Source organism: Pungitius pungitius, chromosome 7 (assembly GCF_949316345.1).
Source record: "Pungitius pungitius chromosome 7, fPunPun2.1, whole genome shotgun sequence".
NCBI lineage: Eukaryota > Metazoa > Chordata > Actinopteri > Perciformes > Gasterosteidae > Pungitius > Pungitius pungitius.
This window is the reverse complement of record NC_084906.1, coordinates 997,583-1,119,478: the sequence shown is the minus strand read 5'-3', so window position 1 is coordinate 1,119,478 and position 121,896 is coordinate 997,583. Positions and strand designations below refer to the sequence as shown.

The window sequence follows — 121,896 nt, the reverse complement described above, 5'->3', positions numbered from 1 at the left end:
AAAAAACTTGGCTTAGTGCGCCCGTCCCAGAGGAAAAGGGTGCCACTGAAAGCTCGGACAACAGTGACCACGAGACAATAATTACGCAACGGGGCACAGGGGAGACGAGCTGGCAGCAAATCAGCTGATCTACAGCTTAATGCTGGCGCCTGTTGTACAAACACAACGAGAAATGGCTGTGGTTAAAAACCAGTCAGTCCTGTTGAGACAAACCCAGATACTAGTGTAAAATATCAGGTTTAATCACATTTGTTTCTTCTCACTCAACATTTAGAAAAGTAGGCTGCAGGCAAAACTTTGATTTGAATGATTTATTAATTAGGAAATGTTACAAATGTGATAATTTCTTGTTCCAACATTCCTTCCAGATTAGACACACAAAAAGGATCTTCAGTAAACTGCATCTCTACATACATCAATTAGTTAATCACATTAACAAAAGTCTGGTGAGCAGAAGCATGGTTGTGCGCATGTGTGGTGTGTGCACAAAAACTATACGAAATCTGGCACTGGTTAGATTCATTGCCTTTAAGCTGTCTGCTACTACTTTGATTTCATCAGTAAATCAGCAGTGTATAAAAAAATATAAAAAAGGCCATCATTTAAGATTCAAAAAGCAATCCAGCTTGTTTAAAATGACAAAATGCCACGAGGTGTTTATCATCTTGCACTTTGAGTAAGGCTTCAAACCACTGACCTTTAAATATGTGAGCAGAATTACATTTCCATGACAGAAATATACTTAAATAAAACTTTTAACTTTAAAGTTAATAGTCACCACTTCATACAGCCACAATCCAAGTGACCAATAACTAGCCAGCTCATCTGAAAACTCTGACCTACTGTTCAGCTCGGAGAGAAAAGAAAAGCACGAAATGTGTATTTCATTTTAGTATATGACAAAAAAGGAGGAAGAACAAAATATATACACAACGGAAAAAATTGTATGCAATTTGCAAAGGCGTCATGTTGCTTTGGACAACAACCCCCCCCACCCTCCCCCCCCCAATATAAGCCAGTCTTCACTGAAGACCCCCCCACATATTCACACAGTCACACGCACAGTCTCACACACACTCACACACACAGAGAGATAACATCACGAAACACGATTACGTCACTAAGCCTGTTAGTTTGGAAAAAGGTGAAGCCCCCCCCCCCCACACGGCCCCTTCAGTCGGACAGTGGAGACGCCGCCTTGGTGCAGTCGTTCCACTCGTCCGCCTCGGGGCTGTACACCTCCATGGTGTTGAGGAACTCGTTCCCGTCGAAGCCGCCCACAGCGTAGATGGTTTCTCCCAGCATGGCCACGCCGGCATTGCTGCGGGACGATGTCATGCTACCCAGCATCCTCCACTCGTTGCGGCAGGGGTCGTACACCTCCACGCAGCGCAGCGCGTGGGAGCCATCGAAGCCGCCAACAACAAGCAGTTTGCCTTGACAGATTGAGAGAAATATTACACCATGTAAAAAACAAGCCAAATCTAAAATCAAACACTTTGTGCCCGATTTGACATGAAGCTGTCAGCTGATTGCATTATGCCCGCCCCCAAATCGCTGCTGTGGGCATACCTGCATGGACGGCGACGGCGGCCCCCCTGCGAGCCACATTCATGGGGGCTATCAGGGTCCAGGTGTTGTTCTCGGGGTTGTAGCGTTCCACGGTGTTCAGACAGTTCCAGGACTCCGCCCCTCCGATCACGTACATGAGGCCATCCAATTCACACACTGCTGCCTGGTGCCTCCCTGAAAAAACCATATGTGAATGTGCCGTTATGTCAATGACAGACATCTGTAGGGATGCTGAAAAAAAGCAACAGGAAAAAAGGTTCAGGTGACTGGTATCAGATGGAAGGTTTTGACACGTACTGATGTTAAGGGAGGCACAGTTGGACCAGGTTTTCATCACAGGGTCAAAAGCGTCACAGTTCTTCAAGCCCTTCTGCCCACAAGGGTCCGACCCGCCAACAACGTAGAGTTTGTTGTTCAATGAGCAGACGCCTTCGAACAGAGAGGACAGGAATGAGCCACGCAGCCCGATGTCAGCAACAGGGAGGCTGCTGCAGGTGTTCTCCTCTAATCCAAACATCGCTTTATGGATCCTGGCAGGTCAGACGTACCTGCATTGCAGCGGTTTGTCCTCAGCTCTGGCACCTGAGCCCATTCATCAGCATGTGGATTGTACGTCTCCCCGGAGCTCAGCTCGTCAGAATGTCCATTTGACCCGCCGATCACCCACAGCTGACCCTGGGAGGAGCGATGGTACTTGTCATTAGGTGAAAATATATAAACAACGCAATAAAACATTCACATTAAATTGCTGGGTGTGTGTGTGTTGCCTGGAAAGTACAACAACATTGAGTCAACAGAATTTGAAAGCCAGCCATTGGGACAGGATGTGGGGAAGCGTGCAAGTATTTGCACAAGACAATTGAAACTTGTATAAACATTGGATGAGTGGGATGATATTCTAAATGTCACTTCCTGGTAGAGTCAATAAATCTTAGATAACAATGAAGAGTAGTCCGTACCATGAGCACGGCCATCTGAAATCGAGCCCGTGGAGTCCGCATGGGAGCGATGAAGGTCCAGCGGTCCTCTTTGGGGTCGTAACACTCCACAGTCCTCAGACACTCCTCTCTGTTGTAGCCCCCTGCAGAGACATCGACGTGCACAGAGGTCAGCTGCTAGCTCTGTCGTCGGGCTTTTTCCTCCCCACACTATTTGATTGTGAAGTAACCCCCACTTTACACTAAAAGAGAACCATGTATTCCAAGCAGCAATTTTATACAGTACCACTCAATTTTGGACACACTTTCTCATTGAATTTCATTAGAAAATGTGTTAAAAGGCCCGCTACGTGCTAACCTGCTGCGATGAGTCTTCCGTTCAGGGCCACGGTGCCCAGGCCTGAGCGAGCGTAATGCATGGGAGAGAGCGGCTGCTCCTCCAGCTCCTCGGGCTGGGCCTCGAAGCTGAGGCTCTTCATCAGGCAGGGGGTGGCAGAGGGAGAGGTCTGGGGGCTGCTCCGACCGTGTAAGAAGATCACACACAACACACCGTCCAGCACAGCCAGACACAGGTAGGTGTTGTCTAGAAGTGAGACCGGAGATAGTTTGAGTCTTCAGATGACACTCGGATGTGCAACATCCTTCCGTGTTGAGTGTCGGTTTGAAGCCATCAGACTTTATTGGAGCAGCTTCAGTGGGACTTGTGCCGACTGTAACAAATCACATGTATGCATTCACTTACTTGTGGTCTTCTCAGAGGCTATGTACTTCCACTCTCTCCTGCCAGGATGTTTCGGGGCATTTGCTGCTTGGTTGGAGGGCGACAGGCTTCCTGAGGAGCTGCAGCTCATCGGTCTCTGGGTGCTCTCCCGTACGGGTTTCTTCTGCAAGAGCACAGTGCAGCTACAGAAGCCAAGCTTGCACCACAGGCCCACTAGTGGCCACAACACCAGGTAACCATACCCCCAAACTACGCTTTGACCCGCCGGCTCTAATGCAGACTTTTGTATTGTGTGGCCATCGAAATCGCACGCCTTCTGAAGCCAACAACTCCGCACTGCAAACAACACTCAGACCGGCTACCATCAGAGCTAACGCCACACAATTGAGGCACAAATCAAAATGGAGGGCAGAAAAGCTGAGAGCCATTACTGTCCTCCCCTATCATGACTATTAGCTAAAAAAAATATATGCCCAACAGCAAAGCCAGGCAGGTGTCATAGCTCATTATTTGCTCATGTGACAAAAGTTTTTACATTGTTGCTGAGCTGTCGTATCAAATGAGCCACATCTAGTCGCCAAGCACAGGCTGTTTAGTATTTGTATGCAAATAGATATGCCAGACACAAGCTGAGCATTAAAAGCTACACACTGCCAAGCAATATGTAGACTTCCTTACATTGAAGCTAGGCACAAGCTGTTGAGTACCTGCACAAACTGAAGGTGGTCATCCTCGCCACCTAACATCTCACTGTGCCCATCAATCACCAGCCCTCCATCCACCAGCTTATGGTCAGGTGAGTAGTACAGCGTTTGCACCTGAAAGACAAACAGGAAACAACACACCCATGTGGCTGTCTCCATGGCAACACACTGAGAACCCCAGCATAATGGGGAGAGGAGGGAGGGAGGGAGGGAAGGAAGGAGGGAGGATGAGGAAGGGGGAGAGCGAGCTGTGAAGAGGAAGAGGGGAATGAGACGACGCTGTGGCTCTCCAGTAGCTTGGATGGAAATCTTCCATTAAAAAGACACCCGCTGCTGCCACTGCACAGAGTGGGTTAAGTGGTGGAGCTCAAGAAGTTATCCGACAGTGGCTTTCCTTAAGTAGCATCTAAAAAAAGAGGGAGCTGGTGAAGAATGAAAGGCTGCATCTGGAAAGATCTTCAGTAAAGAATGAAGAAAAAAGGAGGGAAGCCTCTCCTCTGCTGCTCACAAAAGGGTCTTCTTAGTCGAACAAGTTGGTCATTGGACAGCAGCCAAATCCAGAAAACGATCGCCATTGAAGCATCTATTGTAGCTAATCCGAAACGTCCCCCATTAATAGATGAAATGCACAGAATTAAGAAATAATGAGCAAACCATGTGTTCCGTTGGCGCTATCCAGTGAAGGTATTTATTAAAGTCCACCCATCTATAGGGGACATGCAAAAGGCCTAATTCGAGTTGTTTTCTTGAATATGTCGCTGGGCAAGTAGGCCCGTGTGCATTAAACTAATGTTTTCCGTTTGTGATCCTGGTATACACAGAGAAGGGGATGTACATTTGTGGCGTGGACAGATGGGAGCACAGGGTTGCTTGGCTGCAAAGAGAGGCTGCGGAGAGGCAGTAGTGCTCCTCTCCTCCCTCGCCTTTCTCTGACTCATTACCCTGGTGGCTCTGTCCTGGCTCTTCAGTCTGGTCTCCTGCTGCTGCTAATAAACCTACAGGAGAGATAAATCAACGGGGAGGAGCGTCTGTTAGTGCTGGAGCAACAATCACCAACCTGTTCAGATAGTAAAGTGGCAGTGAGACAAGAATCGAGTGTCACACCTTTGAGAACCTGTGTTTTTTGTGTGTTTCAGAGGAGAATAGCCTGTAATACTCAGACGGGGTTGAATGTAAACCAACCAACCACATACCCAAAAGGAGAACAGTGGAAACAAAAAACCAGAGCAGACAGCGGCTCTTTTCGGGCTCACCTCTAACTTGTAGTATGGTTCAGGGGGTACAGAGATTCTTACTGCAAAAACCTCAACAAATCAGAGGAAAAAAAGAACAATCCTGACATAGCAAGCATGACAGTGGCATGCCCTTACTAGTTCAGCCCCCATAGTGACTTCTTAAGGTCAAAAACAGGAGTCAGAGGGAGGGGAAGAGGCAGGGTAGGAAAGACGAAATGTCTACTTAGACCACACGGCCTGGTACTGACCTCCTCCATCAGTCGTTCCAGATGGTCTCCGTGCTCCAAAAGGCTACGCTGCACCCAGTTGAGCACCTTGGAGTAGAGCTTTCCATTGCTGGGCAGGGACAGGTGGTCTTCTAGCATTACTTCTAACTGGAAACACAGACAAAACAGGAGATATAGACACACACACACACACACTGTAGGAGTAGTAAGGTGCCTTGTTTACTGAAAATCATAAATTGAGCTTAGGCACATGTGACGTACATTCCCTGTACAAACCCTTCTTGCTTGTGTGGTTCACCTTAATGTCATGTGAACTTGCTGGAGAACCACAGAATACTAATCCAGCCGGTAAACTCTAGTACAAAAATAACATTAAAAAATATTTTAAATAACGTAATGTAATGTACCCAAAGACTTGGCTGGCTTTTCTAGTTTCATAGAAGTGAGTCAAGTAGGACAGCAGCAATTAGATAATGGGCCAAATCACTACCAGTCATACTTTCTCTCAGAATGATCAATAAATGTCAAGGTCGTGGTTCACATTATGAGAAAAGGAAAATGAGGCTGCATTTACGTCACATCCAACTTAGCTCCAATCCTCTGCTGGATGTGTCACTTTTACATGTGCCCAGTTACGCTAAGTGGAGGCACCTCGATTATCCTCGTTGGTTCCCTCGTGACTGGGTCATACAGATCTGGATCTCCAGTTACAGGATTCACTACAGCGTGACGTCGTGGTCAAGTTGATTCCTTCAAACGCACTACCCAAATTAGAATGAATGACCGAGGCAGCACCTTATTTGGAGTAAGTAAGGCCTCACTTATAAGATCTCTAACAACTCTGGCTGCAAAACACAACATAATTCATTACAAAAACTTGTGGATGTAAAAGTTTTAAAATGTAATAGGTTTAAGTGTCAATAATAAAATCCTAAAACCCAAAGGGATATCTTCAAAGAGCTTATTTTGTTAGAGTATTAGCCTTTAGAATGACTGAAAGAAGCAAAAAGCAAATGCTCACATTTCAGAAGTTGTAATCAGCCACGGTTTTGGATTTAATAGATTTATCATGGGGGACCAGGACAGACTACGATCCACCTGTGAGGCTGCGTGGCTTCATGATCATATCTACAATTTACTAGGAGCCCTTAAACAGACTTAAAAGGTAAATGTTGTTTACTGGTTGTAAAAGAATATACTTTTAGAACATGTAACATTGAAGTACCTTGAGACGGGGAAGTTTGAGGAAGTTCTCCTGTTCAGACACTTCCAGTAGATGGTCCTGGATGAAGGCGTCCACCTTGGCCAAAACTCGGGCATCTCCCATAGAGCTGGCAAAGTTACGAAAAGAGATGGCGCTCTGGGAATCCATTTTAGACAGCAGGTAGTCGCCACAAATCTGGGGGGGGGGAGACGACGATTGAGTTATCTTAAACTTGTAATAGTGACGTGCAACCAAAAATCATGACATTGGAGGAGTAGCATACCTGTTTGACTCGCTCCATCTTGAACCTTTTGGCTGCAGAGTAAACTTCCTTGACCAGTTCTTTGTCAGCCTTTAGCCTGCGTTGCACACGGGAGTCAAAGAATAGTCAATCATTGCCATTTCTCTTTGTTTTGCTGTAATAACAGAGGTAAAAGGTGATAAGCCAAAATGCTACTAACTGGGCAGTATAGGCGTAGTTGAGCAAGACCTCCACAGCCTCTGGGTTCAAGTCCTCTAAGGTGACATGTGAGACTCCATGGGGCTCAACGTCACTGTTAAAGATCTCAAACAGGTAGGGGCTGCAGCAAGCCAGCACGGCACGGTGAGCCATCAGCTCATGACCACACACCTGGACAAACAGGGAGGAAAAACAAGTCCATTATTGTAGGAGTTTGTTAAAAAACTACTACCAAACACATACCTGCAAACTCATAAGGGGTGAAAGGGGGACAAGGAAATCTCTCTCCCGGGATTTTTCCCCCCAAAATGTGAGTCAATGTAGAATAATCGATCATATAAATTAGGCTACGTGCACTTTGTTTCAGGCGACAAACCACGTTTGTTACATGCTTTAGTGATTTCTGACTGTGCACCATAGCCTCTCGTGTAGGTTTGGCAAAAGGAGAAAAACGGTGTTTGGATTCAACATACCTGCAGTCTAACATCGCAGAACTGACCACTCTTTCTAAGCGCGTTCATTTTAGCCACAGTGGAATCCAGGAAACTCTCATCCTCAAAGATCAAATACCCGTTTGGAATCATCTTGGGAAATTTTTATGGTGTGCCTGCAGAGAAAAGGTAAAAATATACACATATATATATTTGCAATGTGCCAACACAATATCCAACATGCTTGCCTTGTGCACTCTGTCCAACATTGTAATTGATGGCTTTACTAATTGATGGCCAATGGGGAGATTAGGATTAGACACCTTTTAAAAGTTGCATGGTGTCTCAGTCAGTTTTATGCATTAGTCATTGTCTTACCGAATACAGAATAATGCAAATCCAGGGAGGCCGCACTGCTGCACGTAGAAGCGAATGTAGGCAACAGGCAGACCGAGATCACAGTGGAGCTCAAGATGTCTTCACCGAGGAGAGGCACGGGAGGTTAGAAGAAATGCCAGTGGACTGGACGGGCGTGAGCAGAAGGGAGAGGGGGGGGCAGCCGCACGGACAAACTATCAGGCTTGAAGCGACTGTAATCAAGTCCTTGGGATCCCGTTGGCTATAGAGTTGTACTTATTCTGTGTTTTTCATACATTATAACCTAGAAGAAAGAGAAGAAAAAGATGAGTATTTTTTGTTTTAAGTTGAAAGAGATTCTGCTTAGTTAGTTGCACGTGGTAAATCTTGGCCACCGTGCACACCGGATGCCAACGAACTCGTCTCCAGTTCCATTAAGAACTTCAAATCGCACACCCGATCCGTCTCATGCTCCATCTCCACTCTTTCCAGACCCTAGCCCCCCCCTTTCTGTCTCAGTGTTTCCCCTTGGTTTACAACTTCACTAGGGTGATGGGGGTCATGCATTTGTCGGGCCAACAGGGTAGCGGTGGGGCAAATGGTTCAAGCCACTTTGACTGGCTCTTCCCCACATTAAACCTTTAAATCAAGCAGATTTATAAAAGGAAACGCAGAAGGGACCCACCTGAGTCACGTTTCTAACGTCAGTTCATTGACAGTGATCTGTAGCCTTCAATGGCTGGCCATCATTTATCTCTTTATACCTTGAACCCCGACTCCACAGGCCCCACTGACCCATCTTCCGCATCCAATAGAGCCCATTTGTCCCATACATCACCATCAAGATATATAATGCTAATATTTAAGAGTTTGAACGCTTCTGCCGTAAAGCCACTGGTAGCCCAAACTGAAACACAAGAAGAAATCAACACAACTCATAATTAAATGCTGAACCAGTTCCCCAGAATGCCATCTGCAGTGCAAAGCTCAATGACAAAATAGCACTGCGGTCACAGTTTTATCACTATACCAAATGGGGAGAGAGGTCTGAATAGCTCACAGCAGCTGCCCAAAGGCTGAAATAGTATCCAGATTCCATGTGACAAGGCATTTCAGAGTAGCCCAGCTTTTAGAGTGTTGCATTTACACTCAAACTCATTTTAAAAAGCTGTGATTTACTGATGCGCATAGAATGTCCTTGTGACTTTAGATGCTGTCAGTGGACACATTCAGCAGCCTCATGAGTCATTCTGCAATGACATTTTTTTTCCAGTGAAATCGTACTTTCAACATAGTACTATGATGGCAAAGCCCTGTAACAGAGAGCGCTTAGCTCTACTTCTCAAATAAGCACGCACTGCAAAAAAAAAAAACTAAAAAGAGTTTCGAGTAGTCTCATTGTAGAAAAAAAAAAAAACATAGGTAGATGGGTGCTAGCATGAAGCAGACTGACATTGGTGCACACACACACACACACACACACACACACACACACACACACACACACACACACACACACACACACACACACACACACACACACACACACACACACACACACACACACACACACACACACACACACACACACACACACACACACACACACACACACACACACACACACACACACACACACACACACACACACACACACACACACACACACACGTAAACGATGGCTAAAAAAAAGAAGGTAAAAAGTATTCTTCCAGACCCAAGGCCACGTCTAAAAAGCATGTAGAAATGTGTTTTGGGCTGAAAATGATGAATATATAGAGTGCAAAACCTACTGCACTGAGCAATGCTCTTACAGCAAATAGTTTAAACACAAGGTGACAAGGAACTGGTTGAACGAGATCAGCCCCCCCCCCCCCTTCTACCATTCCCCTGAAAAGTCTGCCATAAAAAAAGCGCACTGCAGTTCCGCACCAACGGGAACCACCAGCCTGTCGGCCAAACCAGTCCGTGTTTTTCTAATTCCTTTCTTTGGAATCAGTCTTCCTTTTAGACTCGACGGCACTGTGAATGAATCACGTTCAAACACAGACAGATATATAAATATCCTCTGTGGTAGTTCCGACTACATTTCTAATGGCCACTTCATTGCATTTGTCTGCTACTTCTAAAATCGATGTAGACCGGTGAAAACACTGTTGAAACACAGCGCAATATTTCTCAGTCCCTGTCAGACAAGTTTTATTTGAGCGAACTACATCCTGTGTGCTTACTACTGGTTAAACGATGACAACAGGCAGAATATTGTGAAAGCTGTAACAGCGTAGAAAGCTATATCTCACCAGTGTGGATGGAGGAAACACTGACCCAATTTTGAGTAGTTATGCAATGTTTGGCAGAAGGCTCAAGAGCTCAACTCATCCACACGTTTGGGTCCCCCATGCCCACCTGTGGCCCCTTACCTTCTCCACCTCAAACGAGCTTCTGGGTTAATTATTTAATGCATAGATGCCACACTAATCACAGATTTCGATTGAATAAAAATCTTCTGTGGCCCAAGAGAAGAATTTTATGCCGTGGCCCGCGTTGTTCTGTTTAACTAGTAAATTCCATTTTAGGAACTGGTTACATTAAAACGGCTATGTAAATAATTTATTGTCTATGTAATAAATTGTTGATCTTTTCGGTCACATCTGTTGACACCAGATTGTGTCCACAAACTAGACAGAAATCAGAAAAATAACAGTGCCGAGACCAGGTCAGCATCCACGTTTATGGGAATGTAAATATAGACCCAAAAAAAGCAGATTTGGCTGGCGGTAAATGTGAGCATTTGGGGGCCTAAACTGGAAAACCAGGTGACAACGGCAAAGAGAACAAAAAGGCTCCAAAGAAATCAGTTGGTATATGGTTCTCTTTCATTTTACCATCCGATTAGTCAATTACATAAGTGCAGGCCTGACACCCAGCGATCAATGCTTGTTAGACACCCATCCAGTGGTGAAGAGAGGCATCGCTGCATAGTTTACCCAGTGTAACTGGAAATTCACAGCCTTAATTTAACACATCTTGACAAGGGAATCTATTGACAATAAACGCCAAGGATGCAGGATACTGAGAATCTATTATTTAAACGCAACATGAGTCTAAAAAACGACATTTAGAAAGATGTCAAAATGTTGTTTTAGGAATCAAAAACCATCACATTCAAATACATGAGCAACTTATATTCGATACCACTAAAAATACCATGTATGTGCGTTTTCTAACCCTTGTTATAAAACCTCTACTCATCAGTATTTATTGTAAAATAAATCACGTGGTTGCCATTTCCAGAACCAGATTAAAAGCACAGTGGGTCAAATACCACTCTGACATAAGACATCCTACTTCCGGGAGACAATAAAGGCTAAAGCACTTTAGGGAATCTAAAACGTTGGGCAATTTCCTTTAACAGGACAATTGATGGAGTGGCGCATAAATATCATGCCGAGACTGGCCCCAGCCCACACCATCTGTCACAATACGGCCCTAAAGGGAGTGCGTAACGGACAGAATGTACCCACCCAGACACCCCCAGATGTGAAAACCATACTAGCTGCCACCCAGGACCTCGTGTTTGTCCGTTGGCCGCTGAAGGCCATTTAACTCGCCCTCTCCGTCTCCTCTGGCGGCGTAGTGAACACGTCTGTTCATCCCGCCACCAGTAACTGGGTCAAAAAAAGACCCCCCCCCTCCCTCCACACCTAGTCTGGTTACCTCGATTTTTTAACACAGATTAATAAAGAAGACATGCTTCAAGCTTTCAAGCCGGGGGGGGGGGGGGGGGGGGGGGGAAACGCCGACACCGGTCGCCCGGTTGAAGGCGAAGCGGCCAGCGAGCCCCGAGACGGGCGATGGGGAGCCTTGGACAGGCTAGCGCGTGTTAGCCTCCCGCGTTAGCTAGCGTCACGCGACCCCGCTGCTAGGATGCGAAGCCACGAGACGAGCACGCTGCATCTGCTCGACCGGTCGGAGGCGGATTGATTCGGCCGTTTGTTCTCGGAAACGCAGTAAAAGCAGCAGCGCAATTAACTCGGTGGACGACATCAGTCAAATAAATTGAGATAGAGCTTCGCGCGTAGGAGACGTTGTCCGCGCCAGTGACGCTCGCCGCAAGAGGAATTTCCAGTAGTTTCCACCCAGTTCAGGGCAGCGCAAAAATAAATACCGACATTTATCGTGGGTTTTGTTTAGAATTCACATCAACTGTAACAAACGGCATTTTGAACGGGTTATTTACGTTATAAAAGCCACGTTGGCATTACTTTGTCAAAGGCGTCCATCGACTGCCTTTCCTCTTTGACTGAAGAGCAAAATCATCTTACCTGAGGCGTTTGACAGCAAACGATATTAGACATATTTAATGCGAATTCAGAGTTGGCTGGTTCGGTTCAAAGCAAAGACGCGACGACAGGCACGGCTCTTCGGGCTAGTGGTAGATTGCTGATCCCTCTCTGTAGAAGACGCAGGTCCACGTTCAGTTTAGCCTCGACTCGCTGTGACGGGATGGCGGGTCGCTGATGGCAAGGCGCGCTCTCGAGGACAGCGTAGGACCGCCCAGTCACGTGTGACGTAACAAAGGTCGGCGGTCCTACACGTCCACGCCCCCTGAAATGATGCAATCCCGGTAGCGGTGACGGAGCATCCTACAGAGCTCACTTGGGTTAGTTTCACATATAATTCTTTCTACGAATAAAAGGTTGTCAAAATACTTATATATATTTGGATGAAGGATGTCGCAAGTAAATGTTATTCTACTTCTGCTACAGTTTATTAGTTTTATATATTTTTTGCAATGCACCATATTTTATTTATTTTTTACAATAATTTGTAACCAATGCTGATGGATGAATAAACATTTAAGGTCAGACCGCAGTGAGCTATAAAACAGCCAGCCCTTAGTAAGCACTTGACCAAAGTGTGTCCTCGGGCTAATTCAGGGCAATCATCGGGTCTTATCCGGACTTCCAGGCTCAACTTAGAACTGCACCTAACGTCACCTCGAGGAAGAAGGACCCATTGACCTGGCCTGACTAAAGGGAGCTCAGTGCATCAGTAATTTGATTAGAGGATAAGAATCGCTCCAGTGCCAATGTCTCCACCAGCTTTCTGCGTGGGGAATGTGTGGGCACACGCCTCTAATTGTCTGCATGTGAAGTTGTTTGGGGAAAGCTTGGCAGCAAATGTAACTAGCGGACTGCAGCAATAGAACATCTAGCCGTTCCATTAAAAGCATGCTGATCATTGTGTGGAAAAACAAAGTGTTAACTAAAGCTAGGGCTCCAGTCAACGATTAGATTCATCAACACAAAGTCATTTCCCCATAAAAGCTGTTGTGCTGAAAATGATAACCACAACATGTTGTGCCACGCACGTGGGGGTGACATTTTGTGTCAATTAAGTTATTGCTTGCTCATGGAAAGGTGGATTGACACCTGCAGCCTACTTCACCCCTTTTTTTTTAAAGCTGTGTACATGTGTGTCTGGATTGCAGAGGTAAAACTATCATGCAGACGGGCCAAGAAACCAATCTGCCTGAAGGTCATATCACCATGAATGTTTGTATCAAATAAGACGGTGCGTGCCACCATGACGCATCACCATGACGCATCACCATGCAACTTCAACGTAAACGTAAAATTAAAAAACTGAAACTAGAATAACATTGACTTGAAGTTGTAGTGCAAACCTTCAAATCAGCACTGTTTCCCAAGTTATCTTTTATTCAGAAATCATTGGAAGTTTTGTCCTTGCAAAAACTCTTTAATCTTACTTCAGCATTCTGCAAAGGTGAATGAAGACCTCTGGCAAGCAGTCAGTCCATCTCCCCAGCACAGCGCCTGCAAGCTTACACAGGAAAGTGGTGATTACAGCCGATGGAGTGCAGCCAACTGACAACAGACTGACTGTTTTATAAGTGGGTGTTTTTTAGGAATTGGATTGAGACCCAAAAGTGGGCAAAAAGCTTACTTTCCCAATATGAAATATTATTCTGTACATCTAACTTCCAGCTTCATCTTTCATCTTCCTCCTCTGCCAGTAACCCAATCGCATCAATAACTGTATTGGGATCACTGTAAATCATAGTGAAACGGCTCACGGTCTACATTTCTACTCTTAAACATCCACTATGGCTCTGTTTTATGAGACGTGTGTGGCAGAAAAATCAAGATAAATCACATGGAAGCCGTTCATCTTCTTGAAACATTTCAGCATTTGCCGAGGGGTTTTACCTCTGAAATACGATCAAGTATTGACTAACAACAACAAAAACTAGGCGCGATGGCTTCGTCTGATTCTAACACAAAGGACCCATCCCTCATTTAGCTGAGTGGTGTTGTAAGCTCTGCCCCCCCTTCCCACGGCTCATCCTTTTTTTTATTCTACAGAGACTTGTTCGTTGAAGCTGCACAAATTTGTTCTGACAAGGACACTCAATATTTTAGGTATCTGTGCCCAGCTGTAACGCATGATTGCCCCACCGTGTGTGCAGAGTTGATGTAGGCCCGAGGTTTAAGACTTGTGAAGAATTCTGAGTGACAATGCAGTGTTAAAAAAACGGATATAATGCATTTCATTCTCATCAGCGTGGATTATTGTTGGTGTCATCGTTATTACCGTAACGTGTGTGGCTTGGTTTTGCATTCACATTTGATATTTGACGATGGCATAGATGGCGTTGGGTGGCTTTGGTGTGTCAGCGGCTTGCACAACATCGTAGTTTTGTCAATGTCTCCTCCTCCCGACCCCTCACTTTGGGTCACTAAAAGCTGGAACCGCGCCAGGTGAGTGTTAAGTTACATAGTCCTCTGATAAGGTACTGATAAACTGTGAAACTCATTAAGTTAACCTTCTCATGGCGGACCAGTGACATTGACTGAACAGAAGCAGTTGTTTTTTCCAGTGGGGCCAGCTCATGGGTGACGACACATTCGTGTCTTTTTAGTTTTGTGGCCTACTTTAAGGTCTGCGAGGTGTGATGCAACACACTCCTTAAGAGAACTCGCATAATACAGGCTGTAATGCTTTGTGAACACAAATGTGACCTGATCCCCTGCTTTGTCCTGTCTCTGTAAGGACAATGACACCCAATATATCTGTCAAATATGTGTATGAATGCCGTGTGAAGGTTCAGGAATTGGTATATTCAAGTATTGACTTTTATTCAAATTAATTGAATCCCAGAGAAAGTCAACGCATAGTCATCACACGCTGCCCAAACAAATGAGCAGTCAGTTACACATGTCATTTTAGTCATCGCTAACACCATCTTCCATAACTGCTGTTACAAAGTTGAGACAAACACGCCCCAACCAAAGAATGTAAGTAAGTCAAAAGTAGAAGTAACATTTACAAGATCTATTCTTAACTCAACAAACACCCTCTGTGGTGTTTTCCCACAGATCTGTGAGCGGCTCTCCTCTTTTCCCGACCAGAGGAACAGTCACAAGTACAAACCTCCCGGACCCGCCAGCTTCCTGTGTTCTCTAACACTGTGCAGGAAGTAGGTCAGCTCAGTGACAAAACACTGCATATATGTGTCTGTGTCTCACGTACACACAAAGCCAGATGTTTTGATGGATTTTGCTTGGTAAGTGGCACAGGGGGCTACTATCTTGACTTAAGGTTCTCCCTGAACCACATTGTAAACATGCTAGAGTCACGAATTAACTCAGAAACCACAATCTATGTGATTTGATCCTAATAAAATACTGACTGCGCCTTAAGGCATAACCTTCTTAGGTCAGTGTCAGATTCAGTTTCAAATGATCAGTCAGTGTGAAGTCAAGTGATGAAGCCATGTAACAGGTAGAAGAAATCTCCCTTTAAGGCACAACGGTGTCCACAACTCCAACAACTCATTTCCCTTTCAATGACTAATGTCTTCAAAGATGATCCACATTGATGTTATTGCTGTTTATATCTATGTACAAGTTGTTTTTCCTAAAACGCTAAGACAACACATGATCATGCGCACAGCTCATGCTGCTGGCAAAAAAAAACATGCAAATCTGTGGACTCGCATGCGGCAGTGTGTTTTGTCTCAGATAATTCCAGTCCCTATCTGCTCCTCAGTGAACCTCCCTGTGATATGTAGAGTTGAACTCCATCACCTGCAGCCCTCCCTTTCAGGGGGGGAGGGGGGGGGGGGTTACTACTTAAAGTCACAGCCAGCTCATCACACACACACACTTGACTTTCCACAATGAGCTATTTCAGAGCATATCCCCAGTGAGAATATGGGACACAACACATATTTGTGTTGTGATCGCCACACACCTGTCAGTCTCTACTCCTGTTTCAATTTCCCGAAAAACCTATGAATGTAAACCAACAATAAACTGAGACACGTGTATGGCCCAACTAATAATTGGGGGGGGGGGGGATACATTTAACAGGCTGTCAGATCACATTGATCATTATTCCGTTCAAGAAGGTCACATGACTCGAGTGTCAGATTCTGGGGCATCGAGCAGTATTGCTGCAGTGGTATTTTTAATTTCTTGTCTTGCTGAGAGCAGTTGACTCTAAAACAGATGGGCAGATGAAATGTGACCGGGATAACGACAAGGTTCAAACTTCAATGAGTGGAAAATGGGACACATGACTCCGACTCGAGTTGTGTACACATCTGAACACACACACACACACACACACACACACACGTCGGCTGTTGGCTATCAGCAAATTATCCGTTAAAGCTGTTTAACTTTTAACCACTGTGCCTCCAGCGACGAAACCTTGGATCGCTTCGACCCTGGTCACATTTATCCAGTTTTGGCGAGACCGCTAGCGTCGCAGTAGCAGTACTCGGCTCCAGGAAGGCGACGACTTTATGCAGAAAAACCACCCGCCGGCAACAACAAGCGATTTGTTGTAGTTTAGTAAAAACACAATTTCACTATCTCATCACACTGGCAGGAGTCCATTCAAACTCCTGTAGTGAAACATGACAATATCAGGGTTGTTCATGTTAGGGAGGGGGGGGGGTTTAAAAATGTTAATGCTTGTAAAAATATTTGAACATGTTTCATGCTTACTCTTGCTCTGAATGCCTTACGGATAGAATGCCTGATAGACAGGTTTGTCGTTTCTGTTGCAGTTTGTTCAAGTTTAGGATTTACTAAAGCATGTGATGGGGAAGTCACCAGAGCATTCTGTTTGTGATCTGAGGTCAACACTTATCTCAATGATTCCTGTTTGAATTCGGCCGCCCAAACATAGACAGAGCCAGCATTATTGGTCACGTGACTGCTCTCTCTCTCTCTGCGCATTCAAGTACAAGCAAAGGAGAACATGCGCTGGTCTTGTGGAAAATGTTCGGATCAGCTTGCATGCTGGTGTTCTGTTTTATTACAGTCTGTGTTGTGTTTTGTTATAGCAGCGAGTGTCAGCAGGCATATTCCACATTTGCAGAGCATAATATTTACTTAAGAAATTGGGTGTTCTGCTCTATATCATATCACTAATGAATCACTTGATGTCTAAAAGCTGCACTTTTCAAACTACCTAAAGTAGACTTTAGTTATACTTGTACCGTCTAAACAGTTCCTGGATATATCTGAGCTGGTGTTTTCTGGTTATGTGCTTTCTGGATCGTGTCTGGACCAAGTGAACATAAAAAGAGCTGAAGATTGCATTGAAGTTTTATTTTTACAAAGCAATCAGAAAGATGACGGCAGACAGACAGCAACGTAAGGTGCCAGTGAAGATGTATTTTTCAGCTTTTTTGCAGATCCAACAAATATTCAACTGCCTTACATAGAGACGCTTCTTTAAAAATAGTCACGCATTGTGTCTTGTTTGCACGTGTATCTTGCATTCATCTCAATATCACATTCCAGCATTGGGGAACAGTGTTGATATTTTTTTACTTAATCTTGTGTTTTGGTCACATAGTCACATAGTCACAATACTTTCTTTGGCCTTTCTGAAGGTCTCACCCAGCTGTTTTCATGTTAGAATTAGGACACACAGTCAGCTGGAACTACCATGTGTTACCAAGTCAGCCATCGTTTCCTTGTTGATGCAAGGAATGAATAGAATTATTCCCCTTCCATAAAACGTAGCCTTCACACTTCGGAAGAGAAAAATCATAATATCAACTTTTTGCATCGGCTGAGCTAAGAATGAACCTTCAAGCAGAGAAATTGTTCGCCGGATAAAGATACAGCCCTACACAACAGCAGATGCAGAATTGGAGATCAACAACTAAAGATCAACAACTCTTGGGAAAGGCTGAAGGACAATATGTGGTGAGGCTCACGTGCTAACGAGAGACAGATAGTACACATTGCAGAACCCTTCCTGACCCGGCTTAACACAAGCCAAGTCAAAATAAAATGAATATTAATATGAAATTATTTTTTCATTGGATCCATTTTACCTGACAGGCTGATAAGTGTCGGTTCAACCGTAAAAATCCTTTCCTTTTGAACATAGAGCAGCAGTTTAGTCCATTGTTATGCAATGTTAAACATTCACTCGTCAGCTTCCTCAAGGCCACGGGAAGTGGAACTCACAGAAACCTGTCTATTTTTTGACTGATCTGAGGCATTACATTTCCTTACATACAAACCCTTAAATGAGTGTGAATACACAGTATGCCTGATGCACACACAGAGTCTGAGAAGGTCCTTGGATCAGGGAGGTTAGGGAGATGTTTTATAGATGAATCTGTGTTCTCATAACATTCTACTGCCCATGTTTATGTCTACGTCTTGTTTTTTATCATGTGTTTTGTGTGAGAGGGGGCTGCCTACGTGCAGGGGGGTGGGTTTATGCAAAGGGTGAAAAGATTCAAAGCAACCACACTGAGAAAGACAGACACTGTGTATTTATTGCAAAAAAACAGACCTTTATAGCTTTTGTTTCTCTGAGCTATTACTTTATTTCTTCACTCAATCCATTTTCCATGCATCCCACCATGCTTTTCCAAATGTATAATTCATGCCACAGCCCATTTATGCTTTTATTATTACACGTTTTGCCTCGTTTGCCACTGTTCTTTTGTCCTTTGATTGACTCTCTTGCTACACACAAATGCATGTCCATCATGTGGGACACACAGGCCCACAATGGTCACTTTCCACAGTGTCATGTCCTCCCAACAGATGTGGTGTAACTGTGAATCCATTTCTGCTTTCTGTCAAACGTGGTGTATTCTTTTAATAAAAAAACAAACTCTATCCCCACAGAGCAACTGTACGTGACCATAGCAAATGCCTTGGTTCTGTAAACTACTTTTACTTCTGTATTTATCCACTGCGTTTTGTAAAACCATGTACTGGCAAATCCAAAATGAATATTGTATGTATTGTATGTACTTCTGCTTGAAAGATATGTATAGAAATAATTGCAGATTTATTAAAAAGATTTGTTAAATCAAGTAAAAGGCAGTTTCAATACCATTGATAAGTGTGTGTGTGTGTGTGTGACAGTATTTGCTAAGTCACAGTTTATACCGCTCTTTCACTCTCACCCTTATTCTCTTTCTTTTATGATACGCCCATTAACATTCACATGAGGCCACACGTACGCACACCTTTCTTTCAGAGTCAGTTTTTATGGTCTGTGACCAAATCCTGAATGAACGTTTAATTACACGATCAGCGTTAACAGGAGCTTTCCATGGAGGAATGTGCAGACCAAATGGCACCAAAACAAAGGGAGTGACAAAGAGAGTTGCAGTCCAGTTCGATCTGGTTGCAAAAGAGGAAAGAATCTTCCTTCCCTGTGTGTCATTTTCATTATCACCCGACTACATGAACATCAGATGTTGTAAATGATCTGCAGTGGTTTAAGCCTTATATTTAGGCTTCAGAATCCGTTAAATGTCACTTTTCATACCTTTCCCTTGATCTATACTGTATATCTTCTGTTCTCTTCCTCTTCTCTTCTTTCATTATCTTTTCATTGTTTACAACAAACTGCTAAAAATAGGAGGGAACAAAAAAAAATATTGCGTTTGTGTAACTGACGTCCAAGTGGGTGACAGAGAGGATGAGAGAGTCAGAGAACAGGAACAATTGTTTGTGCACACAAAGTGTTTATGTGGTTACGTGTGTCCATACTTTTCAGCGTGTGTTTAGCGAGAGTCCCATAGTAAAAAGAAAGAATGGAGAGGGGATTACAAAAGATATGTTGTGCTGAACTAGTTGCCCTCACTGGCCAGATGAGGTGCGCTGCCTACAAAAGAGTGACTTTAGTGAGACGACAGGCAGTAAACACAGGGATTAGGTCTGTTGGGAAACAGAGCCCCAGGCCCCAGGGGGGGGGTCTTTGGATGGTTCACTGGGGGCCGGGAGCCTGTGTGTCATTTGTTTTCTACTGTATTATCTCAAAACTGCAGGTGGAATAAGGCAAATGACTCAAAGTCTCATATGAGTTGCAAGTTTTGCAAATAATAATTGAATCTTTTTGATTTATTGGTTTTGGTAAATCTTTGGAGAAAAATATTTTTGCTTTTTTTCAGTGAAAAGGGAAATAATCACGGTGTTTTCCACCAGTTCCTGCATTAACTGCCACCGGAAGACCGGCTATATTTATATTTTATATAAATGCATAATCCAAAATGATGTACTGTGAATGTGAAGATGGTGCAATAATATTGATTCATGCTTTGGGCAACTAGGTAAGCCAGTGACTCATTGTCTTTGGATAGGGCTGTGGAAGGGTTGGCGGTTGCTTTGGCACAATGTGGGGGCCTGTCAACAGGAATCCTCTTCGTACTACTTGTTCAAGGTCTTCAGTAGTAACTACGAATACACAGCGATTTTTCAAATGATCAAATATTGTTGTTATCCAGGGGGAACATATAGCTTACTAGAATTAATGATTGATCTTCTCTCACCTTAATGGCCAACAAAGATGGTCCATTGAGATGTGGGCCTACTGAACTGGGTTAGTGGAAACAAGTGTGCAACCTTCCCCTGAGCGCCAACGTTTACCTTGAACTGATCATTGTTATTTTTTATTTTGGTTCTTGTATGAACTTGTTAGGAACATGACAAACCTAAGATGGGATATGTTGAGAAATGTGTTGTGTAATCACTGCCAGCGTGCTGGGTTTGTCATGGTCCATTTCCATTTCCAGACCTATTTGTTTGCCATGCAAAATTCTCTTTTAGTGGAATGGGCCTTGGTTTCTGAGATTTGGATTCTTATTTGAATGTTTCCGTGTAACTTTCCGTTGAGAACCTCCAGTAAAGCCCCGGGGAAATCAATATACGACCTTCAGTAAAGACCCGTTGAAATGACCTGGTGAAAATGCACTTACAAACACCAATCCCATTACTGAGCCACGTATTTTGAAAAAGACTGACGTTTTTACTACTCTTTTTTTCAATTTTCCCCCCCATATGTAGCTTATTAATTTTTACACAGATATCCAGCCCTGCATTATTAGTTCGACAAAATATAAGTGGTGTAATAGCTCTCCCTAGTGTTCAAATCTGCTAATTGTTGGCAGATTACATTTATTCTTGGAGAAGAGTAAAGAGCAAAGACTTTAGCAAAGACATTATTCTTATTGCACAATGGGAGACATTACTATATTTTTTTGTATCTATATACGTGTCTTGAGTTAAAGTAACAATGCAACCAAAAACACCCACTTACAAGTAAAAGTCCTTTTTTCAAAATGCTTCTGAAGGAAAATTAAATAATTATTATCAGCTAGTTGTACTTCTACTGGCAGTACGATAAAATGGTGACTGATGTTACTAGAATATTATTGAAATAAACCGACAACAGCAGAATTGTACTGTTGAAGCTGGTCAAGTTGAATGTAATTTTATGTACAGTCATAATCACAAGATCAACATATGTGAAATATTACATTTCTTTGAGTTCAGATGTCTGGGTTGAACTGTTGCAAGGAGCCCCAATATGAGAGGTCACAGGCCAAATAGGATTGTAAATAAGCTTTATTTATAAATCACATATTCCTTAATGTAAATTATACATTTTAAAAGTTCAGGGTGTCAGGTGAATTGATTGGAGTAAAACACCTACAATGTTAGTCATCAGTCCTTAAATGGGTTGCAGGGGGCTGGAGTCAATCCCAGCTGGCATCGGATTCTGTTATAAAGGTGCTGGGCGGGTATTTATCCAGGACCCATGTACTAACCAACACACCACCACACCACCCCATATACAACGTTCCTTTATAAATGCAGTGGAGTCGAAGATCAAAGTACTCAACTGGTGTACAATACCTCAATACAGACTCAGAATACTCACTTTCCAATACTACTTGTGAACATTTTCACTTTGCTGTTAATGATTTGCCACCTTTTTATAAACTTGTAAACAAAATGTCTCAAATCAAGTATTTTTGAGTAAAGGTATACTGTTATTGAACTATATAAATGACTATACTATATAAGTTTCTAGCCGTATTCACTTACTTGTGAGGTCAAAAAACAACCACTAGGTGGCAATACAGAGCTCCCCATCACCCAAGAGCTGCAGGTTTCCAGCTAGCAGGCTTCTAGCTTCACTCATGCAAGTCCAGCATTTCAAACTATTTCGTCCTTTTAGTCTAAATTGTATCATTCACAATATTCCGACATGACTCTCCCTTCCAATGACTTATTTCTAATTGCATTGGAAGAAAACCTCCACAAGACCTGCAAACCAGAGGGTTACTACTGTTATGCTCATCTAACAACCTTTTCCAATTAACACTGCCGCCCATTTAATTCATTGTGGGACACATAACAGTCAAGAAGACAAGAGGTATTTTCAAAGTCATCCAAAGATCTCGCCCTATTAGATCACAGCTGTTAGTCTGTGTGTTGGATACCTTCTGCCCAGCTGAGGAAGGGGTGGAGGGGGGGAGGGGGGTGTCTTAGTAGGACAGAGCTGAACGATGGCTCCTCTCCACAGACACCGGGCGACAGGCTGCTGCAGCTGCTGAGACCGCAGAGAGAAGTGAGAGGTCGCGAGTTCTGCGCACGGACCCCGCACAGGAAGACGCACGCGCAAAATCGGATTCCCTTCCCCCCCCCCCCATTTGTTTTGTTGGCTGTTTTTGCACCTTTTGTAAAAGTGTTCTGCATTAGTTTCAGATTTTTTTTTTTGGAGAACCCGATGTCTTCATTTCTTGACTCACCCTGAGGTTCCACCTGAAGCGAGAGGAACACACAGGACGTTGCTTGGGAAGCGTCTTGGATCTGAAATGGGCAGCAGACTGCTGTGGCTGTCCCTTTTACTCTCGGTGTCCTTTTCCGCCGGGCAAGACCCGGGCACCGGGGCCACGGAGGAGGACATCCCGGAGGGGGCTTCCACCCTGGCCTTCGTCTTCGATGTGACGGGCTCCATGTACGACGACCTGGTCCAGGTCATCGAGGGCGCGTCAAAGATTTTGGAGACTTCTCTCAGTCGACCAAAGAAAACTTTGTATAACTTTGCCCTGGTACCCTTCCACGACCCAGGTAACACAACGAAAGCATGTGGAGTGAATGACACGTTTTTTATTTTGTTTGGGGATTGTTTTGAGTTTATCCCTCACACAGAAAAGTGAGACATGAGGCACTCGGGGCGAGATCTCGTCCGCGCGCACAGATGTTCAAGCCTGGCGGTCACTATCATTAGCATTCCGCCACGGTTAGTGTGTGGCTTTATGTTTGCAATGCAGCTCAATGGTTATGATCACCCCTGGGTGCTCTCTCATTCGGAACAGGTAATATGGCCTGCACGGTACATCACTGCGGTCAACTTGAATTCTTGTGCACATGTATGACAACATTTACGGTATTAGACATGTAACCGGAATAAAAGCGATTTGATCAAAACGTATTATTATTATTATCTAGTTTCTTATATTTACTGTACACATGTAGAGATTTCTCCAAAGTAAAAGCCCGCATATTCAAGACAATGACTAACATTAGGCACCTCTACTCTTGCAACAAATAAAATATCTTTATAGTATACAAATTAAGATTTTTCCAAAGCAAAAGTGCAATATGTGTAGGATTGAAAAGCTAACCCTTTTATGCGATGCATTTATTGGAGCCCATACTGAATCATTGCTGGAGTTTTTAATTAAATAGATTTGATCCCGGTTTTTAATGTTTAATACCGCAAATGCCAGCATGCGGGTGCACTAAAATTCAAGTGCCTGCTGAGTTGACCACGGAAATCGGATTTCCAGCTGAGTTGACTGCAGGAGAGCAGTTGGGCTACAGTAATCCTGGTGGGATGTTTAGAGGCGCACTGTCAAGTAAAATGAGAAGTTACTAATGATTTTAAAATGGTTTTTAAATAATCAGCAATAGTAGCGTTAAAGAATGGTATTTGAGTAAAATGAAAACAAAGCTATTGAAGACCACACATTGGATGTAGTGATTAGCTTCCTCTCTTTTTAAGTCAAATTCACCTTTTCTATCAGTCCCCGAGTTACTGAAGTTTGGGGAATGGAGAGACTTTGTGTCCCCGTAATGACTATTTTCTGAGAGGGAGCAGAGGTAAATTACTTGCTTACAAAAGCACCATCAAAGGCCTCCGTGATGTCACGCGGCTCTGAGTGCTGATGTGGAGGTGTGACGTGTTCAACACCCACCTCCAAAGTATGCTTTATCGACAGCAACAACCCAGGGTACATGCTTGATTTGTTCTCCGTAGATAGATCTTCTAAAGGTTAACAAACACAGCTGGCGACATAAACCCAAGTATGTGCTCCCTCAATAGTGCCATTTTAAGCATTTGAGTACAACTAACAACTGCAGAGAGAAAGTAGGAGATGAATTGACGGAGGTGATCTGTGCCTTGAAAAAATCGACTCGTTTTCCAGATGTTTGCTCTCATCTGCTACATTTCAGCACGTCACAGATTCTCATGAAGCTAAATTTCTTGTAGATTCTGTGCCTAGAATAATAATCATATTCAAGAAATATGCTCAGTATACACAAGTATAACAAATGATGAATCCATCCTTGTTTGCTTGGGAGAGAGGGCGCCAGTTTGAATCATTAGCAGATGAAAAGAGAGCTGCACTGTACGTCAAAGCAACAGTTCTCAAAGAATCTCGGGTTTGCAACCATTTATGCAAAAGCCCACTTTTCAGAGCGAATGTTACAGCTACGGTGACTGAGAAGCCATCATACAGTAATGTCCCGGACCCACCGAAAGAATCAGTTTTTGTTTTCATAAGAACTCGTATTTTGTTTAATTCTGACAAGGATCCATTCTCTCTGCTTTCCATCCGGCCCAGCGCGATAACGCGCTCCCTCCTGTTTGATTTGGCTCCGTTTGAATCAGAGGCCGGAGCTTCTTTATTTACACTGCAATCTGACACGGTAAACACGGGAGAGTGTGTTTGTGTGTCTGAGTCTCCCTCTCTCTCGGGGGGGGGGGCCTGTGTGAGTGTGTGTGTGTGTGCTCGTCCGTGTGTGTGAAGCGAGAGTGTCAAGAGGATGCCTGGATTTTGGGGTCAGGCTTGTGTGGGAAGATCATTCAGGAAGCCCCCCCCCCCCCCCCTTTCTTCCATCCTGCAGGGGGAGAAATGAAGAGAGCAAGAAGCTACTTCACAAGTCACTTTACAACGGCACAGCGGTTGTGTGTTTCGCGCCACAGTTTTAAAACGCTCCAATGAAACAGTGGTACATTTATAAAATAACATTCACTTTACTAGAAAATCCACTGTAAAATGTTGTTGCTGTTGAAATAACAGCAGTGAAAATGAACACGTATCTTCTGTAGCTACAGTCCAGGGAGCCATGAATACTGTTTTACTGCGGAATCAGGCGAGCAGACTGTCTAGACTTATTTATTTATTAAGATTCATTTGAAAGTTCACACCCAAATCAACTTCATTTCACAGAATTGGTGAACTCGTGGCATTTGTCATAGAACCAATGTTCACTTGTTTTCCAATGACCCTTACGAAAAGACACTCGACCAGCACCAGAATGATGTGTGGATGTGTCCACAGATTTGGTCCCTGAGTCCTCTGAGGTCCTAAGTTCTTCACGTCCACACACACACACACACACATGCTCGTCCTTGTAAACACTACCTCGCTGTGAGAGGGAACGCTTGTGTCCCGTACCAGCTTCTGGGAGTGTTTAATTAGCTGAGTTTTAGGTGGGTCAGGGCCTAGGGCCTCGGCTCAGTGATACTTTTTTTTCTTCGTGTGTAGCTGTGCACTCCAGCGTTAATGATTTAAATTGGATGAATGACAGTTTTGACGTGGTGCTTTAATTGGAGGGTGTTTGCATCCAGATCAGAAGCAGCACAGTTGATCCACTCCTCCGATTTTAAGCGTCAGAGACAAGTTGACACAAACTTAAATTTAGTCAATGTATATATTATTTTTGGCTGCAAAACCATTGCAACTTTGCAGTAAAGTTTAAAAGTAATAAGTAAAGCTTATCCAGGACGCAATCTTCCGCCAAGACATTGTGAGATGAAGCCCCCCCCCCAATAAAGTCATTGGAAAGGCTTAAGGGGGAGAGGATTTGAAAGCGTTCTCACTGCGCTGGATGTGACTAATGAACAGCGCAGGTCAAACAGAGAAAGGTCATGGAGTCATAGCTGGTTTGGCAGAGTTTATGGTCGGCCCGGGCCAGTTCGAAGGAGACGGCCCAAAGCCATCTGGGTGTGGGCTGATGAGAGGAGATGACGGGATGGCTTTGACCTCCTCCGCGTGATCAAAGGCACCCATCTGAGACCTTCCTTTTGTCGCTGATCACGGTCCTCTTCCGCCAGCTCCTTTTCCCTTTGTTTCCCTCTTCCCTGAGCAGTATTTTGTTTGCGTGGACCGCCCCCCCCCCCCGTGTGAGATTACAAGGAGCTCGCGGTCAGTTGGACGGAGTCAATGACGATGCTATCAGGCAGGAATGCCAAAAGAAAGAGGTCGTTTGTGAAGATTAAGAGGAGGAGCGAGGAGTGTGGCACATACTACAATGTGTGTTTCATGTCACGACTCCATGGGACTGTAATCGGTGCTTGTAGGTGATTTCTCTTCAGAAATGTACGTATATGACCATTTGCTTTTTTTTCATTTTGCTACGTGCCTACGTATACGACTGTTAGCAACCTGACCATCACAAGGTAGCTAAGCCCCAAAATACGCACTGCTGTAGCATCTGTTTTACTCTTAATAAACATCATGATGTTTTAAAAAAAAAAACTCGGAATACCCTGATGATGTCATATTGCGTTGCGGCCAATCAATCAATCAAACTTTATTTCAGACTACGCCAATTTTTTAAAGAAAAAGAAAACACACATACAGAAAAAAACAAAAAACAGCACAATACAAAGGCCTAGCAACGCCTTCCCCAGGAACATCTGTACCAATGTCTCCACAGCTGGGACTGGTAGTTAATCCAATGCGAGAGTCTTCAAGTAACCAACATTCAACTCCTCTGGTCCAAGAAGTCTGAAGTTTAGATCCCGATTACTTATGAATATGAATTCTGAATTTCTTCTGTGCACCTTGTGACCAAACAAATAGTGATGGTTAAATCCAGACCACTCTCATACTGTCGGGTTACAAAACTTTGTACTGTGTTTTGATGTCTGATTGAATTTCTGAAAAAAATAAAACAGAACTATGTTTTATGATCATTTAAATGCAAAGAATTCAACAATGGATTAAATCCTTTAATAATACACCCAAGGCAAGTAAGGTGTTTTTGATAATAGCTGCCACCGCTTGCCTTTTGTCGGGGAGCACCTTTGGAATGCTGCTCCACACTTTGCTTTGTCCACCGTCCTGTAGAGGCTCAAGAAGGCTTGAGTCCCATATAACACGTTAAATACATTTAACAACATACTGACCTGGTTTCAGGTCCCAAACTGTTCAAACTCACTGCCCCGACACCAAGTGGATAGCTTCCAGCTGCTGTTTGCCAGCTGTACTGGCCGCACAGCTGGCAAACATGTTATGTATTAGTATTTGCCATTAAGCATTTTTTGTAGATAATTTAGGCTCCACAGATGTCTAGATATTACAGTTAAGGTTGCATTTCTAAAGAACTTTTGAATCCATGGCCATTTGATTTTTTCCATATTCTATGTCATAGTTTCAAGGTCTGGAGGATTTATTTAGAACACTTTAGATTTATGTCCATATAATTCTGATGCCATAATATAACATTCCCATGGTTTGTATTGGCATGACCTCATTTACTCTCTAGGCTGTTTTGTACATTTTAGTTGAACCATGTGTAAGGTTTCAGCAGCTTGGTATTTACACTCAAACCTTTAATGCTAGAATGACATGGTTCTTTCCATAGAAACAGACACATTATATCAGTTATTCTGTCTGCCGCATGCAGGCATCTACTTGAGTTAGACGATCACTCAACACATGTCATGTACATTGTGAATCTTCAGGAAATCAGGATAGCAGGGTTTTTTTTATATGCTAATGAAAAAAATAAAATCTAACGTATTTTAATTTACCAATTATTACGTTACATTATTTGAGCAGCTTTGGCATACTGAAAAAGCCATGAACACCTTTGTTAAGGTTTAACAATCCTATTAATTCCAGTTTTACAGCCATATATGAGTGAGACATTTTCAGTGAAAACCTCAACTTAATCAGTGTTTCCCTTACCATTATATCAGGACCCCCCCCCCCCCCCCGTCCACCCCTGGAAAAGTTAATATATGTTTTTCATCTGGTTGTGTGTCTGTGTGTGGCCGGCGGGGCACTTGTGGTCAGCCCTCAATGAGTAAAACAACAGAGGCACACTAAACACTTAGTTGGTCAAGAGCTTTAAAGTTTAAATTTGGTAACACTTAATTTCTGAGGCAAATTAATCAAATTAAAAAGCTGTTTGATGGAGACCAGATGTAGATCCACAAATTGACTCTGTGTGTTTTTGCCTTTTCAATGAGAGGCTTTTACAACCTAAAGTCTTTCTACGCCACAGCTTTGTCTTTTTCATCCTCCTCACCAGCCCCTCCACCAGCACGTAATACGTTGTCAAGGCAACACAATCAGCATCCGTCTGACCTTTTTTCTGTGACGTATTATGGGAACAGAAGATGTTGCACATCACAACAGTGTTGGGGTCACTCTATTAAGACATTGTTCTATTGATCCAATGCGTTGAAACCACCAGGATGTTTAGAATTGAGAAAAAATACTTCCCACTGTATATGAGGAAAGTGGGAGTTGCTGAGCCAAGATTTAATAACACACCTCCGACCTGAATCAATGAGTCATTGTCACTGGCAGGAGGTCACGTTAGACGTCGTGAACTGACTGGAGTGTTGTGCTTCAAAAGTTGAGTAACACAGTGCTGTTAAATTCAATCATTCCAAAAAATAAAATGAAATTCTGTTTTCCCGCTGCATAATGTGCTAATGCAGTGGTTTGCGTACATTTTTCATTTTTAATGAATTGTATTATAATATAAACTCTACAAAATATTAGTTTTGCTTTCTAAAATAAGTTCATATCACCTCACTTTTCCACTTCAGTTTTTATTATTTGTATTGTTTTTACAAAGTGGCAAGTTCTGTGTTCTGTCTCTAGTTCTCAGGTCAGATGGAGCACTGGTGGAGGCCTCAGAGCTGTGTATCTGGGGGGGATTACACACAGTGGGGGGGGGGGGGGGGGTTTCATCGGTTTCTCAATATGCGTGATCATCTGAACTCACGAGCAGCATTATTAGAGATCTGCGTTTTTTGGTGGTACACCATCCCAAGACTGATCCCATGGGATCGAGTGGGGTGGAAGAACAGTGGTTAGCCGCCTGGTGGTCCTGCATTCTCACATGGTTGTGGCAAGAAGTTTCCATCACAAGTTCAGCTTGGAATCGAGTCTGTCGTCGGCTCCGTCGCTGCAGCTCAATAATTAGACGGCAGCTGGTGCAGTCAGGCAAGTGAAAAGATGCAGTTCAAAGGACGCGGGTGAGGAAGGAACTAGGCAGACACATTGGGACTGTAATAAAAGGTACGACTTCATATCGACAGCGATGAGAACATTGGGGGTCTTTGATGCATTGCGGAGAATACGACCGAGAAATGGTTGGATGCTGGAAGCGTACATTTGAATACCTCCTTTGATGAATTCTTCTCCAACGCCGTACTGCTAGGAAGGAAAAGAATAATAAAATGTATACAAGTTGGGCTCAGTGTGAAGAAAGAACATATTTTTGATACGGCACCACTACCGATGAGGTTGTTTTTCCGGAGTGACAACATAGTTGTGTCACTGAGAAATAATTACATTTTCCCACGAGATGGACAATAACCACCTTCTCTCCGCTGGGCTATTTCTTTTTAAGTAATACATGCGAACTTGGTTAAAAGCATGATCTAATTTTTCACAAGGCTGCAATTTCCTGTTTGGGAAATTGTTTCAGGCTGATTTCCACATTGTGTCTGAGTAAAGCCTGCCAGTTTAGCAGCGTGGTGTTGGAGTTGGCTCCAATCAGGGCCAGACGGGGCGGCGAGGCGAAGCTGTGCCCCCCCCCCGGTCGGAAGAAGAGCTGAGCGGGTCGAGGGCAGAACCAAAGCTGGGTCTTGAGTACGAGACATTTTCCCCACTGAGGCACACTAAACGTGTTTCACATCATGTGTTTTCTCCTTCGGACTGATTCATTGAATTAGGCTTTCTAGCTGACAGTCAGGGTGACGGGGGGGGGGGGCAGATTTTACCCCGAGTCGGCAGCAATGACAGAAACCGTTGTGTCGTCACAGCCTCAGTTGCTGAAGTGCTGTAACGGCTACATGTTGTGGAACACGTCTGGTTTTGTTGGGCGGCAATGCATAGACGTGTATACATATTTTATTAAATCAGTTTCAATCACATCTTACATTAGACAGGATGTGTCACTCCTGTTTGTGCTGATGAGCAGGAGGTTCAGTTTGAGGTTTCCTCAGGTTAGCTGTGGGTCTGCATGTTTTTAGAGCGCTGTGATTAGGCATTTGTTAACCACAGAAATTGTGAGTTAGGAACATTCTGGTATTTGCCTTCAGGACTAAAAAAAAAAAACCAACCAGGAATGTGTTCTCTGTCCCTGCTTTATACACTTTACATCATAGATGCACAGAGCGTTGACAGAGAAGTGTTTGTTCCAGGCATCTTTCCATTGTCTTTCATTTACTGTGGCGGCTTATGAAGCTCTTCAATGTATTGTTCTATGCATCACTGCCAAAATTCAGAATTGATTTGGTTGAAAGGAATTCCTTTGTGCTGATGTTGTTAGAAAAGAGAAACTCACTCCATTGATTTCCAGCAAATGACTTTTAAGACCATATGTCAGTGGAGGTAAAACTAAGTCTGCATGTGATTTACAGATGCTTTCTTTTACAGCTGGCATTACAGATGAATGCTGTAAGACTATAAAGATGCATTCAATTGTTAGATCATTTAGGATATTTCTAATTCTTTTTGTGGCAACAGGTGCTGCAGATCATTTTCTCTCTTTTGTTGTTATTTATTGTCTGACTTTAGAGCATTCTTTCACTATGACTACACTTTCTTAGCAATAAGTGGCATACTTATCCTTGTTGTCATCACATAGAACTCATCAAGCCCTATTTTCTGTGTGGAAGCCGAAAACAAAGAATTGAGATTTACCTTATGTGTGTAGTCATGTATGCTGTCACATGTCATCAAACCGTATACAGCTTTTTTTTGCCTAAGCGGTTTCTGATAGAGAGTTAGTTTCATGTCGTCTCACACTGTTTCGAGGTCATGAGTATTAGTTATGGTTTTCCACATTTCTGGTGCAAAGACTGGCCAAGTATCACCATAAATGAAATAGTCAAAAGAAAACTTTCAACAGTCATGGGAACTTCTCCCATAGGGAAAAACCAGTCAGCTTTTCCATCTCTGAGAAGTTTGGCTGAAGATCCATGTTCCGTTCTGAGCAGCACATTTCCATGTTTAAAAAATGTCTCTCATCGTTGCAAATGCCCCTTCACTCTCCACCTTAAGGATTCACAGGAATGCCAAAATCTGGGTAATTTGGAAAAAGGCTTTTTGTTTGTTATTATAGAAATTGAAAGCTCATGTTGAGTTCTTTCAAGAAGAAATGGAAGTTCATGCTTGTGGCAAAGAAAAGGAAATTCTTTTGATTCGTCAACAACCTTAAATGTTTTACCTTCTGAAAGAAAACACTTGAGACAGAAGCAGAATAAAAGGTTCTCAATGACAATTAAGTTTAAAGACTTGTAGCACTCCACTATATTTAGGCCCTGGCCGTGAGACACATGCTGTAAAACAGTTCAAACTGTATCCTTTTTCAAAAGTCAAGGATCCTTTGTATGTGGCCTCTGGTCCACAAGGGAAACCTTGTTTTCCAATGTGCTTGCATGTGCAAAACGGCAGCGTGTGTGTGAGTGTCCGTGTGCCTTTGCAGCCCCTCATCAGGCTCATTCCCCAGCACAGCTGCAGTGGCTAAAGTCACACAACAAGAGGCTTAGCAGCTCATTAACGGAAAGAACAAAGTCAACTGAGAAAACAGCAGTGACTACAAACACGGGCAGAGGTACAGAGCACAGGCCAAGTCGTCCTTATCTCAAGGTAGTGCTCTGCTTTCATGCTACAGTGAAAGACGCCCAATTTAGCACACAGACTTAAAAACATAATAACTAATAACTAGTCAAATTGTATCTTGTCTGCCAAACAATGAAGCATGAATAACAAAAAGAATTCTTTAAAATATGATTTGGTAATAATCATTTTGGTAAACCAAATGCTTCAGTTATTGACCCTATGCAGACTTCAGCCTGTGGCCCTATTACCACAGAGTCATATTCTATCTGTCTTTTTGCAGAGATTGGACCCGTAACGATCACAACAGACCCAGAGAAGTTCCAGTATGAGCTGAGGGAGCTGTACGTTCAGGTAGGTGCAGAGACCTCATTCATCAAACCAAGATGGTACTCTTCATGTCTATGTATGACAGAGAGACAGAACATTAGCATTCGGAGGTCAGTACTTTGAAGAGTAAGATTTTGGTACGTGTCTTTGCATCCTTGGCATGTGTCCCAGTTCATCTGGCTTTATGTAGAATGGAAGCGATCCAGTTTCCTCTCACTTTGTGAGTTTGTTATTATTCTTCCCTTCTTCACCTGCACAAACCCCTAAGAGCTTTTTGCCCACCGAGCTTCTAGAAATGTAAAGGTGAAGATGTGAGGCAGCCCTTTACATTTGTCAGGCACAAGAACCAAAGTGCACCGCAGCGTCATCAGTCATGTTGGGGGTAGTGGGGGAATGGAGAGGGGGTGGTGGTTCAGAGGTGAGATTCTGAGGTTTGGGAGAGACAGAGGATTCCTGTCTCTTCACCTCCCCCCCCCGTGCCTAACAATCATGGGTCACTCCACTCCAGATGTGACTCATGTGGTGATGCGTGTAACCTAGCCGTTGAAACCCTCTGACCGAGAGGTTTTTACACAGCGTGTCGGGGAACTTCGATCGGCTTGGTAGACGGATGTCAGCCCCCGAGGGGGGGGGGGGTTCATTCTTGAGACGTGGTCGTAGTCTTTAGTCCATGAGGTCACTGCACGAGGCACCAAAGTGCTGGGTGTGCAAGACGAATTGGCTGCAAACAACACAGAGCGCCTCACTTAAGTACACAAGGGGAGGGTGAGTCATCAGGGACACAGGTGCACACAAGCGGGGAGGCAGCCGCCATCAGCACACTTGGAAGACACGATGAGGACAGAGGAAGTCAAGACACCTGAAACAAGACTGAGACATGGTGATTGTCAAAGTAAAACAGTGAAAATAATAAAAGGCGAGCGTTGAAACAGCGATTATGTACATTATTGTACAGCAGCAACAGTAACAGCACAACAACTATAATGTTGAAATAAATATGGCTAATGATAATTTTTGTTGTTGTTATTAGAGATGTAAAGTTGGTGCTATTCATGTATTGCTGATTAGAAGGTCACCATGAAGTCCTTCTCTTTCTCAGGGAGGCGGGGACTGTCCGGAGATGAGCATTGGCGCCATTAAGATCGCCTTGGAGATCTCTTTGCCGGGATCCTTCATTTACGTTTTCACGGATGCTCGGTCCAAAGATTACAAGCTGACTAATGAAGTTCTGCAGCTCATTCAGCAGAAACAGTCACAGGTTTGGATATTACTGTGTTATAAAGGATATCATATATTATATACAGAAGTAATAGTTCACATTGTGATCTATCTATATATATATTATCTATGCGTCCGTAGGTGGTGTTTGTGCTGACAGGAGACTGTGATGACAGGACTCACATTGGCTACAAGGTTTACGAGGAGATCGCCTCCACCAGCTCTGGGCAGGTTTTCCATCTAGACAAGAAACAGGTCAACGAGGTAAGAGCATCTCGGGAAGAACGCTCTTTGGTCACAGCACTCACATCATCTCAGCTTGGCCTTGGTTTGTAACCAAACTGTGTAAATTACATCATGGGAGAAGGTTTTACATTTAGTTGTGTCCGTGTCCAGGTCTGGAAACAAGATCAAATGGGCTAGAAACATTCCATTGATTGATGTATACTATAGCTCTTTTTAACCTCTCCAAAAAGAATAATTCAGCAGTCAGGAACTGGGCAGGGGGTCAAAGCCAGAGGTTTGAATCATGTTGCTGTTTCATTACAGTTAGATAAGGACACTTGTTAGTGCAGAAAAGGATTCAAGTGGTGTAAATCTTTTGATAAGATGCATGAGAGTTCTTTGCTATTGGTCCATCTTTTTTTAGTAAATTAGAAATGTTAATATGAAGTAAAACAGGGTCTTAGTATGTTGGTTTGGTTTTGGATAAAAGCGGCAGCTAAATGACGTGTAATGTAATGTCTGTGGGGTTTATTCTAAAGAAGCTAGTGTCTTTCAGGAAAATATGGATACAAATTAGTAAAAGCATTCAGTATGTTTGAGTCAAATCAATTGGGTTTTTACCCGGAGACTTTGACAGCGCTTTATCATTAAACTCTCACGTCAGAATGGCCTGTTTCACATAGTAAAAGGTTAAACAGGTCAAACAGAGTCTACGTCTGCCCTGTGTGCAGCTGAGGGAGTGAACGTATCAGGGGCTAAGTTGATAGATTATTCATATTTTAGAATTAAGAAATTGACTTTGTTTGATAATGTTGTTACATAGAGTTCCTTCACTAACATTTATACCATAGTAGAGACAATATACATTAGCCACTCTATGAATGGGTTGCTATTCTTGCCTTCTTCACACTTCTTTCCCTTGGCCGCAGGTTCTGAAATGGGTGGAGGACGCCGTGCAGTCATCCAAGGTCCACCTGCTGTCCACTGATCACATCAGTGGGGCAAGCAACACCTGGCCGATGCCCTTTGACCCTAGTCTCAAGGAAGTCACTGTGGCCCTGAGCGGCCCAGCACCTAACATTGAGATAAGAGATCCCCAGGGTATGATGAGTGTTAACTTATATCAGCGGGATTACAGATGTTTATAGATTGATGGAGTTGTTATCACGTAATACAGTATATATGTCGTACAGATTGGTGACATGGAAATACAAATAAGCCTAACTACAAAGAACACAAGTGTAGAAGCAAATGCAGATCTTCCAATACGGGATAAGTGAGCTCATTGAATGGTTGGTGGAGCATGGAAATTATTCATATATTTCTTTTCTATGGTCATTGCAGATTTCACTTATTTGAATGCCCCATGTGTCCCTGAGCAAGACACCGAACCCCTAATTGCTCCCCAGGCAAAAATGTAATGCACGGGTTATAATGCAATGTAAGTCGCTTAGGATAAAAGCGTCAGCTAAATAACATGTAATGTAATGAATATAGAGGTTTGGCACATGGCACATGAAGTGTTAAGGAAATCAGTGTGGAGGTCATTCCACTGCCTGCTATGTTGTTAGCATGTAAATAATACAAACAGGGATAATGCAAAATCAAAATACTAATATACATGGGTTATGATCAGAATGCGTCAGTCTCTGTAAATCAGAAATAATACACTATTTTGAGTTAAATTTTTCATACATGAAGAGTTTAAAGAATAAGAGAACATTTTAGACAGACCAGATAGAGCTTAATAGAGAACACCCAAAAAATAAGTAATCTTTGTAGGACTTGATTCATTAAAATATTATCTGCGATCCACTAATGTAACACTTGTTGTTTCATTAAACCTACAGTTTACTGTAAATGCTAAAAGCATATCTTGCATCTACATAATTTGACAACTAACATTCATCATCTTGTATGTAACCCTAAGCATGCATGTGGATAAACATCTCAGTGGTTGGCCTACAGGAAAGCTCATGGGGACGAGCGACGGCCTGACTGAGCTCCTGCACATTCCCAACTCTGCAAAAGTTGTCAACATCAAGGACCCTCGGTCTGGCATGTGGTCTATCAAGGTAAACATTTCATTGTCGCAGGGAAGGTGTGTATAACAAATTGCGGGTTTCAACTTCCAGAGCTGTGCTGTCTTTAGAAAAGACTCACTGCAAGTACTTCAGTAGTGCACCTTGAAATGAGGTCACAACTCTCACCGTCTGGGGAGGGAGCTGAGCTCTTGTGGAAGGTTCTTAAGTTGAATTACTGCAGTAATATATCAGATGTTGAGATACAGTCATATTCTTACAGTTTAACTGTCTGGTTAAAGCATCTCCCAGCAAACCAAAATGTAATCACAAAGACATATTTGAGCACCGAGGTTTATTTCAGCCCTAGGAAATGAAGATAAAGTAAGTTCAAGGACACTGGTGTCCACACAACGTGTTACCTTTGTTTTACACCCTGCTGATGAGATAATAGCAAAAAGATCTCACATCGCACACCGCCTGCATTGTGAAATGCCAGATGTTTTGAAAAGCATTTTTACCTGAGTGATTTGTTGAAGCGGCCCCTGTATTCTCTGAAGATTTCTTTTGGATCACTTCTCTGAAAAACGGTGTAACGTGTTTAACAGAAGAAGAAATAACATGGAAAACTGTCATCTCGTAGCGTAACATGAAACTTCCACATAAAGGGTTACAATGTGTCTTTTCTTCAATGTAGATCCTATTCTTGCCACGACTATTCCGTCAGTAAGCAGTAAGGAGAGTATGGAAAGACTTGCATGCATTTACAAGTCAAATTCCTTGTATGTCTCTTTTGGTAATAAGTGTTTCCTGATTCCTGATTTTCTGGATGTACAAATATATATTATTATTTAAGTAACATAAATGGTGAACAATCAGCGCTGCTTTTTTGTCTGCACTTCATCCAGAGGTTAATCTAGTGCCGTTGTCCGTCTCTGACCACAGTGTAAAAAGCCTCTGTAAAAAACATGCTGGAGCTCAACAAAATGCAAAATCCTTTTTAGCGTTACCACGGGCAGACCTTTTTTTAGGTTCAGATGTTTGAATTGCATTTTTCCTCCAGGTTCTATTCAGAAATGGTCAACTGTAGCATTCTCCAGTTTATTTTGTTCCGTTGCCTCTAATTCAGCCCCTTGTCTCATCACGAGTGCCTCTCCGTCACTTATCTTCTTTTCCTCATGCGCCTTCCTCCCGACAAATTCACTCCTCTAATTATCCCCCTCAGAGAATCTCCTGTTCTCTCAAGAACAAGTTCACCACTACTTTTTCTGGCTTTCAAGCTAAAAGTGTCTCCCTCTCATCTGAAGCCGTGTTTCCCGGGACATGAGTTTAGAAATGTGCATAAAGTACATTTGGGGCGATTCACTGTTGGGCCAAGCTGTGTTTCATTGAGGCTAATAGGACACGACACCTCAGTCTAAGAACCAGGCCATAGGTTTCACGTGAAAAGGGAGTTTAATCCATTTTGATCTGCCTTTAATTGGATGTTGTGGTGGAGGGTAGAAGGTGGGCTACTCCAGGATCAACGCCATGCAGGCATACTTTACAGTCACTTTATGCTGAATTTGGTAAATTGTGTAAGTGCAAAAGAGCTCTTCTATTTGTGCTTTGTGGTTGTGTGCGACTGCATGTTAGTATGTGTGTGTAGTGTGTGTATACAAGTGATCCAGGTGAGACTTCTTTGTGCCGGAGTGACCTCAGTGTTGATGAGTACATCCAAGCTCAATTGAATTGTATTTCCCAGGATAGTAGTTTGGAAAGGCTGTAATTTCAAAAGCATGTTAACAGCTCAAAGGATGAGTGCCGGTAACCCGCCCTCCTTTTGTTCTCTGTGTCTCTTTATTTTGCTCCTCTCTCTTATATAAGGCTTCTGGTGCATGTATTGTATTGGCATATGAAAGGGAAAGTCAAAGCACTTTGTCATTGGGATATTTAAAACCCATTAAATAAATGAAAAGTAATCCTTAAATAATTTAAATTGAAATGTTAAGTAAAATGTGGACTTTGCTTCAATTCATAATGGTGTTTCTTGGTCAGTTTTCTAGCAAATAAAACCACGCACAGTGACAGCTTTAACTTTAAAGTTCAAAAAGATGACATCAGAAGGTTTTCAAAATAAAAAATCTGTATCAGTTGTCTGATCCTGTTTTTCTCGTGCTGATTGCACTCTGTGAGGGTGTATTTAAGCCCGGTCAATTTGGGTGTGAAATTGGGAAATGAGTAGCTTTAATGACAGGGACCTTTTCTTGTCTTTGGTAAGTGCGGGACCTTTAAAGGTCATCTCCCCTAATAACGGCCTGGTTTACAACCAGCTAATCGCCCGGGGTGATTCCCAGGTAGCCATTGGAGCCCGTTTGATGACCTCATAATGTATTGTTTTTCACGAGGGCAGGCATTAGCTCTTTTTGCATGAAAGACATTGCCGGATTGTGTCCTGGTGTTCCTTAATTGTTAGAGCGATTTCATGTCTGGCTTGGCGTGTGTCTGCCTAAGTGCACCGCTCCATTTGTTGTTTTTCTTTTTACAAATAATTCAAGTTGATGTCAGTTCTAACTCAGTAATTATAAAATACAGTAAATTCACACATACTCTATCATTTTAGGTTTTTGCAAATTACAATGTAGGTATGCAGGCCTCAGCATTGTGAGTCAATGTCTGTAACACCTCCAAAGGGGTTTTACCTAAGATGAGGAGTTTCATTGTAATTATTCTGTCTGTTCCTTCAAAGCTTTAAAAGACCTTCATGCGAAGATCACCACATGATGCACTCTTTGATTATAGTGGTCGTGTTAATGTTGTTTAATTAAAGTAGGAATGTTTGACTTAATGGGTCATCTCGGAGTTGATGATGTCTTGCATGCTTGGATGTTTGACATTTGACAGTCAGCCATGATTTACTTGTCTATACACGCAGGCATGGTTAAAGAACAAAAGGCTTTTACACAACAGTTGATGTGCGTTGTCTGTCATTTGGATCACTCACTTCTGCCTTTGATGGAAAATACTGTTTTATTTTTGTATAAATTGTCATGGATGCCAGAAACACAGTAACCAGTAGTTTTGACGTATAACACGAGCACAGGACCTGTACTGTATGTATGTAATATATTTTTCCTCTTCCTTTAATACAGACCTCTAGTGAAGGAAGACACTCAGTCCGTGTATCAGGTCTCAGCACCATTGACTTCCGAGCCGGGTTTTCCAGAAGACCCACCCTGGACTTTAAAAAGACCTCCAGCAGGCCGGTACAAGGTCAGTGAGGTCAAGAGACAAAAACGCACAACCAAAACTGTTTGCTTTTGGTCACCTGTTGTGTTCACTTATATTTTTGGATTATGCAGTATCTCATACCGTCTTTCCAGGTATTCCCACACACATCCTTCTGAACACCACTGGGCTCTCGCCTCCTGCTGTGGCTGACAGGGTGGAGCTCCTGACAATCACGGGTGAAGTGATCAAAACTTTGCCAATCCGTTACTACCCCGGCCGCGAGCCCTTCGGCCTCTGGAACATCACAGAGTTCATTCCACCCACCGAGGCCTTCTTCCTGCGAGTGGCGGGATACGACCGGGACGGCTTCCTGTTCCACAGAGTCTCCAGTGTTTCCTTCTCAAGCATTGTACCTGGTCAGTGACGCCACCGTATCCAAATCCGTGGAGATATTTAGTCATTTGAGAGATACGTTTGTTTTGCATTGATCTCTTTTTTTTTTTTAGATGCCCCGAAGGTGGTGATGCCAGCCACGAGTCATGGTTACTACCTACAGAAAGGAGCGGTGCCCTGCCAGGTGGAGAGCCTGATCCCCTTCACTTTACGCTTCAGCAGGGACGGAAGACGACTTGGGGTGGATCAGCTCTTCAGGTGAGCAGGGCGGGGGGGGGGGCACTGAAAAGAAGAAACACATTTATAAGGCTGTCATGAGGAATACGTCTGTCTGAGCATTTCAGAAGATACTTTTCCACGTGTTTATATGAATTGTATTTGTTTGCAACTGTCTTCCTTTTGATTCTAGTGAGTCCAACAATGCATCCTGGTCGATTGCCCAGGTGACTCTAAAGGATGAGGGCTACTACGAGTGCATTGCCATCAGCCGCGCTGGGACAGGAAGAGCTCGTACCTTCCTTGATGTGTCAGGTAAGCACAAATACCGACCGAGACAACCACCGGGTCAGAGGATGAAGCAGCCAACTTACTGAACGTATTTGATCACAAGCAGGAACAAATGCTTACAGCTGACCTCAATGTACTGATTTGTGTTCAGTGGACGGTGAGCAGAGTTTTGTTTTTACTGGGTTCAAGGTCTCTTGCTGTGGATCACGCACTGTGACGCTTGTTGGCAGAATCTATGTAGCTTTTAGAAAAATCTGACCCAGACAATGTCATGGAGTTTATAGTATGATTTGTGTGCCGGATTTGTAAGTAATGGAATTTAAAGGTGATATAAGATGATGCACATATAAACCTATAACCTTTCCTCAAGCTATGGACCAAGAAAAACATAGTTCAGGTGGCTATGCCGGCACGCTGGTGCACACAGGCAATTTAGGCACCACAGTGATGAATGCATTACAATTTATGATCTGATTGTTCTCAATGAGATCATAAATTAAGGAATGTAATACATTGCTTGCATGGTTGTCAAAGGTTTGAGCACATACCGAACCAGTGAGATCATTAAATGATTTACACTTTTAATATCACGGCTGGGAAAAAAAGAAAGAAATACTTTTTGACTTTTTTCTGCATTGCTTGTTTTACACAACCCTTTATATTTTGAGAGCCCAGAGCTGACGCCACATGAGTCACAATGATGTTGGTAAGAGTCACCTCATCCAAATTTTGCTTTCCAAAAAAGTCTTCCTGCTTTGTGAACTTCCCTGGAGCTCCATCAATATGATGGATGCCGAGCAGAAAGGAAGAAGTGCGGAGAAAAATACAGCGAGAAGTCATTGAAAGACGCTTTGGCAAACATAAGAAGGAAAGGGGGGGCATTAGGCATTATTGTAACGCTCCCACAATGTTTGCCTTCCAGAGGTGGAGAGGAGACGTAGTTTGTCTTATGATGTCTCTAAGGTATGGTGAGTAGGTTAATCCTTCTCAGCCTCAACTCCAACCTTTGTCAGTGATATTCTGTAACAGCATGACAGGTCTCCACACTTGAAGACACAGAAAAACACACATGAGACCCACTTACTTGCCAAAGTTATGTCACCCTAATCCCAAGGACCCATGGTGAAATCCCCAGCATCCTCTTTGGACCAGTGCCAACCCCAGCACGCCTCCATCTTCTCTTTCTCTCTCCTTTTCCCCCGCAATGCTTTGGCTCACCCTTGAAGATCGATGACTGAAGATGCAATGAGGCTGATGGGATTGTCCTCAACACTGGAGAGAAAGACAGAGATAGTGGAAGAGATAGAGAATTAGGACATGAAAAGGACCAAAGGGATATCCGTATACAGGAGGATTTATTTAAGAAAATAAAAAAAGACCAGTTTAGACTGATTATAACATGGTGTAACCATAATCTTTCATTACATGCTTGCTTCCTGGTAAACAAAAAGATGGATATTCCTTCATAGATTTCTTCACTAAATGTTAGTTTACCAAAATGTTTAGTCAGCAACATTGCTCCCAATTGCTGCAGAATACTATATGTCAGTAATAAAGTAACAACTTGCACTGAAATTATTCATTATTATTTTGTCATCCTTCAGAGCCGCCACCAGCCATCACAGCCGAGGGGAATGTGACCGCGTCTCCCGGCTCTCGCGCCGTCCTCACCTGCCACGTCGTCAGCACGGTCAGCTTCAACCTCACCTGGCTGCGGGGGGGTCACGATGCCCGCCTGGACCCTCAGGTGCGCGTCTTGGCCAACCTCTCGCTACAGGTGCCCGCTGTGACCCCGGATCACTCGGGCTGGTATGAATGCGTGGCCGTCAGCGAAGGAGGGGCGCAGGCAGAGCGGATCTACCTCACTGTGCAAGGTGAGGAGTGCGTGTCATTTCCACCCCGACACACCCACATGTGCTTCATGTGCTTGTCTCGTGAGACTTTTCCTGTTTTAGCGAATTTACACCCTGGAGGAACTTTTCAAACACGTTCCACTATTAAAATTCACCATTGTGTCCCAAGTGCCCCCCCCCCCCCCCCCCCCCTTCCCTCCTTTTTCAGCTCCCTATAATTCACACTCATGCTTTATGAGACGTGTGAATATTATTTATGTGTCACTCTCAGTGCTACGGTAGAGTTTTCCACCTGCAGACAGCTCTCATAGTCCGAGCCCCTGACTGACACTGAATCAGGGACACCTCGTTGTTCAGGGTCTCTCTGGCGATCTGGGCAGCACTACAGAGAATCCGCCTGAGCTTGAACAGGAAATGCCGACGTAATAAAGCAACTATGACCTGTCGTTAGCGGATGATTTCAGCCAGAACCAGCGGACAAGGATCCAGGAGGCACAGATGGTTGAAATAAAGTAATTGGGAGAAGCCTCGTTTTGCCTAATACAATCCAAATGGACAGCATTTACTTTGTTATACAACCATCAGTCCCAGAAGAAGTTAATAAAAAAAAACATCTGCTGCTTAGTGTTGCCTAAAACCCTCATTGTATGTGTCCTTCCAGCTCATGATGCTTTGAAACCAAAACATTATTTCTCCTGTAGAACAACAAAGAAATAATTTCACCTTTAGCTAACTTTTTTTTCTCGCCCTATTTTTCTTGTGTAATTCAAAAGTCAACCGTGATTTTAAGGGAACAGAACAAGAAATTGCAGGTGTAACACCGGTGATGCAGGGTTGGAGTGGAGCTCTGTCATTTGGCTTGACTCACTGACACAGCTGACCCGAAAAGCATTTTTCCCGGTTTAACTGCATATTTTCCTTCATAGATCGTCCCCTGCTCGTGATTTTTTACATGATCTTGTCGCTACTGTCTTTGTTATTATTTTCTTAAAACCAATTTCTTTCCCCTTATTATTTTCTTGCCCTTTTTCTCTCTTAAAACATCTGTCAGCGAAAACCTTAGGGTTTCCTAATCACCCCCTGGTCAGACCCATCCTAGTTATTAGCCTCACTTTGAAGTGTCTGCTGACGTCGTACAGCACAGTGGAACTTGTTCATGGCCACGAGCCAGCAGAACAAGGATTAACAGGATTTGTAGCAGATATCCTGGTTTCTAGACGGAAATCGTAAGGTACACAACCTGAAAATGCTGTTGTGCATGTTGTTGACGAGGAGGAAAATAGTCAGAGAGCAGCGGGAGTTGAGATGCCGCTGAATGTGAACGTAGACGAGCGAGAGGGGGAAGGAAGAGGCCAAAAATGGAGCAGGTGATGAGCACTGTGCTAAAGACGGGCTTCTCTCTGAGGCATTCAGGCTGCTGCTGAGTCACGGAAGAAAAATGTGTCTACCTTCTCCCTGACCTCAGAGGTCACCCTGGCCCCCTCAGGGGTTTGCAAGATGGAAGAAGCAATTGAGAGGAAAGGCTGTAGATAAAGACGTTCTGACACGCTTACTTTTGATCTTGCCCGAGTCGTACACAGTAAAGCCGGAGATTAATAAAAATCAGATTGCAGGACGAGGTATTTCTTGCTGTTAAACAATATAACACTTTTTGTTATTTACTAAGTGTTTGAAGAAAAGTTCTCACACTGTATTTTCTACCAGTTAGAAAGAAAAGAAAAGAATTTCCTGACATGCATCTAAAGGTCCAAAACATCATCAACAACACCTTAGGTCTACTTGCATGAATCTGTATACCAAGTGACCTCAGTGACTAAAATAGATGAGTGTTCATCATTTGTCTATCTGATCTTTTATCTTTTCCTTTAGAGGTGCCCAGAGTTTTAGTAGAGCCCCAGAATCAAACCTTTACAGCAGGAGAGGAAATGAGGATCAGATGCTCTGCCAGCGGCTACCCTCCGCCCCGCCTGGCCTGGACCCACAATGACAAGTTCATCGTGGCATCCAGCAGGTGAAGTCATCTACTTTCATATGGCTGTGTTTCAGGACCTTTTAGAAGTGTATCAATCATTTAAAAAAAGTTATACTTCATCCGTCTCATAGCAGTCCTACTTTCAAGTGATCATGCTGAAATTGAATGGCAATGACTGAATGGTGTATTTTGTGTGTTCAGACACAGGATGACTCCTGACGGCACTCTAGTAGTAAGAAACATGGAGAAAAAGTACGGAGGAGTGTATGGCTGCCTGGCCAGCAACTCGGCCGGAACCGATACCATGAACTCCATCCTAACTTACATTGGTGAGCAGCACAAAGCACACGCATCCATCCATCCCTTGATTTAAACCCCCTTTATTCTTTAAATCTTTCGGGACTGTAGTGTAACAACCGTTACGCAAGTGGCGTCCGTCTGCTCTCTTCATCCTGCTGGTGTTCTGTCCGTTCAACCTTCGCCCTCCACTTAGAATCCCCTGTGGTGAGAGTCGCTTCGAGTGATCTTCTCATCGGCATTGGAGAAACCACCGCGATGGCCTGTTCTGCGTCAGGAATCCCACAGCCTGAGATCTGGTGGTACAAAGGTAACGCCTGAGCAGAAGAAGAAAATATACAACAAAACTTATTTTCTGATTCAACATGCGCAAGAAACTAAAACCATGAGAGAATATTAAACGCTCAGCGGGGAACTTAAATATCGCCCCATTGGAGTTTCAAAGACCTGTAGTTTTTCCCACTAGTTGACCACGCAATCCACACAAGAATTAATCTGACTACTCTCCACTGTTGTTTGCTCTCTGCACCAGGTGGTGTCCAGCTGCGATCATCATCCTACTTGGACGTGGACGCGTTAGGAGGCTCTTTGACAATTAAGGAGACCCGGGATGTCGATGCCGGAGATTACACCTGCGTAGCTGTCAATGCTGCTGGCTCCTCTTCAGGAAAGATCTCCCTTGATGTTGGAGGTGAGCGCTATTTGAACCGATCAGTATCTTCTGCAACTGTACTATAGATTCCAATGTGCAGACTGAGGAGTTTGAAAGTGATGGAGTCATTTCTTGTTTCTTGTGTTGCCACGTTGCTGCAGCTGGCTGTTTCGTGGTATGCTTCTTTGAATCGTAAACCCTAAACGGTCAATGAATTGGGTGTTGTGCAATGTGTGTTTTTAATGATTCAAAGGGTACTTTGGTGCAGTTCATGAACAATGCATTTGCTAGGGCAGGGACATGAGGTGTCTGGTTTAAACCTTCACAATTATTATATTATGCATGCTTTCAATAGAATTGTTGTTAAAGGTCTAAAATGATTGAACCAACGATTTGTAAATTAATTGAAGGTTCTGTTTATTTCATGATTTTCATTTTGGTAAAAATGTATGTCTATTATGAAATAAAAATGAAGTCTTAGAAAACAACGCAATAAAATATTGATGATATATTTTACTTTTTCTATTTTTATTTTTTGTGTCACAATTACTTAACTTTTGGAATTTTTTTAACATATTCACACAGTTCTGTAAATCTGCTCCTAAATTCCAAGCAAACATGACTGAAAGGTTGATTGTCTGTGGAATGCAGTACAGATGGATGGATACCTTCAAAACCTTTTGACCGTTTCCATCATCAATCTTAATTTTTTCAGGGGCACCCAAGTTCACCCGAGAGCCATCTGACGTGGCTTCTGACATTGGCTCCGATGTGACCTTGCTCTGCCTCGTCAAAGGTCACCCTGAACCACAGGTCACCTGGAAGAGAGAGGATGGACTTCAAGTTTTCAACAGGCCCCGTTCATATGGATCTATTACACAGAGCAGGGAGGGACTCCATATAACCAGTGGGTACTTTGGTGGGAAGCACATTGCACTTGAAATTCACAATATTTATGCCTACATAAATAAATCCCTTTTTCACTCAGATCTCTGGGTGGAAGATGAAGCGGTCTATGTCTGTGAAGCTCACAATCACTTTGGCACAGTCCGGGCCCGGGCAACAATCACTGTGACTGGACTGGGTAAGAGCCAGTTATTCCTCTCAGTCCTTCAGTATATTCATTTCTGTTTAAAATATGTAGTTTTCTATCTGATTCCTTATCAATCAATTTATATGTGTTGTCATGCAATAAGTTGTGCTGAAATGAAGGAAACTGAAAAAGTACTTGGATAGGTCTGTCAGTCTTGAAATGCATGTACATATACAAACTATTTTAGATGAATTTGCCATTTTAATGTCTATTTAAAAATGATATGTACTCTCCATGTGAAGTAGATTTTCTCAAGCCTCATGCATTACAGTTGAGTGCTGTATGTCCTTGTCCCTGTATGTCCATGTGGATGCTGTGCACTGCGTGTGTCCCTTTGCATGTGAGAGTTCATTAGCACATTTCAGTGGGTCTTGTTAACCACTCTTTAGTATTTCACCATTTTCTTTACTGTGGAACCCCACTGAGCTCATACAGTATGTGGGCCAAAGGTCAGGAACCACAGGCCCACCCACATGACAGAACTGCCCCACTGCCCCACTACCCCGTTTCCTTTCTGACAGCGTTGCCTCAGGAGAAACACCCACCCGATGAACACACCCGACGCAGAAGCACATGTACTTTGGACGATGTTGCAAGTAGAGAGCAATAAAGTTGGCCTGCATGTGTACGTGCGTGCTTGTGAGGTTGTGATCCCAGGTCCTTCGGGGCGGTCGTCAAATTCCCTCACAACAAGCTGATGTCTATCACAGCCTACACACATGAACACCAGCATTGTGTTAACAGACCAACTGCTAGATAAAGTGAAACACGTAACTATGTTTGTTTACGTATGAAGATATCAGGGAAGTCAAAGGTGTGTTGAGACTGTGGGAAATGTACTGTATGCTCTATATGCTGTATTGTTAGCGTGTTTTCGCAAGGAAATATTCCCCTATTTATTGTGCATTACAAACACAAAAACCTAGACATGGGATTTGTCTTTTTTCCAATTTTTCCAGAGTATTATATTATTTTTGTCTGATACTAAGTACAACCCCACCTTTGGTGTCAATCTGCTGACTGTTGACGCACCAAATTGTAATTTAAAAAAAAATGTTTTACCTATTGTATGACTGTGTGGGGCATGTTTTACTGGTCTGCAGCCCATCACACTGCTCCATGCGCCCACACATGTCAACCCTTTCCGGGATCAATTTTTTTTGTCAATTTTTCCGGGAGACTCCCGAATTTCAAAGCCCCGCCCGAAAATCTCCCGGACCGACCTTTCTCCCGAATTTCTCCCGATTTCCACCCGGCCAACAATACTGCTGCACCACCCGTCACTGGGCGCGCCGTTTCACACCGAACAATAATAAAGGTTACACCTTGAAGTCAAGCGCGGGAATTACAACGGAAAAAGATGGCGCTGCAAAGAAAACCGCTAGCACCCCCCCCCGCGTCGAGCGCTAGCTTAAAATAGCTTACCATGATTTTTACTGCTCCCCACTTAAATGAATCCCCTCAGTCATGTGGTCAATCATCCTCTCAGCCTCCTTGATCGTGTTTTGACCAAAGCCCTGTATAATTGTTGTCTGCAGTTTCTCCTGTAATTGCGATGAGTCCGTCTGCACTGGGTGTCATGGAGGGCCAGCAGGTGACTTTGCCCTGTGTGCTATTGGCTGGGAATCCGCTGCCTGAGAGGCAGTGGCTACACAACTACGGCTTGGTGAGATCACACGGAGAGAGAGAGAGAGAGAGTTTTGAAACTTCTTTTTATATCTTTATTTTATTAGTATTGTATTTCCTGAACCACTTCAACGCACAAATCCTTCAGGTGACTTCAGACCATCATGTGACCGTGCGGAGGGACGGCAGTCTGCACATGGAGCGGGTCCGGCTCGATGATGCGGGCGACTACACCTGTTTGGCTGAAAACGTCATTGGGGCCACCAATCATACCACAACCGTCAACGTCTATGGTACTTTACAAAAACCTCAACATAAACTATAAATAGATACGCATATGCTTAAAAAGGAGGAAAAACCCTTAATGGACTTTTTGAGCACTAGCTGGTTCCACATTGTGTGTCTTATCAGCATGAAGTAATATTTTTACTTATACTTCTGCCGTAATACAAATGAATAATTGATGCTACTGTTGTATTGTGTTTTACTATTATTTTGTTTCACAAAGCAGCAGTTGCTGCCATTCGTTGGATTTAAAAGGTAGCTGCGTGCCTAAAAAGGACAGAAAAAAGCTCTTGTTGAAACAACAATATTTTACTTTACTTCTCTGCATTTAGCATTTATAACCAGTATAGAAACATACACTGTTTATAAGGGAGCCATGGATAATGTTATTCCGTAGGCTTTCTGCTATGACGGTTGAGACATCTACAAAAAAGGTTATAAAAATATATATATTTGATATAAAATTGCCCCTGCATTTGTTTTCTTTTTCTATTATTATTTTACCTCGTCCGTTTCTCACTTCCCTTCTTAAATGTCTTTTCAGCACTGAACTGCACTTAACCTCATGTGAAATGTGGTCTCCATTTATACTTAAATCAGCGATTGCCAGATTCTACCAAGTTAAGTAGAAATGGGTCGCAGCAAGTCTGTCGAAGCACAGACTTCCTTCTTGAAATTAGCTCAGTAGTTTCTAACTGTAAATAAACAAAATGGTAGACATTTATACTACATTATTGTATAGTTACATTTCCCAATAAGATAAACTTTCCATTTATACAATGTACGTGCAAAGACTCCGGATAGAAGACCACCATGTACCAATACTTGTTCGTACTGCATGACTTTGTTGTTTAGTTCAATCACATTTTTCATTTCAAAGAAGATGCTTTAAGCCCCCCCACAGCCGATCCTTTTTACAGAGCAGTAACAAACAACAACATAAGTCAAATAATGATAATAAGGAGGGAAAGAAGAAAGGACAAGAAACTACAGTAAATGAAGAGACATGCAGAGAGAACCAAACTCACTGTAGAAACTGTAGATCTTTATGATTTGACAAATATTTGATGAATGTATGCGTACACAAAAAATGACTATTTCCTTCCTATGTTTTCAGTGATTCCTACCATTCAGTATGGTCCTCAAGTATTCAGCACAATTGAGGGCACGGCCATCAGTCTACCCTGCCATGCCAGTGGAGTACCACCCCCTGACATTACCTGGACCAAGGTATTTCTGAAACATGCATCACTTGAAGTGATGTTCCTTTCATTGAAGACATAATTGTCTCTTCAACAAACAAACAAAATAGTAAAAGGGAGATTTAATAAATCCAAAGCATTAACGTATAAGAAATAGCAGCCAAGATTGCTCGTGTTTCACCATACAATGGTCAATTGTCACCAGGTTAGACACCGCAAACTAGAGCTTTTATGCAGCTCATTTGGATTCAAATGTGCACAATTAATGTTGTGTGGATGGATGCCGTTGAGGGCAGAGATAAGATCCACTTGAATGAGTCCAGATGTGGGTGCAGTTTTTTCAACTACAAGTTATCACAGACTCAAAGGTCCGCATTGCTATCATTTTTAGTTCAAGTCTTGCTCTGTTAATGGCACATGATAGGAGAAGGTCGGTGTGAGATTATACATATGTCAATCATGTGCTGCTCCATGAAAACAGCTCTACTCGTGTCCATTTGCTGGTAGAAGGAGGGGGGGGGGGTCCCCTTTTCTCCATCTTTCGCACTAGTTTCTATAGTTGTAAAAGCGATGCTGTTAAAGTGAACAGGACCAGAGGGACACATGAAACCTGACCCTGCTAAGTTTTTCAACAGCTGTTAAGATGTCATTTCCACCGATTCTTGTGCAGTTCTCCATCATGTCAGATCGAAAGTGACAGGCCATAGACGACACAATCCTGAGGAACTGACTTATAATATACACACACACTTAATCATTTAATTACCGCCTTTTTCAATCAACAGCAGCAAAGAAAATTCAACCATAAACTCATTCTGTGACACCATGACAGGTGTAACTAAAGTAAATAAAGCTGATTTAAGGATACTGACTGGCGCCACCTTTCCCTCTGGTGATTTGTCTGCAGGGTGGGGAGCTGATGAACTTGGGTGGTCCTGGCTTCTCCCTGGAGTCTGACGGCAGCCTCCTCATCACCTCCCCCTCTGGAAACGAGACTGGAGAGTTCATCTGCACAGCTACTAATGCTGCCGGCTACGCTTCCAGGAAGGTCCAGCTCATTGTCTATGGTAAACCTCATCACCAGCTGAATGCTGAATGAAGTCTGTACACGTCAACAGCTCACTAATAAATGAATTCATCAGTAAAGTTACTGTGATAATTTTCCAAGAGGTCTCGCAGCCTCTACCTGCTGCCAAACTACTACTACTACCGTACATGCAATATGATCAATGGTGGTGAAGAAGTAATGACACCAACACACTAACAAGAGGCAATTTGATCAAAATCTCATACCTGATAATACCTGATTAAACGCTGTTCAAAATTGTCCCATTAACGCCTAAGCGCTTTGAATCAAGTCAATATTTTTGTGTATACGTACTCCCAGTACGTCCTAGATCCAATGTTGGAGGCGCCGGAGGCTCAGCTGACCCGATGACAATGTCAGTAATCGAGGGCGAGGAGGCCATTTTGCCATGCGAGGTCCACAGTGTCCCGCCTCCCACCATAAGCTGGGCCAAGGAGAGACAGCTCATCTCCCCTTTCTCTCCGAGGTAAAACACATACAGATCCCCTTGGTGACTGCTGAGGTACAGTTTTTATGTACCCGCCTTCCAGTAAAGTTATTGTACATTAACTGTAGGATGAATACATGAAAAATACTATTATTATACAGGTTGTAGGTTCCAAGCTAGATTTACAGTTCTAAAACGGATCCAATTGTGTTTACATCGCTGTGCTCTCTCTCTCTCCCCTCATAGCTTAAGGCTGTAGTTTGTGGTTTTATAAGATGACTGAGTAATCCTACTCTTCTCTGTGATCTCTTGTACACACTGCCAAGGCACCTACAATTGTGGTTGATGGTGGATTAGTAAGATTTCTGTTGACAGAAATCAGTTATTAAGTTTTTTTTTAAAAATCGGTATGTTTTCACTTGTTAGGGTCCTCACTACGACTAGTCGTAGAGGAACCTATTGTATTTCAAGGAATTATTATTATTCTCACAAACTGCAGGCCTTTTTGGGGCCTTTATGATATTCAAAAAGTTGTCAAATGGCATGGATATCTGGACTGTTAACATTTTTTATAATTTTTTGGTGTCACATTTGAAATGTTTCTATAGCCTCCTCTAGAAATTAAAAAAGACCACACTAGGCCAGTTTCCCCCCGATGTCCGATCAACTTGAAAGTTGGCACACAGGTGTTCTTCGACATCCTCTACAAAAAAGTCAGTCGTCGTATGCAAATGCGTCTAACTAGATTTTCCGCCATTTTGAATTTAGTGAAAAACACATTTTTGGCAATTATTGGTTCATTGTGCCCTTGAGATATCAGAATGGTGCTGATAACTCATTGCTTTGATGAGATATGGGCCAATTATCTTCACAAGGGGTGTAGCTTAATCTGGCAGATTTTTAACTTCCAAATGACTTGGCCTGCCATCACCAAAATTATAGCATGTGTGAACACTGAAGCCGTAAACACACACTAATATTTTCATAATTTTTGAAGAATAGGGGGCTCTGCAATTAATAGTTGAAAATCTGCCTTTTAGGCCTCTTTTTGGCCTTTTTTCATGATTTCTTACTGTTTGTTGTGTTGCTGCTTGTGTGTGTGTGTGTGTCCCTCCCAGGCACACTCAGCTCACCTCCGGCTCTATGAAAATCTTGGAGACCAGAGTTTCAGACAGTGGCCTTTATGTGTGTGTTGCCTTGAATATTGCCGGCAACTTAACACAATCTATTGAGCTAAGTGTTTTGGGTAAGTAACAAATATTTATTGTGATCATCATGATATTATCAAGAGTTCCTGAGAAGCAGGATCACTGTTTTCTGCAGGATTGTACTGTATCTGGTTATTAGAGGTATTATCAAACATAGAGGCATTCAAAACTTAGACATTACTAAAATAAGTTGAGAGAGTTGCAGTCAGGACATACTGTCATTTGTGATTGCGTAGAACAACTGCTGAATCACAGAAGCCCATATACAATGGAATCTACTTATTCTCTTGTGTGATACAATACACGCAGGTGCAGAGAAGGAACTAGAGATTATTAAATCTGGTCCTCTTGTCATCTGTCCTGCAGTGCCCCCCAGTATCCAGGCGGGGCCGAGGGTAATGAAGGTTCAAGTGGGTCACTCTGTGGAGCTACCATGTGTGGTGAGAGGGTTTCCCGAGCCTGCCCTCACCTGGGCAAAGGATGGTAAGAGGTACCCGGTATCATCTGATGGCAGCCTGGCACTAAGAGCAGTGGCGCTAGCTGATGAAGGGACCTACACGTGCACAGCCACCAGCACTGCAGGCAGAGACGAGGCTCAAGTGCAACTTCTCGTACAAGGTTGGTCCCAGTTAATGTCCTGACCCCAAACCTTAGCTGTGTGTTTTAGTGAAGATTTCATACCAATGATGTGCTTTTCAGTGCCCCCTGTGGTTGAGGTGTTGGAGCCGCCCTTCAACAGTCCTCTGCAGGAGAGAGTTGCAAACCAGCGTATCGCATTCCCCTGCCCTGCTACAGGTAAAGGGAGCCTACCAACCGCCCTCAGATATTATGAGGACTGAAATGATTGACCATGTTTAACTCTTTGTAGGAAAACAAAATCTAGCTTCATTGCTATCCAAAGGTAAAGGTCACTATCTCGTTCTCCATTTCAGGTCTTCCCAAGCCGGTGATTCGTTGGTTGCGTAATGGTCAAGAACTGACGGGTAATGAGCCCGGTGTGTCTATCCTGGAGGACGGTACACTGCTGATTCTGGCCGCTGTGTCGCCTCTGGATAATGGAGAGTACCTCTGTGCTGCAATCAATGATGCTGGATCCACCGAGCGGAAGTACCAGCTCAAAGTCAATGGTGATTAATCCCTTCTCTAAGCATCTGACCTGTCACTATATTTCACTATCATGCAAAGGAAAGCTTAAAGCTAGCTAATCAATTTGGACACCGCCGCAGTTCCCCCAGTTTTACGTGACGAGGAAACCCCTGGCAACGTGACATTGGTGCTGAGTCAGTCTACCAGCTTGGTGTGTAATGTCATAGGAAGTCCGACCCCTGTCATCAGCTGGTACAAGGATGGGGCTCTGGTAGGTGAAATCCCATTAAATATGCTGTTAACATACTGTATATTTCAAACAAAGATATGTAATTCACCTTTAGAAAAAAAAGATTCATTTTTTTGTATGAGTGGTACTTCTGTTTCAACACACGCTATCACTATCTTCGCCATCATTAACATCAAAGACAGTCGGAGACAATGGCTGCCTTTTCATAACCTAGACCAAACTCCGGTTTAGTGTAGGTATTAGATCACTTATCTTATAATCATAACATTAGTGAGAGATTATAATGACATTTCCTTTCATTTATGAAGTGCTTATAAAGACTAAATGAGTTCCTATCACAGGGTACTCTGTCCAAGAGAACACAACTGAAACAACACAGTGGATTATGTTTGTATGCGTGTGAGTTAGCGCAATCTATGCCGTAACATCCAAGTGAGCTGGCAGCTTTTTCTGTTCCCATGCAGGCCTCCCACCCCTTACAAATGATTCCTGCAAGGCACAGATGGAAAAATCAGTACTTTTATCATGATGTCTTGCAATTACCTCCCTCAATTACTGTAGTATTTCCTTTGATTCTAAATGATGTCCTTTTTTATTTATTGTTTTTATTCCACTGACAGCTGGTTGCTAGCAACAGCATCCAGATTCTTGACATGGGAAAAACCCTCAGACTACTGAAGGCAGCCACTACAGACGCTGGAAGCTACAGCTGTAAAGGGATCAACATTGCTGGCAGCGCAGAAAAGAACTTCTTCCTGGACGTGCTGGGTGAGTAACGGCAACAGACTCCATGGGAAAAAAAGAGGTAGCGGGGACAGAATTGTGTGAAAACATACGGACACGCAAAACTTAAAATGTATTCCACATTAACGGAAAACTGTTTTGATACATAAAATCATTCACACATGTTGGTCTGTTGTGCTTTTTCAATGAATGTGTCTTGATGAGTCTGCTAATATACAATGAAACGCTCTCTGCCCCAGTGCCACCAACCATTTTAGGGTCGGGGTCTTCTCAAGATGTTGTGGCCATTGTTAAACAGGAGGTCAGTTTGGAATGCAATGTGCAAGGAGTGCCCTTTCCCATCATCCAGTGGTACAAGGACAGGAAGTAAGGGCCTTAGAATATGAGAGTACTTACTATCTCGATTATGGTAACAACTAACAAACGCATTAAATAAACGGGTTCACACTTCTGTTTCTAGACTGGTGTTTCTCGGTGACCCCAACCTAAAGGTTTTAAACAGGGGTCAGGTTCTGAAGATAACAAGTGCTCGACTTGGGGACAAGGCCCGCTATCAGTGCAGTGTCATCAATTCAGCCGGGAAGCAGTCGAAGGATTTCAACCTCAGTGTCTTCGGTGAGTGTGGATACCAACAGATCCCTGTGCTACTCTTAATTTAATCAACCCGGTGTAACTGAATACAGCTGAACTACAAATGTCAGATCCATAATTGTTGTGCCGTTGCTGCAGTGCCCCCCTCCATCAAAGGTGGTAACACAACCTCACAGCTCACTGCCCTGCTGGACACGTTGGTCACACTAGAGTGCGAGGCACGCGGCATGCCGCTTCCCACCATCACGTGGTACCGAAACGGTGGGGCCATCCTGTCTAACCGGCAACATCAGTATGTGGAGCGAGGCCACTACCTCAGGATCCCTCGGGCGCAGGCGTCAGACGCTGGCCAGTACAACTGCAAGGTGACCAGTGAGGCCGGGAGCGCAGAGAAGACCTATGAACTGGAAGTCTACTGTAAGAACATCTGAGACCTGATATCATACGCACACATGACCTTTTTAACCCTGAAGCATAAGCATCGAAAAGTCCTCCTATCTAATGTTCATTTGGACATTGGAAATAGGTTTAATGAACCTGCTGGACATAAGTTCCAATTGTGTGTCTACTCTGCATTTGCATTCGCATCATTCACATATGTCCTGAGCTCTGCAGGGTATTATTGTATTGTATTGTATTGGGTATAATAGGAGCTTAGTTAGTTTTATTCGCAAAGCATAAATACATTTGCAGCAAGCTATAACCAACAAGGAGGACCTGATGCATAATTTTTTTTTTACATGTTTTAAGCTGATGGAAGCCTTGACTGCAAGATGTAAACAACGTATCAGTCAATTCTAACCCTCCTTTTCAATCTGCCCTCCCCTCCCCTCCTCTCCCTCCATCCCCACACAGTACCTCCAACCATTGCAGGTGGTGATGATGGGCCAACTGAGAAGAAAGTGGTCCTCAGCAGGCCTCTGATTCTGGAGTGTGAGGCTGAGGGACACCCTCCCCCCTCCCTCACATGGCTGAAGGATGGAGTTCCGGTGCGAGATGGTGAAAGTGTCCGTCTTCTCGAGCGGGGGAGTAAAATAGAAATCATCTCAGCCACGGTGTCAGACTCGGGACGATACGTCTGCGTAGCCACGAGCATTGCTGGAGAGAAGGAGGTCAAATACGACATCAACGTTTTGGGTACAGACACCGAACAGCTGACTGACAACATGCGCAGCACACACACACACTGTCACTGTCACGTACACCCAAACTAATGAAACTCTCTTTCATCTTTCTGTATTTTTATGTCTAGTATTTAATTGTTACTCAAATATTGACTTTCTTCATAATATTACAAATTAACAAGATTTTAGACTGTCACACAGAGAGCAATTTATGAAACCACAGTGCAAGTCCTTTCTAATATTTAATCCCGAATAACAGTTAATCATCATAATCCTATCAGAGTTAATTTATTTTTAAACATTCTTCGCTGAGTGGAAAATTGAAAATAATATAAGAACCGTTGTTCTCTAATCTTTCCTGATATTATTACAGCAGCAGATATAGAGAAATATACATTTCTGTTCCAAAGTTGAGATATTAAAATGAGTGAGTTTTTATTGTTGTTTTTCCAGGGTTACATTTATTAAAGTATTACTTTTAAGTTGTCACAGAAATGTATTCTGCTTTCAATCCTAGTTCCCCCTTTCATTGAGGGAGCTGATGACGTGACAGACAGCACAGTGATAGTCGACAGCCCTTTGGAGCTAGAGTGTCACGCCAGTGGAACACCCGCTCCCCAAATCACGTAAGATCCCCATCACATGCATTCACACAAATGGATTTGAATGCATACACACACACACACACACACACACACACACACACACACGTTGTTCAATGTAATGCCATGCCATTCTTTTCCAGGTGGTATAAAGATGGGAAACCCGTCACACAGGGAGAGGGGTTGCGGGTAGCAGCCAGCGGTCGGCAGCTGGTCGTTTCCCGCGCTCAGGTTTCTGACGCGGCTCGTTTTCAGTGTGTGGCCACTAATGAAGCCGGAGACCACGTGAGGGACTTCCGTGTGGTCGTCCATGGTACAGCTTTTTAAATGGCTTAGTCCCATGATGTGTAGTAAGAAATGTTCTACAACAAATGAAAAGTGTTGAAAGTTATATACATACATATACATTTTGTGCTTTAAAAGCAAGCCACAATTTGGGTAAATGCTACTTTTTAATTGCTTTTTTTGTGATGTCATTTTTTTCCATTGTGTTAAAGTGTTATCAGGAGAATAACTGCATCCTCTTCAACTTCTCAGTTCCCCCGTCCATTCGTGCCACCGGGCCTGCAGAGCGTTCAGTGGTTCTCCACAAGCTTATCAGTCTGGAGTGCATCTCCAGCGGGATTCCTCCTCCCAGCATTACTTGGCTTAAAGATGGCCGACCAGTTGACACAACACAGGGGCACCTTAAGGTAGGATCGCTAATGGAATATAAATCCCACCGCAGTAGGCAAGTCCTTAACCGACGATTGCTAAATTCCACATGAATTCCAAAAAAACACATCTGTTTTGTTTCAGGGCTTGATGTGTCAGTTAAATCAATGCTTTACCGAAGGAAAAAAGGCACTTCTGTATTCATCAACATTGATTTAAATCTGAGCGTATCGAGGCAGCGGTTTGTGCCAAGTGTTTTGAAGTCACAGTGATTCCAGTTGACTTTTTGTTTCTAGCAAATACCTGAATGATGTTACGCTTCAGGGACAGAAACCAAGCATAGCATTAATTCAGGCAAAACCCTGCTTGTATTGGCTGATCTGCACCAGCTGTTTGAAGCTAAGACCGACAAATTCCTCCATAATGTAGAACAGACTTTCATGCTCACATATTTAAATGAAAAGTAGTTACCAGTCTGAGTTGTCTGTTTTTTTTTTGTCACAGTTGGAGTCAGCGGGAAAAATGCTAAAGGTCACAGAGGCAAGACAAGAGGATTCTGGGAAATACACCTGCCTGGCCACCAATGCAGCTGGGGAAGCCCAACAGCACATACGGCTCAGTGTCCATGGTAACGTTGAGATACACACAGCACTATCTCAGCATCTTTCCGTAGCCTGTCTCGCTCCTCTCCCGGTTTCTGTCATGGACACCTCCTCTCTGGGACTAAGGGGAGCAAGGAGAGTATCATCTGATAAACGTCTCTTCTCGTACGTCTGCCTTAGAGCCGCCCAGTATCCCCCACTCTGGAGAGATCATGAACCAGACCATCCTGTCAGGCTTTCCCACTGAACTTGAGTGCAAGGCCACAGGCCGACCATCACCTGGTAAGACGGCTCTCAAACGTTCCCCTGCGTCCCGCTGCGCTCCCTTGCAGGCTCCAGGGCGTAGTTTCCTCCCACGCCGGAGTACTTTTTTCTCCTTTTCCTTATCTTCAATCATTAATGAAACAGCAGAAAATGGATCTCAGATGACTCCCTACGGGCAGCTTCACTATCTTCCCACTGACGTTCTTTCCTGTGTACAAGTGCAGTAAAGATAACCAGTCGCATTCCAGTGTGATTGAACATGCTTTTCTTGGACTCTTTCTGCATTTCACAGCACGTTCTTCGCTTCCATTTCACCTTTATCCCCTAATCTGTTACCATAATCTTTATTTTCAATTTATTCTCATTTATTTTCAATTTTTTAAATCCATTTTGTGCTTGTGTAAACCAATTTGAATGACTCATTATGCTTCAGCTATCACTTGGTACAAAGATGGCCGACCTCTGACAAGTGCAGCTGGCCTGACGATGCTGAAGCGTGGACAGGTGCTGGAGATTGAACGAGCTCAACTATCTGATGCTGGCGTGTACAGATGTCTGGCCGTCAACCTGGCTGGAGTTGCTGAGATATCCCACAACCTACAGGTGTATGGTGAGTATATACAGCACATGGAACTGAGACATTATAACAATGTTTGAGGAGACGACCGAGTCACACAAAGATATGATGCTCTTCCCCTTTTCCAACCTATTGAAATTTCACGGAAACCCTTTTCTTCTGACTAGTTTTCATGTAATAATCTCCTTTCCCTTCTTTGCAGTGCCTCCAGTCATCTCCAGCCGAGGTGGTACAGTCACCGTTGTGGTCAATGAAGCTGCCAGGCTAGAGTGTGAGGCCGCCGGCGTTCCTCCGCCCAGCCTCACTTGGCTCAAAGATGGCAGCCCTGTGGCAAGCGTGTCGCATGGCATACAGGTGCAATAAATAGCATTATTTAGAAAAATATACAATACTGTATGTCTACATTTTCATTCAATTTTTCATGGTATTCTTTTTTTTATGTGCTTGTGTGTGTGTGTGTTGTGTCCGACCTCTCCAATGTCTTTCTCCCAGGTGTTGTTTGCTGGCAGAGTGCTGTCTTTAGCCAGCGCACTGGTTAGCGACACAGGCAGGTACACCTGCGTGGCTGTCAACGCCGGAGGAGAGCAGCATCGAGAGTACGACCTAAGAGTGTATGGTGAGTAAATTATATGTAAATATATATGTGTGTGTTCATACATGGAGAGGAGAATGATTTGACTAAGTTTAGCATTTCAATAAACCATTGAACTGAGCTGAGCATGGTGGTAGATCAGTTACCATACAAGTGTGATCAAAGTCCTGGAGCAAACAGGAGACAAGTATCTCGTATATATGTCGGTTCCTATTCTGCATGTCTGTTTTTTAACATACGTATGGTGAATACAAACATCCGCATGACTTTCTTCCCCTTAGAATGATCAAAGAGACGTGTCTAGAGAAATAAAGGCAGATTTGTTTTTCAGTAATTGCTACCATTCCTCCGCAGCTTCCTGTGTCTGGACCAAGCTTATGGTCTGTTTATGTCTTTCCCCAATGACCATAATGCAGGGAAATTGGCCAACAGTCTTTTTCTTGATCAAGCCAGATTCACCCAAAAGGTTGGGCTTGATGAATAAAACTTAAAAATATATTTGTTCCTGAGTGATTATGTATCTCAGTGCATGTATTTGATTTATTTATAGATTTGGTTTCATGAGCTTAAACTAATGAAGTTAAACTCATTGTTAATACCACAAACAAACAAGTTTAATGATGTTGCCAATGCCCAAGATGTAATTAGTATTTAAAGTGCAACAGATGCCTTAACCCAGCTTGCCTCTTAGGAAGCAATTATCCACTTTGTTTATAAGGTAATATTATTAAGAGTTAACAGCATTTAAAATGGCCAACCTTTGTTTAAAGTCAATAAACCCCAAAGAACATGTGAATCTTCGCCTTCCTCATTGACGGTCTCATTTAGTGTGATACGCTGTAATCTGTCAGAGAAACATTATTAGCAGCTTGCTGACATGTCTGCCACAGTGCCACCAAACATTAAAGGAGAGGAGGCGAATGTCACGGTGATGCTCGGACGTCCAGTGGAGCTGCACTGCCAGAGCGATGCAATCCCTCCCCCTACCCTCTCTTGGCGTAAAGATGGCCGCCCGCTCTTTAGGAAGCCCGGTCTGACCGTCTCAGCAGATGGGAGCGTGCTCAAGGTACAGCTAGCTTTAGAAATGATGAAACACCCAGATTCGTATTTGTAACTATAAACAGTTTAAAAAAAAACACTTTTCTTTTTATGTTTTTACTGATAAATATCTAGATTATTGGCATACGTATTTTGAGTTTTTAAGTTAATTGTTACCATATTTCATGATTTGCCTTTGTATGTGATTGTTAGGTCTATAGAGCACAGGTGCAGGATTCAGGCAGGTATTCCTGTGAAGCCACGAATGTTGCAGGCAAAACAGAGAAGAACTATAACCTCAATGTCTGGGGTGAGTTTTACAAAAAGGTTGGCGTTAATTATTTCTTATTCTGCTGAACCAACTCACGATGAAAGTGTATGAGCCTGTTTCCATAGTTACCCGTGTTTGAACTGACCTGCAGCCAGTAATTGATGAATTGTAGTTTGGGATATCTGGGGTTTTAGTAATACATTCAGTGTTTTATTTTGAGTTTTAATGGTTGGCGTGCTTTTATACCATGGTATTGTTGAGTTGCATGTAGCTTGATTAAGAGCGCCTCCTTTAGGTGTGTTGTCATTATTGCAGTTTCTCCCAGTATCCGCGGCTCAGAGGAGGTGTTTCCATTGACTGTGGTTGAAGGAGGTCTCATCACTCTGGTGTGTGAGTCCAGTGGCATACCACCTCCGAGCCTCATCTGGAGAAAGGACGGTGAGTGTATCTTAGTGTGTAGATATACAAAGTGACAACAACAGAAAAAAGCAATATACCATTTCTGTTATGTGGGTTAAATGTTTGAACATCTTCCGTAACCTGTAGTCTGTGTTCATCCCAGGTTCTGAGCTCAAACCAAACCAACGTCTTCGGGTTTTGTCGGGAGGGCGCCAGCTGCAGATTTCCAGCGCAGAGAGGACTGATACAGCCTCGTACACCTGCACCGCCTCCAGCTCTGCCGGCACCACCTCCAAGGAGTACAGCCTGCAAGTTCACGGTATGTGTACAAATGACATGCTTTCATCATGCAGCAAATATATACAGATACAGAGCACGTTCACCAACTCGCTTGTTTCTCTCACATCAGTGCGTCCTTCCATCAGTCGCAGCGAGGGCAACGCCGATGACGTCACTGTGACAAAAGGAGGTGACGTGACACTACAATGTGCTGCAGAGGGGGTGCCACGACCAGCCATCACATGGTTGAAAGATGGACGGCCTATCACAGGCCAGCAGAGTGCCATCATCCACAACGAGGGGAGGCTGCTGCAGATCAAAGGCGCTAAGGTGTCAGACACGGGACGCTACACCTGTATCGCTGTTAACGTGGCCGGACAGGCTGACCGGAAGCACGACATCAACGTTCATGGTATGAAGCCGTTTTTTCTTTTATTTTGTGTTATTCAGTTTGGGTAAATTCTGTCCCTTTCAACGTCTTCAGCTTTCTTTGTCTTTTTCTCTCATTCACTTTTGTTCAGTCCCACCGAGTATAATTGGTCAGGTACAGTTGCCAGAAAATGTGAGTGTTGTGTTGAAGAACCCAGTTGCTCTGAGCTGCGAGGCTTCTGGCATCCCACTTCCTGCCATCACGTGGCTGAAGGATGGTCGGCCAATCAAAGCTACCAGCGCAGTGCGCGTCCTATCAGGTGAGTTATACTGTGACATCATGGCCTTTCAAATTGAAATCGTTTTTCAAGCTCTGTCGCCTTTGGTTGTATTTCATGTCAGACATTTTATAAAGGCTTTAAATCTCCTTCTTAATTTGGAGTCTGAACCATTTGAACCAAACCTGACAGTTTTCAGACATCCAGAATATGAATGATGGTTTAAATTGAAGAGGAGTAAACTCTTTTTCTGTTGAGCGGGGTTTAGAAAAGCCCAGCAATTGCAACCCATTCGTCATTGCAGCTTGGGCCGAACTCAACGGAGAGAGATTCAGGAAAAAAGACAAATAGTCGCTTTACTTACTTTAAATTGTGTTTTCAAACATTAAACAAGATGAATTGGGTTTTTCCAAATTAAACTGGCTGTTGTTATGTTTAAGACAGATGCAAATAATCATGAATCGTATTAAACTAGTTTGTGAAACAGCTGTCTTATGTTTAGTAATCGATCCCGGGGTTCTAACAGGGGGGCTTTACTTTTAACCGGTTGTTAACACATACACAAGACGTTTGTCTTTTTATGAAAAGGGACACGTTTATGCTGACATAGCCATTAAAGACTTTCCATGATGACCCTAGATAAATAGTAATCGGCCTGTTAAAATCTCTAGGGGGGCGAAGCCTGCGGCTAATGCACGCTGCTGCAGAGGATGCTGGGAGGTACACGTGTATTGTGTCTAACAGCGCTGGAGAAGAAAGGAAGAACTTTGACCTCGATGTCCTAGGTAATGATATTATGACCATACCATTACGGCAATGTACAGATTTAAATACGAAGTCTCTTTGTAATCTCATTGTGAAAGCATTTTAATAAATTGGTAGACAGTGAGAACCATGTCATTGATTTGCAGTTTAATTCGACAGTTTCACCAAGCATAGTGGATGAGGGAACTGTGGTCGACACTAAAGTCATGGAGAAAGACAACGTAACCCTCACATGTGAGGCGTCAGGTAATTGGCATCCAACACGTCTCTACTTAATGTCATGGTTTGCTCATGAAATTCTTCCATAATCTAGATTAGATTAAAGATGAATGTATTCTTCCCCTCCATAATCTACCAGGTAACCCTTCACCAGAGATTAAATGGCTGAAGGACGGACAGCTGTTGGTGCCTGACAGACGTCACCAAGTCTCGTCTTACGGCCGCTTCCTCCAAATCTCTGGAGCCCAAGTTGCAGACACTGGCAGGTACAGCTGCCATGCATCTAACAGTGCAGGGCATCGCAACCGCCACTTCAACCTTAATGTCCTGGGTACAAACACAACTCTTTTAAATCATTTGTAGACGGAATCATACTATTTGAGATTAAATCATGTCCTATATTTGATTGTTTTGTTTTTTTGTCAGTTTCTCCCTCCATTACTGGTTCAGGTCCTGACGGTTCTGCAGAGGAGGTGACAGTAACTCAAAGCAACCCCACCTCTCTGGTTTGTGAAGTCCAATCCTACCCTCCTGCTCTCATCACCTGGCTAAAGGACGGCACTCCCTTTGAGTCCAATCATCACGTCCGAGTCCTTCCAGGTCTGAGATCACGTGTGCATTTAATTAGAGTTAAACCAAATAGAATGAAGTTGTATGGTGCATCTTTTGTCATTCGTCACCCATACTTTCACAGGTGGGCGAACCCTGCAGATTCTCAATGCTAAAGAAGAGGATGCAGGGAGATATACCTGTGTGGCATCTAATGAGGCTGGAGAGACAGTGAAGCACTATGAGGTTAAGGTGTATGGTGAGAATCCTGCATTCTTTTTATGTGCCGTTTCTTGAACAATTACAATTAACTACGACTTTTAACAGTTCTTCCACTTGGGAATTGCAATTGGAAAATTCATGAAGATGAAGGATCGTCACAAAAAGCAAATCTGTATACATGTCAGTGTAATCATGAACACGTTTCTTGACTCCAGTACCCCCTCAGATCAATAAGAATGATATCCCAGGGGAAGGACTGGCCCCCAAAGAGGTCAAGATCAAGGTCAACAGTACACTGACCCTGGAGTGTGCAGCTCAGGCTTTTCCTACCCCAGCCCTGCAGTGGTACAAGGATGAACAGGTAGAAATCTAATTTGATTCAATGGTGGATTATGGATGAAGAGACAATAACTTGTAAAAGCCCAAACTACTTTTTCGTACCACAGATCCTGCATTCTGATGACCATGTGTCCATAACAGCCAACGGCCGTATTGCTCAGATCAAGCATGCTCAGGTGTCAGACACTGGCCGCTACACCTGCATTGCCACTAATATAGCTGGAGAGGATGAGAAGGACTTTGATGTAAATATACAAGGTGAACTGGGTTGACTGATGCCAATGTATTAACTGAGACTATTTGTGCATTTTATGAGCTCTGAGTATTCTAATTTTAATAATAAAGTAGTATACCTAAAAGGGAAAACAACTGCAAAAATGCTAGAGCCATAACCTTGATCAGGTTTCCAACTACTAACCAAAATTCCAAAGAAAGACCTTTATACCCTTTTCTTTTCCTCTCTTTAGTTCCACCTAATTTCAACCGGCCTGGTGCAGTTGGTGACACAACATCCTCCGCGGGCTTTGGAGGGGATGTTCGAGATGTGATACTGAACAATCCCATCTCTCTGTATTGTGAGACCAACGCTGTCCCCCCTCCGACACTCACCTGGTATAAAGATGGAAAACTGTTGACCTCCAATGAAAAAGTTCTAATATTGCCAGGTGATATATATATACAAAAGTGAAAGCCCAAAAGAGTGCGAGCAAGACAATACAAGACATAAGCACTAACTCTTGACAGTTTTATTATTAGGTGGGAGAGTGTTACAGATTCCTAGGTCCCAGGCTGAAGACTCAGGGAAATATACCTGTGTGGCTGTCAATGAAGCAGGAGAAGACTCCCTTCAGTATGATGTGAGAGTATTATGTGAGTAAAAACTTTTTTTGTGGAACTGGTATTACAAACGGTTGTTGAAAGTCCTTTTATCAGTTTCTCATTGTGTATTTTTGTCCTTGATCAGTGCCCCCGACCATAAGGGGAGCAAACAGTGAGTTGCATGATGAGGTCACAGTCCTGGTCAACAAAACGACCCAACTGGAGTGCCACGTGGATGGAAACCCCGCCCCCAAGATCACCTGGTTTAAGGACAGCCAGCCTGTAAGCAGTGATGGGCCACATAGGATCCTGTCCAATGGGCGAACACTTCAGGTAACAACCAGGAAGCAAATGTCTTGTTTCATACCATAGCTCATTCTGAGTTAAAGTCACTGTACACAGTATGTAAACAGTAGTTTTATCGATATAAAAAATAATTTCATACTCTATTCTACATGTATATTTCTCAACCATCAGGTGTCGACTGCTCAGATATCTGACACTGGGCGCTATGTGTGTGAGGCTCACAATGTGGCTGGAAGCGCAGAGAAATCCTTTAACCTCAATGTTCACGGTGAGTCGCATGTGACATGCCAAATCACATCTTCGTTTTGGCTGCTAAATTTGATCAAATTGTGAAAGAATGAGGCATCTAAATTCACTCTGGTAGAAATAACTGATTTCACTTAAAGACTGCACTCTAATGTAAAAACTAGTAGTTTGTTACACTAAAGGTTCCTCATATTCTTCCTTCCAGTGCCTCCCACCATCATGGGTGTGAGTCCTGACAGTGTGACTGTGGTGGTGAACAACTTTGTGTCTCTCTCGTGTGAAGCTACTGGTTTCCCCCCTCCCACCTTGAGCTGGCTAAATGACAGGGGCTCCATTCAGGCCAACTCCAATGCACTCATAATGCCAGGTACGGAAAGTTTGACATAAAAAAAAAAAATGAACATTAAGCACTGGGTGACAACAGAAGACATTTGGAATTAAAGGAATAATGAAGATATTTTGATATAAGCATGCAATGACAAGGATTAAAACCAACACTCGTATGTTCTACATTTCTATTTGTGTCCATTTGGGCCTCCAGGTGGTCGTACGCTACAGATTCTGAAAGCAAAAGTATCTGATGGAGGAAAGTACAGCTGCGTGGCCATCAACGCAGCCGGAGAGGCTTACAAAAACATCCACCTCACTGTTTTTGGTCAGTCCGCCCCGTGTGCACTGCACGCCACGTGCCTGGCTTTACATGCTAGTCCGACGGTTCACGTGTCCTCTCCCCTCCTGCCTCTCAGTTCCTCCGAGTATCCGGGACAGAAGCGGGGACTCCCCGGTGGTGTTGAATGTGCTCGTTGGTGAACCGGTAACTCTGAAGTGCGAGTCCAACGCTGTACCTCCTCCCACCGTCACCTGGTACAAGAACGGAAGGATGGTGACGGAATCGGCCAACCTGCGCATCCTGGTGGAACGACAGGTGCTTGAGATCAGAGCCTCAGAGGTAAGCGGTGATTGGCTGCAATGTTGTATCTGTTATTGTTTTAACACATTTCAAGTCAAACAGTGGGCCTTTTCTCTTTAACACTTTTTGATGAAAGCTTGAATTTTTCTTTCTTCCTACACTTTTACCCAACCGGTAAGATAACAGCTTGACTGGTAGGGCTGACATAAAAGTGATTGGAAGAGAGTAGCACTTGAATGCAGCTTAAAGTGCTCTTCAGTTCGAGCCTGAGAATGAAATATGCCCCTGTCTGATGACGGGTCAAAACCTAATTTAACATGAACGCTTTGCTTCTATAAACTCAAGCTTCTGGCACAATTTGACTTTTAATCTATAACTGACTGACTTTTGATGGTGTTGTTTTTTTTTTGTCTCTGTTCTTCAGGTGTCTGATACTGGACAATATGTTTGCAAGGCCACAAATGTTGCAGGACAAGTCGACAAGAACTTTCACTTGAATATTCATGGTATCTTATGATATATATATTTATTTATTCAGAAACGTCCTATAAACTATATTTAACACTTACAATATATTACAAATCTCTCTTCAGTATCTCCCAGTATCGACGGGCCAGCCGAAGAGAGTGTTGTGGAAACCATCAGTAACCCAATCACCTTTGCCTGTGATGCTGCTGGAATCCCTCCTCCAAGCCTCACATGGTTAAAGGATGGCCGACCCATAGGTGTCCAACCACCAAATAAATGTTTTTATTTTGTTAATGTCTAGGAAAGATATCCATTATTAAACTGAATCTTAGATTTAAATCAACCTGTATCTCCACATTTTTACACATGAAAGAACCTTACATGACTTGGTTCTTGGTTGTTATTTGGTTTAAATAAACTTTATATTTCTCTAGAGTACTCGGAGTCGCTGGAGATGCACATCTTCTCAGGAGGAAGCAAGCTGCAGATTGCGCGGTCACAGCTTTCTGACAGCGGCACATACACATGTTTGGCTTCCAACCTGGAGGGCAAGGCACACAAGAGCTACCGCCTCACCATACAAGGTATATTCACAAGCAAACACTCGGTTACTATAAATACCTTCTAGCACTTTTTTAGAAGCCAGTTCGAAATAAAAGAAATGCAAATGATTGTCTTGTCTCTTGTCTGAATTGAACTGTGTGCTGTTAAGTTTAAATATTTCCATTCAAACAACCCATTTACCACTCTGTTCTATCTTATGGTATTCATAGGATAGTGCTAAAGCCAGTATTTCTCTCTCAGTCCCTCCCAGTATCTCTCGATCAGACAAGCCCGGGGAAATGGCCGTTGTGCTAAATGAAAGCATCCAGCTGGACTGTCGAGCCCTGGGGACTCCAACTCCAACCATCCAGTGGTTGAAAGATGGGGACGTCCTCAACAGCACGAGGGACGAGGGGCTCAGGTAATAACGAGATAGAAGGAAATTTAGGGGATTTCACAGCAGGCCAATCAGCAGTGGTAAATGATGTTGTAATGATGTAAGTGCTCATGTGAAGTTGTCCTTTTTGTGCAGAATCAGTCCAGATGGCAGTACACTCACTGTGACTGGAGCTCGCATCACTGATAGTGGCAAGTTCACCTGTGTGGCCACAAACACTGCAGGACAGGAAGACAGGATATTCAATCTGAATGTGTATGGTAAGTCTGATGGATTTTACTACTTATACTTATACTGAGGGAGATTGTTCATATTTATGTCACTGACATGGCTTCATATTTACATTGTCAGTGCCTCCCGTGATAGACGGCAACAGCGAGACAGTTGCCCACTTGACCACCGTTTTGGACAGTTCTGTCAACATTGAGTGTGTTGCTACTGGGTCTCCACCACCCCAGCTCAACTGGCTGAGAAATGGCCTGCCTCTGCCAGTGTCCTCCCACATACGGCTTCTTTCTGCTGGACAGGTGCTCCGGTAGGTCAGTGGACAGGGCTACAGATGAGTTTGTATCACAGGTTGCTGCACAAGTCACAACATGTTACGCAATGTACGTGTAGGAAGATGCCGGTCAATATTTTCCTTAACATAACTTTAAATTATTGCAAAGCAGTGTGTAATATTAGGATAAGAATAAGTTACCAGTGCAAACGGTATAAGTTCCATTGAAAAAAAATTATGTTTTCACTTGCAAATATGGTTTTCTTGAATTAATTATATTTTTTAAAACCTGCTTAAACAGATTTTCTACTGTTAATTTGGTGTACAAAAGATTTTCTGTTTATTCTACACCTTTAGCGAGAGTTCAAATTTAACAACATGTACCTTTCTAATCTGTAAGGATTTCACGAAGTCAGGTGTCCGACAGTGGCACCTACACCTGCATTGCGTCAAACAGAGCAGGGGTGGACAACCGACAATTTAACCTGCAGGTGCACGGTGAGTCAGAAAACATTCAGAGCTTGAAAAAAAAACAAATTCTAGGGATAACAAGGTCAACAATACATGGTGATGAACTGTATATTTTGGTATTCCCTAAGTGCCTCCTGGCCTGGATGGAGCAGGCAGCACAGAGGATGTGACTGTAGTCAAAGGAAACTCGGCCTCTCTGCTGTGTGTCGCTGATGGGACCCCGACCCCGTCTTTGTCGTGGTTTAAAGACGGGCTAACTCTAATCCCTGACCCCCACCTACACTTTCTAAATTTGAATACCTCTCTGCAAATCATCCTGGCCCAGGTCAACGATACGGGGCGCTACACGTGTGTGGCTAACAATAGCGCCGGCCAAGCTAGTCGCCACTTCGGCTTGAAAGTTCTGGGTGAGTAAAAACGTAATCTCCAGCCCCGCCTGAGATTACTGGATGAGGCAATGAAAACGGTTTGGTTTATGTTTTCCTATTCAGACCCTCCCCACATCAAGGGGTCCGGTGCTCCAGCAGAAGTAACGGTTGTGGTTAATAATGTGCTGGAGCTTGAGTGTGAGGTATCCGGTATCCCAACGCCCTTTCTGACCTGGCTGAAAGATGGACGCCCGCTCCCACAGACGGACAGTGTGAGCCTTCTGCGGGGGGGGGAAGTGCTCCATGTGGCCTCAGCCCAGGTAAGTGACATGGGACCATTACATACTAAATGTATATTTCTCCTATCTATATGATCTATCTATAGTCTGGGGTCATAACCCACAAGTTATTTTATAGACATAGGGTTACATACTCGCCTTGTGTTAATCATTGACATCCTCACTGGCAACAAAGTTGTTCTTTCATCCATTTTAACGATTTTTTTAATTACTGTTTCTTTGTACAACAGCTCTCTCATTTTAATGTGTACCTTCAGATTGCACACTGTTGTTCTCTTGTACTCAGTTGGAGAACGCAGGCAGATACAGCTGCCTGGCCAACAGCCCGGCAGGAGACGATGACAAGGAGTTCCTCGTGCGAGTGCATGGTGAGTAACGCAGATGTTCAGGAACCAACTCTGACGTGAAGGAAATATAGTATACATACTACATATAGTATGAAAAAAAGGACAATACAGTCATTTAATCTTTACCTCGCAAATGAAATATGGGTTCATTTCGTACAATTCAATAATATTTTTTCTGTCATGCTCGTATTAAGTTACAGGAGACTATGAAATTCTTTCTGTCACAGTTCCCCCTAACATTGCTGGGGAGAGCACACCTCAGGATGTGTCAGTGCTCCGGAACAGACAGGTGACTCTGGAGTGCAAGTCAGATGCTATTCCGCCTCCAACTCTGACCTGGCTCAAAGACGGCCAGCAGTTGCAGGTCAGAAAGAAAATAAACAAAAAATCCACACGATGCCATTTGTTTTGATGAAATGCGTTCACACATGACCTTCTTTTTGTAGGCCTCTTCCCGTGTGCGTATTCTATCTGGGGGCCGCTACTTGCAGATCAACGTGGCCGAGCTCAGCGACAGAGCTAACTATACCTGTGTGGCCAGCAACATTGCTGGCACGACCACGCGACAGTTTAACCTGGCTGTAAATGGTACAGTAACATATTTTCTCTACAAATAATGAACATTTAGAGATAATGTACATCCTTTCTAAGAGCTGAGAAGGATATTTTTTATTTATATTTCCTTCTGGAAATAAAATGCACACCTAAATGCCCAGCTACAAACGAGTCAACAGATATCTGTCTGCCACCTGTACCTTCAGTGGCCCCAATTATCGAGGAAGGCTCCCCAACAGTGTCAGTGCACATAAACCAGCCAGTAGTGCTCGAGTGCATCGTAAGTGGCGTACCACCGCCACGCGTCACATGGAGGAAACATGGTGCCATATTGGCGGGAAACATCCCCGGGTAAAGCCACACGTCCTGCAAACTCAAATTAGTACTTTTTTCATCATACGTTGCCGATGCAGTTCTGTTTGAATATTATATACTAAAAGTGTCATAGTTCCAACAACCTTGAAAGCAGATGTTTATCATTATAATGTTCTTGCACAACTCAGTTATTGGCATCTTTTTGCAGGTACACATTCGCAGAGGACGGGTCATTACGCATCCACTCTGCTCAGGTGACGGACACCGGACGTTACCTGTGTATGGCAACAAACCAGGCCGGCACACAACGCAAGAGGGTGGATCTGCAAGTGTATGGTGGGTGCTAAATATGTGCACCAAAACAAAACTCACGAGTACCTTCAAACGGACTCGATAACCCACAGAGTTATTTTACTATTGTCTGTCCTTGTCGTTCAGTCCCTCCTTTCATCGCTGACAGCCGCACCGATGTGACGGTTACGGTCAACGTACAGACCACCCTGTCCTGCGAGGCCACCGGCATCCCCAAACCCACCGTCAGCTGGATGAAAAACGGGCGAGCCATCAACACAGACCAGAACCAGAATTTGTACAGGTTAATCCAGGTTTTCTCACCCTCACTCTCCAGTTTCTGATTCAATAGTTAAGATTGACAAATACAAAACTGGAGCGTTTATGATTCAATTCAATTGCATTTCTAGCTTTATGTCTTGAGTTTCAAAATTGATCCATCTTTTTATAGTGTCTACTTTATGGTGCCACTGCGCTCAGATTTGAACTTTTTCATTATTTCCAGATTACTATCATCAGGCTCCCTAATAGTTATAGCGCCAACAGTGGAGGACACAGCAGTGTATGAATGTGTGGTCTCTAATGATGCAGGGGAAGACTCCAGATCCATCAACCTCACTGTCCACGGTGAATAACTTCAGCATGTTCATTGAAATCTCATCATGATTTGGTTTAATTCATATGGCTTTTTTCATATCTGTTTAACATTTGTTTCACGTTTCAATGAATGTCCTTCTAGTTCCTCCGTCTATAGCAGATGAACCAGCTGAGCTCGTTGTAACCAGGCTGTCCCCAGTGGTCATCGCATGCACTGCATCTGGTGTCCCAGTGCCCACAATACACTGGACTAAAGATGGCATGACGCTTAACAAAGAGGGACAGGGCTACAGCATCCTGCCCACAGGTCAGAAGCCAGATTAATGTAAATAGTACTCAACTTTTATTGGCTATGAATTTAATTCAATTCAATTCATTTTATTTTGTATAGCCCAAAATCGCAAATTACAAATTTGCCTCAGAGGGCTTTACAGTCTGTACACATGCAACATCCTCTGTCCCGAAACCCTCACATCGGCACAGGAAAAACTCCCCAAAATATGAAAAAAACCCTTCAATGGGGAAAAAAGGGAAGAAACCTTAGGGAGAACGTCAGAGGAGGGATCCCTCTCCCGGGATGGACAGACTGCAATGGATGTCATGTGTACAGAATCAACAATGTAAAAGATGTACAATACATTCAATTTCTCTAACTGAAATGATACAAGTAATTGCAAGTAGCAGAAGAGGTGTACGGCAGGACCACTGCAGGGACAACCTCCATCAGATCGAACCACCATCCACAGAGGCTTCTGTGGGGAGGGAGAGCAGAAAGATGTTGGTTTTTGATGACAGTAATATGAATCATATTTAAAGTAATGATGATGGCAGCAGCAGGTGTCAGCAGAGCCATGAGCCAGGAGTCAGAACCGGGGTCCGCACGAAACTATGATCCACGGAGACCTGCTAGGCGAGAAAGCACAAAAAACTCCCGGAAAGAAGCTTAATTAGTGATGTACATTAATAAAGCATGGATGATTGTGGGAGGAGAGAGTGAGAGTGAGAGAGGGGCTCGGTGTGTCCTAAGAAGTCCCCCGGCAGTCTAAGCCTAGAGCAGCCTAACTAAGGGCTGGTCCAGGCTAACCTGAGCCAGCCCTAACTATAAGCAATATCAAAGAGGAACGTTTTAAGCTTTATCTTAAATGAACTGACCGAGTCTGCCCCCCGGACTGAAAGTGGAAGCTGGTTCCACAAAAGAGGAGCTTGATAACTGAAGGCTCTGGCCCCCATCCTACTTTTTAAAACTCTAGGAACCACAAGTAGCCCAGCATCTATGGAGCGTAGATGCCTTGTAGGACAATACGGTGTAACAAGCTCTTTAAGATAAGACGGTGCCTCACCAGCAAGTGCCTTGTAGGTGAGGAGAAGTACCTTAAATTCTATTCTTGATTTAACAGGAAGCCAGTGCAGAGAAGTTAATACAGGAGTTATATGATCCCATTTCTTAGTTCTTGTTAATACACGTGCTGCAGCATTCTGAATCAGTTGGAGAGGTTTAAGCGATTTACAAGAGCAGCCTGATAACAAAGAATTACAGTAATCCAGTCTAGAAGTAACAAATGCATGAACTAGTTTTTCTGCATCACTTTGAGACAGGAAGTTCCTGATTTTTGATATATTCCGTAGATGAAAAAAGGCAGTCCTTGAAGTCTTCTTTATATGAGAGTTGAAGGACATATCCTGGTCGAAGAGAACTCCAAGATTTCTGACGGTGCTGTTGGATACCAGAGCAATTCCATCCATAGAGACTGTATCACGTGACAGCTGACTTCGAAGGCGCTCTGGGCCTATCATGATAACTTCCGTTTTTTCCGAGTTTAACATCAGGAAGTTGCAGGTCATCCAGGTTTTGATGTCTCCAAGACAGTCCTGAAGTCTAACAAGTTGGTTGGTGTCTTCTGGCTTGATCGATAGATACAGTTGAGTATCGTCTGCATAACAATGGAAGTTTATGCGGTGTTTTCTGATAACGTCGCCCAAAGGAAGCATGTACAGGGTAAATAGAATAACTGACAAAGTACTTGCATTGCCAGCAAAATATGTTAATCACAAACGTCTTTGAAGAAGTCATTTTATCCACTGGTTCTGCTATATTTAAAGATCAGCTACAACTGTGAGTCATCCAACACACCAACAGAGATTGTACCAAGTTATTACTGTGTGAGGTTACTTTCTTAAGGGCATCAGTTTGAATGATTTGGCGGGTTATGTTCTGTGCTCAGGCCCAGTAGACATCCCTTCAGCTCAGCTCAGTCATGCAGGACACTACTCCTGCACGGCCAAGAATGCTGCAGGCTCCACCCACCGCCACGTGCAGCTCACAGTGCAGGGTAAGACCATCATGAAGACCATTTTTTTTCAGGAGAGAGCTTGCGTTGCACAAACAATCCAAAAAGAATCACGGAACCAAACTGCTTTTCATACATACATCATACTTTTCAAATGATGTAATTATTGATACTCAGTAATAGTGTATTTTATAAGGCATTAACTTCTTTATTGCTCATTTGGGTTTACTTAAACACTGTGTTTTTTTTTTTTTCTTAAAATCTTTCAAATCTTTTATGAACTTTTGCCATCCCTCTCCTCAGAACTCCCAGTGATCCAGTCCCATCCCTCCACCCTGGATGTGATCCTCAATAACCCCATCGCTCTACCCTGCAGGGCCACAGGCTCGCCAAGGCCCACCATCACCTGGCAGAAGGAGGGCATCAACATACCCACAACAGGTAATGGATGTTTCTGTGTGTGGGTCAGGCCTCATAGGTAATCAGTCATAACATCATCAGTCTCTTCCTTCATGTCAGGTGGACATTTCGGAGTGCTGCCGAATGGAGGTCTTCAGATCAATAAGGCCTCTGTGTCGGACTCTGGGACATATATATGCGTGGCTCAGAACCCTGCGGGGACTGCGCTGGCCAAGACCAAACTCAGAGTACAAGGTAGGGCACTTACTCAGCTAAAAGCAACTTGATTGACAGGGCATGGTATTGGTATTATTTAAGACTCAGCAGTTGTGTACAGGTATGTGAGAAGAACAGCTGTTAGTTATCATGTGTCCTGATACAAAAACGCTGCATGAAATTCTACTTTTGAAAAATAAAAGTTGAAATTTAAGCTGCAATGTCAACAACTTTAATTCCTACCTCCATCATCTAGATTCATATTCAAAATTGCGTTTTTGTTGATTTCTTTGGTTTATTATTGTCATCCCACTAAATCATTATTGTATGTACAGTCCCTCCAGCAATCAGCTCAGTGACTCAAAAGTATCTGGCCCCCGTGGACTCCTCTGTGACGCTACACTGCCAGTCTGACGGCTCCCCCCCCCCCACGGTCTCGTGGCATAAAGACGGGCAGCCAGTGAGTGAATCTATTCGCCAGAGGGTCCTCAACTCAGGATCACTGCAGATCGCCTTCGTCCGACCAAGCGATACTGGCCGATACACTTGCATCGCTGCCAACGCAGCGGGCACAGTCAGCCACGAGATGAGCCTCACTGTGCAGAGTAAGTGTAACACAAATATTGTGTAAAAATGATGTTGTGGTTATCCTTTGTTTTTTGTGTCTTTTTTACATGAGATAAGTATGACCTTCAACATCTATACATTATGAAACTGAGTGTAATACATGTTTTCCATCAAATATTTTGAATCCACATTTTACATACACACTTAAAAGCCAGTTCCCATCGCAAAGATCCATGTACTGCTTTAAGTGCATTTGGTTTTAGTTTCACTTTACTCAATGAACACTTTTTGAGGTTTTGAAAATGAAGCCTTTGATTTAAATGCCTTAAAATATCAAATGTGAGGGGGCAAACGTGGCTTCCCTTCTGGTCCTTGTATTGTATAAAACCTTCACTAGAATGTCTGAGTGTGCTCTTGTCTTCTTTGCAGTCCCACCTTCCATTCGAGCTGGTGAGCAGCAGGTAGCGGTGGTGGAAAACGCTCAGGCTCAGCTGGTGTGTTTGGCAGAGGGCGTCCCTCAGCCCAGCCTGGCCTGGGAGAAGGATGGTAAACCTCTGAGTGAAAGCACGGGGGAGTACACAATCCTGCCCTCTGGAGAGCTGGTAATAGACATGGCTCAGGTAAAAAACATCAAATTATCTACAAATATTTGTTTATGTCTGTAAGTAGCTTGTGTTTAATTCAGCTTAGGGGGCTTAAATGGCTTGACTTGCATCAAATAGACGCAGGACATGCCTTACAAGGTTGTTGTCTGCATGTTCCCGCTCACCTCATCCTCCCATCCCTCTGCACCAGCCCGACGATGTCGGCAGTTACACCTGTGTTGCCACAAATGCAGTTGGACAGGACAGTCGGACGACAACCCTGTCCGTACACACTCACCCCGTCTTCACCGAGCTGCTGGTGGACGTGGCTCTCAACAAGGGAGAGCGCCTCCTGCTGGCTTGTGGCGTTAATGGCGTCCCTCCACCCAGAATCACGTGGGCCTTCAACAACAACATCATTCCAGGTGTGTAGCAAGACTCCCATTGACAAGAAAAGTGCTTTAGCACTTCATCACAGCTATGGCTTTTCATGTAGCTGGATTGTATGTAATATGTTATGATAAAGACGCATAACTGTATTCTTCCTATTGTTTCTATCTGCCTTTTTGTAATGCTTTAGTACACTACGACCACATGCTCGGCCACAGTGAGCTGGTGATAGACCGAGTGACCAAAGACGACTCTGGCTCCTACAGCTGTGTGGCAGAAAACAGTGTCGGAACCATCAAGTCACTGGGCTTCGTCTATGTCAAAGGTTAAACATCAAAAAAGAACGAACAGATCATGCACAAGTGTATATAGTAAAACACAGCTGTACTAATATATTTGTTATATGAGAAATAATCAACAATAATTGTACATTAACACTTAAAAATGTCCCAATAGCTTTGGATCAGATGTATGCTGCTTAGAAATGTAGATATGGATTTAAAGTAAAGAGGCACTATGTAACTCAATCCTAATCAAGGGGTCTTTCCATAATGTCTTTCTCCAGAGCCTCCAATCATTGATGGGGACCTTCACTCCAACCGTATTGAACCTTTGGGGGGTAATTCCGTCCTTAACTGTGAGGTTCGGGGAGATCCTCCGCCCACCATCCGGTGGAGCAAAAGTGGAATAAACATCCAGATCAGCAACCGCATTCGTCAGCTGGACAACGGGTCTCTGGCCATCTATGGCACTGTGGTAAGAAAATGCATGAGACGGAGCTCTCTTATGTGTAATTGTTAGTAAATATAGTTGGCAAAAAGTCTCAGTAGTCCAACATTTAACAGTTTCTCCAATTTTCAGAAAACATATCTACAAAATAAACATATATATATATATACATATATACAAATACATGTTTTAAAACCTATTTGTGATCACAGTAAACAGTGCTTTCAATAACTTTGATACAGAGTGAAGATGCAGGCAACTATGTGTGTGTGGCAACAAATGATGCTGGAGTGGTGGAAACAAGCGTTACACTTACCTTGCAGAGTAAGTGTCTATCTTCTCTATATCTATTCTATTTAGCATAACGCCTTGCATTTGTGACATGCACTGAATGCAAAAATGTATGCAGTGCTCCAGTGATTTTGTATTGCAACTTCACACTGTCATTTCTTTATATTCTTACAAACTGTTTTAAATGGATGAAATCAATGGAATTCCCCTTTAAAGGTTAGATCAAATAGATCCTCCCTCTCTTTCAGGGGCGCCAATCATTGTGGTGGAGCCCGTGGAGACGGTGGTGGACGCTGGCACCACAGCGGTGCTCAACTGTCAGGCGGAGGGGGAGCCTCTCCCCGAGATAGAGTGGTCCCACCAGGGCAGACTCCTGCTAAGCGACGGCCGCTTCTCCACTTTGTCCAACAGTTCCCTGAGGATCAGCAGTGCCCAGAAGGAGGACACAGCTGAATATGAGTGTGTGGCCAGAAACTTGCTGGGATCGGTGCTGGTCAGGGGCTCTCTCACTGTGCGAGGTGGGCGGGACAATGCCGGGGGGGTTGTTATTGTTGTGCTGTGTTTTTGAGTCGTCCAAACTGACCAAATGGATAGAAGACGTGTCATGTTAACGTTCAGTTATTTGTCTTCCAGTCCATGGGGGCTACTCAGAGTGGTCAGAGTGGGGTCCTTGCAGCGTTTCCTGTGGTTTCGGTTCCCAAAAAAGGCTGAGACAGTGTAACAATCCTCTACCTGCCAATGGGGGGCATCACTGTGCAGAATTGGACACTGAAACGCATAGTTGTCAGGGAAAGCCCTGTCCAGGTGAGAGGGATCCAATGAATCTGTCATTACTCGTACAGAAGACTATCCAAGGGGCACTTGTGGAAACCACGTATTTACATCTGCCCCTCTACAGTCGATGGTAGCTGGTCTGAGTGGTCTCGCTGGGAGGAATGTTCTCGTACCTGTGGTCAGGGCAACAGAACCCGGGTACGGACCTGCAGTAACCCTCCAGCTCAGCATGGAGGCAAACCCTGTGAGGGAAGGCCAGTGGAGGTCCTTATGTGCAGTGTCCGACCTTGTCCTGGTGAGTGACCAATGGTGATGCCCTGCGTCAAATGGAAATTCGCATGCATTAGTACATTACTTGAGGAAATGTGTTTACTTTTCACCATTGGCTATAAATATACACGACTGGCGCCCTGTGTATATATATCGACTCCATATATATCGGTTTGTATTCCTGCAGTGGCGGGTAACTGGGGCTCTTGGCTACCATGGAGCCCATGCAGTGAGACCTGTGGTAAGGGTGTGCAGTCCCGCCTCCGGCTGTGCAACAGCCCTCCTCCAGCATTCGATGGTCCGCAGTGTGAGAGCACAGACACCCAAACACAAGTGTGCAAAGAGAGACCTTGTGCTGGTGAGGGCGCAGGAATGTGCTTAAAGACGTTCTTTTCTCCACTAAAAGGGTGTAAAATGAGTATTTCAGTATAAGTAATGGATCTTCCTTTTTTCCTGTGCTGTCCAGTGGATGGGAAGTGGTCGTCCTGGGTTAGCTGGGGAGCCTGCAGTGTTTCATGCGGAGGCGGGACAAGACAGAAGACTCGTCTCTGCGCCAGCCCTGCCCCTCAGCATGGGGGGAGGGCGTGCGAAGGCAACGATGTGACTATTGACTTCTGTAATAGTGACCTCTGCCCAGGTAAGTCATATTACCTTTTATTGCTCATTTATTTCACTCTAACTAGTATATTTCCCTGATATATATGCTAATCTTTTTAGTAACATATCTTCTCTTTTGGCTTATCCCTTTTCTGCCTTTGACATTTGGATTTCGTGACGTCAGTCAGTGGTAACTGGGGCGCATGGAGCAGCTGGGGCAGCTGCAGCAGGACGTGTAATGGGGGTCAGATGAGGCGTTACAGGACATGTGACAACCCCAGACCTGCCAATGGCGGAAGGGCATGTGCAGGTGCAGATACACAGATACAGAGATGCGGCACAGCCAACTGTCCTGGTGAGTCGGCATGTTTGGGGTTAACTGCTTTTTGGTGCTTTATGTGTTAATGTATGTTCTTATTGTATACTGGCTGTATTGTTTCAGTTAATGGTAACTGGGGCTTATGGCAGCAGTGGGGAGAATGCTCCGCTTCCTGTGGCGGTGGAGAGAGGACACGTGTACGTCTCTGTAATAGTCCGTCTCCCGACAACGCGGGTCGCCCGTGTGCAGGAGACTCCTCTCAGCTGTCCAGGTGTAACAGTCACTCCTGCCCAGGTGAGGCATTTTTTTAAATCCAAGTTGTACATTTTTTGTGATTTAGTGTTGCACAATTTGTGAATGCCTTTTTTTTTTCTCAGGTGGAGCCCAGAAGGCCCGAGGGAGCATCATAGGAAATATCAACGACATTGAGTTTGGCATAGCCATCCTTAATGCCACCATTTCAGACAGCAAGTCTGGGGGCAGAATCATCAAGGCTACTATCACTAATGTACCAAGGACATTAGGTCAGTTTCCCTATTATGGTATATTTTTATTCAAACATCTATAATATCTAAAAGTGCACCAAATTAAACCTACATGCACCTACGTTGATCTCTTGAACAGAAATCCCATTATAAATTAAATCAGCTTTTGTTGATTTTAAGGTCCCGCAATGCGAAAGCTCATCTCAATCCTGAACCCCATCTACTGGACCACTGCACAGGAGGTCGGGGAGGCGGTCAACGGCAACACGCTTACGGGAAGCGTCTTCCGACGAGAGACGCAAGTGGAGTTTGCCACAGGTAAGAATTGACAGTTATTTAGGGGCCTGTTTTATTGCTGTTTAATGAAATTGTGACAATGTTTGACACATGGTTTTGCATGTGAACAATGCTTGTAGTGTGAAACTGAGCATGTTGGGTCATCTTGGTAGGTGAGATCCTGAGGATGACTCACATTGCAAGAGGCCTGGACTCAGATGGAGCGTTGTTGCTGGACATTGTGGTCAATGGGTACATCCTGCAGCTGCCCTCACATGCTGACATACGCATCAAGGTAAAAAAAAAAGATTGTGGCTTATAGATGGTAATATTTCTTATTTAGTCATGAATAGCAGCTTGTGTAAGACCAAATATGAGCTTAACAAATACAGTATTTTATCTAGTTTATTACAAATAGCATATCCATTACATCGCTGCTGGTGCCATATGGTGTGGAACTTAGCTCTAACATATTCAAACACTGCCTTACATCACATCACTTGACCCGACTCAGGACTACTCTGAGGATTACATACAGACGGGCCCGGGCCAGCTGTACGCTATGTCCACCCGCATGTTCAGCATCGACAGAGAGAGTGTGCCCTACTCCTGGAACCACACCATCTCCTACGACCTATCCAAGGGCAAGATGCCCTACCTCGTAGAGACGCTGCATGCCACGGCCATCAGTGCTCAGTACTTCCCCCTGGAGGAGATGTTGGAGTACAGCATCCAAGCCAGCATCACCAAAGGTGAGAATACCTGGAAATGACTAGGAAATGGCAGTGGGTGAGAGAGAGATTCAACAAGGCTGCCCAATTAACATTGGGCTATGTATTTTTCCTTTGTCAACCTCTTTTTTCTATATTTTTTTGTTTCAGTTGTAATGTTAATTTGATGATTAAATGTTCTTTTTTCTTCAGGAGATCGCAGTAACCAGTGTCCTCAGGGGTTTACTCTGGTGTCGGCAGGGCCCTACTGTGCAGGTAACGTTTATTAATGCAGTTCCCCAATCTAAGGCTGTTGGTCTAACAACAGACAAGGATCTAGAGGCAAGGGGCCATACTTCTGTGGCTCTAGTGTAGCAGCTCATTGTTTACAACAACAACAACATGAGATTCAAGACAGGAGTTGAGACAACACGTACGACCGGACTTTGACAAATGGAAACCAAATTCCAAACCCATGAATCTCTAAACGGTCGTCAGACTGTAGCCGCTGGGTTTGCGTCTCTTTTTCTCTCCACATGGACCGTTCAACCAAAGCATCTCCAATTTCTCAACGCATTCCTAAAACCTTTCCCGTTGTTGCCATATTGCTGTTAATGTTTCATTTATGTGCCACAGATGAGAACGAGTGTGAGATGAGGAACCCCTGTTCCCACGCCTGCCACAACGCCATGGGAACCTACTACTGCTCTTGTCCCCGAGGCCTCACCATCTCAGCCGACGGCAGGACATGTCAGGGTACACCAGTCCCTTTTTAACCAGAGCTCTCAGCATTACCAGCACACACACACACACACAGGTCAAGGTTCATAAGATGCTCTTACCTCTCGTAGATATTGACGAGTGTTCGCTGGGTGGGGACGTGTGCCATGACGGACAGGACTGTGAGAACACTATTGGCTCCTACCGATGCATCGTGCGCTGCGGCCGCGGCTTCAGGAGAACAGCTGACGGTCTCAGCTGCTCGGGTACATCGGCTTTGTTGATCCAGACTGAGGAGTTATTGTGAGCGTTGCTGATGTGAACCTTTTTTTTTTTTTAAATAACTGTCCTCTTTGTTGCTTAGATGTGAATGAGTGCCAGGAGTCCAATCCGTGCAATCAACACTGCCTGAACACTATTGGCAGCTACCGATGCGCCTGCGAGCCAGGCTTTCAAATCAGGAACCGACGCTGTATAGGTGATGAGGCCTCGCCATGTAATGCTTTATCTATACTATTCATAAGGAAGGGTTACTAGTTACTATTTTTGCGTTTTTTTTCTCACAACACCCCAGATATAAACGAGTGCAGACAAAGGGTTTGTCGATCAGATCAGCAGTGTAAAAACACACGGGGTGGTTACACCTGTATTGACCTGTGCCCCACTGGTATGACTAAAGGTGCCAATGGAACATGTGAAGGTGAGTATTCACATAATTTGTAATTCATCGTTTAAGCCCGGGAGCATTCGCTGAAGTAGAATATTTGGTACAGACTGGTAAAGCTTTTAGTCTTGTAACAAGATGTACTTGTGTAACCTTTGTGCCGTAGACATGGATGAGTGCAGAGATGGAACCCATCAGTGCCGATACAATCAGATCTGTGAGAACACCAGAGGCAGCTATCACTGCACCTGTCCACGTGGCCACAGATCTCAGGGAGTGGGACGGCCCTGCATCGGTACGTGCATCCATTCATCTCAGTATAAAATGATACGTAAATCCAATGTTGAATTCTCGGTATTCAGGCAGGTGATACGTTGCTGTTGAGTAGTACATTTTCCAAAGAATGCAGGATGTTGCAATGATGACTGAAATAAAATTCCGCTGCGCTCCCTATCAGCTTTTCTGCATCTACCAGCACACGTCTCTGTTTCTATTTGCAACATAGCTCATGATATTCTGCCACTGCTTGCTTGCATCTCTGAAAAGCTCTGGTGGAAACCGCTGACTAAACGATAACGTTAAAGACCGCTCTAAGCTTGAGTGCATGGTATCAGCACTACTTTGATGCTACGTCTACCTTCCTACACTGTTGAGTAGGAGCAAGAGAAAGGGTCAGGTCAGGAGTGCAGAAGAAGAGAACCCAAAATAAATGTGTCCCTCTGCAACGGAACCATGAAAACAAACGGCACTATAACCTCACAGCTCCGTCTGTCACTGTTTGTTTCACACTCTTCATTCCTGACTTTTACCTCTATGTTTGGATCTGGCTATTTCCTGGAGTTGCTTTGTAATGACATACATTCACTGCTCCCCCTGTGACATCATTAACATTGTACACCAATGCCTGTCTTTGTGAAATATTCCCCTTGCATGAATTGGATTTTGCACCTAATATCAAATGTGAATTGTAATTGATAGGATTTCCTCAGATAAAAGGTTAACTAGATTTAAATTGGAATTTGAATGTATCACCTTAAAAGCAGTACTTTTATTTGATGTGAGAAGAGATATGTCTCTCATTCAAATTAGGAAAATGTTTTTATTGCCTCAATACATTTCCGTCTTGGGGACATGGACATGTATTGTTGTGCAGAGGGGTAATTGACATATACCCTTTTCCCCCCTAATTTTCATCTCCTTCCTCTTTCTTCATGGCCCACACCACCTCGTTTGTTCTTTCCTCCTCCTAAAAATCCTTTCTGTCACCCCGTCTTTTCCTGCTGCTGGCCTTTCTTCACGCTGAGGGCAGACATAAATGAGTGTGAGCGGCTTCAACAGCCCTGTGCCCACCGCTGCATCAACACGCCAGGCAGCTTCAAGTGCACGTGCCCGCCGGGACGCCACCTGCTGGGGGATGGCAAATCATGTGCTGGTCTGGAGCGTCTGCCCAGCTATGAAAGTCACTCCTTTGGCTACCGAGCGTCCGAACCCTCTCCTGAGCGCAGCTCATACCAGCGACTGTACCACAACTTGGCCTCTCAGAGCTACCACAGCTACACAGTCACCTCCAGGAGGCACAACAGGAGCCGGAGCCGCAGAGAAGCTCCCGCGCAGCAGGGCGTCCTCGCTTGTCAGCGGGGGTTTGAGTCCGGGGGGGGCTCCTGCTTAGGTAACGATGTAGGACAGACAGGGTTGAGATGAGGGAGAGGATGAGCGGTTTTAGTAGAGGCTCTTTGGTGGCTGCTGGGGAGTTTTCCCTGAATATGGAACGGAAAGCTTAAAAAAAAAAGGTTGTCTTAATGTTGTCTCTCTCATCCTTCTGTGGCTGTTTGTGTGTTTTTGTTTGCACGCGCGTTCAAAAACCCACAGACATCAATGAGTGTGAGGTGAGGGATACCTGTCAGCACGAGTGTATCAACACACCAGGAAGCTACAGGTGTCTTTGTCCTGCTGGTTACCGTCTCATGACCAACGGCAAGACGTGTCAGGGTGAGAACCTCCAGCTGCTCCCTGGTTCATCGCCATTATTTAATGCTACGATCGCTGTCATGAAAAGGTCCTGTTTGCTGTATCAACAGATGTAGACGAATGCCTGGAGCAGAACATCCAGTGTGGAGTCAACCAGATGTGCTTTAACATGAGAGGAAGTTACGAATGTATAGATACGCCCTGTCCACCGAGCTACAGGAGGGATCCAACCACCGGGTAAACCTTCACAGAAACACAATTAGCTTAGACAAATAGAATCGAACCATTAGAAAAAACAGCCAGAATTTGTTCAATCTGGGATCTGCAGCAGTTTGTGTATATTTGGATCATTTTCTAACATTAAAGGGCCAGTATGTAGGTGAGATTGCCTCTGAATGTCCGGGTTAATGAAGAGAAATGGCCACATAGCGGTCTACGTAGAAGAGAACCCTTGAAGTGAAGGAGGGATACATCCAATGCCAATGGTTTTTACCCAGGACGTATCGCAAAAGACAACTAAATAAACATTTAAGAATGATTTAATGGGAAGACAGTGTGGACGGCATGGCCACCGTCAGATCCACAGTCCAAAAACGCTAGAGGTACAAACGAGGCCATAAACTAACCACATGTTGAGAATCTAAAGGGCTCCTTTCTCGCCTAAAGGCATTTTTAAAGTAGACCCGAGACACCCAGATCCAGTTCATTGAGAGCTCACTTCTCATTCTCCGAAGTTCTCGTCATTCTGGGTTCACTTTTGGTTTCATCTGTTTCATCATGTGCCGTCTACGTTGCATCCAGGTTTTGCCTAAAGAACTGCCCCCCGAACGACCTGGAGTGTCCCCTCAGCCCTTACGCCCTGGAGTACAAGCTGCTGTCGCTCCCCTTCGGCATCGCGGCCAACCAGGACCTCATCAGACTGGTGGCCTACACGCAGGACGGGGTGATGCACCCCAGGACCACGTTCCTCGCGGTGGACGAGGACGTCGCGCTGCCGTTCGCCCTGCGGGACGAGAACATGAAGGGCGTGCTGTTCACCACCCGGGCGCTGCGAGAGCCCCACACGTACCGCATGAAGGTCCGCGCCCTCTCGTACAGCGAGGCCGGAGGCATCGAGTACCAGACCACCTTCATCGTCTACATCGCGGTCTCTGCCTACCCGTACTGAGACCACTTCACGTGACATCACACAACGTCGGTAAACAAACTGAATGGACTGTGTTCATTGTGAGAGGCCACTGTGCTCACAGCCCTGAAGACATAAGGAAGTAGATTTAAAGTGGGTAGTACAGGCCAATGGAGGTCGACTGGCTCCAATCCCTGGATTTCTCACATCAATTTGACAGGACCTGTTCAGTGAAACGCTTGGTATTTTGTCATATTCCCCCGACCCATCAGATTTATTCATGAGATCAAAAAGATTTAGCTCGTCAAAAACAAAGTGTCCACCGCAAGCTCAAAAGTAGCTCTAAGTAAAATCTTAGCTAGCCTCTAATTTACATCTATTATTAACTTATTGGGATGCGCTTGAAGGAGGAAATGAGCAGTTCCCCTTTTGTTTACTCAGTGACCAAAGTGTAGCTGCTCCGATTCTCTTCAATTATTACCGATAGCATCGATAGTTATAGCAATATACAACAGTTGATGCCGAGATGTATTTTATTTTCATGACGTGTACATATGTTTTTTCTCATAATGTATTTCCATATTGTCCGTATTGTATCACTTTTTGTAATAAAAATGAAATAAATGAATATTCACTGAAAAGTACACTGCGTGTCTCAGGCACTGATTCATGGAACATCCCTGATCCGTATTGACAATTTCCTACTCGGTAGTAAAAAAAAAAAAAAGATAAAATTGATCAAACTTATTACACTGTAACTCTCCAGTTATCATAGTTTATCACATTTAACTCTGGAATACAGCATCAAAGACGAGGATTTACTTTGTCTTCCGTTTTGAATATATATATATATATATTATATTATATATATATATTGACCGTACATATATTTTTTAATAATAATTTTTATATATTGACCTTACATATATTTTTTAATAATAATTTTTTTACCTATTATTTAAAAAAAATCTTTTCTTTTTTGACCCTACATATTTTGACTTTTTTCCCATGACATGACTGGAATGATCTTAGATGGAGCAACCTACACGTCCCTGTCACTAATGCCAAATGCCCCAAATTTCTGTACTTTAAACCTTATCTGGGTTCAACCCTCAAGGGACATGGTGGCTCTTCCTAAATCCTTTTTTAGTTTTGGGTAACTGACATCTATAAAAAATCCTAATGGGATATTGCCCCAGAGACGGATTGGTGCATCTTGGAGGATCAACCATGCTATTCATCCTTCCTGCATTGGTGAAGGCACAAGTGAGTTGAATTTGAATGTAACAGAGAATTGGAGGGTGGATGCACTAAAAAGGGTAAACAAATCTACACCCTGTGCCACACTGTCAGTTTAAGGTTGTCCACAGGATGCCCTGAAGTAGACAAACGTGTGATTGTCTTGAAAAATGCCCTCAGAGGCTGTAATAAGTTTCATGTCAGTGTGACCACTGAATGAGACACATCTGCTCATCTTCACCCGTCAAAAAGGTGGAACCCTATAGGCTACGTAGCAAGTGCTAAAAGGCTAAAGCAAAGCAATTAACATCAAATTCAATTCATCAGCAAAAGATTCTTCATCATTCTTGACCATGCCATCATAACTCAAGTGAACGCGCCTTGTGTTTTTGCATAACCCCTAGGGTTCACTTCTCAGAAACAACCGTGGGGACAATGCCCCCACTACTACCTCCGCGGTAGTGTGCTCAAGACTTGGCACGAGCAGGATTTGAACCCACTGGCGGTGCGCACAGAGGCTTCTGGGCTCTAGCTTGCACCCCTACACTACCAGTCCTGGTCACATTTTGGCAACTTTGATTCTCCTATTTAACCTTGAGCATGTCAGTTAAACTTTAAAATTCTTTTAAATCCTATTTCCACATCTGGGCTTGAACCCACAACCTTCAAATGCAGTGCAGGGGCTTATGTCAGCAGCTCTTCCGATGTGCTACTTCACCACACACTAACGAACTCTTTGTTTGTTGTATTTAACCTTGAGATTGCTACTCAAACCTGAAGTAAAGCCAAAGGCTCAAACCCAAGACTGGCCTTGAACCCACAACCTACAGGGTAAGGACAGTAGCTCCTCTGCTCTTGAGCTCTTGTGCTGCACTACCTCACCATGCACAAACAAAATTTTTGTTTCTCGTATTTAACCTTGAGACTGCTACTCAAACCTCAAAACTCTTTCAAAGCAGAAGTGATGTCTGCATGAAGGGGCATGAACCCACAACCTCAGACAGCAGGTTGGAGCCTGCAGCCCTTCAGTTGTTCCCTTGTGCTATTCAAGCACATGCCTCATTGTGTCCGTTTCTCATATAAGACCTTGGGATTGTTTACTAAACCTCAAAACTGTTTCAAAGTTTACAGTTTGAAGCCCTGACTGCAAACAAACCCTCCTTCTGAGAGAGCAGGTTTGAACTGAGGATCCTCCACACTTCAGCCTTCCTGCTATCTCCCTGCACTGTTCCACCACACACCTGTTGATGCTTTTGAATCCAACATCAATTCTCATAGATTCTCAGGCTGGGATCCACAACACAACACACTTGTTTGCTGGAATTGGTTGAACAAAAATAAAAATCCATGTGAAAAAAATTACTTCTCACTGTTCTCAGGTCAAATATTTATGCAATTAAAATGTGATTCATTTCGATTAATTAATTACAAAGCCTCTAATTAGATTCATATTTTTAATCGAGTCCCGGCCCTAGTTTTGATGTTTCTTTATACATGCATGTTTTCTTTCAAAGCAATGTAAAACTTTTAACTTTATTTGTTTTTAATTTATTTGTAATATCTCAACCTTTAATAAGGCTGAAAACATCTTTTATATTTGATTAGTGAATAAAATTATGCTAATATTAGCTCAAATGAAAACAAAAAGCAGGTAAACAAAAATTAAAGAAATAAGCATCTTGTTAAAGGTTTCAGTGAAATGGGCGAAGACGGCCCTGTTCTGAACGAGATTTTACAAAATCATCAAGTTTATTGTGACCAATTAAAGTGAGTAATGCACCATGAAACAACACCTAAGTGTGTTATGCTTTGTCTGCATCTCTCGTCGATGTAAATTCAAAGTGAAGGAGTTCCGTTTAACATTCAGAGGCCTTTACCTTTTCAAAGGTTCGTTACATTTTGCCCTGATCAGCTTTTGTGTTCAATTCACTTTGTGTTTAAAATAATTCATGGCAGTTATGATCAGAAGTCAAATCTTTATTAGTTTTGTCAAAAAAGCACGAACATAAAAAAGGAATATCGAGTAAGGCAGTTTGTACATCAGTTTGCTCCCTCGGCTACAGGAGCATCTCCGACTAGACGTACATGAAGAAGGAGGAGGAACGAAGCTTCTTGTTCATGTAAAACTAGACGTTACTGCATCAGAAAAGGAATCTAATGTGCGCCTCAATCATTACTGATGACAGTATTCAAACATGACAGCCCGTGTCTAAATATAAACTTGTGAGTAAATAAGCTGTGATGCGTTTTAAAGGAAAGCAACATCCATCCTCTCTGTTTGATTGGAAATGAGCAGGAAAAAAACAAAACATATCTTCAAAAAAGCAACTTCTTTGAAAGCACAAAATGTGCTTGTGTGTTCATTTATAATGTTTACAGCCATCACTCCAAACACCTTCAACAGTCTTCTCCAATACAGAGGGGCAAGAAAATCCTCAATTTAAGCATGAAAGCACAATAAATCATTTGGCAACAGACGTAAGATACAATTTTCCAGTTTTCCAAGTGTTAGTTTAAACCCAGATTTAATACAAAAACAGGAGAGACACAACATGAAGACAAGAATGCAATGATGACAGAATACTCTAAGCTTTTAATAGTGGGATCATGCAAACAATATATTGGTTTCATCCCATAAAAGAGACAAAATATTAAGTCTCTCCTGGAAATAAAGCAAAAAGAGGAAATAGTTTTTACGTTAAATACCCAAATAAATCAGGGATCGGTTGCTCGGGGTGACGGGTCATTCCGGAAAGTAAAGAAGCGAAGCCACACAATGCCATGCACAGCGGTACTCAGAGGACCAATGTGAGGAACAGTAAAATGACATTAACAAGAGCTGTGGTGGAGATGCTTTAGGGTGATAATCCTTAACTGGGGCAGCATTAGACTGATGACACCAACACCCCCCCCCCCACATCATCCTCCTCCTCCTCCTCCTCCTCAGCCCACTCTACAGGGTGAATGAGAACCCCTCCCTGTGAGTGTCCTTTTGAAGAGCCTTGCAGTGCTCGTGTTGTAAGGAGAGGCAATGAGAGGATTTACTGACTGAATCAGGCTTTTATTCAATCAGGAAGGCTCCACTGATGACACAACACAACATGGGAACAAATACTGTGAGTTGTTTTTTTTTCCTGAGAGACTCAAACCTAGAACCCTGTGTGTGTGTTTGTGTGGAAGTCAAGGGAGGATAAATCTTTAAGAGTCAGAGGCTGTGCAGTATGGACCGAATCCTCTATCCTGGTATTGGTTGTCTCCTTAGTCCTAAAATAATTAAAAACCTGACAAAGAAAGAGTATTCTCTCATTAACTTAAGGATAAGTGTTTCTGAAAAACGCGTGTGACTATGAAACTATCCATTTTTAACATGTTATCCGTGTACCAGAGTATTTTGATCTATGAGTTTTCCCCCTCGTGAGCATGAACATGAGTTTGTAGGTACTTTGAACAACAGAGGCTCCCAAAAAGCATAAACTACGTAAAAATGTCTCCTGTAAGATGTATCTCCTCTGGTTTGGGAACCACAGGTGTGTAGACTGAGCTCACACTGTGTGGGACTGACATTGTGAGAAGAGGGGTGCGGGGGGGGGGGGCATTGTAATTAGATCAAGGAAGCAGCAGACATGACGCTCCCTGTGGAACCCAGTGTGGAACATGATTCTGCCGGCTGTGGTCGTGAATGGGGAAAAAAGAAAAGCAGAAAAACACACATTTTAAAACCCAACGTGACCCGGATTTGGTTTTGAACGCAGCGGGATCACATTGGGTCAAACATGGGTTTTTCCTTTTAGGCCCTATGACATCCGTTATGATTACATGAACCGCCTTCTGGATCCGCCGGGGATCCTCCGCTGCTCGTCTAGACCGTCTTCCTCGCTGTCAGTACCCTGACGATGCTGCCTACGCCTCCAGCTGCCAGAGCCTGACAGCACAGGACACAAAAGATGGCCCGGTTATTTTACAGCACTCAAACAGTTTCAAACCAACTCTTTTAGCCCTTCCTTCATGCAGAGGTTTTAGCAACTGGAATAATGGGTCTCATAACTGGCATTTTAATTCCCACCATGGCCTCAAACTACAGACTCCTTCCATGATGATATACAAAAGAAATAATAATACATTCACACGTTACATCAGTGTTAAACAAGCGTTCTTCTGTCGTCATCATTTTGAAAATGACGGCAAATGCTTCATCTTGAGATAAACCAACGCCAGGCTCCCGGAGTTTTCACTTGAGTCTCGCTCATCAGCGTCCTCTGACATGTGGACTCCTCCCTGAAGCAGAGCCAGTTGTGGCGCAAACATTTACCTTCTCGTGCCACTGCAGTAGGACCGCGCTGCTGTTTTCGGACGGCTTCTCGAAGCCCTTGTAGATGTATTTCATCAGCAGGTCCACGCTGTTCTTGTCGAGGGACTGCACCCCTTTCTCAATGTCACTGCTCTTAAAAGCGCTGAGCACCTTCAGCACCAAACCCTCAGCGCGATCCTGGAAAAAAAGAGAGAAGCGCGTGGAAGCGAGAGCAGGTTTGGAGTGAATTACCGGCCACAGCCGACCTGTCGGGCTGGATGGATGACATCCAATAATAAAGTCAAATAAATTGGCAGTTCAGGATTGTTTAGGAAAAACATTTCTAAGTAAATTAGCTGCATTTCAACAGGATCCATGTCAGCATGTTTAAATGGCCTTACACAACTACACAACACGTGCTACACTGGCGAGACAGATCATTATTCAGCGTAAAACCCCAACAAAGGGATTCAATAGCAAAACAAGACTGTGGCTCAACCATCAATTATGACAAAACCTACCTTGACGTTCTGGTTCTTCGTGTTGATTGGCGGGTTCTTCAAAACGGCTTGTAAAGCCTGCATGAGGTTTCCTGTGCAGGGCTCGGGTTAAGGATGCAACACAGCAGGTGACCTCTCTAATCCCAAACCCCTCATTGAACCAACACTAGAGGTTTTCTCGCACTGTACAAACAATACGATTCTGGTCAGTTTAACAATGTTATTGCTTTTCTTTTACACACGCATGCAGACGGACGGAGGGTTTAATTCCCCATTTTCTGTGACATGTGGTGCGAGGTGACGCTGACAATGAGGAAGTGCTGCGCTTTCATGCCTTATAAGGCCTCCGTAACCGAAGCTGCCGGCTTTCACGCTGTACAGAAAAAGACCTCGTTGCAGTGGCTGAATCAAAACCCCCAATCGACACCGCTTCGAGTGGAATATAGACAGAAATGATCCGCCCCAGATCCCTGGAATGTGACAGCCGGGCAGGTCTGGACATTGACTGGCCTACTCCCAGTACGCCCATCCGAAGCAGCAGCGAGTCGTTACCGTGCAGATAGAGACACAAACGAACGAACGCGCGCGCGCACACACAAACACACACACACACACACACACACACACACACATTCACACGGCCTTTGTTGGCCCGGTCGGGTTCTCTAAGGCCGAGGAGGCTGCGCGCAGCGCGGCGAGCTAATCGTGTGAGTGAAGGATATTGTCTGATGAGGGAGTCCACCTCCGCCTCGTCGGGTCCCAGTTGGTTTTCGCCTCCTTCCTCCTCGTCCACAAATTTGTTCTCGTCGTACTCGTCCACGTCTACTCGCCGGAAGCGGGCGGCCACGGTGTTCTTCGACATATCGGCAGCGCTTTTTCCTGGGAGTCGAGCTCTCAAGAGTTCAAGCACGAGTCCGGCTTTTTGGAGGTGTTTTTTTTTTTTTCTTCTCTCTCTTCGACACTGCTGTCACAAGCGGGCAGCTTCCTGACTTCCTCCCGTTTCCACTGGGTGTTTGATTTCGCTTCCGTGTACATGACATCGCCCCCAGTGGACAGAGTATGAAGCTGCACGTCGCTGTCGGCAGTTCTCGTGTTTGGTCAGTAGAGGGCGACAAGACACAAGAAACGTGACCACTATCCCGTGAAAGCGGCTCACTGGCAGCGTACTTGGTTACAGCGTTTTCTCTACGCTGCCACGTAAAACAAATATTAGAACATTAAAATCCCTATTTAGTTAAATTAGTCTACGTTTTACAAAAAAATGTTTTTAATTGTTTGTATATGTTTTGTCTAGGATCAGTCAAACATGTATGTGTTTAATGGTCTCACGTCATTAGAGAAAGGAGAACATCCATTACTGGCACAGACCTAACACGTAGGTTTTATAAATTATATATATATATATATATATATATATATATTATATATATATATATTATATATAAATTATAATTATAAAGTTTTGGAATAGTAATTGACTATTTTCTCAACATTTCTATAACTTTTTTATAACTACATCTTTATTCTTAATATAATGTATCACCAAAACACACATTTATATATTTACTATACTACTTCTTGGCCATCTGAGTCTTTAACCTGTAAAACATACAATTATTTTGCTTAATTTTTCTATTTATTATGGTTTTCCATTATGATGTTTATATCCATCCTGATATCCCTTGTGATTGCTGTAATATGTTGAACAATGGTCATACACAAACACAAAAAGAACATGACCAACCTTGTTTAGACAAACAAACAAAAAACTAAAACTAAGTAAAGTGTTTTAAAAGGCAGGCTCATTAGGATTGAGATTATAATAAAAGAAAAACACACATAAAACTTACCAAACAGATAAAACTATTATTCCATTTCACATTGTTAGTTAGACTGTCAATTTAACAGCTATTGTCAACAAGATAAAAACATTTATTTCAAAAAAACGATGTGTACATGAAAATAAAATGAGGATTGCTTGGACTCAAATGATCCTCACAAACAAGCGTGTGTGTGTGTGTGTGTGTGTGTTTGTGTGTGTGTGTGTGTGTGTGTGTGTGTGTGTGTGTGTGTGTGTGTGTGTGTGTGTGTGTGTGTGTGTGTGTGAGAGATGAGTCACTGCATCCACTGACCCTGTCTGTGGCGCAAGTACTTTTTTAACTTGTCAACTACTTATTAAACTTGTAACTAATGGGGAGACCACCTCTGCTCCGTGATGTCAGGGCTTCCTGCGTCGTATCACAGGAAGTAAGACACACTTTCCATGTTGATAATGAACAAACTTGTCTTTGTTTGAATCAGAGACTATTTGGACACACACAGGACTTTTCTGGAAAGTATGGAAAGTTTGATGCGCCTACGTTTCATTGAATTTTTAATTTCCTTATCTGACCTGTCTAGACTGCTGGCCTCTGGCCCCAGGAAACAAAATGATTACATAGAAGCCTGAGCAGAGGAGCCAGCAGAGCAAACTCATTCCCATCATTCAAATACAGCAGTCACAAACATTTAGCTTCAATTGAAATTCAGAATTCAGTCCTGGTTGATTAAAATTATTGTTAAAATTGTTGTTATAGTTTTGCTTTTAGTTTTTTGATTGATGTTTGATACATTTGCTTCAAACTGTGTTTCAAACTGTTATGTCTTTGTCTGTCTAGGTCTATATAATTGATAATAATGACTTTTTTGGGGGGAATGTCGGCATAAACATTGATTTTGATAATACAAAAAATATATAAATAATGCATAGTGTTAAACAAGACAACTCTGAGTTCCCCAGATTTCAATGTCAAACGTTGCAAAGCTTTAGAAATGAAGATAAAAGGGACATTGTGTTATATTTCCTGTATTGTTTGTTCGGTTAAAGCTACTGCAGTTAACCATAAAAACTTCCCCATTGTGGAAATAAACAGGGACTCATGAACACTAATGTATTATCCATTTTTCTGACTTATTTGACTCAAGAACTGGTTTGAAAAAATGAAAGTGTTGCTCAATCCCATGCATGGAAGCAAGATAATACGATTGCGAAACAGAGAAATCTCCTTTATCTCATCTCTTGCCTCCTGCATCTAATATACTTCTTCCTTCTAACTGTCTTCCTTCCACTCCCTCTCTCGCGCACACACACACACGCACACACACACACGCACGCACACACTTGCATGCCTTGGTCATGAGTATCCTCATTTGGGGCTTTGTAGGGTGCCCCAACCCGTCTGTGCTATGTGAGTGAGTCAGCACATCAAAAGGTAGGAACACAGGCATATACAGGACTTTCACATGAATTTGCAAAATGAAAAGCCCTGGAAAATTTTAAATCTGAGGCGGCTTCCCTTCGTGCAGCACAGCGCGCATGAAGACACCTGTCTAAGTTCCCCAGAGCTCAATGTCAAATGTTCAGGGCCAGGTGCTCCTGTGCCAGAGAGAAGGAGTGAGAAGGTTGTGAAGCATTCTACGTGCTTAATAAGTGGCTTCCTTACAGGGAATATGGCCCTGGGGTGATGATTTAAAAAGGGGAATGTCATGAATCAGCTGCGTTGCGTTGGAGCAGGTCTTCAGCCTGGGAGCCCCCCACGCTTTCTGGAGGCAAAAAGGGGTTCTGCTGTGTGGTTTTGTTACATCATGAACTATTTAAAACATGTTTTATGTTCTATTAAGGTGATGCTCATGCTTTGAGATTTACAGCACATACGTTGCAAATTCAATGTGCATCCTGAGGTTCAGGGAATCCAATTACTAAAAACACATACATCTCTTCTTTTTAATAGTTAGAACCCATGCAAATTGTTTATTCCGGATTTTTGCATTCATTTTGTTTGCTTCTCAGGAAGTTTGTGCGCTACACTGTTGTCTGACAGTATTACCAGTCATCATCATGATCCCGACTGACTTTCAGGCAGCTGGAACAGATTTTGAACATAATCGTTGACAATAAAATTGAAAATAGTCTGTAAAGTAGGAAACAGTGCACTCAAATTACAAACTTCCCCATATGCAGCCAATCACATTTTGTTGTCAGTCCCACACACACTAGAACCTACATTTCATGTGAGTAAAAGAACAGATTGGGTAAAAGTGAGTAAAAAATCAGATTTATACAAACCAATGTTTAAAGAAATATAATTGAAAAAGGGAAAGAAAACATGCTGCAACCTCTTTGTCATCTGCTGTGTTTTTTCAGGAAATGTTCACAGATGAAGGAAGAATATACAGTATTTTAACAGAAAACAATGCACAGAGATGGATCCATTTTTGCCCTTTTTAATGATGCACATACAAATGATACATGGTGTACTTTGCCAGTAGACGATCACAGGACTGACCATCGAGCATCTTTAACATTTGTAAACATTGGAATGGGACAAATTATCAAGTTGTCAAAGATGAATACAGATGAATTCATTAATAAAGACGCTTTCACAATAACCACAGCTAAAATAAAAGTCTTAGCTCGCTGAGTTTGACAAGATGTCATGCAAAAAGATGTATGCTTTTTTTTCTTTCAGTAAAACTTTATTTGAGTACTCAAACATGTGTGACAATGTGCTTAATTGGTGTAAATATCAGTAACACTCATATTTGTCTCATAGGTCACAGGTGTTAACTTAAAGAAAACCACTGGAACAACATATAGCATCAGATTACATGATCACACTTGAGAAGACAGCAAATAAGCCTTTGATCTTTGTCTTTTTTTTGAAGACAAAAAAATCCATGAAAGTCCATCCCCAGCCGCCTTGTGTGTGGGTCTCTCAAACACATACTGGCCCCACCACGAACTATGGTTTAGAAACTTGAGAAAGAGACCGGATCAAACGTGACGTCAAGACCTTCACTAACTAGTATGTAACAGACAGGTGGTGTCAAATGACCAAAAGTGAGTAAAAAAAGATAAGCACAAAGGGTCTTGGCAAACGTTTTTTGGGGTCATGAAGAGTGCAGTGTCTTCCAAACCAGTGGGACAGAAATATGAGCATATAGGGGTTGGGAGGGCTTAAAATTCCACGGCTTTCGGCCTCCTGCAGGTAGTGTAGTGTGTCCGATTCAAGGCTTCCGTGGCTGCAGGTGTAGGTGTGACATTCCACTGGGTCCCAGCGTGCCTCTTGATCGCACTCACCAGTTCCACCCAGTCCGACCGATCATCGTGGCGTGTTAGATGGGGACCGCAAAGAACCCGTTCCTTTGTCTAAAATATAGCCTGAAAGCACGTGATCAGGGAAAATAAACACACCTTAAGCTGAAAAAAAGAGAGGGGGAGAGAGTAAGTGGGCCCGTTGCTATGGCATTAAGTTTTGTTTTTACAAAATGGTGGCTTTGATACGAGACACTCCCTAAAGGGCAGCAGGGAGTGCTCTTTTCCTGTAGGTGCAAGCACCATTGAGATGTTTGAAGTATTCAAAGAGCGTGCACTTGGCGTGTCGAGGAGTTTCCATCAAACAAAAACAATGGTTACAAACTCCTCCGTGTATTTTAAAAAGGGGAACATGTCTGAACGAGCCAGCCATCAAACCAAACAAAGACAAAAATAAAAACTCCGGGATTTGCATATTCTGTCGTCAATATGGAAATGGCTCGACAGACAAACAGTTAAAGACACAGAGCGGGTTACCTACATTGCATTAACGCAGCACCAAGCCAAATTTACACATGGCTGAGTCACAGTACAAATGCAAATGCAGCTTTTCTCCAGGCGCACACACATGAAATGGTAATGTTGCAACTGGAGTGGAAGAGTTCACATGATGCATTCGGGTGGAGTGAATGAACACGCACGTCTGAAGCAGACGTTGCGTTCACTATTGAAGAACTAAGCGACGGCGTAGTTTGGGATCTCCAGCTGTTGGTGATGGAGCAGCTAGCTGTAACACTCTAGTCACCCTGCAGCATCGGGGAAGTGTTGATTCTCAGATCCAGAGGAGAAATTCTGCCGCATGTGGTCAACTGATATTAAGAGTTCCCACAGAAGTCACGTTTGTGCAAATGATGCCGGATGGAACTGCAACTGTTTTGTTGTATACCAATGGAATGCACCCAAGAGAAAAAAGATCCGCATGATAGCATTTTCCAAAAAGAAAACACTTTTTTTTTTAAGACTGAGAGTTCACTATCTAAACAGTCTTAGATCAGGCTATTGGTCATTTCCCATTATTCTAGGGCTTTGCCTGAGATTCTCTTTTGTGTAACTTCTTTCTCGGGATCGCACTGAGGGAGAAGGAAAGTGGGAGGCTCGATAGATTCTCCTTTCGGGACGTGATGGAATCCTTGATGGCTTCTTTTATCACCTGTGGGGCCCAAAAATATATTACATTCTTATACTTTTATCCAAAGCGACTCACAATAAGTGCATTCAACTGTGAGGGTACGGACCCAGAACAAAACAAATCAAGAAAGTTCAGTTTAAATACACATATTAAATCCAAAACTTCATTCCACTGCTTACCAATTTCCTTAGAAAAGAGTTGCCAACAGAGGGCCGGGTTTTTATAACCTTTCAAATCCAGTGTTCAGTGGTTTGTTTTCTCAAGATAATAACCCCTTCCTTTAAGCCACATGTCAAATGTCAAATATCATTCGAAGGGAACAGAACGAATGACATTGACACTTTTAAGGTGCAAAGATCAGCATGCACACGTTGTTTTAAAGTCATCTAGTCAAAATGTACTGATGTGTCAGATCAAGCAATGAGTGCTGCTGACTAACTGTGCAGGACGCCATGTAGTCAAGGTGTCTCTATTGTTAATAAGAATTAGTCTGAATTATATTTCAGTGAAGTAAAACAATGAATTGCATCACTCGGAAGTGAGTCAGACACAGTGAGTGAAAGTCGGTCTAACCTCTTTCGGTAAGTAACACAACTACTGTGGTACTCAACCTACTACCAGACCAAACTTGTTGGATCCGGTCTTGCGGGACCTTGGGATTTTGATGTTTTGATATTGCACAACAAACTCAAATTTGTGTAGTGACAAAAAGAAAAATGTAAAACTTGTAGAACGATGATGTGTTAACGACGGTGAAAACCTTGAATCCCTTTTTAAGCCCATGGTTTATATTACCAGTGGTTTGTGTTAAAACTACGAGGACAGAACTGACCTCCAGGTTGTTGAGAGTGTTGAACTCCATGAGGTCATGGAGTCTGGTGAAGGCCTCGTTGGAGTACTGGAAGTTAAAAGTGGAGAATGGTGACTCTGGATCGTCAAAGATGTCGAAATCAGCAAATTCCTTCTCCATCTCTGTCACCCTGGGAACACCTGTGAGACACGCAGACTTGATATTAGTGACAAAGTATTTAATACATTTGGACAGTTTGATATTTATTTTATGTCTTGGTCACTTCAAGGTCTATTAATTTAAAGTACCCCCAAGGCCAAGAATAAACATAGAAACTTCCTTTAAGTGGTAAGAAACCCCTTAATCTGCCAATACAGGGGGCACTTATTAACTTATTAACTGTTTCTACGGTCAAGAATTAACTTTGTCGCTCAATATTCAAAATACCTTGTTTTATTCACTACTTTTTGAGAAACACTTTTCATAGTTCATGTTATTGGAGAAAAGAGGACATTATGCAGGAAGCATTAATGGTTTGGAAGCTTCGTGCACACAGTATTGAACGGACTTCATAATGACATTTATAACTTCCACAAACGTCCATTTATGGCATATTTTATTCTTACGGCTTTTGGTTTTTGGTGCAAAAAGCTTTTTTCTTTATTTTGGGGCTCGTGTTTTATGGTCTGCTTACAAATGAGCTCTCCCACCGTGGTGAGAGATTCCTGGCACCTGGCTAAGGAACCATCAATCACCTGAGCAGCTCATAAACCACTGCACACGCTGAGGTCCACATGTGTGTGAACTCAGTAAACTGCTGGTATGCTTGAAGGTAGACACTCACACACATGAGCAGGGACCAGTCTTGTTTTAAAAAAAACGAGGGGCCCAACTTTTGGCTCAACGTCAGAAACAATGCGGAACGTACAGGGTTCATCTGCAGGGTGCAAATTCGCGGGAAGAGACGCATCGACGTGCCGTGACGGCAGCGTGATAACCAAGTCGTACTTTCCTCCTCACGCGTGCTGTGGAGACGGCCGGCACATACCAGGAGCCTTGAATGTTCTGAAGTCAATGTTGACCAGGACGAAGTGGATGACCGTCGGACAGTTCCTCTGGCCTCGCTCTGGTTTGAAGACGTAGCATTCCTTCAGACCCTCGCGGTCAAAGACCTTGGGGTCGATTTTGGGAAACGGAAGCTTGTTCATTCGGGCCCACTTTTCTGCTAACAGGATCTCCTGTTGAATGAGAAACACCTGGTTAACGATTCCCTGTCTGCACAGGTTCTTCTGAGCGACGCGTGACATGTGACGTGTGAGAGAGGGCTGAGGCTCTCGTTGGATGACCTTAAACGGGGGGCTGGAGTCGCTGGGTCGTGCAGAAAAGTCGAAGGAGATGATGAGGTCGACCCCTCGCTGCGGCCGCAGGATGAGAGGATAGGGAAGGTTGTAGGTCAGGCCGCTGTCCACTATGTGAATCTTCTTGCTCTTCACATCGAGAGGTTCGTAAATGCGATTGAACTCATCGGGGTCTGAGAAAATAACACCAAACCAAATAAATGAGACAGCAACATGGATTTAGACAAGTTCAATTACAAATGAATGACCTGATCAAAATAACTATGTACTATGTATCTGTTAAGTTGGACCGGTGTTTCTCAAACTGTGGGGCGCGGCCCTCCAGCAGGTCATAGTGGTATTACAGGTGGGGCGCATGGGAAAATTCCAAATGATTTTATTTCAAGAACTTTATTGATTGATTGACTTTGCATATGACAATAATTGGCTGCTGTTGCCTCACAAAATCGAAATACAGATCCAAGCTCAACATTGACCATGAATTGAGAGTCCGTATCAAGTCTGCAACCCTTTTTTGAAAGGATTTGTAGTGGAAAGCAGTCTTATTGCAGCCACCAATACTGATAAAATGTACTCATACATATCTGCACAAATGTTGTTTTGTTTAGCAGGTTGCACATTTTTAAGATGGAACGGAAGGAGTGAAACAAAAACACATGATTTGTTGATCCTTCACTGCGTTGTTGGAGCAATGGAAAAAAAAATGTAAGACTAGCTCAACGTTAATTGGTAACGCTCAGGCGTCACTTTGCAGAGTCACGTCAACACCTGTCCCTGTACATGTCTGGAAGAATGTTGTGTGATGTCAACACCTGTCCCTGTACATGTCTGGAAGAATGTTGTGTGATGTCAACACCTGTCCCTGTACATGTCTGGAAGAATGTTGTGTGACAACAGTCTAAAAGACGCTCATGTTGACCATGTTTCCTACCTGTCACGTTATCCACCTCGTCTTCAGGCGTGGTGGCGTTGCAAGTGACTTCATTGCCAGGAGAGAATGGAAAGCTGGTGTTCAGGTTCAAGCCCAGCATGAAATTATGCACCTGGAAACAGATTAGATTAGAGGGGAGAAGGGTTATTTGAATACAGAAAAAGTCAAACAAGAATGCAGCTGGAGCACATACAGTGTTTTGTACGAGGTGTGTATGACTGCGTATGAGCATATTGAATTACCTTTCCGGCCCGGCCCTCTCTTGTGTTGAATAAGGACGAGTCACTGAAGAGTGATGTGAACATTCGTTGAACCCAGCTGGCCTGAGCAGTAAGATTGTACTCCTCTTCTGCGTTCTGGTTCTCTGTCCCACCTGAGAACCGGAAATAATGAGAAGATCTGGTCAGATCAAATGTTGTTTCAATATCAATATCAATGAACAAAAAAATAAATAAATAAATAAATCACACAGCCTAAAGCAGTGGTTCTCAACTGGTTCTGGCTCCGGGACCCACCTTCATCACCTCTTAATGACGAGCCGCGACCCGAATCGAGGAACATTCTCAACTTCTCAAATTTATTCAAAATCAAGTTCATAAGCTGAATTTAATGTTCAGGATGTTTAATTATCCTAAAAACCCAAAGTCTCCCCCATATCAGAATGGTTTGACCCGACCTGGCACATGCTGCTGAAAACATGGACGGACGAGCAGGCAAATAAAACGACACTCCGCCGCATTAAAAAAGTCCCTTCAAAATAAAATCACAGGATGATTTTTTTTTATTTTTTTCTAATTTTTTATTTTTATTTTCGCGACCCACTAGTTGAGAATCACTGGCCTAAAGCATTCAAATATTGTGTTACGCCCTCCACAATGAAAAGCAGATTCTCTCTACAACGCTAATACATTTGAAAAAAAGGTCAGTCACTTAACTTCCCTTACGATTTCTCTTTATCTACATATTCCTCTTTCTTTGTGTCAGAAACATCACTTACAACTAAAGCTCACACTCGCAAAGTAAAAGCATTCACTTCCTGAATTTCAGCTCGTACATCGTTTGATACGATCATGATATAATTAAAACAGCCCTTTTCTTGCCCTTACCCGAAAACACAGTAGCTTTTACAATGAATTTGAGTCACGCTAACTTCGGTAACATTTCTAAAGAAATCTAACAAGATTTTTTCATACACATGAGTCAGTCGACTCAATTGCATCATGATCAATTGATGCTTTCTGAGCTCTTTGTAGGAATGGACGACATCACCTTTACGTGGTTCTTCGTCGTTGTCCATGCTGTCTTCTCCCACAATGTGCTGTGGCTTGATCTGCTCTGTAAGACAAAGGACAGCTTCACTCGTTCATTTCTCTATTCACTGTGCATCACTAACGACAATAAATAAATAAATAAATAATAACATTGTTAAACTTGTTGGTTGTACAACCAACTGACGCATTTTTAAAAATAATGTTTAAAGGTCACCCCAAACAAATGGTCTCAAGCTAAACAAGCTGATGATCAGCAGTCGGGTGTTTCACAGGTGATCTTTCTTCCCACTGTTGCAGCAACATCACAATGACACACATCCACACACTCACGCCTTGGTACAGGTACCCGTGACTAAACACATATTTATGAATGTGTCCAAGCAATGCATTGTAAAGAAGAGAACAATGGTAATCCACTTTTTAATTATATTTAAGACATTGGAAATACTTTTTTTTCTATGCGATTAATTCATTTACCAGAATAGTTTTTCTCAGAACAAGGCATACAAAGAAAAAGAAACCTAAAGATTACCCAGCTCCTCCTCCATGGTGCTGAGACCGACTGTGTCTTTGACTCCCAGGACTCTGTTGAACAGAATTGAGAAGGCGCTGCCCCACACACCTGACAGTGAAAACATACTGTTAGCAGGTTTACTGTTGATAACTGCTCGGACTGTTTTAGATTCCCAAAAGTTCTCACCCATCAGAAAATGAATAGGATTCTCCTCGTATTTCTTAACAACGGTTCCAAGGAAGAACTTGCTTCCAAACAAGTCGGGGGTCATGAAGGTTCCGTACTTTGCCATCCCAATTTCATACGGGCTGAACTCCACCCAGTCTGCAGGATGAAGCATCAACATTAACAGAACCCTACCTGTCACTGACTAATATATATATATATATAATATAGCTCCACATGCATCTGTGCACAAGAATTACAATGCATGTACAATTGATATGAATACGAATCTGAAAAGCGTGAAATACGGGCGGGCGCTACGGTCGACGGTTGAAGGACCAAAACCCATTTTCTTTTTTTTTGCATGAGAAATTGGATGTGTGGAGTGCGTGACTAGAGACCGAAATGAGTGGCTGTCACACTCAATGCGTGAGCCCTGGTAAACCTAGCTAGCAAACAATGGCAACAGAGCGAACTGCGGGGGAAATAGGGGTTGACCTCATGCTTACGCACAACATCATCAGCGATGACATCAGTACATGAGTAATGCAGGGCTGAGTTTCCGATTTGCAAGCAAGCTCCTTAAAAGTATCTTTGAGTTTTTAATTGGAGGGTCATTTACAGCTCGGGAGTGTTGTGTGGTGGTGAGCAACGCATGGGGGTTACAATTAAACATCTAACGGTTCTTGATACATTGGATAAATAGTTCTCAGAGGGACATGGTGCGCATGGAAAACATAATATAACCTAAAGGCTCATGCAGACAAACAGTTACCTGCAAACATGAGCTCTGAAACATCTGGCTTGACGTGCAGACATGTGAAGAGAGGAAGGGGGCTCTGTGCCTGGTTTATTTTCTCCTGAATGCCACTCAGTTTGCTGTCCATCCTCTGTCGGAAGAGAAAACAGTGTTCGAGTCATACATATTTACCGGTGCAAGCAGTCGGAGTAGCGTTTGTCAGGGTTAAGTGGATGCTAAATAAAAAATGGAAAAAAATGCAGGGGATGAAACAGAGCCCAAAATGATAATTAAAAAGCTTGAATAGGGAACCGGTTGGATGTCAGTTCAAAGAAAAGGGACCAAATTAAAAATGATGTTAAAGAAGGATCAAGGTACTGCTGAGCTGTAAGGAAATGGATAAATAAGTAATCCCATCAAAATGAAGTCATACGACAGCTGTAAGGCGGTTCTTACCGCAGGTAGAAGCGTCTCTCCTATGAGCATACCAAAGATATCCGTAAAGGTAACAGGTTGCCCGGAAGCCTTTTTGGTCCATAGGGCCTGGATGTAGTTGGTGATGTGTTGAGGCAGCAAGAGCTTCAACGGGTTACTACTAACCCTCTTCATCAGCTCTGCATTGATGTGCTTTGGGCCCTTGTCTGGAAACTCTGGATGGGAGTAGAGAGTGGACATGTACCTAAAAGAATAAGGAAATAAATCATTTAAAAATAAACATTGTAGAAATGCCAATGCCATTTAAATCTTTAAGATGCCCAAAAAATACCACTGCTTTTCTTAAGGTGTACGAAGGACAGGCTGCACTAATAAGTGACTGAATGAACATACAGGTGGAGACTGCTGTTGTCTTAATTTAACAGCATCATACCATCAGAGGAATGCCAGTTTGCCAGTAAAACAAGAAGGGAACACTGACTAGAGTGAGACAGAAAGACATTACAAAAGAAACATGGCTGTAACAAAGAAGAGAAAAAGAGAGCAAGCTTAATGAAATTGATTAATGAAAGCAAAGGTCTAAAAAGAGGAGAAATAATAACCGACCATGTAGATCCGGAGAGTCCGGCGACGTATGTTGCACAATCAAGGACGCCAGACTCAAACAAGGCTTTCATCACACCTGAGAAGCCTACCATGGCACGGAAACCGCCTCCTGAGCCCGCTATGGCTATCACTGGTACCTACAAAACACACACACACACACACACACACTTATACAGATGGACACAGTCATGATGTGAGGAAAAGGGAAAAGCCTACTTAATCGCATAATTACACACTGCACTGTTGAAAGCATGACTCTCACATTCATTCTTATTGTTAAACGCTGAGTCACTTCCCCCCCGTGCATCTATATACTAAAGGAGTGGATTGCGTCACACCTTAGAAAACATTTTTTACTTGGGCCTTCGGATCTTCAAGTTTTTCCTAATTCTTATTGTGCAATACAATACACAACCTTTTCATATGTGCATGCATGAGTGTTTCAGATAGGTACGTATGCATGTAAGCATTTCACACGTATGTGTATATGACACAGCAGCATGTATGTATGGGCGCGTGTTTCTCATATGTTCGTGTTTCAGATGAGAATGTACAATATTTGATATATGCACGTGCACAGGTTTACAGAGAATGTGTCTCAGTAGTGTGCGCCAGAGGATTTTAATATTACGTTGGGGGGGGGGGTTGGGGGTGGAGTTCAAACCGTCATCCCGTGCATTTCCCCGCACACCCCCTCTGCTCCACTCATCCACCACGTCGCCCCCGCGATCGTGAGAGTGTTCCATTAGTGCGCCCGAGAGATTCTCAGTTGTGTGCGCAAGAGCGTTTCAATAGTGTGTGTGTGTGTGTAAGAGTGTCTCATTAGTGCGCGTAAGAGTGTCTCAATGGTCTCGGGAGAGTGTCTCAATCCTAAACTGGCCTCATAGTAGAGAGCATCTGGTTCTGGCACATGGACTGAGGACATGAGCAGCGCAGGCTGGAGGTCACAGTCACGCGCAGTCAGGGCGCCACAGCAACAAAGAGTTAAGTTTTAAGTGGGAGAGCACAACCTGCTTGGTATTTTTACATGTTACCGAAAGCTTGGCTTCTTAGTGGGAGGAATGTCAGAGTGTTTTTTTTATAGGAAGTCCGATTATATTACTTATGAAAAACAGACCTTAAAAATATGCATGCTGATGATTTCTTTTCCATCCGAACTATTAGGTGCTACACATATCACAAACATGTACAATGTTGAGATAATACATCAGTTATAACAGAAATAATTATGACTTGAGTGTCAAATATGTAACGCATAGGTTTTTAGTATCTAGGTCCTCTGACTCATGAGACAACGCGGCACGGCAGACAGTGATGTAAATGTCCTCTCTGGGGGAAGTAGATGGAGAGATTGCAAGAGATTGTTGGAGGTGGGGCTTTTAAAATGTTATAAAAATAGCAGCAGTAACCACAACACACACCATGGTGTTAAGGTGGAGCGGCAGGCTAGCAGAGACATATTTCATGTACAGAATGCGAGTGTAGCTGTGGACCGGAGATCACATGCCATGGACTTCATCATCTCAACTAGGAATATTTGACATTTTTGGGAAATACACTGCGGAAGAGATGCACTGAATATGAAGCTAGAGACAGGAAACAATGAGCATAGGCACAATGAAAAGTAAATAAGATTTGCTGAAATAAATAAACGTGCTTGCTGAATCATTTAAGTGTAAGAAATACAGCCTTCGTGTTAGCGCACAGGGTGCATTTGTACTTTTCAGGACGTGTGTGAAACATGAATCAAGCACTGTATGAAGTGAAGTTCAAACTGACGGAGAACTTCCGCGTGTGAATAAATGAAGCTGTCACATGACATTTTCACACACATGACAGAAACCTGTTAAAGTCTTTCCATATTAAATGTCAAAGAGTTTTGACTTGACTTGGCTTTTTTTTTCTTTCCCCCACCTCATCTGGAGCGCTGGGGAGGAAACAAGGCTTCTCCATGTTCAGCAACTTCTTGATGCCCAGCATCACTCTCTCTCTGCGGGTCTGTCTGAACTGCTTCTCTTTGTCACACAGGGCCAGGCTGAACCGCAGGTCCAGTTTAGTGCTGCAGCCACAAAAAACACAATATGATGGGGGGGGGGGAATTCAAACAGTAACTTGTGTTTTATATTTCCTCCTGAGAGGCAGACTTAGAATATGATATCTCTGTGTATGTGATAGTTCTGAGGAAGTTGAAACTAATCTTCAGGTCAGATAAGATCTACACCAGGGACGGTCTGGTGGGAAACTCAAGTTCTATAAATAAGTTATATATTCAGTTTCTGCAAAATGCTTCAAATGCTTTTAGATTGAGCGCAGAGTGAAATGTGGAAAACAAATAGACATGTAAAAAAAGAATTCAAAGGAAATACATACCAGATCTCCAGTAACATCTCTAAGTAAACCTGGGTTACCTGTCAAAACAATAAATCAAATAGGCTCAGTAAAAAAGCAGCTTCCCTAAATCTAGGATGGCAAAAGGAAGAGAAAACTAAAACAGGAATGGTTCACTTTTTGAACATATTTCTGTTTACCAAATGATTGCGTTATTTAAGTTAACATTTTGTAAAGCGCTTTATATAATTAGATCATTTCATTGATCTGTTAAAATCCAACACCAAAAAGTTCAGAGTTATTCTGTAAGCACATTCTAGTCTTTGTACATCTGTTGGCAATATGTAATATATAGTTATACCACGGGATCTAGAACTAGAATTTATAGTAAGTTTGAACAGCACTGGGCGGCCCAATGTGAGGTCATGTGACACAGCCAAAGGGTTTCTCTTCTTACTTTTCCAATGAGGAAAGACTCCATCTTTTTCTGGCCCACTCTGAGCTGGGTGATGTCATAGGTCGCAGTCCCAAGCTTCTCATCCATTACATAGTTGGCATCCATCAATGTTAACTGATTGGGATCAACATAATCAGACAAATAATTAGTGATCATCTGGCATGTGTTTGATTCCGGCTCAGCTTCGTTACGAAGTCAAACAAAGTTCAATGCAGACCAATAGAAAAGTCTTTTTTTTTCTTCGATTTTTCTAATGACTACGAAGAAGAGTTCTGATACTTATATGATAATAACATTTAACTCTCCATTACACCTCTGCCTGTCCTCCTCTATGGCTTTAGATTGTGCGACACAGACAATACATGCAGGTCTGAACCTTTAGGACGTTCTGCTGGTTGGGGTCTATTATGAAGTTAAAGGTCTCGTTCCATTCCGGATTGATGTTGTTGTCTATGTGCTTCGTCTTCTTTCTGCTCTCTGGGGCCGTTGGGATGAACAGCTCCACGTATGGATCCGGGGTGTCCACTGCAAACACACACACATCAAACAGTGGTACTGAGTAGCGGAATCCCAAGCGTATGTTTTTTTGTGTTGTTTTGTATGAAAACTCACAAAGGTCGCCGAGCGCTCCCTTGGTGACGTTTTTGGCTCGAACCACCGTGACTGTCAATTTGTGAGGAAACTGATGGTCCACCTGCAATGGAAGAATGATTTATTTCAGTGAAATTGTCTTACTGTGGACAAAGTAGTTATGAAAAATGTGTTGCCGGCAGGTTCCCTGTAGATTCAGATTTGCAAAGTTGACGTTAACATCTGCCGTTCCGAGTTTACATTACGCTTCAGATTTAAAGGGAGCATTTGTTAGGGAGACAGATAAAACGCAGAGTTGCAGAAATTTCTCTCTCTCTTTAAGGACGGTCTTTTTTTCTGATAATTCAAAACAAAAAGTCCCTACCTCCACTTTAACTGGTAACTGCCCTAAAGAGTTGAATGTCTTTCCTGGAGAGTCGGTTTGCGAGTTCCTGGTTCTTATCTGCGTTTTGCTGGGCATTTTGGTTTCAAATTCTTGATAAATAAAGTGGTTTGTTTGTTTTCAACTCTGCATTTGAATCTTGGTTTTCCGCAAATGTAGCGCACGGGTTATAATGCAATGTAAGTCGTTATGGATAAAAGCGTCAGCTAAATGACATGTAATAAGGTAATGTTAATTATGAGATGAAACGCGGACATTCTTTGGAGGCTTTGTACTTCCTCCACAGATATCCATCACTGAACCCACATGATGGATTGACAGCTTGTTTTGGTTATTTGTGTTTTTTCCTGTTCCTTACTGGTACTCGGTACTCTCCGGCTGCCCAAAACAATCTGAACTATTCACTAATGATTTAAGTGTGTAATTCACTATTGCTTATTCTCATACGGGACGGTTAATTTGGTTTAAAGTAGAAAAGAACTAGAAAGGAAGTAGAAATATTGTCAGACTTTAACCGATGGGAATAAATGTGTTAACAAGGCTGAGAATGCTGCTCTCACACAGATACTTTTATGCTGCTTAGAACCACCCACATTAAATGTACTTTGTCTGGGGTCATGAAAATGCCCTTCTGTCGACTTTTTGCTTTGCAACAGTAAGAATGAAATGAATTCTACGCTAGTTTTTCGGACGATGATTGAAAGCAACGGAATGCTGTACATTTCAATACTCACGCTTATATTGGAAGCCATTGTGCGCCGTCGGGTCAGTGATTCTCAGGAAAGCTTTTATCAAGTTGAGAACTTTAAGTCAGGAAAACATCTCAGTCAAGAGCGGAAGCATCGGGGAAGCTGGAGGAGAGATAAAAAAAATGTGTAAGATCAAAGCAGGAGAACAGCTTCATCAGTTACACACGATTGACACTAAGACATTGCATCACCATCAACAATCAGTCATGCCACTGACACTTGTTGAGAGAGCACATCCTCTTAAAACAGCCAATGCTTGTCCAGAAGTATCTTGCAGGGGTAAGAGGAAGTGTGCTGAGTCACAAACCACCATAGCGACCATCAACGTAAGCACACCACGTGCATATGAAGAAAGAGAGAGAACAAGACGGAAGTAAATACAAATTCATCCTTGATGCTAAAGTCGGCTGATGTTGCGTTTAAAACAGTGTGTGCCTGTCCAGGTGTGCGTCAATATAAAAGACAGTGGATCTTTATTATTATTATCTTATTAGCAACATGAAGGCTTTTCTCTTTCCACATATCCACTGTGTTGTTTTGTCAATGGTTGGACATACATATGTTAATAAGACATTTGCATAGAGGTTGTGTGAGTGTGGGCGCCGGCGATCGCATATCAAGGTCAGCGAGCTTTCTCTCTGCTGCTCACCAAAGCGTACCACTCAGTGGACAGAGAGCACGTAGGAAGTCTCTGTGTTCACAGCTCTGGTCACGTAGTTTGCATTAGTGGTCCAACTTTTGCAAGTGCCAGTTCACTACGCCCTTGTTCCGCAGCGTACAATGGGTGCATGCTATTGAGTGCAGTCTGTTGAGTGCTGCATGTGCCAACATAACCAAGAAGCTTCCAGAGCACAATTTTTATAAGTGGATGCAAAGAGTGGAAGAGATCAGCCCTGATGCAAAACATCTCATGTGTATTATTTTACTCATACATTGGTTGCAATGATAAAGGACTTTTGACTTGGGACCCAAAGGACAAGAAGCGACCATCATAGCAAAATATTAACTTTGTTTTATCTCATTAGTTTTTCGATAAATGTAATATCAAGAAAAAACACAGATGATCTTTTTTTATTTTAGAGTTCATTTGCATTTGTTTAAAAAGGAAACTAGCCCCAGTATGTGAAAAGGTTGGTGTTTGTATCATTGTTTGTGTCCTTCAAATGGCTGACAGTGTCCCTTCTGCCCTGATAGTGTGTCATACTTCAACCAAGTACACAATGGCACATTGCATAGACACATTAGGGTGGTTTCGAATAAATGCTCCCTGTAACTCAATAATTATTATTTAATTTTTTTTTTAAAGACGCAGAAAACAATGATATGAAGTCATTACCAACGGATTGATTGAAAAAGTGGAATGATGAGAATATAGCCCCTGTGAGACTATACCTCTGGGGTTGTAAAAAGGTCAAAGACATACAGGACAAGGGTCGGAGTAAAGAAGACATTTTAGCAGGACAAAGTTTTGGTTATTAGGTCACATTAAGAGGATAGATGGTATGAGTTTTCAACCCTCAGTAAACGATTAAAGCACTGCCTCAGATCATGTTCAATTGGAATGATAAAAAATAACATATCAATCAAGAGGTAGTGTATAGAGATTTCACTTTTTACGGGTAACTCATTTCTTCTGTTCCCTCTGGTCTGCCATGTTATTTGCTGGGTACAAGCGTTTGGGCAAATGGATTATTAGAGTAGTATTGCTCCTTACGTGTTGGCCACGGCGCGTTTCCTTATTCTCCGGGATGCGGAAAGCGAAATCTCTCTGGTTAATTCAACACAACGCAACTCAACTGTCAAACGTGTGGTCGGACGTGCACCTAATGCACCGAATGAAAAATAATAGGACACGTACCTTAACCGGAGAAAAAATCCAGAAAAAATGAGACATGCTCGAGATAATCGTTGCACCACTGGAACCAAAGAAGGAGGTGCTTCTCGGTAAAAGAACAGCATACAACTCGACTTTGGTAGCCGACCAAACTACACATTTAGAAAAAATCCAACACGCTGGGAGGGCAAAAAATAACTTCTAGTGCGAAATGTTGCTTTAAAAAAAACATGACAAACGGAAAGAGTTATAGAAAACTCGAAGTGTTGTGTTTTCAGTTCTCCGCCTATGAGAAAGCGCACCAGTGCGCAATGGTTACCACCGGAGGGCGCGTACTGCTCTCTTCTCTGCTGTCTAATTGCACTTTTTTCGTGAATTACTTGCAATGAAAAATGATGCCGATCAAATTACTATAATTATTTGAAGCCAAAAATTGACTAAACGGTTTTAAACAATTAGAACTTGAAAATAATGTTAAAAAAAGGAATCAGTCATTCAAACAGTTCATGGCCGGTCATTTTCATTAATAAATAGTAAATAAAAGGTACTATCTTTATTCCCGTGTGTCAGAGGTTTCCTTTGCTACATTGAATCATGTCATTTTCTTGAATTCAAGTTGTCCTGGAAATGTGCTTTGTATAAATGAGACATTCAGGGGAATTCTTCTCTACAACTTTTTGTTTTGACAGGAAGAAATTGCACTTTTAATTAAAACATATTTTTCACGCAACTCAATCACTGGAAATCTACAAAATGAGATGATTGTGAAAGATTATTTCTCACGTACTACATACATACGTGTGTGTGATGTATTCATCGCGGGGGCTGTGTCACACATGGGATCGGTGCCAGATAAGAGTGACGTCACCAGTCCCACAACATATATAAGATGCTGCAGCGCACAGGTTGGCAGTCTGACTACTAGCGTCGAACCGGCACCTCCACGGCGGAAAGGAAAACGAGATCCAACAAAGTCTGGAATATGAACAGATTTGCACTGGCGGTTTCCCTCGTGGCGATCGGTTTCCTTGTCGTCGAAGGAGGTAAGTGGATGAAACAGCTCATCAAACAGAAGATCGGACTGTTACAACTTTGGTTTTTAGATGTCTGAAGTTTTAGCCTTTAACACAATCAAAGTGCGTCTTTGGCTCAGGGTTTTACATAATACAGCATAACTATTATAGAGTTGAGATTAAATTACATTTTGAGGGTTTTCTAAAAGTTGTGTCAGTCAGTGATCTGACCCACATCGTCTGTCACAGGTAACCCATGCTGTTCAGAGCCATGTCAGAACAGGGGCGTTTGCACAGCACTTGGAGCTGATAATTACGAGTGTGATTGCACACGCACGGGATTCCATGGACACAACTGCACAACACGTAAGTAATGAGGTGAATTACAACATGTGCTTGTATTTGATGTGGTAATTTGGTCAATTATTCATTTCCTTCCTTCTTGTCCTGGACAGCTGAATTCCTTACATGGGTCAAAGTCTCCCTGAAGCCTTCACCCAACACTGTCCACTACATTCTCACCCATTTCAAGGGCTTCTGGAACATCATCAACAACATCTCCTTCCTCAGGGACTCCATCATGAGATACGTGCTGACATGTGAGTGTCTCAAGCTGCCTCCCAAATGAGAATATGGATTTTCATTTGTTTTGCAACTTGTTTAGGTGCAGTTGAAGCTGATGGACGTTGTGTTTTTTCTCTCTCACCATAGCTCGGTCCCACTTGATTGACAGTCCTCCGACATACAACGCTGATTATGGTTACAAGAGCTGGGAAGCATATTCAAACCTCTCCTACTATACACGCACCCTCCCCCCTGTGCCAGAGGATTGCCCAACCCCGATGGGAGTAGTAGGTGCGTTTCACTGTCTGCCTTCAGAGAACCAGTTTTCTCAGATTCCTGAATACAGGAGTAGCTGGGCCTCATTTGAGCTCGAGCAGTGCTCATTTGGAAATGATCCCTTACGTTGCAGAGACTGAATGGAAATGTGCAGAGAAACGTTGTAGTTTTTCGCACAGATGAAATGAAATCATTGCATTTCAATCACGTTAATTTTTGATCCGAGTTAAACTGTCGTGCTGTTTCTCCAGGTAAAAAGGAGCTGCCGGATGCTAAGCTATTGGCTGAGAAGCTTCTCATGAGAAGACAGTTCATCCCGGATCCACAGGGCAGCAGCCTGATGTTTGCATTCTTCGCACAGCATTTCACCCACCAGTTCTTCAAATCCGATATGAAGAAAGGACCAGCTTTTACTTTAGCTAAAGGCCACGGGGTAAGCACAGCAGATTTTGTGCCTTGTCCATATTTTAGTCACTCAGGAGAGACCAGAGATTTGTAAAATGAATCATCTGTATTCATGGCTTTGTGTTTCCTTTCAGGTGGACCTCAGCCACGTTTATGGAGACAGCCTGGAAAGGCAACATAAGCTTAGACTCTTAAAGGATGGCAAGCTGAAATATCAGGTATGAGAAGAAAGACAGACAGACAGCCAGTCTATAAATGCTTCAGACCACAGGTTTCTAATAATGTGCGTAACTCTGTAGATCCTGGATGGAGAGGTGTACCCACCCACAGTCAAAGAAGTAGGCGTTGAAATGCACTACCCCCCCCACGTTCCCGACTCTCACCGCTTCGCTGTGGGCCATGAGGCCTTCGGCCTGGTCCCCGGTCTGATGATGTACGCCACCATCTGGCTGAGGGAACACAACAGAGTGTGCGAGGTGCTGAAGGAGGTTCACCCGGACTGGAACGACGAAAGGCTCTTTCAGACCTCACGGCTCATTCTGATCGGTGAGTTTGTGCTCAGAACATCAAGAGAGGCTTCACACACATGTGATGGTATGACTGTAGTTACAGTGGTACTTACAGTCAGCTATGATTGAGGAAGTAGTGCTTTAGTTTCCTTGATCAGTAACCAGCAACCCGTTTGCACACAATGGAGCAATTTAGCTTTACTGCCTAAAGGAATCACCAGAATGCGGATATGTTTGGTTTTTCCATGGATTCGCTGAATGTTTACTCCTAATCCAAAAATGTTTTAAGACATAAAAAAAACACTGCTTGAATGTAGAAAAGTCTTACTTTTGAATATTCAGAAACCTTTGGACAGTGAATATCTGGATCAAACGTTTATTCTCATTGTATTTGCACAAGAGCTTTCAAGTTTCCACATTACGAAACGCAAAACACATTTCAACTGGAGAGGGACTTCAAACATCTATAATAATATGAGGCACGTCATCTTTTGTCCTGTAGGAGAGACCATCAAGATTGTGATTGAGGATTACGTGCAGCACCTGAGTGGCTACAACTTCAAGCTCAAGTTTGACCCCGAGCTGCTGTTCAACCAGCGCTTCCAGTACCAGAACCGCATTTCATCAGAGTTCAACACCTTGTACCACTGGCACCCGCTGATGCCCGACAGCTTCCACATTGAGGAGAAAGATTACAGCTATAAAGAATTCGTCTTCAACACCTCCCTTGTTCCAGAGCACGGCATCGGCAACCTCGTGGAGTCGTTCACCAATCAGATTGCTGGCCGGGTAAGAACCGTCAGAGCGACATTTAGGTCCAGCTTGTGACAACCCCAGTGATTCACGGCTGATTAAATGACTCCATTCACTCCTTTAGGTTGCCGGTGGCCGAAATGTTCCAGGACCTATCATGTACGTGGCCATTAAGTCCATTGAAAACAGCAGAAAAATGCGCTACCAGTCTCTGAACGCCTACAGGAAACGCTTCTCCATGAAGCCCTACAGCTCCTTTGAAGACATTACAGGTGAGTCCCGAAACTTAATATGTACTTGCAAGGAGGTTAATGATTAGTTAGAGTATTTTACTTTTGAAAGGAAATATTACCGGAGGTCAAATATTGCTTCATTACCATCGCCATGAACTGATTTAAGGAGTCAGTTGTACAACATAGATTTTAAGATTCAAGTCATAAATCCCTTAAATTAAGGACCTGGTAGTACTTGGCTTTAGTGTCCAGCAGCTGAGGAGGTTTGGAATTCACTTCCATGACTCTGAGAACCAGATGTTCACTTGGTCTTGAGACAACATAAGCAGATTGTCATCACACAGAGCGCCCCATAAACAGACCAGAGAGGCCTTCTGCTTCAGAGGAGAGGCTTTAAAAAGGAAAGAGGATCAAACCTTAATCACAAACTTAGTTTGATCTATCTGGAAAATGATCAGGCTTTTTGTGCTTGTAAGAAAGAAAAGCCCCCGCCTCCCCCCCCCCACACACACACACACTCATCTACTATCACTCAAACAAAACACTGACCTGATATTTAGACTAGCAGCAAGCTCTGCCGCCACCGAGCGAGAAGGACAGGAGCCAGATGTCTAAAACCATGTCCTCGTTTGCGTTGCTCAGGAGAGAAAGAAATGGCCGCAATTCTCGAGGAGTTCTACGGACACGTTGACGCCGTGGAGCTGTACCCGGGTCTGCTGGTGGAGAAGCCCAGGACGGATGCCATCTTTGGGGAGACGATGGTGGAGATGGGGGCCCCTTTCTCCCTCAAGGGCTTAATGGGAAACCCCATCTGCTCCCCGGAGTACTGGAAGCCGAGCACATTCGGAGGCAGCGCGGGCTTCGACATCGTCAACAGCGCCTCCCTGCAGAGGCTGGTGTGCAGTAACGTGCGGGGGCCCTGTCCCACGGCCTCTTTTTATGTGCCCAATGTGAAAGACACCGGGTCCAGAGTCATCAACTCCAGCAATTCCCACTCTCGTGACAGTGACATCAACCCCACAGTCATTTTGAAAGAGAGGACTAGTGAACTCTAATGTATTCTCATTTTAAGCAAAAATGTTTTCTATCTATTTTTATATTTATTTATTTATTTTTTATTTATTCTATTTTATTTATAACAACCTATTTTTTTAACTGTCCTTATAGAGATTTTAGTTTTTAAGAACAAATGTCTGGTTGTGTTTTATTTATTGAAAGATTAATTATATTATAAATTATTGTTGCAGTAAGGACCTCAGACTCTCAGAAACCAGATACTTTAGGTCAGTTTACAGTTCCAACTGCATTAGCCTGTTACATTCCTAATTGACTGTTAATTATCATAAAATTGTATGTTTGTCCAAGTGTTTTACATGGTTTTACAGGTACTGTATAGTAGGAATGTTTAAAGTGAAATTGGTGACCAATCTTGACTCACTTGATCCAATGATCCTACTTCCGTATTGTTTTACTGATTGTTTTTCTACTTCAGTCTATGCATTAACTTTGGTTCCTTTGAAATGGAATTTATTGCATCTCTACAAAACTGCAGTGTGATAAAATGGATCATTAGGTCACATGGCTTAAAAAGTACTGTTTCTTCTGTTCTCCTTGCCTGTTGACTTGAAAAGTTGATGCTAATAAATGCTTCCAGGATGGGAGAAAATATCTCAGAAATCAGCTGACGTTGTCATTTTTCAGTTTATCGCTTTTTATAAACTCTGATGTGTCTCTTTTCTAAGGGATAAAATGTAATCAAAGTACTAAATAAGTTTTGCGCTTAAGTCAGAACTACTGAAATATTATCATACATCTTATATCGCGAGAGGTCCCGGGCCCCCTCTTTGTCACATGCTGGCTCATATGAGGGGACACAAACAACAAGTATAGGCCAATCAAAAGAAGAGTTTATTAAAGATCAAAAACTAGTAACTTTAAACAACAAAAATAAATGAGGTGTGAGAATGTCATGATGTAAGGTGTATGTAAAGCGCATGGTTGAGGGAATCTGTAGGTGTGAACATGACTGAGTGAGAACGACGTAAAACCTTCAAAGGAACAAACAAAACAGGATCATACCTGGAGGAGCAGAGAGAGAGAGGGAGAAGTGGTTAGAGGCCTTCTTATATACCCAGAGCCCAGGTGGCTCCAATCGCTAATGACCCTCCTCCACCTGCAGGAGGAACCGCTCCTGCAGGTGGAGGAGGAGCTGTGACAGTTAAGAGTATAAGAAACAAATCAAACATTAGTTGAGAATAATCATAAAAGCAGAGTGTTTTACTACAGCCATTGTATCAAGCTTCCACACATTATGCTGTCTAATTGTGATTGATTTAGGTTTAAACATATTTCATAATGATAATGTCAGTAGTAACAATATGATCAAAGAAGAAAATGGACAATACCAGAATAAAAATAATATGCTGTGCTGTGGATTAATCTTATATAATTAAAAAAGACCAAAATCAATAATAGCATATATTTAATGTTGATGTTGTGTATAAGATAAGATATTCAAAAATGTTTAACTGTGCAAAGTGGCGTAAACATCGATTATTTTGTGTGCAATTGTGATCAAATGTCTAACGTTAATGCCAGTTTAGAGATTTTTTTCCCAATGCAATGAAGACTGTGGACTCTAAATTTCTGTAAATAATAGTTAAAATTACACAAGTTTTGGCGTTTTTAGTCATGAAGTACATTTAATTGCATATCTGGTTACAGAAGTTGGCAGTTGGACGTTTCCTGTAGTCTGGCAGAGGAACAGGCTGTGGTGTTACTCACCAAACTTTCCACACTTGATGTCCGTGTTGCCGGGAAAAGATGCAGGGGTCTTACTGTATATGAGGTGTGAGGACTACCACCCGGCCTGTAGCCTCAGCACCACACGCTGGCAGTTCAACCAAAGAATATAACCGTTGTTTGGGGGGGACGGGTTCCAAATCAAACATGGCAGAAGGAACATTGACGTGATTGACGGCGCAGAGCAGTGAGTCAGACCGCCAGTCATCGCCCCATCTAAACACAGACAATGACAAGCCACATTTTCCCATCCATTCAAACGTTTCTCCCAGCCGATGCGAGCGCACATTCACTTTCTCCCGTCACACTGGAAGAATTGAGCTTTGAATACAAAACCACACTCAGGAGCGAGTAGAATGACATGAATCGAATCATGTGCATTAGTTATCATCTCAGCCTCCGTCTCATAATCCCCGTGCTGTACTTCAAAGGACGAGGCGTGGGCTTCCCCATCAGAGGGACTTGGCCCATCACGGCATGAAAATGACCTAATTATGTGTGCAAGTCATTTGTTTTCCCCGCCGAGGGTGAGTTATCCTTCCTTTGTGCATGCGCGGCGTGCTCAGGTCCTGGTCCATGAGATTGAGCAGGGAAGCACATCTTGCTTTGTGTGGGTGTAATAAGCATGAGCAGGCTTTGGGCCTTAGTGTGGGAGTAAATCAGGAGACTCCATTGTGTATTTTCCTTTTGACCGCTTGCAGACCTCTCTGCAACCGGACCTGTAGTGGAGGCCGTGATCCGGGACCGGTTACGTGAGGCCTTGCAGGTGGCAGGAGGACCAGGGGTCAACTGGAAGCTGGTGTCGGCCACCTACAAACACTGACCCACCGGGAGACAAATGTCACTTACATTTATTAAAAGTGACACAATTACAAATGTATCAAACAGTATCAAAAAGTTCCCACAATAGTGGCCTTAATGACTTATTTTGCTTTTGCAAAGAATCCCATCGTCAGTTGACAAAAAGATGAATAAAGTTAAAAGATGAGCGAGCTTCAGATTTTCGGCCTCCTAATTCTGGTTCTACAAACATAGTATCATTTCAATCTCAAACTTGTAGTCTTCAAACCCAACAAGTGAAATCCTCAAGATCGTAATCTGTTTATTTATCCTTTATTCAGTCTCCTTATCTCTATCGAGGGGACTCTATCAAGCCGTTTCCAGAAGTTGTATTCTCAAAATACTTTTAAGCTAATTAACCTAAACAACATATGTTGATCTGGGCAATTTTTTGATTGTTCAAATAATACATTGTGAGAAATACCCATTATAAATAACTTCCGAGAACCCAAGGCCAAACTCACTGCCTGTTTTGTCTGAACAGCCGTCAAAAACAAACAGAGACACAAACCACAGAAATGCTGCCAATCATCACTCTGGAGAATCTCAAACCAGAGAATGTTTGTTGAGATTATTTTTTTTTCTTCATGTTCTGTGACTCTTCCACGAGATGTTCTGCTGTTGCTAGGTTAACCGAACTTGTCATTGTCAATGCTGTCATTTTTAAAATGATGATGGTTTTACACACACTCTTTTTTACATACGTTCATGCTCACGCAGTAGATGAAGCGATAGTGACTGTGGTAAGGGAATGCACAGGGGCAATGAATTCCTCGTTTAGTCTTTGACGTCTGATGGATTGTTCTACGGCCAGTTTCTGCTTTAATTATGAACCTGGTAATTAGAAAATTCCCGTAATGAGCAGGAAGATAAGGCGGTAAGTTTGAACTAAAGAGTACATTTAATATACACAGTAATTTTCAGTTGTGGTTAATCCATTAAAATTAAAGAAAGCCCTTGGAGAAAAGGAAGATATTTAAAAAATCCACTCCCACAATGTCTTGTATTCCTCAAGTATGAGGAAGAGAAAAACGACTGACTCACCTACATCTACCAGTGTGTTTAGACCTAGTTTTGGTCTACTGCTTGGTTTGGGGTTTCCCAAGATTAAATTCCTCCAATGGGTTAAAAACACGTTTTATCTGCCAACAATCAATGATGAAAAGGTCAACCGTAATTTACCTGCTTACAAAAACTTCTCCTTTCCGAACATGTGAGGATACATCCACAAATTAGAAAATAAGGATCTGTACTGAAAATCAAAAAGAAGAAATTAAGGGGGAACAAGAGATAAATTAATTTATGAGAATCCAAAAACAATGGAAGAGAAAGCCAGATTATATATATATATTTGGTCAAAAGGAAGAAGGAAGGACTAAACAGTCTTTTCTCTTTTCAAGGTCGGACCCTCATGCTCCGGGTGTCTTTGTGACTGTCAGCGAGGAGGAATGCCTGCAACCTGGATGTTTCTATTCCTAATCAGCCCGCATGTTTCGTCCTATGTGGAAATCGCAGGAGTGTCCCTCAGACATAAACTACCTGCGGCATCTCTATGACCTTTTACGGTCACACATGGAGTTAGAGGCCTTCTTCATCGACAGCACCGCGTCGCATGATGACCAAATAATTGAATCCGCCAGTGAACATGCTGTGATGTCATGTCAATGACATGTGTTCAGACGCAGCACACGCTTACTCATCTACCTCACAGGACTGTTATGCATCAGAATACCCTTTGTGCGCCGGAAGAGACAGACTCAGTGGATGACATCACCAAAGATGATCTTTGTTTATCTAACTCCACACACCTTTGCTTAAGCCGATAAGAATCACTGAATCTCTGAAACTTAAAATCACAAAAAGGCAATTGTTGTACTTGATTTCTTTTACGTTCTTCCACAATATTTTTGAACGCAGCAAATTCGTATGCTTCAAAACTTTTACATACGTCGTTTGAACAGGAATACATTCTCCAACAATAATTTGGGCCTGAACATACTGAACATATTTGCCTCCTGTAGCCACACAGACTTTGGTATCTGTGTCGCTCAGTTTCTTTCTCACATAGCCCTCTAGTGAGTAACAGCATTTTACAATTGACTTGTAAAATATAAACTATTTTATCTGGCCTCTTGAAAGTGTTCCCATGTTAGTAATAGGATGTCTCAAGCCCTCACCTTGACACACCTTGCATACCTGTCACATATATTTGCAAAGCCCTATGTCACACATTCTTCCGGCCAGACACATACCTCAGAAACATTTGTCATGTAGAAGTATTCAAGAATGAGACGAGGTGGCTAGAGAATTGTTCAGTGCGTTCCCCTTTGAACTAAATGACACGTATCTCTTTCCCAGGACGTTAAAACTAAATGACACATTTGTTGTGAAGCTCAGTGACTCATGAGGACCCAGGACTTGGCAGGACAGCTGCTGGAGACCAGGAGACGGGTTGGAAGCACATTCAGAAAAAACACGCTTAATTGGTGTCCAGATTCAGCACGTAACTTGACAAGAAATGTGTGTGTGTGTGTGTGTGTGTGTGTGTTAGAATTGAGGACATCTAGCAGATACAGTATTCCCTTCATAACGCTACACTGTAAAATAAACTGCTCTTTTTTCATGTTATGATGAATTGATGAATTATGTTTAAATGGTTTATTATTGTTATTGTTAAAAGGAGTGAGAATTCTTTATTTGTCAGTTCATCAGGAAAGAGGGAATTAAATATTCATCATGAAAAATAACTAATCAAACAAATAAACTGTCTCATAATACAGTCTCATTGCCTCTGAATTGTAATGCAGTAGAATTATAAAGTTGCACCAAATGGAAAGACTCCGTACCAGAAGAAGCTCTTAGTTTCCGTTGGATCCAGTGGCATCTGGGGACATTGGTCCAGGTGACCCAAAGAATGGCCACACCTTGTGTTTGGACCAGTAGCATAATCTGCTCCTATAAGCAAACATATAAACTAGTATAAAGTACATTTGTTGAGATACACTTGGTGCACCAGTATAGAGTAGTATTTGGGTTCAACACAAATTAAACTACAGTTTATCATAGTAAAGACAAATGTTCATTGGTGTTTTTTGGACAGCAAAGGCTGTATTGATCTTTCAAAACACGGACAGTACTTGCTGGCTGAATCATGCAATAAATTTACGATATGAGTAAAACACAGATAGGGACACTCAAGCTTCAATCTTTCTTTTTGTCCATTCTATCCATTCATAAAAATACAGAAAGCATTTTATTTCTCTCCAAAAGTTTTATGTAAGTTGTGACTGCACATCCAGACAATTAAAGTGATTTTTGAGATGATGCATTCAAAGCGCCACGGTAAGCAAAGGACGCATTGAGTCCTAAGCAGGTGTGAAGGTAGAAGTTTGCCGAGGAGGAGGGGAGTGGTTGGCCATGAAGCGTAAAGGGGAGAGTACCTGACAATGGAAAACTGGCTTCTTTCCAGAAAAAGCAAAGTTCAAATAGCACTGAAAGCATTACCAGTATTGACGTTTAATTTGGTATCGGGATTCCTAGATGTTTCCACATCTTGGGCAGTGCCCTGTGAAACAGCTGAGAGAGCCTGACTGGTTTGATATGGTCTGTAAGCTGCTCTGAAGTGGTTCTTTCTATTTCTGAGGTCAAATGATCTAATGACTCAAATCATCTTTGTTGTACTTTTTTTTTCTTCGATACCCCATATTTTCAGTATAGTATCAAAGTTTGTGTGCGTGAATATTCAGGAGAATAAGCAATGTTTATATGAACTTGACTTTTTTGACATTTCAACAAATCTTTTTGGCACCTAAACTTTGACCAAAATGTTAAAAAATATCAATTCATTAATTTACGTATTTTAAATTAAAGCTCTGTAATATGACAGAGGGCATTTATGTATCTTTTGTTTTGCTACTTTTTTTGTATTGTTTAACCTTGAACTCCATGCAAACTCATTTGTTCTAGTTATCTTTTTCTCTTTGAAATATTTGTACAATCGTACAATTGTATTTTTGCAACCACGATGACTGAGATAATATTGTCATCATTATCATTGCTAATTGCTAACGTCCAACGTGACGTGTCCTGATATAATGAATGGAGTGTGATCCTCCCATCATCCCTTGCTGCAATTAGCTCGATGACAGACTGCGATTGGATCTTTTTCCCATCGTTTGCTGCGTTCCAGTGGTACAGTACATCCTTCAATGTTGGCCTCACTTTTTCCCCGTGATTGAAAACAGAAACGCCAACAATCCCATCGAATGACTAATATTTATGAATGGGTTGCGACAGTAGCAACAGTAGCTGGATAGAGGCCATGGGGGCGGACGCCCCGTCGCTTCCTGCTACCGTCCCTCCCTCGCCTTCTTACACTACTACTACTCACTGGAGCAGCTTTTGTGTAGCCAAGAATACATACACGTGCACTCACACACAAACGCCCACACACAGGAATGTTTGTGTAAATATTTATCCACTCCCAAATACATTTACATCACGTAACCACACA

At 43.1% G+C, this 121,896-nt stretch overlaps 5 protein-coding genes across 7 annotated transcripts; 2 read left to right on the top strand and 3 right to left on the bottom strand.

The window, feature by feature from the left end:
* Window positions 1–296: 296 nt before the first annotated feature.
* ivns1abpa (influenza virus NS1A binding protein a) lies at window positions 297–12,409 on the bottom strand. Its single transcript, XM_037469066.2, has 15 exons — window positions 12,175–12,409; window positions 7,871–8,153; window positions 7,535–7,668; window positions 7,063–7,232; window positions 6,885–6,960; window positions 6,623–6,796; window positions 5,419–5,544; window positions 3,939–4,049; window positions 3,253–3,394; window positions 2,869–3,093; window positions 2,532–2,653; window positions 2,121–2,247; window positions 1,870–2,001; window positions 1,573–1,746; window positions 297–1,436 (listed from the first exon to the last, which is right to left on the bottom strand). Exons 3-15 carry the CDS (start codon window positions 7,643–7,645, stop codon window positions 1,174–1,176), a joined length of 1,953 nt encoding a protein of 650 aa, XP_037324963.2. The 5' UTR covers window positions 7,646–7,668; window positions 7,871–8,153; window positions 12,175–12,409; the 3' UTR covers window positions 297–1,173.
* Window positions 12,410–22,787: 10,378 nt separating this feature from the next.
* hmcn1 (hemicentin 1) lies at window positions 22,788–85,192 on the top strand. Its single transcript, XM_037470186.2, has 107 exons — window positions 22,788–23,289; window positions 32,608–32,678; window positions 33,754–33,912; window positions 34,014–34,136; window positions 35,027–35,198; window positions 36,066–36,172; window positions 39,250–39,370; window positions 39,481–39,744; window positions 39,835–39,979; window positions 40,131–40,252; window positions 41,833–42,102; window positions 43,951–44,092; window positions 44,255–44,382; window positions 44,547–44,660; window positions 44,883–45,041; window positions 45,718–45,909; window positions 45,991–46,086; window positions 47,634–47,761; window positions 47,870–48,014; window positions 49,124–49,236; window positions 50,116–50,275; window positions 50,596–50,761; window positions 51,841–51,968; window positions 52,297–52,548; window positions 52,630–52,725; window positions 52,863–53,057; window positions 53,157–53,287; window positions 53,887–54,034; window positions 54,250–54,376; window positions 54,471–54,625; window positions 54,740–55,018; window positions 55,457–55,738; window positions 56,243–56,351; window positions 56,471–56,640; window positions 56,865–57,019; window positions 57,486–57,609; window positions 57,764–57,865; window positions 58,281–58,457; window positions 58,627–58,778; window positions 58,917–59,040; window positions 59,907–60,082; window positions 60,268–60,364; window positions 60,641–60,763; window positions 60,888–61,043; window positions 61,134–61,415; window positions 61,525–61,692; window positions 62,322–62,435; window positions 62,575–62,661; window positions 62,774–62,965; window positions 63,061–63,234; window positions 63,329–63,442; window positions 63,621–63,766; window positions 63,852–64,002; window positions 64,212–64,409; window positions 64,501–64,614; window positions 64,709–64,896; window positions 65,041–65,137; window positions 65,321–65,482; window positions 65,657–65,770; window positions 65,862–66,064; window positions 66,450–66,531; window positions 66,619–66,750; window positions 66,928–67,077; window positions 67,298–67,457; window positions 67,569–67,693; window positions 67,785–67,968; window positions 68,333–68,430; window positions 68,532–68,810; window positions 68,895–69,091; window positions 69,357–69,438; window positions 69,645–69,781; window positions 69,864–70,005; window positions 70,179–70,323; window positions 70,496–70,623; window positions 70,726–70,882; window positions 71,084–71,205; window positions 71,318–71,482; window positions 73,398–73,505; window positions 73,767–73,904; window positions 73,983–74,117; window positions 74,414–74,683; window positions 75,075–75,265; window positions 75,441–75,654; window positions 75,810–75,944; window positions 76,185–76,375; window positions 76,591–76,672; window positions 76,888–77,157; window positions 77,273–77,443; window positions 77,538–77,708; window positions 77,871–78,041; window positions 78,150–78,320; window positions 78,465–78,635; window positions 78,723–78,893; window positions 78,977–79,123; window positions 79,265–79,402; window positions 79,534–79,655; window positions 79,875–80,112; window positions 80,284–80,346; window positions 80,707–80,826; window positions 80,922–81,056; window positions 81,155–81,268; window positions 81,365–81,490; window positions 81,621–81,749; window positions 82,764–83,123; window positions 83,324–83,443; window positions 83,533–83,659; window positions 84,224–85,192. The coding sequence occupies exons 1-107, from the start codon at window positions 23,034–23,036 to the stop codon at window positions 84,588–84,590; spliced, it is 16,866 nt and encodes a 5,621-aa protein (XP_037326083.2). The 5' UTR covers window positions 22,788–23,033; the 3' UTR covers window positions 84,591–85,192.
* A 2,551-nt stretch (window positions 85,193–87,743) lies between these two features.
* arpc5b (actin related protein 2/3 complex, subunit 5B) lies at window positions 87,744–91,598 on the bottom strand. The gene is made up of 4 exons (XM_037469952.2): window positions 91,298–91,598; window positions 90,597–90,669; window positions 90,097–90,273; window positions 87,744–89,709 (listed from the first exon to the last, which is right to left on the bottom strand). Exons 1-4 carry the CDS (start codon window positions 91,435–91,437, stop codon window positions 89,647–89,649), a joined length of 453 nt encoding a protein of 150 aa, XP_037325849.1. The 5' UTR covers window positions 91,438–91,598; the 3' UTR covers window positions 87,744–89,646.
* A 3,230-nt stretch (window positions 91,599–94,828) lies between these two features.
* pla2g4ab (phospholipase A2, group IVAb (cytosolic, calcium-dependent)) lies at window positions 94,829–114,422 on the bottom strand. Of its 3 annotated transcripts, none has more exons than XM_037469977.2 (19): window positions 114,291–114,422; window positions 108,140–108,256; window positions 107,045–107,126; window positions 106,809–106,957; window positions 106,433–106,546; window positions 106,018–106,055; window positions 105,562–105,706; window positions 103,648–103,784; window positions 103,063–103,285; window positions 102,643–102,757; window positions 101,889–102,026; window positions 101,721–101,810; window positions 101,187–101,252; window positions 100,160–100,290; window positions 99,918–100,029; window positions 98,975–99,159; window positions 98,677–98,866; window positions 97,671–97,828; window positions 94,829–96,859 (listed from the first exon to the last, which is right to left on the bottom strand). In XM_037469977.2, the coding sequence occupies exons 2-19, from the start codon at window positions 108,155–108,157 to the stop codon at window positions 96,728–96,730; spliced, it is 2,223 nt and encodes a 740-aa protein (XP_037325874.2). In that variant the 5' UTR covers window positions 108,158–108,256; window positions 114,291–114,422; the 3' UTR covers window positions 94,829–96,727. The 3 variants fall into 3 exon arrangements, with proteins under 3 accessions (XP_037325874.2, XP_037325872.2, XP_037325873.2); XM_037469975.2 differs by lacking the exon at window positions 114,291–114,422 and adding an exon at window positions 110,013–110,265; XM_037469976.2 differs by lacking the exon at window positions 114,291–114,422 and adding an exon at window positions 109,869–109,972.
* Window positions 110,901–115,411, top strand: ptgs2b (prostaglandin-endoperoxide synthase 2b). Its single transcript, XM_037469978.2, has 10 exons — window positions 110,901–111,031; window positions 111,251–111,367; window positions 111,457–111,600; window positions 111,713–111,856; window positions 112,093–112,274; window positions 112,381–112,464; window positions 112,546–112,792; window positions 113,258–113,544; window positions 113,633–113,780; window positions 114,384–115,411. The coding sequence occupies exons 1-10, from the start codon at window positions 110,971–110,973 to the stop codon at window positions 114,794–114,796; spliced, it is 1,827 nt and encodes a 608-aa protein (XP_037325875.2). The 5' UTR covers window positions 110,901–110,970; the 3' UTR covers window positions 114,797–115,411.
* Window positions 115,412–121,896: the final 6,485 nt, after the last annotated feature.

Coding starts and splice junctions, on each gene's coding strand:
- ivns1abpa (XM_037469066.2), bottom strand. CDS start 7,645: ATGATTCCAAACGGGTATTTGATCTTTGAGGATGAGAGTTTCCTGGAT. Junction 4,050..5,418: donor TGGAACGACTGATGGAGGAG/GTCAGTACCAGG, acceptor TTTGTCTTTCAG/GTGCAAACGCTGTACTACTC. Junction 3,395..3,938: donor ACCACCTTCAGTTTGTGCAG/GTACTCAACAGC, acceptor GTGCTCTTGCAG/AAGAAACCCGTACGGGAGAG.
- hmcn1 (XM_037470186.2), top strand. CDS start 23,034: ATGGGCAGCAGACTGCTGTGGCTGTCCCTTTTACTCTCGGTGTCCTTT. Junction 45,042..45,717: donor GATCTCCCTTGATGTTGGAG/GTGAGCGCTATT, acceptor TAATTTTTTCAG/GGGCACCCAAGTTCACCCGA. Junction 66,751..66,927: donor AAAGGATGGCCGACCCATAG/GTGTCCAACCAC, acceptor ATATTTCTCTAG/AGTACTCGGAGTCGCTGGAG.
- arpc5b (XM_037469952.2), bottom strand. CDS start 91,437: ATGTCGAAGAACACCGTGGCCGCCCGCTTCCGGCGAGTAGACGTGGAC. Junction 90,670..91,297: donor GTGGACTCCCTCATCAGACA/ATATCCTTCACT, acceptor CGAGCCCTGCAC/AGGAAACCTCATGCAGGCTT. Junction 90,274..90,596: donor CGAAGAACCAGAACGTCAAG/GTAGGTTTTGTC, acceptor CTTTTTTTCCAG/GATCGCGCTGAGGGTTTGGT.
- pla2g4ab (XM_037469977.2), bottom strand. Junction 103,286..103,647: donor GGACTCTCCGGATCTACATG/GTCGGTTATTAT, acceptor TTATTCTTTTAG/GTACATGTCCACTCTCTACT. Junction 102,027..102,642: donor TTCAGAGCTCATGTTTGCAG/GTAACTGTTTGT, acceptor TTCATCCTGCAG/ACTGGGTGGAGTTCAGCCCG.
- ptgs2b (XM_037469978.2), top strand. CDS start 110,971: ATGAACAGATTTGCACTGGCGGTTTCCCTCGTGGCGATCGGTTTCCTT. Junction 111,857..112,092: donor AACCCCGATGGGAGTAGTAG/GTGCGTTTCACT, acceptor CTGTTTCTCCAG/GTAAAAAGGAGCTGCCGGAT. Junction 113,781..114,383: donor CTCCTTTGAAGACATTACAG/GTGAGTCCCGAA, acceptor TGCGTTGCTCAG/GAGAGAAAGAAATGGCCGCA.